General features: G+C 40.9%; 2 protein-coding genes across 3 annotated transcripts in view; both read right to left on the reverse strand.

Annotated features, from left to right (window-relative positions):
- LOC118578704 (signal-regulatory protein beta-2-like) overlaps positions 1–9,307 on the reverse strand; it is a 39,134-nt gene extending 29,827 nt beyond the window's left edge. The window contains exon 1 of the mRNA XM_036179871.1: positions 9,235–9,307. Within this exon, the coding sequence (XP_036035764.1) occupies positions 9,235–9,307 (73 nt within the window). The remainder of the gene's footprint in view (positions 1–9,234) is intronic.
- A 52,132-nt stretch (positions 9,308–61,439) lies between these two features.
- LOC118578702 (signal-regulatory protein beta-1-like) lies at positions 61,440–113,475 on the reverse strand. 2 transcript variants are annotated; one of them, XM_036179868.1, is made up of 6 exons: positions 113,449–113,475; positions 91,631–91,764; positions 77,142–77,486; positions 68,189–68,506; positions 67,446–67,760; positions 61,440–61,766 (listed from the first exon to the last, which is right to left on the reverse strand). In XM_036179868.1, the coding sequence occupies exons 2-6, from the start codon at positions 91,701–91,703 to the stop codon at positions 61,654–61,656; spliced, it is 1,164 nt and encodes a 387-aa protein (XP_036035761.1). In that variant the 5' UTR covers positions 91,704–91,764; positions 113,449–113,475; the 3' UTR covers positions 61,440–61,653. The 2 variants fall into 2 exon arrangements, with proteins under 2 accessions (XP_036035761.1, XP_036035760.1); XM_036179867.1 differs by having other exon boundaries at positions 67,428–67,760.
- Positions 113,476–128,715: the final 15,240 nt, after the last annotated feature.

The raw sequence follows: 128,715 nt of genomic DNA on the forward strand, positions 1-128,715 counted from the left end.
AGTTTTTAAAATATATTATAATGATTACATTAATTAACTAATTAATTATATGTATGTGGGTATTTTGCTTCTGTGCATTCCTGGTGCCCAAGGAACCTAGAACAGAGTGTCAAATCCTCTGATACTAAAGTTACTAAAGATGGTTGTGAGTCACCATGTGGTTAGTGGAATTGAACCTGTGTCCTATTGGAAGCGTAGGAAGTACTCTTAATCCCTGAACCGTCTAAATTGGTGTGACAAGGCAGTTAGCATGGTGTCACGGCACCCCCTCTCCAGGAGGACTGGCTTTGTTTGTTGTGTATGGTGTGGTCACCCGAGGGTACTGTCCCTTGTCACCTGTCTTCCCATCACAGCGCCCTATTTGCTCAGTAACTCTGAGTCCCACAACCCTGACACTTCTGACCCATTTTTGCCTGGACTTTGGTAATAGGAGGACTGTACTGTACTGCACCATACTACACTACTGGACAAAGACTGCACAACATTCATTTGAGATTGCAATAAACAAATGGAAAATCACTAAAGAAATTCAAGGTCTGAATAGCAAAATATGAAGATAAATGGGGAGAGACTGTAAGAAGGAATCTAATGGAATTGGGGAGTAGAGAAATATATAACTTAGTAGTTCATTGGACAGGGTCCACAGGGGATTTAAGAAGTGACAAATAAAAATCTAAGTAGTGGAAATGGATAGAGTATCATTACTCGGCAATGCAGGGGCAAGGAGAGAATAAAGAGAAGAAATTGAAGAATTTGGAGTATAGAGACAAGATTATTTGAAAAAAAGTCTCACATTTTCTTGTTTTGATAAAATATAACAACTATAATCCCAACACACTGAGCTAATTCAATGTGAGAACAGCTCAGAGAGGCCCACACCAGCACACACTAGAATCCAACAGACAAAAGAGGAGTAACAGAATGCTGAGAGCAGCCTAGAGCATGACTCATCTCATTCAACATCAAAGTGATATGAATAGAGTTCCTATCAGAAATGGAAGCTTCCAGGGGACAATGAGATAGTGTGTGTGTTCACAGTTCACAGTTCTTAAAGAAAAAAAACACACCCAGAATTTAAATAAAACCAAGAATTCCTGACATGACAACACTTTGGGAACACTATAGGAGATAAGACATGCTATTCTTTTTTTTTGTTTAAAATTTTTATTTTTTAATTAAATTAATTTCACATATCAGCCATGGATTCCCCCGTCCCCCCTCCTCTCAACCCCCAGCCCTCCTCCCTCAACACCCCCATTCCCACCTCCTCCAAGGCAAAGGTCTCCCTCCCCTGGGGAGTCAGCCCAGCCTGGTAGACTCATCTGATGCAGGTCCAGTCCCCTCCTCCCTGCACCAAGGCTGAGCAAAATGTCCCAGCATAGGCCCCAGGCTCCAAAAAAGCCAGCCCAGGCACCAAGGACAGGTCCTGGCTCCACTACCTGAGGGCCTCCCAAACAGTTCAAGCTCATCAACTGTCTCACTTATCCAGAGGGCCTGGTCCAATTCCGTGGGGGCTCCTCAGCCATCGGTTCACAGTTCATGTGTTTCCACTAGTTTGTCTATTTGTCCCTGTGCTTTTTCCAATCATGGTCTCAATATCTCTTGCTCATACAATCTCTCTCTCCCCGACTGGACTCCTGGGGTTCCACCTGGGGCTCAGCTGTGGATTTCTGCACCTGCTTCCAACAGACACTGGATGAGAGTTCTATCATGACAGCCAGGGTGTTTGGGCATCCAATCACCAGTGCAGGTGAGCTCAGGCACTCTCTTGACCATTGCCAGTAGTCTACAGTGGAGGTATCTTTGTGAATTTCTGGGGACCTCTTTAGCACTCTGCTTCTTCCTATTCCCCTGGAGTCTTCATTCATCATGGTATCTCCATCCCCGTTCTCCCACTCTGCTCCTGATCCAGCTGGGACCTCCCGTTCCCCCAAGCTCTCTTTCCCCTGAACCTTGCCCTCCATTACCCAACAAACACATCCCCAGTTTGCTCATGTAGATCTCATCCATTTCTCTGTCATTGGTTTAACCCTGTGTCTTTCTTAGGGTCCTCTTCACTAGGTAGCCTCCCTGGAGTTGTGAGTTGCAGTCTGGTTATTGTTTGCTTTACATCTAGTATCCATTTATGAGTGAGTACATACCATGTTTGTCTTTCTGAGTCTGGGTTACCTCACTTAGGATGATTTTTTTTTCTAGTTCCATCCATTTGCTTGCAAACCTCATGATGTCATTGTTTTTCTCTGCTGAGTAGTATTCCATTGAAGACATGCTATTCCTAATCAAAAGCTTGAGTTCATTATAATGATACCTACCATGCAGGAAATGCTAATGGTTTCCCTTGGGTTGAAATAAAGGATGCTAGAGAATAAGGCTCAGGTGTAAAAGACAATACAACGTTGGGCAGTATAGTGAATTTTGAAATTTCATAAAGCATCCTGAGCTCCCAGCTTCCACTTAGCTGTTGGAAATGGTGGCTCTAATTTCCACTTCAGTGGTTCTCATTAATAGACTTAGGGAAGGGCACACATCATGAGCTGCTGGGAAGGACAGCTTCCCTTGATATCTTAATCCAAAAGCAAAAAGGAACCTTGGAAAAGTTAAAACCCCACATAATGAGCTAATATCTTATCTAGAAAACATGTGGATAGTCTTAGAATACTTCCTGATTAAAAAATGAAAAGGGAAATAAAGGGAATGTGTTAGTTTATATAAGCTTACATAATAATTTATATTTGGCATTGGTGTGTACAGAAACTATGTAACTTATTTACTCAAAGTTATATAATTTATCTCAACTGGAAAGTCTAAATATACATATCAAATTTATAGACTAAAATTCTTGTAACAAAAAAATTTAAAAGACCTAATTAGCTTTTGTACTAAGATGATAAATGTACAGAAGTTGAATAAATGAAGCAACTCTCAAAAATTTGTGAACTGGTTTAGTTCAGTTTTTAAAATGCAGAATGTTAATTTCTAATTTTATTAAGTACTAGATCCTATAATATTGAGACAAGAACAAAACTCAAAGAATAGAAACAGTATGTATGGCTTGCTTTTCCAGTAGGCTTGCCTAAACATGACATATATGTGGCATCGGCATCCATTCCTCTGCAAAATTTCGTATTAGTATAGTTGTTCTAGCATAATGACTAATACACTCAATTGAAATAATATTTTAACATTTATAAAATAGTTTTGATAAATTTAATAATATAAAGACAAAATGGTAAATGTGGAGATATTTGAAGGTAAATGGTGCATGCCCAAGACCCACTTCATCGCTCAGAAAAAACTAAAGCAGTAGCCAGCTAGACTCTGAGGCAAAGTACTATGAGCAAATGAAGGATGTCATCAAGGGACAGGGTGGTGGCTAGAACCTTGTGTTTCTGGGAAGAGACCACAGAAAACTTAACTAAGTATCCTGACCACTATGGAATCTGCTTTACAGAGTGGACTTGAAAATCTCAGCTAACTGTGTGCATGGATGTGTGTGATCATAGACAGAAGAAGCACCCAATCCCTACAGGCTTTAGCTATTTAGAGAGACCAGCTGGAATCTGCACAGTAGCTTTGCTTGGAAGAAACTTTGACCATTGTCTCTGTTCTATCCCCCAGAAAGAGGGCAACAGTAGCTATGTACTATCTAAGCAATGTAAGTGTTTCTGGCTTTATACTGGTTGGGTTATGGAAGGTCAGACAGTCCATCAAATCCTCATCTGTAAGTCCCACAGAAATCCCAGCACACTAGCACAGGGGATGCAACCTCAATATTCAACTTACCCAGCAGAACAATAATTATAGTAACCCATAAGCCTGTCAAGTGCCCCAATGGTACAAGAAAAACATGTTTCCACAAAGAGGAGAATAGAGCATGTTACACTAGAATAAAAGTGAAGGATGTTGGATCTCTTTTGTCAAAGGTTATGTGACCTTCAATCTGAGTTTTATGTTAATGGGAAGACTGGGAATTGGTGGACATGCAGTACCTGCCACCACTCTGCCCCGGGCCCTATCTTAGTATGTTGCACTGCTAAAGCTCTGATCAAACAATATAGCAGGCTCACTGTGGTTCTTCTTTTGCTTCTGTCTCTACTGAGTATTGGCTCATGGCTTTGGTTGTGCCATGGGCAGGTGGTCCAGGCACCCAATTCTCCCAGGGCTAGCAAAGACGAAGACACTTAGGAAAGGGTAGGACATCTGTTATTAACTCTGTAGCTACTGTACCATCCCTCCCACTGTTGGAATTCCTGCATACTGGACTTCCCACCCTCTCTGCTGTGTTGTCAGGGTTGTTCTCACCTATGAGAATTATTTGTGGGCTACGGTTTTCTTTGACTTAATTCTGTAACAAGTTGTGGAGAATGTTGTTACACAAAGACAGTAGACACTTCAAAGCCTGCCTTGTTTCTTTAGCTCAGACTAACATCAGAAAATAACAATTTCTCCCCAGTCCAAGACAAGCTATACACATTTTGCTGATTTGAAACTTCAGATCAGTTTTAAACTAGACTGAACGTTTCTGTAAATGGGTCATAAGTTAAAAACTTTACAGAGATGTACAAGTTCAGAGTCACAGGTGTCTAACCAAGGTTAGACATCCTAAGCAGCCTAAAACACTATGCCAATTCTAACCAAGGTTATTAACACAAAGTAACCTAAGATACGATACCAATTCTTCACTTACCAAGTCTGCTGATAAAGAGTTATGTCTCAGAGTTTGTCATACTGGGCACTGCACCCCCCTCTGGTCCTGAAACCTTGAAACCTTGTGTTGCCATGGTAAATGGCTCAGCTCTTTATCGCTTACCCTAGGAATGTGCTTTTGACCAATGAGAGGTAATTCTTGTAATTTTTATTATTGCTTCAAGCCTCCTGTAATGGAAGAATTTTGAGGCTAGATGAGGAGAAGCAGGAAAATAAGAACAGAGAATTAGGGCTAAGAAACTAGAGACAATTAAGAGAGGAGAATTAGCATTAAATGAGAATAAAAGAAAATGACCCACAGATGGTGTGTGAAATTAGTATAGAAACTTTTCTTTCCTCCTGAGAAGCATTTCTCTTCTGGGACCCTGGGTAGGGAGTGGGAGCAGGTCTCTTACTCACTACAGGCAGTTATTAATTGCAGGTGCAAAGTCCAAGTGTACTACACTGCAGTGCCAGATTCGACACAAAGCTGGTGTTACACAACATACAATCCAGGACACAACTTCAGAAGGAAGAGTCCTTACTGTAAGGCCCTTTTCATTGGTGTAGCAGGAAAAATGATCACCAGGTGCATGTATCTCAATGGAGAACACAGGAAACGTGCAGAAGTCAAAGCTGCATGATGCCTTCTAAAGAACAATGCAATTCTAGCAACAGATCCAGAAGGGCATTATGTTGATTAAATTCCTGGCAAAGAATTCTAAGCAAAGATTATAAGGTGTCAATAATTCAAGAACATACAATGGATGTGTACAAATCATATTTCAAATTGCCCTTCCTCAAGGGACCACATATCACTACAGGGCAGGGGCTGTTATGCCATGATACTTAGCTGGTTTGACTTTTGAAGTCTTTGAAAGATGGGAGAAGAGAAGCTGACTTGTTAATAAAGTAACACAAATAATCTTAGAAGGAAGAACCAGAGCACATGCCCACACTCTGTGACTCTGAAGTTGTTTGTTCAATGATGCACTTGAGAGGCTTCCTGAGTGAAGTAAACATCTCAGGGTGAACATGTTCAACTCCTGACATGACCTGTAGATTTCACATGAAGCTCATTTCCTCTTGCAGATGCTGATGCCCCAAGCCTAGAAGGATGTGCACTCCCACATCAAGTCTGATCCTTCAGGAAATTATAAAGGCTCCAGTTCAGCCTGTATCCAAATATGACCTTTCTCCATGTTCTCTCCTGTCACTGTCCTGTGCAAGCCACCCTCTCTCATTTGCTGACATGCAATAACCTTCTTCTATCTCTCCTGGGAGAGTTGGTGTTCAACCATTAGATGGAAACTCAGTTTAAAACAATTGCCAGGCCATGGTGCTTCTCTGGTTCAAGCTTGTACTGCCTTCCATTCACCTGGAGTGAAAGCTTGGTCCATGAACACAGTAGGCTCTACTTAGGGTCTTTGCCCTGCTGCCGCTTTGGGCAAAGTCCATCTTCTAGAATATTGGGCCATGTGCCACACACTCAAATTTTCTTTTTATCTTTACTCAAATTTCCTCTTTTCAGTGATGTCCAACCACACCCCTGCTTTCAATCTCTAACTCCCCAAATAGCCTTCTTATTTCTTTGGATAATTGGACTTATTTTCATATATCACTTTTTAAAATATCAGTTTCATGTTTTTTATTAATTGTTGTCATTTTCCCAGTAGAGTCTAAGCTCCACATGGGTGACCATCTGCCACTTGTATTCCCCAGTACAGCACTTTTTCCTACAATAGCACGTAGCTCATAGTCAGTATCCTACAAACTCTTCCCTGCTTATGATTCGCCCAGTGTGACATCTTCCCATGTCACTGACACCCATTTTAAACTGGTAATTTATTAGAAATAGAATCCCGTGACTTCAGTCAGACAGCATCCAAGCACAGCTCCAGACATGGCCACTAGGGCTGTTTTAGCTTCTGTCTCTTTTTCTGTGTCTGTGGCAGTGTGACAAGAGCAGATCATTTACATGAAGCAAAACTGTGGAGTGCTTTACACAGTATCTGGGACATGGTGAGTGTTCCTGACTTAAAAGTGTAATTTTTCAGTTGATTTGCTGAGCCATGGAGCCTTCCCTGACACTGGATGATATGCATGGAGCTGGCTCAGGATATGTATGGGCATCTGAATATAATGATAGCTTGCTAAATTATCTTCCTATTGATTTGAAAAATACCTGAGATCAGCCATTCATAAGAACAAATGTTTCTAATGTGTAATGGGTTAGTGTTGCTCATCTCTACCTTACCGTCATCTCTCACAGTAGTGCCTTTATCTGGGGCTGACAGCCTTAACACCTGAATTTGTGCTAGACATCTTCCAAACAGTGAAGTAAATTCCTGAGATAAATCAACCAATAAAAACAGAAGTTGCACTAAACACTACAGTTTAGAAATGTCAATCTTATGGCTGCTCTGTGGCATTGGAGGTGTAGGAGGACAGCAGTATAGCAAAGCAGGGATCCAGTTCCAAGAAAAAGACAAAGCAAAGACACACAAATCTCTGACAGTGATATATTGCCCTTTAATATTACCATGTTTACTGATGTTTATCATGTTTATTGATGTTGTCCTTGTTTGGATAACATTATATGGACTTATCAGTTTGTTATTTATATATTTAGGTTTTTGTGTGTGTGTATGTGTGTGTGTGTGTGTGTGTGTGTGTGAGAGAGAGAGAGAGAGAGAGAGAGAGAGAGAGAGAGAGAGAGAGAGGACATTTAAAGAAACAAAGTCCATGAATTAAGAGAAAGAGAGCAGAGAAAAGAGATGCAATTGATTTAATTATGTATTAATAAGAAAATAAAAAACAAACAGTTTCAGAAAGTGGTAAAATCATCAGAACTTACTTATTACTAGTATCAGGTGTAATAAGAGTATAGTGAGGACATTTTAAAACTTCAACTTCTATGACTTTAGATGACATAATACCTAATTAAACTGTGGAGCCTGAGGGCTGAGAAACCCTGACCTGAGGCCATCAATGTTCCTCATGGTAAAGAAGGAACTGGGGATAAACAGCCTTTGGGGAACCTTAAGAATGGACCACACAGAGTGTCAATATTCTTGCTTTCCAAGAGAATAATGAAAACAAAGCTCCCTAGAGAAGATCAAGAAGACCAGGAATGTGTGGCTACATGTAATTGAAAGACCAAGCAGACTCCATAACAAGCTGCTCAGTCTTTTCTCAGAGATCAGGGCTCCATTTCAGTTTCCTGAGACTTGAGCAAGCAGTTTCTGGGAGGGCCATGAACAAATGACATAGTCCTTGCAGTAGCTCCCTTTCTGCACGTACTCTGATTGCTCAAAGTTCAGCCAGTTGTTTCTTGTCTGGGAACCCTCACCAACTTAGAGCTATGTGCATGGGTTAATGTGAATGTGCAAGGCCAGCCAGCCTCCATGGCAGCTCAAGGACAGAGCCTGGGACTTGTCCAGGACTGCCCCAAAATGATAATTGTAACCCCCAACCAGTAAATTCAAAGGTTACATACCCTCACCCAATCAAATGACTCCAAGTCTTGTACCTCCCTGCTTGTGATTTTTACCTTTAAAATCCTCTCACCCAGGGAGTTCAGGGCTGTCCTCCTCCACCTGCTGTGTCAGAGGTTGGATGTAGACAAAGGCCAGGTTTGCTTGTTATCAATAAATCCCTTTGTGTTTTGCATCAGATATTGGCTATGTGGTAGTCTTGCTCTGGGGTCTCATGATGTGGCTACAACATTGTAGATGAATTATTTATACTTTAAAGATCTTTAAAGAACCTGTTCCACATTATGAGGTAAAGGTCAATTAAGATCATTCAGATGGATCTTAATCCAGTGTGACTGAGTTCATTTAAAGAAAATGAGAAGATCCACACAGACAGGATGAGGTAAGATCATGTATGAAGATGGATCAAGAAGGTCCAATTTACAAAAGGAGAGGAATCACAGAAGAATGTAGCTCAGTAAACATCTTGACCACTTGATTCCAGCTTCCAGAACTGTGAGGAAATGAATGTCTATGGTTTTGGCCTCCAGCCTGGGGTACATAGCCTTGTCAACCTTAGCAACAGAACACAGCCACAGGTAAGACAAAATAATAGTACAGCCTCTCAAAGAAGTAGCACTCAATGAGAAGACTGAGGTCAGATGAAGAAGGAGCTGGAGGACAGAGCGAGGAAACTAAGTGAGAAGGAATGGTGGCTGAGCCTCACCAGAGACACTTCCCTCATAGCCCTGTCACTGGCCTGCATGTCAGCCTCTGTCTCAGGTAGTGAGCAGAGAGTGCTGAGCTTAGAGCTGGGCCATCAGCTGCTCTGGAACTGACTCCTTGGCTCCGATGTGCCTCAGAGTTACAGTGACTTAAGTGTGATTCTACTGAAAGGAATTTTGTCAATGTCTGGACTCACAGAGCAGTACTTATGACTCTGCCTATAGAAAACAAACAATATTGTGAACTTCTCTCCTGTGGCAGATTGGTGTTTACCTGAAGCCCTTGAATTTCATTAGCAGCTGTAACCAGTGGCGGGGAGATGATCCTACTCCTAGGACATACTCACCTGTGAGTCCCAGCAGTAGGGTCAGCAGTAGGATACTCTGAGGAATGTGGGGCCAAGCATCCAGGTCGAGCATGGTGAGAGAGAAGGAGCTTGCTCAGTGCCCTGTCAGTGCTGGTGAGAACCCCAGATCTGATCTGCAGAGAAAATGAGTGCTGTGGCTTATTGTGCCTAAAGAACATGTCAGTGATGTGACGAAACAGGAAACACACTGATTATTTTGAAATAGAGACACAGTGTTGCAGGCAGCTGCAAGGGAGAGGTAATTTATCATGCATTTTAGAGGGACTCAGATATGCACAGGAAAAAATTATCCATTCTCCTTCTCTGGAACCTATATTAGATCGACTTGGTCTCACGACATCTGGTCTTAGTAACTCACCAATTGCAATCCAGGACAAAATCATGTTTTCTAACTCACCTAAGTTTAAGACCCCAGAGATTGTTGCTTTGCAGCCTATCCTTTCGTAGCCTCATCCAAGATTTCTCAGTTAAGTCCATACGATGTTAATAAAAACAGCTCAGTGCTGGAGTGAATCAGCTGTCCTCTTGGAATGACCCCTTGGGAGTCCAGGGCTAGCCTGGTAGATGTAGTCCAAATGAGCTAAAGAGTCTGTTCACCTCCACAAACAAGTAGAATCTGTTAATGGTTAGTAGTAATTGTCCACTTGACACAGATGAAGCAGGCCTCCAGAGACATCTGTGAGAGAGTGTTTAGATTAGAATTCCTCTTAGACTGTCAGTGAGAGCTTGTCTTTAGTTAAATAAGTTGGCAAAATATGTCTTAATTTTGGGCAAAATAATTTCTTGAGCAGGGTATCTTCGACTGCAAAATGAGAGGGCAAGCTAAATAGTAACATGCACACACTGATTCATTACAACCCACACTTGTCTTGGGCTGTAATGTCACTCTCTGCTTCAAATTCTTACGACCTTGAATTCACTGCAATGATGAACAGTAAGTCGGAGATGGGAGCCAAATAAATCCTTGCTCTCTGAAGTTGCCTTTTCTAAAGCATTGCATCCTAGCACCCTAATGTCTTCCAGAGAGCAAGTGGGAACACTTCAATAAATATATACTTTGTGGAGGATGAACGAGTATATCACACTGAGAAGGGAACAGTGTGGACTGTTGTTTTAGTCAGGGACAACAGATAGACACAATGATGTCCAGAGTTGGTTCTGGATAAAAAGAAGATAATTCAATTTCCACTGTGTTCAGTTAGGAAACAGGGAGGGAGAAAGGATAAGCGCCCTCACTGACCACAGGTAGATGACCAGGAATAGAGCAAGAGAGGCAAACCTTCAAGACCCGATCTTCTCCTCTCTAATCCAGGTGTAAGAAGGGTTTGCTGTGGTTTTCAGTGAGTGTGATGGTTAATCCAGGTATAAGAAAGGTTTGCTGTGGTTTTCAGTGAGTGTGATGGTTAATATTGGCTGTGAAATTGTCACCTGAGAAGAGAAATGTCAATTAAGCAATTTCCTGCTTCATGTTGGACCCTGGGCACATCTTTGCAGCATTTTCTTCATTGCTAATTGTGGAGAGTGTGACCTGCTGTGGGCAATGCTACTCTAGGCAGGTGGGCCAGGACTGAATTAAAAAAAAAAAAAAAAGAAACTCAAACCGAGTATGGTTTTATATGTCTTTAACCCCAGCACTCAGAGACAGGCAAGTGGGTCTCTCTGAGTTCCAGGCCATCCAGGAGTACATATGGAGAACCTGTCAATGAATAATAAATTTTTCTACTTACTTTCAGTTTAGTTAACGATTCTTACTTTTACCCTCACCTGAGCCTGTTGATGTTTGCTTTTCAACAGCAATCACTAAGTACTGTCAACAGAGTGTCAACAGAAGTAGGAAAGCAGTGAGGACTTTTCAGGAATCATTTTACTCTTGTTGGGTGGAAGGCTAAACAGATCAATAAGGCTGCTCAGATAGATGCCTTAGGAAGACTGGAATGGCTACTGTGAGATACCTTTTTCTTGAATATGATGGTGTTATGTTAGAGGTATGTGAAAGTCAACAGACTTGCAGAAGTGCCCAAACTTTGAAAACCTTTCTGAGTCACATTAGGACTAGAGCATGAGTCTAGTTAAGTGTCAGATATGTCAGACATGAGTCTAGTCACAGTGTCAGATATGAAACAAGCGGGGAGGTGAAATGTATTTACATGGTGACTTCTGGCCTTTGTGCTCTTCGTATCTATCCTGGGAGGAATATATATTTATATGGCTAGACAGTTACATGGTTGTTAATGAGGAACATGCCACTCTGACTTTCATATCTCAGCCTAGTCAACCAACCACTAAGCAACTTACCTGTACATGAGAGAGAAGTCATTGCATATTTTCGTGCATTGTTATAGTATTGACAACTATTTGTTTGGCAGCAAAGATTACTAATCAAATAATTGGTGTAATCTATTGGGCTACTGTAAAATGAAAACTTAAATAGTAGTTACTGTGGGATGAGATTCTAGCCAGCACATGAACTATTATAGGAAGTTGGAATGTCATCAAGTTATGAATTAAGTTGCAAAGATGTCCCCTGGGATCCTCTGAAGAGGAGAAATTTTCCCAGTGAAAATTTCAATATAAATATCTGTATTCCATAAAACAATACAGAATTACCTTCATTAAAAAAAAAGATGCGTAGTATAGTAACCTATCTTACCTTTTGGCAAGTACTCATTATTTTTTGTTAACATTGTACAAAAGTGCTGTTGCCTGCCAAATACTTATGGGCTCATCCATGTGACATGCTTTGAAAATAATTATCAGTAGATGTTGTATAAGTGGAAAGCAGTAAATATAACATGACCAAATGGGAAAAAAGACTAGGAAGCCATGTTACACCATAAATTTCTAGTCATTCTGAAGCATTCTTACTTTGGAATGTTGAATTCTTATTATTGCAAACGCTGAATGTTAGCCAGCTTTATAAATTGATAACCAAGAAACACTCTGAAGGATTTTTACTGAGACATGCCAGACACAGACTTCTGCCTCTGTCTTAAGTCATCATCACCATTACTCCTAGTCACTCTAGGCCAATCCCTCCCGATTTCTACTTATCCCTAGCCCAGCTCTCACGTCTACCGATTCACACAGAGCCTGATGCTTAATATCTTCACTAATGTTTTGAAAAGTTAGTTAGAATGTAATATTTTCAAAAGAAACCTCTATGACCCCATTCAAAGTTGTCCATATGGAACATTTTTACTCACTTGACAATTAATCACCCCAACCAGCGAGGCTGAAATTCTTCAAGACTTTCATGAGTTTTCCCTCTGTCACTCTTCATATTCTTTCTCACAAACACAAGTGGGTACTTGGAAAGCAGAAAAGAAGGGTTTTAGATGATTTCAGCTACAAGGGAACATTGCTCAGGGCTAGGCTTAGCTTATGAGAACAGTTCCCAGGGGCATTTCTGCTTTTATAGCCCTGAGGTTTATTGCTTCTAGAATAAAGTGCTGGACAAATGCACTGTGGTCTGTCTCTGCTGTAATCTAATTTCCTTTAGCATTATTTCCTCATCCAATGTTTCAGCTGTTTCACAACGTGTCCAGCTATTGGCATATTTCAGAGTCAACACAGTGACAAAAATAATAATATTTTGAATAAAGCAAATGGTAGCTCTATTTTACCCTGACACAGTCAGATCACATCTATAAAGCTTCATGATTTAAAATGTATTGTATGACAGAAGAATAAAAAGAAAAATACCAAATGACAACAAAAAATATAGGTTTTTATTAGAAGCAACTCCTGAAAACTTGAGGGTATTACACTAGAGAAGATGAACATGAGACCAAGAGCCATAGGATGCCTAAAATCATCTGAAGGAATAACCTGAAAAGTATTAATGTTATGTACATTGCAGCTTTGTGATAGAGTTTTTTAATGAGGAAACAAATAAATCCCTTAAGGAAATTTATGAAAAAACAAACAGTAGTGGTATATGAATAAAGCCATTCAAGACCTGAAAGTAGAAACAGAATCAGCAAAGAATATCCAAACTGAAAGAAATATGGAAATGAAAATTTAGAAACTAGAACAGAAACCAAGTGTCAAGCTTCACCAAGATAGTACAAGAGATGGAAGAGAGAATCTCACTCATTGAAGACATAATGAAAGGAATGGGTGTAGCTGTGAAAAAAGATTAAATCTAAAATGCTCCTCAACAAAATGTTTGGGAATTCTGTGACACCATGAAAAGACAAAATCTGAGAATAATAAAAATAGAGGAAGGAGAAGAAACCCAGATTAAAGGCATAGAAAATATTACATACAAAATCATAGACAACCTAAAGAAGATGATGCCAATCAAGGCACAGGAAACATACAGAACACCAGCTAGACAGGACCAAAATATAAAGTCTCCTTGGTATAGAATAATGAAAGCACTAAATGTACAGAAGTGAGATAGAGTGTTAAAAAGCAACAAGGGAAAATGATCAAGTAACAGATAGAGGCAGACATATTAGAAATACACCAAATTTCTGACTGTAGACTCTAAATGTCAGGAGGGTCTAGACAGATATGCTATAGTCTGCAAAGTCACCCTATATTACTATATCCAGCAACTTTCAATCACTATCTTAGAGATAATAAGACAGTCTGTGATAAAAACAAGTTTAAGCAATACTGAGCTACAAATTGAGCCCTACAGAAGACTCTAGAAGAAAAACTCAAACCTAAAGTGGTTAGCTATAATCAATAAAACACAAGGAATAAAAATCACAGAGTATAAAAGACAAAAGAAAGGAAACTCACATATACATAGACACAGACACTGACACACAGGCACACAGACACAGACACACACACACACACACACACACACACAGACAGATAGACAGAGAAAGAGACACAAATAGAGATAGAGATAGATGATAGATAGATAGATAAATAGATAGATAGATAGATAGATAGATAGATAGATAGATAGATAGACAGACAGACAGGTGGATAGCTAGCTAGCTGGATAGACAGGGAGAAACAACAGCGACATAATAATAGGAATCAATAACCAATGGTCATTGATAACTCTCAACATCAATAGTCTCTATTTCCCAATGAAAAGACACAGATTAACAAAATAGATGCAAAAATAGAAATTATCCTTCTATTTCATCTAAGAAACAAACTTTACCACCAATGATAAACATTTATTAAGGGAAAAAGAATTGGAAAACATATCCCAAGTAAATGGATCTAAGAAGGAACTTGGTGTAAGCATTTTAAAAGCTGAAAAAAAAAGCTGAAAACTAATCAGAAGACATAGGGAAGAATATTACATACTCATCAAAGGAAAAATCCATGGATAGGGAGTTGCAGTTCTTACAATCTGTGCCCCAAACACAAGGGGACCCAAGTTTATTACATGTTGACGCTAACACATTGATAGTGGGAGACTTCAGTATCCAACTCTTGCTAACAGACAGATCATCCAAACAAACACTAAACAGATAAATGCTGTAGCTAATTGACATTATCAACCAATGATCCTAACAGATATTTACAGAAACAATTACCCAAACACAAAAGAGTATACCTAATTCTCAAAACTGAATGGAACTTTCTCCAAAACTGACCACATACTCAGGCACAAAACAAGTTTCAACAGATACAAGGAAACTGAAACAAAATGCTGCATCTTATAAGACCCCTATGGGCTAATGCTGGGTATCCACAACAACAGAAGCTACAGAAAGCTTACAAACTCATGGAAACTGAAATAACTGACTACTGATTGAAAATGATTTAGTAGCTGAAGGAACAAGAAGACCAATTTTGGCCCAGTCACTTAACTGCAGGTGTATAATGTCCCAGATTATGTCACTATCTAATAGTCTACTAGCTTTCTGGTAATGTGGAAAAATGTGTAAACATGACCTCATATATAATGAGTCCTTAAAAACAGGCATGGATTCCAGTAGCAAGAATAAAAGTCTAAAAAAATGATCATATCTCAAATCAGGTTCTCAGGTCTCCATGGCTAAGTTGTGCATTATTTCAAATGCTCAGCTACTCCTCAAGAAAAAAAAAAATGTTATCCTTCACAATATGTGAGCATTTCAGATGCAAACATTTCATTATGTCTATGAACAAATGCACCTCCTGAGGAAGGCACATGCCATTATAGGTAGGAGTTGCCATATCCTGATCATCAATTAGATGGTTTGTGTTTTAAAATCAGGAAATGTTTGATATTCATCAAATGAAAAATCCATGAATAGGAAATTTCGGTTCTTATCATCTATAACCCAAACACAAGGACATGAAAGATCGTAAAAAAAACGCTTTTATGTATGACCAGAGGTGGGTAGCTGAATTACTAAAATGGGAATTTGGAAAGATTTTGGAAGGCAAACAGAGCCTGGTCTTTTGCCCTGGCTGTGAATTTGTCCAGTTGTGTGCTCTAGAGGCTCCTTGAAGGAAGACAACCTTCACAGTGAACAGGTCCGGAAGTGAACTCCAGACTCAACACTTATTCCTGCAGGTTCCGGGTCAAGTATATTTCTGCTTCCAGATGTTAGAGTCCCAAATCTTGAAGTCTTTACTCTCTCCCCAAATCCCTGACTCTACTTTAGCTTGTGTTTAATATCTGACCTCTGTTTTGTTTTGTTTGTTTGTTTGGTTTTTTTTTTTTTTTGTTTGTTTGTTTGTTTTTGAGACAGGGTTTCTCTGTAGCTTTGGAGCCTGTCCTGGACTAGCTCTGTAGACCCGGCAGGCCTCAAACTCACAGAGATCCACCTGCCTCTGCCTCTGCCTCTGCCTCTGCCTCCCGAGTGCTGGGATTACAGGCGTGGGCCACCACCGCCCGGCCATTTCTGACATCTTTTATTTGTTCCTCTCATGTTTGTCTTGTGCAAGCTTCTTTGTCTTGTCTGGACATATGTGAGAATCTTCTATCTTTTCTGAGTAGCTTATGTTCATTTGGTTACCAGAAAAATGAATTTAAAACTCACATCAGGTCATGACATTTTTTGTTACTCAGAGTGTCTCTTATTCACTCAGTGAAAGTTCAGGTCCTTGAATGTCACAGTGAGCTCTGATCTCATGTCTTTGCCCATGCCTCTTCTGTCCTTCAACAAATTCATCTCTTGTGTGGCCACCTTAGTTTTGGCTCAAATTTCCTCTTCTCAGGTGCTTACCTACACTACCCTATTTTCAATCTCTTGTCCCACAGATTCTTCTTTTATCAACCAATTAGCTGTTTTTCTGTAATGTTCATTATCTTTTAGATTATATTTTGTTTACCTATTCATAGACTACTGTTGTTTCCTCTAGTAAAAGCAAAGTCCCACCTAGGCAATGACTCTACCTCTTTTTTTATTTGTTTGTTTCTTTTTTGTTTTTGTCTTTTTTTCAAGTCCAAGCTTCTTTGTGTAGCTTTGGAGCTTGTCCTGGAACTCACTCTATAGACCAGGCTGGCCTCAAACTCATAGCGATCTGCCTGCCTCTGCCTTCCAAGTGCGGGGATTAAAGACATGTGCCACCACCGCCCAGCAGACTCTTCCTCTTTTATTCACCAATATAACAGGTTTCAATTCAGCTCCAATATTATCTGTATCATGCTCTGTGTGCCACTCTCCTGCATCACCAATGTCTATATTAAAATGTTGATTTATGTACTATTCTATAGAAACTGAGTTTCCCAAGTAAATGGCATTCTGAGAGGGAAGCTATTTGCATATAAAGAGGAAGTGGAACAGCCAGGAGAGGAAAGTCAAAAGCCCTTGTTCCTGTCCTACCCTTTCCCACAAACATTGGCTGTCACTGCAGAAAGCTCATGGGAGAGGTCCAGCTTTCTGAGTGATGGCTAACCCCTTGCACAACTATCAATTCCCATTGAGGGACCTTGGAGTTCTTTGTACTTCTTCTGGTTTTTTTTTCTCTCTTTTTTTGTCATCTTTTTTAAATTGTTTTTCTTTTTGTTTTACTTACCAACCACAGTTTACCCCTCCCTCCCCTCTTTATGCTCACCCCGCCCCCCACTACCACCTTCCTTATTTGTGACAGGCTGTGACAGGAGTAATTGGGATATATGCTGACATGAGGTAGAGCCAAGAGTATTTCCAACACTCTTTGACATGCAGAGAGTTTACGAAATTGAAAAATTGTTGCTCAACAGATTTCCTGAAACACAGCAGCTTCTATGAACATTGGATAATCTATAGAAACAAAAAGCTGAGTGTGGAACCTAATTTACATGTAGGTGTGAAGCCTTAGATAGACAAGGATAGGATACAGATGTTAGTATAATGATCGGTTATTGTGTAGAATTTCTGTTGCTGCTGCAAATACTTGGGAGAAATCATTTGAAAATGAACTGACTCTTTAGGCTCCTGGTTTCAGAGGGTTCTTTCTACAGTCACTTGGCTCCTCTGCTGTGGACTCATGCCAAAGCAGAGCCTCTTGCAGTAAGAATATGTGTTGGATCGATGCTGTTCTTTCTATAATGGCAGAAAAATGAAGGTATGAATGAGAAACATGCAGAACCTTCATAGGCACATCCAAAGGGGCAGGCATACCCTTTTTCTACTAAGACCTTATCCCCTAAACTTTGGATCACTTCCTAAATTATTGCCACTATCTCAGGGCCAAATCTTAACACATAAGTTTTGGGGTACACCAGACTTGAATTATAATCTTTGTGTTGAGCAACTCCCCAGCACAGAAGCAAATCCTCAAGATGAATCAACTAACAAAGAGGGAAGTTTTATTACAGTTCCCTTACTTTAGAGGCTTCAATCCCTCGGTGGTCTTGCAGCTTTGGGTTCTCTGAGAAGTTGATCATCAGATAGAAACAGTGGTAAAGCAAAGCATGGCTGGGTCATAAGCAAGGGAAAAGGAGAGAGCAGGGACTCACAGTCTCCCTTGAGAGTGTGAGTGCCTCCAGGCAACTGAGACCAGTGCTTCCCCCTTTGAGACCTGACAGTGTTCCTCTCTGAGGACCAAGCTACCAGCACATGGCCGTTGAGGAACTCTACAGATAGCAACTACAGCACTGCTGTTTTAGTCCTTATTTCCTTCTTTCTTCCCCTGGACACAGGGGGAATCCAAGGCACAAGTGGACAGAAAGGATTTGAGGCAAACTTTATTTTCGCAAAAGAGAAGTTTGCTTCCTGTATAGTTTGCAAGTAATGAAGCAGGGAGACAACACTGGGTTATAAGGAAAATGAAGCTGCTGTCCTCTAAGAATGCTATGTAGTTTAAAGGATTATTTTATGTAACAATAGAGAAAGATATTCAAAAACGTATCTGTGTGTATGCATCAGTATTCATACATAAACATACACAGACATGTGTTTGTACAATTAAGTTATGTATAAGTAGGCTCTGTCTTGGTAACAGAGAATGTGATTTGAAGGATTTATTGCCATTTTCAGATTAAAAATAAATCTCAGAAAAATATTTGGCAGAATGAGAGTGTCAGATTCATCATGGACAAGAATTGTGAATTTTATCTGTGGATATGTGACATTGATCTTGGTTGTCCTCTTATTGGGGCTGAAAATCCACCTTGGAGATTAGTGAAGCCAGTTCTCTGAGGCCTGTTCCAGGGATCCTTGACCTGGTGGGTAGCAAATGTTGGGCAGCATTTGGCTTTCATCCTTGAAGAAGATTTTTGGTTGTTGCTCATAGACTGAGAAGCCTGAGTGGTCTGCCCTCCCTACATTTCCTGCATCTTTCTGAGATTAATTGATACATAGAAGCCAGGTGGCCAAATGTGGTTAAAAAGAAAAATATGGCAGGCAGTGTTGGCGCACGCCTTTAATCCCAGCACTCAGGAGGCAGAGGCAGGAGGATCTCTGTGAGTTCAAGGCCAGCCTGGTCTACAGAGTGAGTTCCAGGAAAGGCGCAAAGTTACACAGAGAAACCCTGCCTCGAAAAACCAAAACAAGAAAAAAGAGAAATAAAAAAGAAGAAGAAATTGGGTCTTGTAGTTGCACTGGTAGTATAACTCAATGGTGAGTATATATTTAGTACCTATGATGCAGTGAGTTCAATCCCCAGGTGCATTAAGGAGGTAAGATATGAAGGAAGGAAGGAAGGAAGGAAGGAAGGAAGGAAGGAAGGAAGGAAGGAAGGAAGGAGGGAGGGAGGGAAGGAAGGAGGGAAAAATAGGAAAGAAAGCACAAATTTCAAAGTGGCTGGCTTAGATTTAAATGTTACCTTTTGTACTAAGGTGAGTGTTGAAAAGAAATTCTTATCTCTGCCTCAGTTTTTCCTTGTGGATCAGGTCAGTAAGAGCATCTATCACACAACCGTGGAGAAAATTCACCAAGTTAAAAGCAGGAAGTGCTAAAGAGCCTTGTGTGTGGGGGTGGGGAGGTCACCTTGTGCTGATGGAATTGGGTACTATGTAAGAGTGTAATTGGAAAAATGTTAAAAGTGAAATCCTTGCCCTCTAGGTGATATAACAGGCCTCATTGTTTCAGAAATTTAAATATGATTCTCTGAAGATATTTTTTAAAACATCAGATGGTATACAAACATAAAGAAAGTATTGGTTGAAGCATTTGGCAGCTGCTCCCAGTGCCTTCTTGAAGGTGAAGGACCCACCGAGAACTCTGTCTCTAGGCTCTCAGACAAAATACTAATCCTCCTTCCTGTCTAAGCTCCTATGTTTACTTGAAGCCCATGAATTCCATGAGCAAGGCTGGCTGGAAACAGGGAGAGAACACTCTACTCCCTGGACATGCACACCTTTGTGGCCCAGGAGAAGGGTCAGCAACAGGATACTGTGAGGAGTCTGGGTCCAGGAGGCAGGGTCTGGCATCCTGGAGATTTAGGGGTGTCGACTCTGTCCAGTGTCTATACTGATGAGTGTTGCAGAATATTTGTATACTGTGAAGGTATGTCTTTGCCAGGGTACCTTCTGATTGATTTAATAAAGAGCTGAATGGTCAGTAGCAAGGCAGGAAGAGGTTGGGAGGGATTTCTAGAGGGAGAGAAAGGAGGAGGAGAAATGTAGGTGTGAAGATTTCAAAAGCAGACTCAGAGCAATTTGGATGTGCCACAGTGAGAAAAGGAAAAAACCACATGGCAGAATGCAGATTAATAGAAACAGGTTAATTTAACATACAAGAGCTAGTTAGTTTCAGGATTTAAGTTATGAGTAATTTGGGCCTAAGCTAAGACAAAGCCTTCATAATTAGTAATAAACCTCCATGTCAATATCTGCAGAATGGTGGTCCCAATGAAAAAATACTACTCCAGGTTAGATTCCATAATCTGCTCTGTGGAGAGAAAAGATGACTTGGCTCTCTCTGCATGGAGTGGCTGTGTTAGAGGAAAACAACCCAGGACACATGGTCATGAAACAGAAACTAGGAAGGGAAGGCAGCTGTACGGGAGGGGTTCCTCATGGTGGATTTTCAGAGGGACTCAGATGAATGGGGCAAGAGTCCTTCCTCTCTGGAGCCTACCTTCGTCCTATGTGGTTCCTCATTAAAGCTTGAGGTTTTGGTGACTCACCAACTGGATCTAATTTTAGTAAGATGTGCTTCAAACGCTCAACTCTGAAATCCAAGATGTATCAGATTTCTGCCTTCTTCTATCTCTGTCTTAAGTAGATATACTCAACTGATTCCAGAGTAGTGCTCCCGAGGTCAACCTAACACTGGGATGGAATACTCTCTGATCTTGAAATGATTCCTATTGAAATCTACTCATATAATAGTAAACAAAAGAGTAGGTATGCTGTTTGATGAAACATTTATTAGTAAATTTGTGTGTACCTAACAAAACATAATTTCTGGATTTCTCTAGGAGAGCAGTTCAGTGAACTTTAATAAACATCTACTTAACTGTGGCGGCAGTACTTCATTGGTTACACTGAAAGGAGGACTAAGATAGACACCATCATACTGGTACCCACCTCTGTGCATCACTGAAAGCAACTATTCATCTCCCTTGTTTACAAAAAGAACTGGAGAGAGAGAGAGAGAGAGAGAGAGAGAGAGAGGGCAAATGAATGTTCTGACAACCAAGAGTGTGAGCCAAGGCTTAGCACAAGGTCAGCCACCCACTTAGACTGTAAATCTTATTTTTCAGTCCTGCAGGGCTGCTTCTCTGAACCAGGTCTTTTGGTGGCTTCAGTTTGAGGTTGAAAACAGGATGGTCCTATGCTGCCGAAGCCAGAGATAACTAGTTTCCCAATTGTTAGCAAATCATAAGAGATGCAGACATAGGCAGCCTGAGTAGGTAGAAGTACTTATTGGTCCTGAAAGTATGCATATTGATGGATTAGAGAATGGAGGGCAGGTGTCTGTTGTGTAGAGTCCACCATTTGTCCTGTGTGGTTGCTAAGTATTAGTGAGTCGCTGAGTGACAGACTCTGGGCAGCATGGGTCACCCATTCTATAGTTGTAAATATGTAACTTCTTTTCAAACATTCATCAAAGTTTTCAGCGTAGATTAAAGAAGTGTCATTGTAGCCATTTCCTGCTCCTATAAGGACTGGTGATTATCCTCATTTCATAGATAAGGAATCTGAGGCTGAATGCAACATGATTCCCTTCCCCCCACCATTGTTTCCTAGAGTGTAGCTGGAGAATTTCTCTCTGGGTCCTGCCAAGCCCCCACAGTCCCGCAGCCCACTTATAGAATAATCACTCAGACGCTTATATTACTTATAAACTGTATGGCAGTGGCAGTCTTATTGCTATCTAGTTCTTATAGCTTAAATTAACCCATTTCTATAAATCTATACCTTGCCATATGGCTCGTGGCTTACCAGTATCTTACATGTTGGTACTCATCAAGGTGGCTGGCAGCATCTCCTGCCTCAGCCTTCCACTTCCCAGAATTTTCTTCCTTCTTTGTCCTGCCTATACTTCCTGCCTGGCTACTGGCCAATCAGTGTTTTATTTATCAATCAATCATACATACAGTATACAGGACATCCCACAGCACTAGAGCTTATTTTCTAGGCCCTTGAGCTTTCTTTCCTCTCAACATAGAGAGTCTCCCCATTTCTGAAGCACCAACTCTTACCACTTCCATATATCCAGTGAACCTGACTTCAAGAATTTTAGGGGAATAAAAACTCTTTGGAGCCCAGAAGACAGAGAAAGGCTGCTATTTTTAGGGGTCTCAGTTTCCCTTCAGGAAATGCCAACCTCCTCCTGCATGGATATTTGAGCAGCTGGAAGCATGCTCTGTGGTTGATACTCAGAGAAGACTCACCAAAGCAGCCTATAGACCACTGAGTGTTATGACCAGTCACATGGGAGCTGCAGAGAGATATTCTGGGACAGTCACAGGAACCTCTTGATTTGGGGACAGCCCCACAAAACTTGACCAGTCTATTGTGTTCTTAATGCTAATTGCTGGAGTAGACACAGCACTAAGTGTCAGGAGAGGGTTGAGCATGTCTATATTTTGATAAGAATGGTGTGAGAGACAGAGAGTAGAACTGTGAGTTCCACACTTGTCATTTAACTGTGTTTCCTTCCTGCTCAATGAAAGACCCCCAGAGAGGTCTCCCTTCAGGAGAGACCCCCGGCTCAATGAGCACGCAGCGACCACTGATCAGATGCAACAGCACGAGGTTTATTCAAACACAGGTACCTGGGGCAACTAAGCCTCTCGGAAGACCAGCGCGCCTCTGGGTTGGTGGGATGGGTTTTTATAGCAAGAAGCGCGGGAAAGCATTAGTCAAAGGGCTCTGATTGGATAGTTTAAACAAGGCTCGAATGGTTACAAAGCTCTGATTGGACAATTCAAGTGAGGCGCGAATAGTCAAAGGGTTCTGATTGGATAGTTTAAACAAGGCGCGAATGGTTCTGATTGGACAATTCAAGTGAGGCGCGAATATATAAGCATAAATCAAATGGGGCGTGGATTCAGGCTCAGGGCGGTTTGTGGGTTTCCTTGGTAACCAGATATGTGTGTCGACTCAACCCCTATCTAGAATTCCAGCTGCTCTGGTTGCCTTCTAGCTGAATTCCTTTGTTCCCCTATGTGCCTCACAAGCTAGGGGGTTTGGACAACAGGGCAATGCTTATCGGCTATCTGGGCTGCGGTGGGGCCATTCTATTTCCTGGAACTGTCTTTTGTTCCCTTATAAGCCTTTGCAAACATAGCATTCCTATAGGGGTGCCAGGGGGTCTTTCATTCCCCCATTTTCTTTTTAACTAAATGGAATCTTTCATTTACTGAGGTGCATAAAGGTGAGGGGCCAGGGGTGGTGGCTCAGTCTCTGACTGATGGAGTCGTTGATATTGTTGAGTTAGTACCAGAGTCTGAATCATCGAAATTCTCTCCTTAATAAATTGAATGAGCCTGTTTAAAATGCAAGGGCCAAACATCAAAATAAGCACAAGGATCAGTAGGGGGCCCATGATGGTCGATATGAGGGTGGTGAGCCATGGGGACCTGCGGAACCATCCCTCAAACCATCCTTGTTGTTCCTCAAAATATCTCTGTCTCTGCTTCAACCGCTCTCTGAGTTTCGCCATGCTATCTCTGACCAAACCTGTATGATCAGCATAGAAACAGCATTCTTCCTTTAGAGCAGCACATAGTCCCCCCTCCTGCAGAAACAGGATGTCCAGTCCCCTACGATTCTGGAGTACTACCTCAGAGAGAGAGGTTAGGGACTTTTCTAAGGCACTTATAGATTCCTCCAGAGCCTGTATATCCTGGTTCATGGCGGCTTGGAGCTGTAGGACGTGTTGAGTTTCAACTAGGGCAGTTGTTCCTGTTCCTATCCCAGCCGCAACTCCCCCCATAGTGAGACCTCCTAACATAAGGGCTAAGGTCAGGGACACAGGTTCCCTCTTGGTTCGGGCGGGTCCCATCTCAAATTGAGCATAAATATCTTCAGGCTCATGATAGGTTATCCTGGGAAACAGTTCTATTAATACACAAAAGCTGGATTCATTGCCTTGTAGTATTGACCAGGATGCACAGTGGGTGAGTCCTGTGTCGCATGCCCAGTAACTTCCATTAGGACCAATGGAATATCCGGTTCCCAAGGTCACAGTGGTATTACAGAGGCCACGATGGGATGGGGGAGGATTCCCCAGGCATAATCCCTGTCCAGATACTTCTGACAGAGTCAGCTTATGTTGGGTCTCTCCCAGGCATCGAGCGGGGGGGGGGGTGTCCAGCTGGGAGTGTGGGCCCTGTACTGCTACCCCTTCATAATAGGGAGGGAGAGAGAGTAAACATAGCCAACATTCCTGAGTTCGGTTAGGCTGGGTGGCATTTAGGGTGGAATAGGCTCCTTGCAGTAGACCAAGGAGTCAATCCCCTGTTCCTAGGCGGGTCCTGGCGGGGGCCGCAGTTGTTGGGGCTGCAGTTATGTTGGGAACATTCATATTGGGTGACATAGTGGGAGTGGGGAGTTGCTTACCCTGTCCCGTCTGGGACAGGGGTTTCTGATCTGAGAGGACCGAGTTGGGGCCAACTGACAGGGGGGTGGTTTCTGCCTTGAGCTGAATTTTGAAGGTCAGGCCTTTGTTAAACCCTGTCATATAAAACCTGAGTCCCCAAGTATGCCCGGACTGCCATCCTCTATCCTCCTTGCCCTTTTCAGTGAAAGAGATAACAATGGGTAAGGGGACAGTTCCCTCAGTGCTGACTGTACATTTGTCGGGGCTGGAATAATTTTTGGACACCGTTATCAAGTCCCAACTAGAGCTGGGCTTCCAATAGGCCCCGCCGGTGGTCTCACATCCCCATTGTTTGCAGAAGAATTCCTCATATCCCCCACATCTACGGGCCTCATTCCGGTTGCGGCCATCACGGGGACAGACATAAAAGTCATAAGTGGACAAGGACCAACGGGTGTCTGCATTGATACATCCAGGTCCCCTCTGTGGGAGATGGCCTCGTCCTCCCCCAGGTCTGATTGACCGGGCCGTGCGAACCGGGAAGTCAGAGTGACTCAAATGAGCAATGTCCCAAGCGTCTAGGCCTGCTACCAGCTGACAAATATCGGGAGTTAGGGGTGGCCACCAGGTGTGGGGGGCATGGTTAGCTGTGGTTGACCATATGGTCTCCCCGGTTTGGGATATAACTTGCCAAATGAGCTTTTTAACCTGGTGAGGGGGCCCTGACCCCAGGGTTGGGAGAGGGGTAAGAGTAAGGAGGAGAATCAGGTACGAGAGAGTCTTATCTTCAGTGGATTTTGAGTGCGCTGTACCTTCCATGTGGACTCCTTGGCGCTGGTCGGGTCAATCTCCTTAGCAGCCTTCACGTGGGAGGCGTGGACCCAGGCAGCAATCCCGTCGACCTTGAGAGTGGTTGGTGTGGTCAGCAGGACGGTGTATGGTCCCTTCCACCGTGGTTCCAAATTCTTGGTCTGGTGTCGCCGAACCCAGACGGAGTCCCCGATCTGGAAGGGATGAGGGACTATTGGGTGGTCCAGTTGCTCTCGGTAGGCTGCTGCCAGAGGTTTCCAAACTTCCTTCTGTACCAGCTGGAGGGCCTGGAGGTGTGTCTCTAAGGTAGGGCTGGTAGCGAAGGACGAAATGTCAGGATGAAGGAAATTCACAATAGGTGGGGGGGCCCCATATATAATGTCAAAGGGAGTCAAACCAAGGGGCCCGGGGGTATTCCGGGCCCGGTAAAGGGCAAAGGGGAGTAGGAGCACCCAGTCTCTAGAGCCAGTTGCAAGCGTTAATTTGGTTAAAGTCTCCTTAATGGTTCTATTAGCTCGTTCTACCTGTCCTGAGCTCTGGGGCCGGTATGCACAATGAAGCTTCCAATCAATCCCCAGCAATCTGGCCACCCTCTGACTTACCTGGGAGACGAAGGCAGGCCCATTATCGGACCCCATTACCTGGGGCATCCCATATCTGGGAAAAATGTCCTCCAACAGCTTTTTGGCCACGACGTTGGCTGTTTCCTTCTTGGTGGGGAATGCTTCCATCCATCCAGAAAAGGTGTCCACAAAAACCAGGAGGTAACGGTAGCCATAGAGTCCGGGCTTTACCTCTGTGAAATCTATTTCCCAATGGGTCCCAGGGCGATGGCCCCTTAGGCGGGTTCCCTTGCCTAAGTGGGCCTTTCCGGGGTTCACTTGGGTGCATGCTGGACAGCTAGAGGTCACTTGCTGGAGTATTTGGTCCTGGTTCAGTAGTATAGCCCCAGAAGTCTCGTCGGCCAGTAGGGCCTTCATTTTGCCCTTGCTTAGATGGGTCAGTGCATGAAGGAACTTGAGCATGTATTGGGTATGGGAAGTAGGCATGACTAGTTTGTCTTCTTTTGTATAAGCCTGCTTCTCAGAGTCCCATTCCGCCCCCATTTTCTTTGCTAGCTCATGGTCCTCAGGGCTGTAGGGCATAGGGCCTCTGCTAGGCGGCGGGTGACCCTGCAGGAGCATCAGCTGCCCTTCCTTGGGTGGTTGGGAGGCTGCGGCTCGGGCGGTTAGGTCAGCCAACCTGTTTCCCCGAGCCATTGCTGTGTTCCCCTTTTGATGCCCTGGACAGTGCATTATACTGAGCTGCCGTGGGAGGAATAGTGCTTGTAGGAGATCCAGAATCTCCTTTTTATTTTTGATTTCTTTACCTTCTGAAGTCAGGAGGCCCCTCTGTCTGTAGATTTCTCCATGCACATGAGCAGTGGTGAAGGCATATCTGCTGTCAGTATAGACTGTGAGTCTCTTACCTTCTGCCATCCGGAGGGCCTGGGTGAGTGCGATCAGCTCCGCTCTCTGGGCCGATGTTCCAGCCGGCAACGGCGAGGCCCAGACCACCTCTGACTCAGTGGTGACAGCTGCTCCTGCTCTTCTCGTCCCTTCCTCGAGGAAGCTGCTCCCGTCCGTGAACCAGACATAGTCTGAGTCCTTTAATGGTTGATCGGTCAGGTCTGGACGGGTGCCGTGCGCTTCCGCCAGGATTTGGAGGCAATCATGCTCCCCCGAGGAGGCAGGCAGGGGTAGTAGGGTGGCCGGGTTGAGGGAGACTGTGGGGCCGAAGGTCACTCGGTCGGTATCTAGCAGCAAGGTCTGATAATGAGTCATTCTGGAGTTGGAGAGCCATCTGTCTGGGGGCTGCCGGACTAAGGCTTCCACTGCATGGGAGGATAGCACAGTCATTGGCTGGCCCAGAGTCAGTTTACCCGCATCCTTGAGCAGGACTGCAATAGCGGCCACCATGCGTAAGCAAGGGGGCCATCCAGTGGCTACCGGGTCCAATTTCTTGGATAGATAGGCCACCGGCCTCCTCCAGGGCCCCAGTTTTTGCACTAATACCCCTTTAGCAAAACCTGAGTTCTCATCCACGAATAGTTCGAAGGGCTTAGTTAGATCTGGTAGGCCCAGGGCTGGTGACTCGAGCAATGCTCTCTTAATTTGTTGGAAGGCCTGTTGATGTTTTTCCTCCCATCGGAACATAATTCCCGGCTTAGTGAGAGGATACAGGGGGGCAGCCAGTTCAGCAAACCCAGGAATCCAGAGGTGGCAGTAGCCGGCCGTGCCCAAAAATTCTCAGACTTGCCGAGGGCCCTTGGGAGGGGGGATTGAGACAATTGCCTCTTTTCTGGCCTCGGTCAGCCATCTTCACCCTCCCTCCAGGGTGTAGCCCAAATAGATAACTTTGTTTTGGCATATCTGGGCCTTTTTGGCCGAGGCCCTGTAGCCCTTCTCCCCAAGCCTGGTCAGCAGAGCCTGAGTTCCTTCCAAGCATTCGGTCCGGCTCCTGGCGGCCAAGAGGAGGTCATCTACGTACTGAAGCAGAGTCAAGGTTGGGTGCTCTACCCGGAATCCAGCTAGATCTGCATGGAGGGCCTCATCAAAGAGTGTTGGGCTATTCTTGAACCCTTGAGGGAGCCGGGTCCAGGTCAGCTGTCCTGAAAGCCCAATTTCTGGGTCCCTCCATTCAAAAGCAAACAGTAGCTGGCTCTGAGGATGCAGTCTCAAGCAAAAGAAAGCATCTTTTAGATCCAGCACCGTATACCACGTATGGGTCGGTGGGAGGGTGCTGAGGAGGTTGTAAGGGTTAGGTACTGTGGGGTGTATGTCTTCTACCCGCTTATTGACCTCCCTTAAGTCCTGGACCGGTCTGAATTCCCCCGTGCCTGGTTTCTTGACGGGTAAGAGGGGAGTATTCCAGGGAGATCGGCAGGGTTTGAGCACTCCCTGGTCTATTAGCCACCAGATGTGGGGTTTAATCCCCTCCTGCGCTTCCCGAGACATGGGGTACTGTCTGATTAAGATTGGGGCTGCGGAGGCCTTCAATGAAATGACGAGGGGCGGCTGGTCGTGCACGAGCCCCAAGCCTCCTGTTTCTGCCCATGCCTGTGGAAACCTGTCTAGCCAGTCCTGCATCTCACCCGGTGGTTCTTTCGGGGGCTCAGGCTCGAAAAGGCGGTATTCTTCTTCCAGATTTAGGGTGAGGACTTGTAAAGGGGTTCCCCCAGGCCCCGTGACCGTGGGTCCTTTTTCATCAAAGTAAATCTGTGCTTTTAATTTGGTCAGTAGGTCCCGGCCCAGCAACGGGTGAGGGCAGTCGGGTATATGTAGGAAGGAATGGGTTACTTGCCCTGACGCCAACTGGACTTTTCTTTCAGTCGTCCACCGGTATCTCCTACTACCGGTGGCCCCCTGGACCAAAGCGGAACGGTCACTGAGGGGGCCTCCAGTATCGGTCAGGACCGAATGTTGGGCCCCCGTATCAACTAGGAAGGTTATGGGTTGCCCCCCGATCTTGAGGGTTATCCTAGTCTTCCAGATTAAGGAGGTCCACAGCCTTGGGTCTGGGTCGTCGGGGTCCCTGTGGTCTCTGTGGGCATTCCCGAGCCCAATGTCCTTTTCCCTTGCAGTATGCACACTGGTCCTTCTCCAAGGGGGGTCGCCTTCGTTCTCCCATCCTAACTCCCTCTCTGTCCTGGCCCTGCAACACTACGGCGGCCAGTGTCTTGATCTCCTTGTGTCGTCTCTTGTCCCTCTCATCCTGCTTCTGCCACATCCTCTCCTCCCTTTCCTCTGGGGTTTCCCTCTTGTTAAATACTTTCTCTGCCTCCTTCAGCAGATCCGAAAGATTCAGTGTCGACAGTCCTTCTAACCTCTGTAACTTAGTCCTGATATCTGGGCTCGACTGGTAGATAAATGACAGGATAACTCCTGGCGCCTGCCCTGGGTCCTCTGGATCATAGGGGGTGTACATTCTATAAGCCTCTTTTAGCCTTTCTAAAAATGCGGCCGGCGTCTCCTCCTTTCCCTGGATGTTGCTTCTTACCTGGGCCAAATTAGTAGGCCGCCTAGCAGCGGCACGGAGACCCGCTAAGAGCAACTGGCGATAGAGATGTAGGTGTCCCCTACCTTCATCGGTGGTATAATCCCAATTCGGGCGCGCGAGGGGGAAGGCTATGTCAATGAGATTGGGGAGCTGGGTAGGTCTCCCATCTTCGCCGGGGACCTGCTTCCGTGCTTCCAGGAACACCCGCTGCTTCTCCTCCACAGTCAGGAGGGTCTGCAAAAGCTGTTGGCAGTCATCCCAGGTTGGCCGATGGGTCACTAGAATAGACTCAATCAAGTTGGTTAACGCCATGGGATCTTTGGAAAATGGGGGGTTAAATTGTTTCCAGTTATAGAGATCAGAGGCCGAGAATGGCCAGTACTGGAGATGGCGGCCGGGCCCTTCTCTGAGGGGAAAGGCCTTGGATCCCAGGGGGGTGTCATCCCGGCGGGCCCGAAGGCTACTGGCGATGGGTGAGGGAACCGGGGTCCCCCCTGTGTCCCCGCCAGTTGCCATCCTCTCAGGGGCTGCTGTCCCTCCAATGGCCGGCGCCCCTGTTTCCGGTCCCGCGGCTGGCGCGGCCGGTGCCGCGCGATAAGGTGGTGGCTCAGCTGTTAGGAGGTCAATGAGGGGAGAGTCTAGGTCGTGGGGGAGAACGGAAGGCTTGAGAGCCTCTTTGCGGGGAAGTATAGGCTATAAAGAGGAGGAAGAAATCGCAGGAGGTGCGGAGGGCGGGGGAGAAGCCAAAGGGGTTGTAGAGGGACCTAGGAGGAAGGGCTTGACCCATGGAAATGGGTTTTCTACCAGGGATCTCCAGATGGCTATGTAGGGGACCTGGTCCGGATGCCCGTGGGGTTTGGGGGCAAAAATCTTCCCTTCAACCTGTGAAATCAAAGAGAGGTTAAAGGAGCCCTCTCGGGGCCAGCCGACATCCATCATAACCCATTCGGCCTCGCAGAGAGTGGTCCATTTATTCTTTTTGATGATGACTCCTTCATTGTTGCCACGGCCTTTTACATCCGACCAGCGGTCGAGAGTGAGGCTCAGGGGCGTAGTGACGGTTTGTCCCATTCTGGTGTCTAGATAAAGAAGAATTAGGCAGCAAACAAGAAACAGACAAACAACAGACGTTACAACAAATCGCGCTGCACGGCTTCGGCGCAAAACCGAAAGCAAGAACTCGGTCGGGGATTGGGAGGGTTTGCGCCCTCCGTCCCCTGCCAACACCACGTATCCCTCAGATACCTGGGAGGCCCCGAAAAACCGTGCCCCAAAGGGGACTTCAGACTCCCGTGGAACGTCTTCCAGGGTTGGTGAGCGAAGTCCGGGCTCGTCAGCCCCTTCAGCCTCACCCCGATACAGAACACTAGGGGAGATACCCTAGTGCGGGACTCAGGCGGCCCGGCCTCACGACAAGTCTGCCTGCCTCCTCTCCCGGCACTACAATCAGGCGGCCCGGCCTCACGGCAGACCTTGCCTGCCTCCTTTCCTGGTCCCTCTGGACGCTGCGCAGGAACAGAGCTCAAACATAGAAACAGGCAGCACAGAGACAAAACGGACACAGGACGGCTCGAGCTTAAACATAAATACCGAGGCCGGCCGGCTTACCTCCTGATAGTGGGTTGGTGGTCCGTGAGTAGAGGGTCTCTGCCTCCTGGCTGGCTCGCCAAATGAAAGACCCCCGGAGAGGTCTCCCTTCAGGAGAGACCCCCGGCTCAATGAGCACGCAGCGACCACCGATCAGATGCAACAGCACAAGGTTTATTCAAACACAGGTACCTGGGGCAACAAAGCCTCTCGGAAGACCAGCGCGCCTCTGGGTTGGTGGGATGGGTTTTTATAGCAAGAAGCGCGGGAAAGCATTAGTCAAAGGGCTCTGATTGGATAGTTTAAACAAGGCTCGAATGGTTACAAAGCTCTGATTGGACAATTCAAGTGAGGCGCGAATAGTCAAAGGGTTCTGATTGGATAGTTTAAACAAGGCGCGAATGGTTCTGATTGGACAATTCAAGTGAGGCGCGAATATATAAGCATAAATCAAATGGGGCGTGGATTCAGGCTCAGGGCGGTTTGTGGGTTTCCTTGGTAACCAGATATGTGTGTCGACTCAACCCCTATCTAGAATTCCAGCTGCTCTGGTTGCCTTCTAGCTGAATTCCTTTGTTCCCCTATGTGCCTCACAAGCTAGGGGGTTTGCACAACAGGGCAATGCTTATCGGCTATCTGGGCTGTGGTGGGGCCATTCTATTTCCTGGAACTGTCTTTTGTTCCCTTATAAGCCTTTGCAAACATAGCATTCCTATAGGGGTGCCGGGGGGTCTTTCATCACAAGTTAGCATCTCTTTGTGAATCAGTTCCATTCACTGTGCAGAAGGCCACCATGTAGTAGGTATTGATGGTCCTGTGCTGGTTACTTTGATGCTGTGCTTACTGCCACTCATCTTTGGAACAACCTCAAACTCTTAGTAGTTAAACACTATTTTTCTCTCTGTGTACCTCAAATTTAACTTCAGGTATTGGAGATAGTCTGGACATAACTAAGATTGGAAAAAAACTAAGATTTTTTTAGAATATTAACAGAATAGACCCTCTCATACATTCCAAATATTAGTGTTATTATCCTGCATTTAATTTTTGGCATTCTAATTGACAGATCCATATACTCATTTTAAAAAACATTTTCACTGTTATTATTTTCTCTTTAACCCTAAATTTTTTTTAGATTTTTGCATAAATGTATTAGAATGAGTATGATTTTCATAAGCATTTCTAGCATTAATTCTTAACCTTCTAGGTTTAAAGTCTATTAAATCATAAAACCTTTTTAGTCATCCAAAACAACTTTGAAACTACCTTTTAAAATAAACTTTGGGGTTATCACTCTAGCTTTCTTGAAAAAAAATCCTTAGTACTCACAAAGATTGGTTAGAACACAGAATAAACTTTTTTTCAAATCACAGATTGAATGGTTCTGTGTTACACTGTTCTAGGGAAGATATAGCATTCAAAATCTTGCTCCTGGAATTTAAAATTACTATTGTTTGCTTTTACTGAATAATTGCATAATTTGTATATTGTAAGAATTGATCTAAATTTATTTCCTACCTTATAACTATTAGATGATATCAAGAAATACATTTTAAAATGTTCAAATGTGCTGGGTGGACAGGATCATTCATCTTAGTCGTGTATTTAAAACATAACTAGAACTTGAAGCATGCCTTTAGAACAATACTTACTCATAGTTATCTGGAAACATTTACATACATATCTTTTTAAGATGATTGAATAATCAGGTAGTATTGTTTCATGTCATTTTACTTTTATGTTTAATATCACTCAAAATCTGACTCACAAGTACTCATATTATTTTCTGTATAGTAACAGAAAAAGAATGGGCACCAGGGGACCCTTTTCCCACAGACAAAAGTTAATGCATGAAATATCCTTCTCTGCATCCCCACTTTCTCATCTGGGTCATTGCTTGGCAGGCAGCATGGCAGAGTGTAACAAGCATATAATGAAAATTACTCAATTGCTTCTGTCCTAATTGGGGTTGCTGAGGATGTACTGGTAACCTGGGAACTTTAGTGTGTATAGAGTTTATACTTCAAAGTTAGAATGAAACCACTTTTCCTGCCTCAATTAAAAGCAAGGGAGGACTCTTGAGTCTTCTACAACCAGGATAGAAAACTGTGTAGATATCTCTAAACTGAAATATATCCATCCTCTGACCTAGCTGTTCTCCAGAGTGCTTGTGACTCCTGGAAAAGGTGATGGTCGTACAAGGTCACCCACTCTATCACTGTTTCAGTAGCTAAAATGGAAACAAATGATGCATTCACTACCAAAGACCTTATTGTGATATATCTTTGTACTGAAGTATGGTTCTGTGTTTACTCAGGGGTAAGGGGAGAAACTCTGTTCTTATATGGACTGAAGATGTGAATGATATTGGTGAGAGGTTTGCCAATCACAACTGGGCCTCCATGTTTTAATGTGGGGAGCATCTGATCTCCTGAGAAATTGATAAATGGAAATGTTCTTTCACTGGGTAGTGGCTGAGTTTAAGAAGCTTTGATTCAAAGCCAGAGACAAGGCTCAGTGGATCAAGGTTCTGGCGGCTAAACTTGATCACCTGAATTAGATACCCAGAAATCACACAGTGTAAGGAGAGAACTGACTCCCAAAAGTTGTCCTCTGACCTCTAGATAAGCACTTTAATATGAGTACAAATGCACACTCACTAAATACATACACAAATGTATGTAAAACAATAATAGGCTTAGATATATCACTCCCTGCGAAATTGTCTCCTTAGTGGAGACTGTCTTCATCTGGTGCCTCAAAAGGCTGTCTTGGAGTCATATCTAGCCTCTGGGCTAGATTCTTATATTAACTAGACATGGGATTGTGGACAAGGACATGGCCATACAGACAGATCTCACATCATTAAAAGGGTTGGTTGGATTATCTTAATGTCATTCCTGTGTGTAAAATCTGAGAATTAATATATAGAAAGAGGACTATGTGCATCTTTCAGAAATCCAAATAAGCATCTCCCTGCCTAACCTGAGAACCCTACATCACCCACACAGTATCCAGCTCTGGGCCATGGCTCAGCGCCTTTCAGTCTTAATGTCTCTGAGAGTAGGTCCTCTTTGGTTCAAAGGATTTCCAGACAGGTCCACAGAAAATGTAGAACCTCTTTTCAGTCCCTCTACCAGGACTGAGGGAGCTCACAGAAAACCTGAGTGTTCCAGGATATTTCTGTGTGCTGTGTAGATGAAGAGGAAGTGAGAAAAACATCCTGCCCGCTATGTACTGACATAGGCCCTCACAGAAGGGAAATACAGAGCTTTCATGGAGATGAGATCCTGACTTATATACTCCCTGACATTTCCATGTCATCCAAAGTTGAGACTGTCACAGCAGGCCCTCAGGGCTTAGAGCATTAAATAAAAAGACTTCTTATGGAGGAAAGGTACTCTGCAAGGAAGCAGGTCATATCTGATCCTGTCACTACATAAGTCACTCAACTGACTGAGATCTTGTCTGTATACACAGAGGTCTGGATCAGACAAGGAAAGACTAGGACTATGGGGCAGGCAGACAAAGCAGACCAGATATTCCTCCATTAACCAGAACTGGAATCTCATTATTTGGCAAGTCCTCTGCACCGCTTAGCTTCCCTGACCTATTGCACTGAAATCAGTTCATGAACATTAGCACCCACCCCTCACTCCTGCTTCTTAGTTGTTATTCACAGAAGGATGGACAACATGACTGCTGCCATTTATTGGAGATAAAGGAAACAACAGTGTACTCACCCACAGTCAGTTTTCTGTCTGGCTCAGACTGCAGCTTCTTGTTATAAGTACCCCTTCTGGAACTTCACACAGTAGATACTACTGATTGCATGGGTGATGTTACTGATTCAGATGGAAAAGTCCAGGTTGTTTCCCTTTGTGATGTCTAAAGCATTTGTAACTCTGTAAAATGCTCTGCTGTGAACCTGTATGTTATCTCCCAGCTGTGTACACACCCCTGAACTATGTGCCTCCAGGATTCAAGGGAGTCACAGTGCATTCAGAGTGACTGTCTCTCCAGCAGCAACTGAAACTGATTTCCCAGACGGAATAACCTGCAGGTCACCCTGTGCAGTAGTCTGTTCAGGAAAACACCAGCTAGTGCTCATAAGTTTCTGACAGGAACCTGCATAATCAACAGACTAAGGCTATGCACTCTACACAGGTCATCATGTACACCCTCACAGGGATCACTTACTGAGTCTAGCACAAATGAGGATATGGAAATACAAAGTAGCACCACCCAGACTTAATTCACTGTGAGTATGTCTGCTTCAACTTCAAGTATATACAAACTAGTAAAATAAAACATGCACGGGTTCTGTGCCAATCTAATTGAAATAAGTCTCCATTGTCCCACAAAGATTTGTAGCTTCTTAACCAACACTATAGGACAAAAACGCAAGTGCTGGTGTGTTTAGGAAGATAGCATTAAGTAAGCAACGTAGGCATTTATTCAATCAATCAACAGGGAAATAACAACAGTAAGTGTAAGAGGCCATGGCACCAGTACTCCAAGCTTCTATAACAAATGATCTCAAATATATGATTCTATGTTTTACAAGATTTGCTGGATAACATTTAATCAACTTCCCAGATAGTGTTATCTGGGAAGAAGGAATCTCACCTGAAAAAGTCTCTATAATATTTGCTTGTAGGCAAGACTGTATTGCATTTTTGATTGATAATTGATGTGATAGGGCCCATCTCCCTGTTGGCAGTGCCATTCCTGGCCAGTGGTCCTATATGGTGTAAGAAAGTGGGGTGAGCAAATGATGGGTAGTGAGCCAGTAAGCAGCATTTCTCCTTAGCTTCTGCTTCAGTTCCTGCAGTTCTGGGATTTTGTCCTGAATATTTGCCATGGCTTCCTTTGATGATGAACTGTAATACAGTAGTATAAGTCAAATAAACTATTTCCTCCATAAGTTGCTTTTGCTCATTATGTTCAAGTAATGACAATTCATTTACATCTCCACTTCAAACTGATAAAAGTCACTTGTCAATTCTAGTGTACCTGAGTTAATAAAATCACCTGCTTTGCCTATTGTCCTAGTTTATCTCTGCTGCTGTGATAAAATACCTTGAGGAAAACAGCTTAGCAGAGAAAGGGTTCATTTTGTTTCTCTATTTGAAATTACAATCTGTCACTTTAGGAAAGTAAAAATGGCAGGCATTTGAAACAGCTTGTCAATAGCATCACAGTCAAGTGCAGAGAGAATGAATGCACGTCTTTGACTCTCAGGCTACTTTCTATATTCTTCTTATATATTCCAGGACCCAAGCATGGGATGGTGAGCACCACAGTGGGATGCGTCTTCCCACATCAACTAATGTTATCAAGACAGTCTCCCACAGACATGACCACAGAAAAATCTGATCTAGAAAAATCTCTCCATGTGACTCTTTCATGTGATTCAATATACTGTCACATTTACAATGTTAACTATCTCATCTCACTTACATACCCACAAAGCATTTAGAGATCTTCATAAACTAGTTTCTTTTTGTCTACATTCAAAGGTAAAGTAGAAAACCAACAAAACTTTTCAAAGGCTTGACAACACATATCTCTTTTAAAATGGAGATCTACCTTTTATGAAAACTATAGCTCATAGAGGAAATCTATGTCTACAGATTCCTCCCAATTTCTCATTAGAAGTAGCAACATTTATCCAACTTTCATGCTGAGATACATCAGCAGACCTGATCATCACTTGGTCATCACTGGGAGATCTCATGTGCTCATCCCTTCAGTATGGTGTATATTCCCTATTTCAATAAATTAAAATGTGAATAATGTCTGTGAGTTTCAACTATTTATTATTTCCCTATCATAATAATCTCATTGCATGTATACTACTCATAGTATTCAATGCATTCAATAAATACTTAACAAGGTTGAGGGCTTTCCAGTCCCTGCATTGATTTGACAAGGCAGCACTGACAAGTATCAGGGCACATATAGAAAAGACTCACAAATAGAGAAGCATTTTAGTTCATCTTCAGGATCAGAGGAGAGTGAGCTGAATATATTACTGACTCACAAATGGACACTGACAAAAAGCAATGCCTTTCCTCATCTGTGCTGCCATTTCTGTTTTGTCTGTCATGGTGGTTCATGATGTGTCCTGTTTTGTCTGTGGTAAGCTGCTACAAGAATGTTCGGGAATGCATTGTGGAAGAATCCATTTTAGGGTTTCATATTTCATCATGACAATCCTGTAATGCAGCTTATTTAGTATTGTTGCTACAATATTCTAATCTTTTTATTGTAGTATTAGAAACCTAAGCATTTGTTCTCAGGACACATTTATTGTAAAATCTAAAGAAATCTGACATGTTTTTAGGGATGTGCCCAATTTTCTGTCTTCTTCATACAAATCTTTAATGTTTAGCTTTCTTTCTTTAAAAAAATATGTATTTATTTATTGTCTGAATGTGTGTGTGCATGTGTGTGTGTGTGTGTGTGTGTGTGTGTGTGTGTGTGTGTGTACACATGCCAAAATTCTCATGTGGAGATCAGAAGATAACTTTCATGGGCCAGTTTTCTCCTCCATCGTATGGGCTCCATGGATCAAACTCAGGTTATCATCCTTGGTTACTGTGCATTTAACTGGTGAGCCATCTTACCAGCCATCATCAGAGTTCTTGTTTATGGCCATGGCTTTTGTGGATCACTCTCAATGTCTTAGACTGACTTAAATCCCTGAATATGTATTACTTCAATACTTTAAATACCTTAATACTTCATTACTTTTATTCACTGGATCAAAGTGTCTTTGTATATTCTTTTTTGTTTGTTTGTTTTTACATCTATATACATATTCTGGTATAGTATTTTGTCAGGATATTATTATAATTGTTATATTTACTATTTGATTTTAGTAGGTGTTTGTTTGTTTGTTTAGAAGAGGCTTTCATCATAAATGCCTTTTACAAATATTTTCACTTTTGGTATAAGAATTGATTGTTTTTCCTCCATATCTAAGATATTGTTCATGCTATAAATATTTAGTATGCTGGACATAATTAAAATTCAAACTTTTAGGTTGGAGAGAAGGCTTAACAATTAAGAGCACTTGCTGTAGAAAAAAAAAAAAAGAGGACAATAGTTTCAATCTGATACCCATGTAATAAAACATACATGCCAGTAAGCTTAGGACTTAGGGATCAGACACAGAGGATCTGTGAGGTTTGCTGTCTGCCAGGCTGGATGAAAAGAATCATCCTCAGTTTCAGTGAGAGACTCTACTTCAAAGGAATAAGACAGAGAGTTATAGAAGAGGACTCTGAGATGCCATGCTGGCCTGAACATGTACACACATGTGATAACATGATACTCACACACACACATACATATACTACTGACTCACACACATTTTCCAAAATAAAAATTAAATAAAATTTTTATTTTTTGATGGGAGAAGTCATGGAAATAAAAATATAAGCAACACATAGGGAGTGTATCAGGAGTATCTGTGATTTTTTTTGTGAACATAGAACTGATCTCAAAATACAGCTTTGAAAGAAAAGTCTGTAAGCTTTTTATAAAGTCATAGCAATAGCCAAGGTTACCTGAGGCTCACTAATGGTATCTTCTAGTAGTTTTATAGTGAAGTCTTGGGTAAACTGAGTCACTTTTTGTGAAAGCAATGACTCTGCTGTAGACATTTGTTGCACATGCCCGTCTAGTTGTTCTGCAGCATTTGCTTGACTACATTGTCTTTCCTATGAGACAGAACAGTTACTCCTTCATGAAGGATCAGCTGTCTGTTTTTCTGAAATCTAGATTCTGTTCTATGGATCCAGTGGTTCTCACCCATCCTAATGCTTTAATAAAGTTCCTCATTGTTGGTGACCCCAAACCATAAAAATCATTTCACTGCTACTTCATAATTGTAGTTTCAGTACTGTTATGAACTTTGATGTAAATATCTGATATGTGGAATGAATTTTCATTGTTACAAATTGACCTAAGGGGGTCAATTTTTATGTGAATTTCAATAATTGATCTGTGGATTCTTTTTTTCCACTACTATGATGTTAACTTTTCAAAAGGAGTCAAAGTCAGATACTGTTAAGTGCCAGACTTTGTTATTTTCAATATTGCTTTGGATATTCAGCGTCTTTGGAATTTCTCTTGTGAATGTTGAAATCAGCTCATTAATTTCTACCCAATAACCTATGTTGATTGGGAAGGCACAAAGTATTGTATCAATTTTTGTGGTTTTCCATGTATTTCAAGTGGCTGATTTCATACACTTATATCTAAATATTTCATTTGGGGCCATCAGTGGTCCCATTATTTTTTACATTAGATACAAATAAAACTGGTTTTTGTAAATTCCTATCCTACCCACCAATTTTTTTTCTTAATCTGTAAGACTTGCTTTCTGATAGACTCTTTCGAATTTCATGGGAGAAAATCAATCATCTTTAAGTGCATAGTTTTATGTATTCCTTTCTAAACCAGAAGCCCTCCCAAGCTTTCCACTTCTCTCCTCGTGTTGTCTAGATACATGTAGAGTGAGACTAATGGACATAGAATTATCAGTACTGCATTAGAGAAAAAGGTTCTTCTTGGAATAGTTAAAACTAAGAGTGAGTCCAGATATCATTTCTCCACTTCTCTTGCCCATGTCCTCTGACGGTCTCTAACAAAGGGCTTGCCTTACATTTATTGAACAGCATAGAAAACATGGTATCAGAAACAAATGAGATTTTTTATTTACCTATTTTACTAGCCTTATAAGGAAAAAATTTACTGAACCCTACTGATTTGGAAAAGAACTAAAAAACATTCAGATGTTATCTACCCATATCCACATGTTGCTTCCAAAATTTATGGTGGGTATTTGTTTTCCTTAGGGTTTCATTCAATCTATTGGTTATTTTCAATAACTGATTCCAACAACAATAACAGCACACACACACACACACACTCTGATCTACACCACACACACACACACACACACACACACACACACACACACACTCTGATCTACACACACACACACACACACACACTCTGATCTACACACACACACACACACACACACACACACACACACACACACACTCTGATCTAGGTCAGATAAATGGAAAAGTATGTTATAAGATTAAAGTTACGTCTTTAGATCAAGCTGTAAAATCTGACTATACAGGAAGTTCAAGGCATAGTAAAGTTCCTTATTGTGTTCCTTTAAAGCAAGTTAAATGGGCTGAATACATAGTTAAATTTTGTGAAATTCCTGGCCGGGCGGTTGTAGCGCATGCCTGTAATCCCAGCACTTGGGAGGCAGCGGCAGGCGGATCTCTGTGAGTTCGAGGCCAGCCTGATCTCCAAAGAGAGTTCCAGGAAAGGCGCAAAGCTACACAGAGAAATCCTGTCTCGAAAAATTTAAAAAAAAAATGTGAAATTCCTTTTCTGTACAAATAGACATGATATATGGTTCTCTTAAGCCTCTTAATATAATGAATCACAAAGGCTGATGGGTCTTGAAATCCTCTTAACTGAAATAAACACAATTGGCTATGGTATATAACTTTATATATTATTAGGTAATATTCATGAATGATGTGTTGGTAGTTTTTAGATTTAAAATAATAAGAAAAGATATTATGGATATTTTCTTATCTTTTGCACTGTCCTGACTTTTCTATCATGGTAATAAAAGCCCCATACTTAAATATTCTCTAAAAAATTCTATGGAACATTGTTGGGAAAGTTTATGAATGGCAGAACCTGCCACAAGCATCCCTGAGGTTTTTATCACTATAATGAAACACTTGAGGTAAGCCATCTTTAAAAAGAGAATTTTGTGTATCTCATATTTTCAGTGGTTGAAAGTCCAGGTACCATGGATTAGGTTTTTAGGAACTCTCTTTCTCTGATATGCCATAACATGAGGTACATGCAGAGGGAAGCAAAGGGATCATTAAACAAGAAGCCAGGCAGAGGAAGTTCAGGGACAGGCTTAGGATTTTCTAATAATATTCTTAAGATCCAATAGGTGTCACACAGGACACATCATGTAATGAATTCCAAGCCAGTGCCCTATAGAATGATGGGCTTCATAGTAGTATTTCTTTTCTTTTCTTTTTTTTGAGCTGAGGATTGAACCCAGGGCTTTGCACTTGCTAGGCAAGCACTCTACCACTGAGCTAAATCCCCAACCCTCATAGTAGTATTTCTAAAGGCTCACACAGCTCACACCCCCCACCACCATATGAATGAAGTTTGTAACACAGGAACCTGAGCATCAAAGCACAGCTTAGGTCTATAGCAAGGACCTACTCACCTATGTGCTAGCGACAGTCTAATCTGAGAAAGGAACACATTCTGTGTCTAGTAGCAGTCCTCCCATTGGAACAGTAAGGACAGAAAGAAACAATCCATAGAACAGACATTTCCACCTTAAGTACATGGAGAGGAGTTCTTTCTTTTCTTTTCTTTTTTCTTTTTTTTTTTTTTTACTTATAAACTGTATGGCTGTGGCAGGATTCTTGTTATCTAGTTCTTATATCTTAAATTAACCCATTTCTATTTATCTATAAGTTGCCACTTGGCTTGTAGCTTACTGGTAATTTTACATCTCAGTTTCTCTGTGTCTCTCTCGTTCTGACTCAGCCTTCCTATTCCCAGAATTCTCTTCTCTCCTTGTCCTGCCTATACTTTATGTCTGGCTACTGGCCAATCAGTGTTTTATTTATTAACCAATCAGGGCAACACATTCAACATACAGAACATCCCACAGCACTTCCTCTTTTCATTTTTTCAAAAAGGAAGATTTTAACTTTCACATAGTAAAATTACAGATAACAAAACAATTATCAAACAAGAATTACAGTTATAATATCTATTCTATTTATAATAACTAGTCTATTTGTATTTGGCAAAGTTAAAGAAGGTATCCTATCTATCTTATATTTGTGAGTCTAAAGTTTCATATCTAACATATCTTTTATCATAACTACAGAAAATTATAACTATCTAGTCTTCAATTACATCAAAGACATCAGAAGGATATAATATTACCTGAGAAATGGGAGAAGGACACAAGCAACTTTTGGGAGTCCGGTGAGAGTAGACAGAGACAGCTGGCAGCCTGGACAGTCATGTAAAGTTCCTTTGTAAAGTTGAGACATCTGTCTTCAGCCCACAGGCCTAGAGTCTCTCAGTCACTTCTCTCTGTGTCCTGTAGAATGTCTGGCAGTTTCTTCTGTGAAGCAGGAATCTGAAGGACCATTTTTTCAAGCAAAGTTCAGTGGTCAACTTCCTATGGGTACTGGCAAGAACAGTTTCCTGCCCAAATGGCTATTTTTGCCAAGAAGAAGATAAACTCCATATAGAGTGTCTTTGATGCCCATCCTCCATTCTGAAGTAAATTGATGCTGCCAGGAGCAGATATGTCTTACTGTCCAGAAAGTCTAAATTTTTTAAAAATATTTTAAATGTCATATTATGTAGGTCTTTGAAGTGTTTGAAGATTACCTACCTAACTGATTATATCTATTTATACCTAGAAAACCTAACTAACATGGCTACAAGTTTGACTATCATAGAAGACTAATTATTAATTTATTTCTTAATTATCCATTGCAATCTAAATGAGTTACATAAACATAATACCTCAAACAAGAGTAAAAAATTTAACTCTAAATTTGTATCAATAAACTAAAATCTATAGCAATGTAAAGCATTTTTAAACAAGTTGTCGCTCTTTAAAAGTAGGTTCAACAATCCACCCTTTTATCCCATCATATCAATATCCTATATATCTATATCATATCCCCCTTTATTTCTTTAGAAAGATATTTTATTTATAATTAACCTGCTTTAAATAAAAATATTGTTTTTTCTCTGTCCCACACCAGAGGGCTCTTCTGATATGGGACACAAGAATCTCTCAACCTTTTATTTTAGAGATATGCTTGGGTTTAGAGAAGGAGTGAGCCAATTCCATCCCTAAAGCCAGCTGGGTATATTTGGGAATTTTTGGTGTAGTTTCTCATACTACTTCCTGCTTGATGGGGGCACTGTGTTCTTACTGGGACATAAAGAAAATTTTAGGATTATGGAGTAGTCTATGAGGGTGTATTGTCTGAGTTGCCTTGAAACCATTCTGGATGTTAGATCATCTGGGCCATGGTGTTATTGGAGACCTTTCAGGGGGTCTTGGCTGGTCAAACCTGATGTTTCTTAATCAGAAACAAACCCATAGCCTCTGGATTTCTGTAGAAACAAAAGCAGAGCCTCCTTTCCAAAGCAATATATCCTTAGATCCAAATTTTGAAGACAAGGTATATACATATTGGCTTAACTCAACAGCTTTTACAATCAAATGTTTTTCTGCAGTTAAAAATCCCAAAGACAGCACAATCCAGACTCACTTTGTAATATCCATCTTTATGTGGCTTACTTTTTATACTACCTTTATTGTCTCTTTAAAGACTTTATTTTTTAAAAGTATTTCTTTATATAACTGTATGTATTTCTTTTTCTCTCTCTTCTAAGCCTATGTACATTTTTACACACATTGTAAACCATTTAAAGTCTTGTTCCATCTGAATCTGTCTTATAGTGAATCTATTGTTTTAAACTGCAGCATTACCAGGGCTAAAATAGCAGCTTTGGCTGGTGGCTCCACCCACCTCAGCTTCCCAACATGGAGATGGTATGGTTACCCCAGCTTCGGAGGAATCAAGGTCACCACCAGAGGCAGTGGGTCTACACCTCTATCAAAGCAGCATGTAGCCCAGAAACCTTTCTTTTTTCTATTTCTTTTTCTTTCTTTTTTTTTTTTTTAAACTAACATAGGCTAAATCCACCACGCAGCATAATGTGCTGCTTGCAGACACCTCATTCTTGCCATATTGCAGGTCAAGCACACATGCCAGGAACCTGCCATAGTAGCTCAAATCCACAGGCTGCCAGTAACTTGAAAGAGACAAGTAGGAAGCTGTTTTTAGCTCCATTTTAGAATCTTCTTTCTCAGGTTTTAGGTGGAAACTCTTGCCAACCTGTTGGGTGCCATTTGTAGTGGAAATTTTCTCCAGTCCTGCCTGGACCATAGTAAGAACAAATCTCTCTCACACACCAATCCTACAGCTGCTCAGACCCAACCAACTAAACACACAGAGACTTATATTACTTATAAACTATATGGTCATGACAGACTTCTTGCTATCTAGTTTTTATATCTTAAATTAACCCATTTCTATTAATCTATTAGTTGCCATGTGGCTTGTGGCTTACCAGTAATTTTATATTTTGCTTCCTCTATGTCTGGCTTGTGACTCCTGACTCAGCTTTCTAGGAGGAGTTATTTCTTAAGATGGGAAAGCTCAGAAGAGAAAGTAGGAAGTAGTCTTGAACACATTGGCATAGGAGATCACTTCCTAAAAAAAAAACACCAGTAGCACAGACACTGAGAGAAACAATCCATCAATGGGACCTTTGAAACTGAGAAGCTTTTGTAGAGAAAAGGACATGGTCAACAAGACAAAGTGACAGCCTACAGAATGGGAAAATGTCTTCACTAACCCCACATCTAACAGAGGGCTGATATACAAAATATATAAGGAACTCAGGAAATTAGACATCAAAATGCCCAACAGTCCAATTAAGAAATGGGCTATAGAACTAAACAGAGAATTCTCCACAGAGGAAGTTCAAATGGCTGAAAGACATTTAAGGAATTGCTCAACATCCCTAATTATCTGGGAAATGCAAATCAAAATGACTTTGAGATACCACCTTACACCTGTCAGAGTGGCTAACATCAAAAACACAGAAGACAGCTTATGCTGGAGAGGATGTGGAGCAAGGGGAACTCTCCTCCATTGTTGGTGGGAATGCAAGCTTGTACAGCCACTTTGGAAATCAATTTGGCGCTTCCTTAGAAAATTGGGAATCCATCTCCCCCAAGACCCAGCTATCCCACTCTTGGGCATATACCCAAGGAATGCTCAATCATACCACAAGGGCATTTGCTCAGCTATGTTCATATCAGCATTGTTTGTAATAGCCAGAACCTGGAAACAACCTAGATGCCCTTCAACTGAAGAATGGATAAAGAAAATATGGTACATATACACAATGGAGTACTACTCAGCAGAGAAAAACAACGACATCATGAGGTTTGCAGGCAAATGGATGGATCTAGAAAAAAATCATCCTGAATGAGGTAACCCAGACTCAGAAGGACAAACATGGTATGTACTCACTCATTGGAGGATACTAGATGTAAAACAAAGATGACTAGAGTGCTACACAACTCCAGGGAGGCTACCTAGAAAACGTGACCCTAGGAAAGACACAGGGATCACCCAATGACAGAGAAATGGATGAGGTCTACATGAACAACCTGGACGACAGTGGGAGTAATGAAGGGCAAGATTTGAGGGAAAGAAAGCATAGGGGAGCAGGAGATCCCAGCTGGATCAAGAACAGAAAGGGAGAACAAGGAATAACAGACCATGAGAAATGAAGACCACATGAGAACAGGAATAGGTAGAGTGCTTGAGAGGTCCCCAGAAATCCACAATGGTATATCCTCTGTAGACTGCTGGCAATGGTGAAATGGAGAAAGCCTGATCTGACCTAGTCTGGTTATCAGATGACTAAACACCCTAACAGTCGTCTTGGAGCTCTCATCCAATAACTGATGGAAGTGGATGCAGAGATCCTCAGCCAGGCCCCAGGTGGAGCTCCAGGTATCCAACTGTCAAGAAAGAGCAGGGTCTGCAAGAGCATGAATTGTTGAATCCAAGATTGCAAAAAGCACAGGGACAAATAGCCAATCGAATGGAAGCACATGAATTATGAACCAAAGGCTGTGGAGCCCCCAGCTGGATCAAGCCCTCTGGATAAGTGAGACAGCTGAGTGGCTTGGACTGTTTGGGAGGCATCCAGGCTGTGGGACTGGGACCTGTCCTTAGTGCATGAGCTGGCTGTTTGGAACCTTGGGCTTACACAGGGACACATGCTCAGCCTGGAAGGAGGGGACAGGATCTGCCTGTACTGAATCCACCAGGTTTAAATGAATCCCCAGGGGTTTCTTTGTCCTGGAGGACATCTGAATGGAGGGGAGGGACTGGGGGAAGGTGGGCGTGGGTGCAGGAGGGGGAGGACAAGGGAACCCATGGCTGATGTATAAAATTAAAAAAAATAATAATAATAATAAATAATAAACAGTGTGGAAAAAAAGATTCTCTGTTTAGATCTGTACACCACTTTTAATTAGGTTGTTTGATATTTTGATGTCTAGTTTCTTGAGTTCTTTATATATTTTGGAGATCAGCCCTCTGTCAGATGTGGGGTTGGTGAAAACTTTTTCCCATTCTGTGAGCTACCATTTTTGTCTTATTTACTTTGTCCTTTGCCTTACAAAAACTTCTTAGTTTCTGGTCCTATTTATTAAGTGTTGCTTTCAGTGTCTATGCTACTGGTGTTTTATTAAGAAGTGATCTCCTGTGCCAATGCATTCAAGGCTACTTTCCACTTTCTCTTCTATCAGGTTCACTGTAGCTGGATTTATGTTGAGGTCTTTGATCCATATGGACTGGAGTTGTGTGCATGGAGATTGATATGGATCTATTTGCATTCTTCTACATGTTGACATCCAGTTATGGCAGCACCATTTGTTGAAGATGCTTATTGAGGTGTTTATAGGTGTGTGGATTAATGTTAGGGTCTTTGATTTGATTCCATTGATCAATGTGTCTGTTGGTCTGCCAATACCAAACTGTTTTCATTACTATAGCTCTATAGAAGAACTTGAGGTCAGGAATGGTGATGCCTCCAGAAACTCTTGATTTGTACAGGATTGTTTTTGCTATCCTGGACTTTTTGTTTTTTCATATGAAGTCTGTATTTTTTTTAGGTCTATGAATAATTGTGTTGGGATTTTGATGGCAATTGTATTGAATCTGTAGATTGATTTTTATAAGATTGACATTTTTACTATGTTTGATCCTATGTATCCAAGAGCATGGGAGATTTTTACATTTTCTAATATCTTCTTTAATTTCTTTCTTCAAAGAGTTAAAGTTCATGTTATATAGGTCTTTCACATATTTGGTTAGTATTACCCCAAGATATTTTATGTTGTTTATATTATGTTGTTTATATTTATTATATTATATTATTTACATTATATTATTTACATTATATTATTTATATTATGTTGTTTATATATATTGTAAAGGTGATGTTTTCTGATTTCTTTCTCAGCCCATTTATCATTTGCATATAGGAGGCCTACTGATGATTTTGAGTTAATCTTCTATCCTGCTACCTTCCTGAAGGTGTTTATCAGCTGTAGGAGTTCCCTGGTAGAATTTTGAAGATCACTTATGTATATTATCATATTATCTGCAAATAGTGAAAGTTTGACTTCTTCCTTTCTAATTTTTATTTCCTTGATCTCCTTTTTTTGTCTTCCTGCTCTAGCTAGAACTTCCAGTACTATATTGAATAGATATGGGGAGAGTAGACAGCTTTGTCTTGTTCTTGATTTTAGTGGAATCACTTTGTGTTTCTCTCCATTTAGTCTCATATTGGCTGTCATCTTGCTATATAGTGTCTTTTTTATGTGTAGGTATGTCCCTTGTGTCTCCTATCTTTATCATGAAGGGGTGTTGGATTTTTCTCAAAGGTGTTTTCAACATCTAATGAGATGATCATGTGGTTTTTCCTTCCAGTTTTTTTTTTTTTTTATATGATGGATTAAGTTGACAGATTTTCATATGTTGAACTATCCTTGCATCTCTGGGATAAAGTCTACTTGATCATGTTGGAAGATTTTTCCAATGTGTTCTTGGATTCAGTTTGCCAGTATTTTATTGAGTATTTTTGCATCAATGTTCATTAGGGATATTGGTCTGTAATTCTTTGTTGCATCTTTCTGTGGTTTGGGTATCTGGGGGACTCGTAGCCTCATAAAAAGAGTTTGGCAATGTTCCTTCTGTTTGTATTGTGGAAAATTTGAGGAGTATTTGTATTAGCTCTTCTTTGAAATTCTGGTAGACTTCTTCACTGAAACTATCTGACCCTAGGCTTTTTTTTGTTTGGGAGACTTTTTATGACTGTTTCTATTTCCTTAAGGGTTCTAGGTGTATTTAAATTGTTTATCTGGCCTAGATTTAATTTTGGTATGTGGTATGTAAAAGAAAATTGTCAATTTCTTTTAGATTTTTGAATTTTGTGGAGTACAGGTTTTCAAAGTATGACCTGATGATTCTCTGGATTTCCTCATTGTTTGTTGTTTTGTCTCCCTTCTCATTTCTGCTTTTGTTAATTTGGATGTTCTCTCTCTGTCTTTTGGACAGTTTCCATAAGTGTTTATCTATCTTGTTGATTTTCTCAAAGAACCATCTCTTTGTTTCATTGATTCTTTGCATTGTTCTCTTTGTTTCTATTTTGTTCATTTCTGCCTGCAGTTTGGCTATGTATTGCCCTTTCCTCCTTCTGAGTGAGTTTGCTTCTTTTTGTTTTAGAGCTTTCATGTGTGTTGTTAAGGTGCTAGTGTGAGATTTCTACAATTTCTTTATGTAGGCATTTAGTGCTATGAACTTTCCTCTTAGTACTTCTTTCATAGTGTCCCATAAGTTTGAGTATATTGAGCATTCATTTTCATTGAATTCTAGGAAGTCTTTCTTTCTTTCTTTTTTCTTTGACTCAGTGGTGATTCAGTTTGACATTCTTTAATTTCAATGAGTTTGTAAGCTTTCTGCCATTTGTATTGTTGTTGAATTCTGACTTTAAGCCATGATGATAAAATAAAATACAGGGGGTTATTCCTTTTTTTTTTTTATTTGTTCAGGTTTGCTTTGTCATGGAGTATGTGATCAGTTTCAGAGAAGGTTCCATGAGGTGCTGAGAAGAAGATATATGCTTTTGTGTTTCAGTGAAATGTCCTGTAGATGTCTTTTAAGTCCATTTGAGTCATAACATCTGCTAGTCCCCTTGTTTCTCTGTTTAGTTTCTGTCTAGCAGACCTATACTGTGGCAAGAGTGGGGCATTGAAGTCCCCCACTATTAGTGTGTGGGTTTTATTTGTGATTTAAGCTTTAGTAATGTTTCTCTTACAAAGGTGGGAGCTCTTGTATTTGGGGCATAAATGTTCAGAATTGAAACTTCATCTTCAGGGATATTTCTATGATGAATATGAAATGTCCTCTTCCAACTCTTTTGATTTACTTTCAATTTATTTTGTTTGATATTAGGATAGCTGCACCAGCCTGTTTCTTAGGACCATTTGATTAAAAAATATTTTCCCAAGCCTTTACTCTGATGTAATGTCTGTTTTTGAGGTTGAGGTGTGTTTCATATAAGCAACAGAAGGATGGGTCCTGTTTTTGTACCCATTCTGTTTGTACTCATTAGCCTCTGTCTTTTGGAGGCAAATTAAGTCCATTGATATTAACAGATATTAATGACCAGTGTTTATTAATTCCTTTTATTTTTGGTTTTGGTGGTGGTGGTGGTGGTGGTAATGTTTTTGTGTTTCCCTTCTTTAGGATTTGCTGATGTGTGGTTTTCTATTCACTGTGATTTTGTAGGTGCAGCTAACTTCTTTGGGCTGGAGTTTTCCTTCTAGTACTTTCTGTAGGGCTGGATTTGTGGATTGGTATTGTTTAAATCTGGTTTTGTCACAGAATATCTTGTTTTCTCCATCTATGGTGATTGAAAGCTTTTCTGGGTATAGTAGCAGGCTGGCATCCATGGTATCTTAGTGTCTGCATTGTGGCTGTCCAAGTCCTTCTGGCTTTCAGAGTTTCCATTGAGAAGTTGAGTGTAATTCTGATAGGACTGCCTTTATATGTTACTTGACCTTTTTCCTTTGCTGCTCTTAATATTATTCCTTTATTCTGTATGTTTAGTGTTTTGACTAATATATTGCAAGGGGACTCATTTTGGTCTGCTTGATGTATTGTAAGCTTCTTGTGCTTTCATAGGCATGTCCTTCTTTAGTTTGGGAAATTTTTCTTCCATGATTTTGTTCAATATATTTTTTGTTCCTTTGAGCTGAAATTCTCTTACTTCTATTGCTACTATTCTTAGGTTTGGTCTATTCATGGTTTTCCAGATTATCTGGATGTCTTATATTACAAATTTGTTGGATTTAACATCTTCTTTGACTAATAGATATATTTCCTCTATTATATCTTCAACACCTGAGATTCTTTTTTTTAATTAGAAATTTTTCTATTCATTTTACACATCAAGGACAAATTTCCCTGTCCTCACTCCTCCCATCCCCCAGCCTTGCCCCCCAACCCACTCCCCATTCCCACCTTCTCTAAGGCAAGGTCTCCCCTGGGGAGTCAGCAGAGCCTGGTACATTCAGTAGAGGCAGGTCCAAGCCCCTCCTTCCTGCACCAAGGCTAAGCAAAGTATCTCAGCATAGGCACTAGATTCCAAAATGCCGACTCATACACTAAGGACAGGTCCCAGTCCCACTGCCTGGGGGCCCCCTAAACAGTTCAAGCTAAACAACTGTCTCATTTATCCAGAGGGCCTAGTCCAGTACCATGAGTCTCCTCAGCTATTCGTCCACAGTTCATGTGTTTCCTAGTTTGGCTAATTGTCTCTGTATTTTTTTCAATCATGGTCTCAATATCTCTTGCTCATAGAATACTTCCTCTTTCTTGTCGATTGGACTCCTGGAGCTCTGCCTAGGGCCTGGCTGTGGATCTCTTCATTGGCTTCCATCAGTCACTGGATGAGGGTTCCATCATGGCAGTTAGGGTGTTCGGCCATCTGATCACCAGACTAGGTCAGCTCAGGCGCCCTCTTGACCATTGCCAGTAGTCTATAGTGGAGTCATCTTTGTGGATTCCTAGATAACTCTCTAGCACTCTGCTTCTTCCTATTCCCATGGTGTCTTCATTTATCATGGTATCTCTTTCTTTGTTCTCCCACTCTGTTCCTGAGCCAGCTAGAACCCCCTGCTCCCCTAAGCTCTCTTTCCCTGGCCCTTGCCCTCTATTACCCCTCTCCCCTCAAGTCCAGTTTGCTCATGTAGATCTCATCCATTTCTCTGTCATTGGGCGATACCTGTGTCTTTTTTAGGGTCCTGCTTTTTAGGTAGCCTCCCTGGAGTTGTGTAGCAGTCTAGTCATCTTTGTTTTATATTGGTGAAATTATTAAGGCCACTCCTTGTAGTTAAAAGGGAGGTTTATTTTGTGGGGTAACTTACAAATGAAGGGATAGGTTGTAGGGTCTAGCAAAGGTATGGCACAGTCTGGCAGTGTTCTCTGGAGAACTCTGCTCAGTCTACCTCCTGTGTCCAGCGACCCTGAACCAAGCGAGCGCACTCCTCCTATCTTGGGTCTTCCGCTTCCTCCTCCGCCCTGCTTTGTGGGCGTGACCATTACCAAAGCCTCAATGGGGGTTGGAACTTCCAGGCCAATGCTGGGATGGCTATCCACTACAGTTTTACATCTAGTATCCTCTTATGAGTGAGTACATACCATGTTTGTCTTTCTGAGTCTGGGTTACCTCACTCAGGATGATTTTTTCTAGATTCATCCATTTGCCTGCAAACCTCATGATGTCATTGTTTTTCTCTGCTGAGTAGTACTCCATTGTGTATATGTACTATATTTTCTTTATCCATTCTTCAGTTGAAGGGCATCTAGGTTGTTTCCAGGTTCTGGCTATTACAAACAATGCTGATATGAACATAGCTGAGCAAATGTTCTTGTGGTATGATTGAGCATTCCTTGGGTATATGCCCAAGAGTGGGATAGCTGGGTCTTGGGGGAGATGGATTCCCAATTTTCTAAGGAAGCGCCATATTGATTTCCAAAGTGACTGTACAAGCTTGCATTCCCACCAGCAGTGGAAGAGTGTTCCCCTTGCTCTACATCCTCTCCAACATAAGTTGTCTTCTGTGTTTTTTATTTTAGCCATTCTGACAACACCTGAGATTCTTTCTTCCATCTCTTGTATTCTGTTGGTTATAGTTGCATCTGCAGTTCCTGATTGTTTATCTAGATTTTCCATTTCCAGAGTTCCCTCAGCTTACATTTTATTTATTGCCTCTATTTCAGTTTTCAAGTCTTGAAGTATTTTCTTCACTGTCTGATTGTTTTTTTCTTAGATTTCTTTAAGATATTTATTGATTTCTTCCTTTTTTTTTTGTCTTTTCCTCCTCTTCTATAAGGGAATTTTTCATTTCCTCTTTAAGGGCCTCTATCAGCTTCATAAAGTTATTTTTAAGGTTGTTTTCTTCTACTTCCTCATTTGCATGTACAGGTTTTGCTGTTGTAGAACCACTAGTTTCTGGTGGCCATATTGCCCTTATGTTGTTGAATGTAGTCTTACACTGTCATCTACCCATCTCTTCCTCCAAAAGGTGCAGGTGGGGCTTGTATCTCAGTGGATCCTCATCCTCTAATTGGTACAGGTAGTGCCTGTGGATCAGGTGGTCTCTCTTCCTCCAAGTGCAGGTGGGCCTTGTGTTTCCAGTGATCAATGATACAGCAGAGGATTTTTAGGTGTATGGGGAGACTGCTGCTGGGTCTCTGGGGCTTTGGTGGTGGGGAGAGGTATGAGATGCGGCCCTAGGGGCTAGCCTAGTAAGCAGGGATGTCTAGCCAGGAGCCAAGACATTCACCTCTTTCTATAGGTACAGAGGGTTTCTGTGGTAGCTGATGTGGCATGAGATGGTTGGGGGACAGGGAAGGCTGCTGCTGGGTCTCTCTGGCTTTGGTGGGTGTGGTAGAGGCACATGATGTACTCCTGGGGGCTAGGGCCTACTGAGCAGGGCTGTCCAGCTAGGAGTCCAGACACTTACTTACCTCCTTCTCCAGGTGCAGGTGGTGCCCTGGTGGTCACTGATATGGGATATTGCTGGGGGTGTGGGGAGGCTGCTGCTGGGTCTCTGGACTTTGGTGGATGGGGATGAGGCATGGAATGTGTCCCTGGAGGTTAGGACCTAGAGAGTAGGGTTGTCCAGCCAGGAGCCCACATACTCAGTAGCTCCTCCTCCAGGTGCAGTAGCTCCTCCCCAGTGGTCACTGATGCAGCAGGGTATGAGTGGGGCATGTGAAGAGGCTGCTGTCAGGTATCTGGGGCTTTTGATGAGCACAGACACTCATCCCCCTTGTCAGTTTTCACTATGATAGAGTGATATAACACCTAAACAGTCATCTTGTTCTTCCTTCCATGCTGCATTCTCACATCACAGTGAGATGCCAGCACTTAAGAGTAGGGAGTTGGGATCCTCCTACATAAGGAAGGAGTGTGCGCATGGATTTTCTGGTATGCTTATGTGTAGTTGGACATTTTTTACTAGATAATTACAATTATGATTTTCCTTGGTTATGATCAAAGATAAATTAGATAAGAAACCTTAGACTCACAAATACAGGATAGATAAAATATTTTCTTTAATTTTACAAAATACAAATAGACTAAATACTGTAACTGTAATTCTTGCTTGATTACTGTTTTTTATATGTAATTTTACTATGTTAAAGTTATAACCTTCCTTTTTAATTAAACAGAAAAGGGGAAATGCTGTGGGATAATGCTTTTGTACACTGGTTTAATAAAACTCTGATTGGCCAGTAGCCAGACAGGAAGCATAGGCAGGATAAGCAGATAAGAAGAATTCTGTTAAGAGGAAGTCTGAGTCAGGAGATGCCAGCCTGCCATCCAGGGAGCAGCATGTAACAGCATACAGGTAAAGCCACAGAACATGTATTGACATATAGATTAACAGAAATTGGCTGAGTTTAAATGTAAGAGATAGTCAGTAGTAAGCCTGAGCTAATGGCTGAGCAGTTTTAATTAATATTAGCCTCTGTATGTTTACTTGGGGACCGGGATTGGCAGAGATTTGTCCCAACCTACTGGCAGGCTAGGACACAGAAAAACTTCTGACTACACTTCTGCAATAAATATTTGTTTCCCCTTGTTTACTAACTTACTTAATGACTCATGTGTATCAGTATGGACTCCAAGACATTGACTTTTACATAGTTTTGATATTTTATCTTGTTGATTTATTTATTTTGTTGCTGAGCTAGTTTCATTGGGTGCTAAGAATTCCTACTGTTGCTTCTTTTGCCTCCTTTGATTGACTGAAATCAGTAAGTGTCTTCTTTTTAAAACCACTTCCTTAGTGCTGCAGTTTGCATCTTATCGTGCTCTTAGAACTCACCTTCATGGACTGGCATGGATCTCTTTGACACAATCAGGAGGTCATGAGAGCTTTAAGAGATAAGGTCAAGTATATGGTAATAAGTTATTCCCAGCATGCCTGAAAGAGACTGTAGACCTTCTTTCTTACTTTCTATTTGTTCACTGGTATCATGGGCTGAGTAGCTGCCTCTGCTCCATTACCTTCCTGTTAAATGCTGCTTTACCATGGGACCATGGGTTCAAAAGTAGGAAGGCCCATTTGACCATGAACAGAACTATCCAAAGCCTGAGGCCAAAATTTAACCTTTCTTCATTTTATGTTCATTATCCGAAGTATTTTATTATAGTGACTGAAACTCTTAATTGCTGGGAAATGTAGACATTTTACAAGATAGAAGACCATCTATTGCACTGGCTGGAGATTACAAAAGATGTGAAGAAATGTTTTATATTGAAGTGTAGAATTTAAGACAACCCAATATAATCAATGATTACTTATTCACTTATTTACAGAATCACTTAATGTTTATTGTATGAGTTCCTGTGTTCTGGCCACTGTAGCACAGTAGCTCTATCTTGAGGAATAACATAAAGCACATAGTCCACAGAGCAACGTGTCACTTGAAAATGTTCAATACTAATAGTGACCAATCACATCCCTTTTTTCAGAATTTGTTGGCGCTAAGTTTGTTAATGACTAATACTGATTATCAACTTGGCTTGATCTAGAATCACTTAGGAGATAATCCTTTGGGTATACCTGTGAGAAATTCTTCAGATTAGGTTAGTGTTTGGGCATGCCCATGATGGATCATTTGATTAGGTTAATTGAGGTAGAAAGACCCAACCTAAAATTAATTGGTTGCATTCCCTTGGATTCTAGACTGATAAAAGCAGGAAGATGAACAGGAACATTTAGCACTTTTTCTTTTCTGACTGTAGAAGTGATGTGATCAAATTCTTCAAGCTACTAAACCTTGACATCCCCAACAGAATGTGCAGAAGTTTAGCCACAGTAAACCCTTTCATCCTTAAAATTGATTCCTCAGGTTATTGTATCACAGCAACAGTGAAGGAACTATAATATTCTTTATTTCCAGAAACATTTCCATTAATTCACATAACACTCATTTCCTTTCCAGAATTCTCCATACCTAGTACAGTTCCTACATGTTACGTTGACATTCAATTGGTTCAACCTACCTCACTATGACTAGATCAGACAGGAACAACTTTTCCTTTTTTTTCTGTTGTATTCTTTTGAATTTGGATGCTGGGTGAATATAAGTATACCTTTGCTGATACTTTGGGCTTCCTTACTTTTTTTCTAAATGCCCCCTTTTCATCATGTGGCAGTTTTCCCAGCATATGTCTGACCTCCATTCCTTCTTGAACAGCATGAGTATGCTTTTCCTTTTAATCTTGGATTCTCCTGCTCTGCCAGGTTGCTGAGTTGTATATGTGCCTGAACTTGGAATTTTCCCTCATAACTTTAATAGATTATCTTTGAACTTTCACTTGAGTCCATTTTTAAATTATTTTATTAATGAGATTAAGAACTCCAATAATAGAACTGAATAGCCACAGCATCACAGCTATGAGCTATTGATGTATATGCAGAGGAACAACTGGGAATTCTGAGTTGGAGTTGTCCTTGTAAGGGAGGCATTCAGAATAGCATTCTAAAAACTTCTCACCATCTTTTGGTAGGTTGACCCCTCTGAGAGGGTAAAGTCAGATATTCAAGTTCCTCTATTGCAGAAGATGAAGAGAAGAGATGTAGAAATTACCTCTCATTCAACTCTTTTCATCACTTACAGATTGTATCTTAGTGCCACAGGTATGGCTCTCCTCCTATAATAAGTGAACGAGATGACAATGCCATGAAAGTGTCATCTAAGCCAGGTCCCTGAGTCATGCAGTCTTTCTGAGTCCATTCTTCAGTATCACAGGGAGGCCAAAGAAGAAACAGCCTTATTACAGATTGTCTGAAACTTCTAAAAATTAGTCCATAAAGTAGATAGCTCTTTCCCATGGAACCCTTGCCTTCCACTTACAAGAGGAGCAGTGAGTTCAATACTTCACATCCTACCATGAGGACCGTGTTCTTCACATTCTTTAGGCCCCTTAGGGCACCTTAGTTGATTCTTGACTGAAAGCTTCCTCCAGGACACATACACTTTTCTGAAAGGTTGGGATGTTTCAAAGGGTTCTAAGGGATTTCTGAGGATCCTCAGCACCATGTCATCACCACTGATCTAAATATGTTTGACAAATGCTTTGGCCCACCTACTGATCCTGCCCCTTCAATGCTAGTCCATAGACTGATATCCCCCTGGTGCTTGGAATAAGAAATTATCTCTTATGTGGAAATATTTGAGGAGTATTAGTATTAATTCTTCTTTGAAATTCTAGTAGAATTCTGTGCTGGAACCATTTGTCCCTGGGAGAGTTCAACACCCTAACTGTACCATACAGAAAATTAAGAGAGAAATACAGGAACTAATAGATGATATGACTCAAAAGGACTTAAAGGATACCTACAAAATATTTCACCCAAACACAAAAGAATATACCTTCTCATGTCCTCATGGAATCTTCTCTAAAACTGACCACATACTCAGTCACAAAGCAAACCTCAACAGACACAAAGTAAACTGGAGTAATCCCCTGTATCTTATCAGACTACCATGGGTTAAAGTTAGAATTCAATAACAATATAAACTACAGAAAGCCTACAAATTCATGGAAATCAAACAACTCTCTACTGAATTACCACTGAGTCAAGGAAGAAATAAAGAAAGAAATTGAAGACTTCCTAGAATTCAATAAAAATGAATATACAACATAGCCAAACTTAAGGGACATTATGAAAGCAGTGTTAAGAGGGAAGTTCATAGCACTAAATGCCCATATAAAGAAATTATAGAAATCTCACACTAACACCTTAACAGCACACATAAAAGCTCTAAAACAAAAAGAAGCAAACTCACCCAAGAGGAGGACAGGGCAGTACATAATCAAACTCCAGGTTGAAATGAACAAAATAGAAACAAAGAGAACAATGCAAAGAATCAATGAAATGAAGAGTTGATTCTTTGAGAAAATCAACAAGATAGACAAACACTTATGGAAACTGTCCAAAAGACAGAGAGAGAACATCCAAATTAACAAAATCAAAAATGAGAAGGGAGACAGAACAACAAACAATGAGAAAATCCAGAGAATCATCAGGTCATACTTTGAAAACTATACTTCACAAAATTCAAAAATCTAAAAGAAATTGACAATTTTCTTTTACATACCACATACCAAAATTAAATCTAGACTAGATAAACAATTTAAATAGATCTATAACCGCTAAAGAAATAGAAGCAACCATAAAAAGTCTCCCAACTAAAAAAACCTCCAGGGCCAGATAGTTTCAATGAAGAAGTCTACTAGAATTTCAAAGAAGAGCTAATTCCAATACTCTTAAATTGTCCACAGAATAGAATCAGAAGGAACATTGCAAAACTCTTTTTATGAGGCTATAAGTCACCCAGATTCTCAAACCACACAAAGATAGAACAAAGAGAATTACAGAATGTTCACCCTAATGAACATTGATACAAAAATACTCAATAAAATACTGGCAAACTGAATTCAAGAACACATTGGAAAAATCTTCCAACATGATCAAATAGGCTTCATCCCAGAGATGCAGTAATGGTTCAACATTTGAAAATCTGTCAATATAATCCATCATATAAAAAACACTGAAAGAAAAAGAAAACACATGATCATTTCTTTAGATTCTGAAAAAGCCTTTGAGAAAAATCCAACACCCCTTCATGATAAATGTTAAGGAAAGATCAGGGATACAAAGAACATACCTAAATATAATAAAGGCAATATACAACAAGCTGACAGCTGACATCAAATTAAATGGAGAGAAACTCAAAGTAATTCCACTAAAATCAGGGACAAGACAATGATGTCCACTCTCCCCATACCTATTCAATATAGTACTTGAAGTTCTAACTAGAGTTATAAGACAAGAAAAGGAGATGAAGGGGATAGGAATTGGAAAGGAAAAAGTCAAACATTTGGTCTGGAGAAATGGCTCAGAGGTTAAGAGCACTGACTGCTCTCCCAGAGGTCCTGAGTTCAAGTCCCAGCAACCACTTGGTGGCTCACAACCACCTGTAATGAGACCGGTGCCCTCTTCTAGCCTGCAGACAGAACACTGCATACATAATAAATAAATAAAATTTAAAAATACACACATATAATAGAAAAACCAAAAAAAGTAATTTTAAAAAGTTAAACATTCACTATTTGCAGATGATATGATAATATACATAAATGAACCAAAAAAAAAAAAAATCTACCAGGGAACTCCTATAGCTGATAAACACCTTTAGCAATGTGGCAGGATGAAAGATTAACTTAAAAAAATCAATAGTATTCCTATATACAAATGATAAAAGGGCTGAAAAATTATTTTTTTCAGGGAATCATCACCCTCTACAATACCCACAAATAACATAAAATACCTTGGAGATAACTCTAACTAAGCAAGTGAAAGACCTGTATGACAAGAACTTTAAGTCTCTGAAGAAAGAAATTAAAGAAGATATCAGAAAATGGAAAGATCTCCCATGCTCACAGACAGGTAGGATCAACAAAGTAAAAAATGGCAATCTTACCATAAGCAATCTACAGATTCAATGCAATTCCTTATCAAAATCCTCACACAATTCTTCACAGACATGGAAAGAATAATACTCAACTTCATATGGAAAAAAGGCCAGGATAGCAAAAACAATCCTGTACAATAAAGGAACCTCTAGAGGCATCACCATTCTTGACCTCAAGCTCTGCTATAGAGCTATAGTAATAAAAACAGCTTGGTATTGGCAGAACAACTGACACATTTATCAATAGAATCAAATAGAAGACCCTGACATTAACCCATACACCTATGGGCACTTGATTCTTGACAAAACAAAACAAAACAAAACAAAAAAAAAAAACCAAAAAAACTCTGCAACGGAAAAAAAGAAAGCAACTTCAACAAATGGTGCTGGCATAAGTGGATATCAACATATAGAAGACTACAAACAGATCCATATCTATTACCATGCACAAAATTAAAGTTCAAGTGGATCAAAGACATTAACATAAATCCAGTGACAGTGAACCTGATAGAAGAAAAAGTGGAAAGTAGCCTCAAATGTATTGGCACAGGAGATCACTTCCTAAATATAACACCAGTAGCACAGACACTGAGAGCAACACTTAATAAATCAAACCTGAATCTGAGAAGCTTTTGTAAGGCAAAGGACAAAGTAAATAAGACAAAAATGGTAGCTCACAGAATGGGGAAAGATCTTCGCCAACCCTACATGTGACAGAGGGCCAATCTCCAAAATATATAAAGAATTCAAGAAACTAGACATCAAAATATCAAAAAAAAAAAAAACCATTAAAAAATGGTGAACAGATCTAAACAGAGAGTTCTAAACAGAAGAATCTAAAATGGCTGAAAGGCACTTAAAGAATCACTCAGTATCCTTAGCCATCAGGGAAATGCAAATCAAAACAACTCTGAGACACTGTCTTACACCTGTTAGACTAAGATCAAAAACATTGATGACAGCCTATGCTGCAAAGTATGTGTAGTAAGGGGAACACTCCTTCATTGCTGGTGAGAGTGCAAACTTGTACAGCCACTCTGGAAATCAGTTATAGTAGTTTTTCAGAAAATTTGGGGGGCGCAATCTACCTCATGATCCAACACTACCACTCTTGGGCATATACCTAAAGAATGTACATTCATACCACAAGGACATTTGTCAACTATGTTCATAGGAACATTATTCATAATAGCCAGAACCTGGAAGCAACCTAGATGATCCTCACCTGAAGAATGGATAAGGAAAATGTGGTACATATACACAATGGAGAACTACTCAGCAGTAAAAAACAAAACAAAACAAAAAAAAAAAAACAATGACATCATAAAATTTGCAGGCAAATGGATAGAACTAAAAAAGAAAAAAAAAAAACCAACCTGAGTGAGGTAACCCAGACCCAGAAAGACAATCATGGTATGTACTCACTCATAAGTGGATATTAGGCATGAAGGAAATGATAACCAGGCTATAATTCATGACTTTAGATAAGCTAGGAAAGAAGAAGGACCCTAAGAGAGACATGCATGTATCCCTAGTAACAAAGGGAATTAGATAAGAGCTCGTGTGTAAATTGGGAGCATATGGGAGGGAGGTAAGGGGAGGTGGGAGGAGAACATGTGGGAACAGGATAGGGTGGGGGACAGATAAGAAGATCAAGGAAAGAGATATCTTGTTAGAGGGAGCCATGATGGTGTTAGGTAGAAACCTGGTGCTAGGGAAATTCTCAGGAATCCACAAGGAAGACCAAAGCCAAGACTCCAAGCAATAGTGTGGAGAGTGCCTGAACTGGCGTTCCCCTCTAATCAGATTTATGACTACCCTAATTGTCATCATAGAACCTTCATCTAGTAACTGATGTAAACAGACACAGAGATCCACAGCTAAGCCCTGGGCAGAGCTCCCAGAGTCCAGTCAAAGAGAGGAAGGAGGGATTAGATGAGCAAAAGGGGTCAAGATCATGTTGGGGAAACAGACAGAGACAGCTGACCTGAGTTAGTTGGAGTTCACTAACTCTGAACAGGCAGCTGAGAAACCTGCATGGGACCTAATTAGGCCCTCTGAATGTGAGTGACAGTTGTGTGGCTTTGGCAATTTGTGAGGCCACTGGCAATGGGACCAGGATCAATCCCTAGTGCATGAACTGGCTTTTTGGAGACCATTCCCTATGGAGGGATACATTGCTTAGTCTGGATACAGGGGAGAAGGGTTTGGTCTTGTGTCACTTTGATATGTAATACTTCATTGACTCTCATTACGCTCTCTGAGAAGTAGATGGGGAGCAAGGTTGGGGGAAGGTGAGGTTAGTAGGAGGAGGGGAGGAAGGGGGAACTTGGTATGTAAAACTTGGTTGGTATGTAAAATGAAAGAGAAAAAAGTGCTAGCCAAAAGGTAAAAATATAAAATAAAAATAAGATAATAAAATTTTAAAAAAGAAATTATCTCTATATTGTAGGATATTTGAATACTTGTTTCACAGTTGGTGGTACTGTTCGGGGAGGTGTACATGGTACACCTAGAGAAAGTATGAGACACCTAGAGAAAGGAAGTCATCTTTGAGATTAAAGAGTCTTGTTTCACCTTCCGTTTATTCTCTGTTTCATTCTTTCCACTGAGGATGGGGGTACTCAGCTCATCTGGCTTCCACATCTCTCAGGTTTGATGGACTTATATGCCTCTGGAACAGTATGGACAAATAAACCCTTCCTTTTAAAAGTTTTTTAGTCACAGTATTTCACCACATCAACAGAAAAGTAATTAATACACCCTCCATCCTTCCTAACTTAGAGTCAGGCCTTCTGCTTCTTGTGCATGTAGATGGCAAAGGCACCAATTACCAGTAGCAGTTTGGGTCCAAGGAGCAGAGCTACAAGGATTTCAGCAGTATCTGATGTCTTCAGTTCTGAAAATCAAGTGATAACAGGAACCATTAGAGAGCATACAAGGAGTTTATCATCAGGGATCTTTGCCTGTCCCATTTGTGGATTCCCAAGCCCATCAAAGCTCTGAGGAGTTTATATCTGTGCCCTATTCCAGCTTCAATACTGAAACATATGGTATATATAATACAGAAGATAAGGTAAAGAGATTTCAAGTTCCCCATTGGCCCTGCCACAGGTCACCAAGTTGCCCTTCTAGAGAGACTGGGTAAGACTTTGTACTCAATGCCACATAGCACATTTTTTTTAAATTTATTTCAGTAACTTTTTTCATTTATTTTACATACTAACTGTAGTTTCCTTTCTCTCCTCTCCTCCAGGTTACATCCCCTCCCATCTTCCCCCTCCCCTTCCACACCTCCTCTGTCTCCATTCAGAAAGGGGCAGTCCTCCCATGGACTTCAACAAAGCATGGCACTTAATATTGAGTCAGGATCATGCTCCCCTCTTGTTGTCAAGGCTGGGCAAGGTAATCCAGCATGAGGAACAGGTTCCCCAAAGCCAGCTAAGCACCAGGGACAGGTCCTGATCTCTCTGTTAGGAGCCTTACAACGAGACCAAGCTACACAACTGTCACACACATACAGAGGGCCTAAGTCAGTCCCATGGAGGCTCCCTAACTGTTGGTCCAGAGTCCATGAGCTCCCAGGAGTTCAGGTCAGCTATCTCTACAGTTTCCTTCATCATGACCCCCTGGCTTATACAATCCCTTCTCCCTTTCTTCGGCAAGATTTCTAGGGCTTGCTGGGCTGTGGAACTCTGCATCTGCTTCCATCAGTTACAGGATAGAGTCTCTCTGATGATAATTAGGTTTGATGAACAAAAGTTCCTACAAAGAAGCTGAACTTTCAAACTGAACCTTTTGTAATGATTATTCACTTTTGGAAGTTAAGTGAATTGGAGAGTTTGGAATGTTGTTGGCCATATTTAGCCCCATTTATAGCCATAACAGTGCCTTTCTCTGTACATGACCTAACAGTGCCATGGCCATTAGGTGAATCACAAAGAATGTACAAGTAGAATAGTAATTTTCCTTTGAAGAGTATTAACATAGAAGATCTCTCGTTTCAACCTATCCAGATGCTAAGCATGTAATCAGACAGCATCTGAAGCCTCTAACAGGTTTCTGAACTGTGTTGTAAACCACTTCATCCATGTTTCTACCAATGCATTGCAAACATGTCTTGATTTATGACTTTATTTGTTCTCTTAGCATAAAAATCTAATAAATTGATTGATTACACAGTGGTTTTGGGTGGCCCAAATATGTGTTCCTGGGTTATGGTCACTAATATTTGGTTCCAGAGTGAATTATTTCTTTTTCTGTGGGGACCCATTTTCAGGTTCCTAGTGGCTTTACCCAGAAGGTCTGCATATAGAGGATGATTAGACCACAGGCCTAAATGCAGGTGTCTGAGATGGTCTGCATTTGGTGGTGCTAGGGGAAATTTTTTTGCTCCACCCCTTGGCATTTCTGTAAATACTCTGGGGCAGAGACAGTCAGGGCCTGTTGGAATGGGTTCCAGGCCCACTCTAGGCTATCCTATATTTTCTATCTGTTTTTCTCCACAATCTAAATCCTTCTATCTAATATTTCCTGCTCCTCCCACTCAAGAAAACTCTGGGGAACTGTGGGGTTGGTGATAAGTCACCCACATTCTCTTTGAGGAGAATGTTGTAGTTTTCTGTCAATAGTTAAATGCATAATTTCCCAAATCCTTTCCATCTGGGAATATTATTCCTTCTCTGATGGGGGAAACTGAGCCCTAGCAAGGGTCACAAGATTGGAAGATCCTCCTTGGTAGAGTTTAGGAAGATCCATGGGACAGTGTACTTTGACAATGACAGATCAGTCTCTCTAAGGTGTAGGAATAGCTGTGAACAGGGCATGCACATGAATTGACATGCTGCCTTGTTTAGGTAAAGACATTCTGGAAAACTCCACAGTTTGGGGGGATGAAGGGATCCCAGTGAAGTGGTAGAGAGCCTGATGAAACCACATGCTAGAAAACATGCAGGTTAAAGATAGAAATTTTATAGATGGTCCAGGAGAATAGGTGTTGTTCTTTGTAGCATCCATCGTGATATAGCCTATGTCCACCCCAGTGCAGATGCCACCTGAAATATTTCAGCTCTTCAGGAAGAGTTAGTCTCAATGTTGAAATGAGTCAATGATTAAAATTTCTTTTCAAGAATAGAAACAGGTGGGTTGTTCTTTGAGTATAGTGTTCACCTAACAGGTAATGATAGGTTAGTTTCCTAGGTTCAATACCTAGCACACCATGACCACCACCAAAAAACAGTTTGGTAGTGCATGCCTATAATCCTATCACTCACTTGGAAGGTGGAAACAAGAGGGTCAAAAGTGTGAGTTTTTTGTATGCCAGGTTTCCTGAGACACTGTCTATTGTGGTTTTAAATGTCCAAGTCTACAACCTAGAATGATAGGAAGAACATTTCAGCAAAGGAATTGTATAGATATGGTTGACCTTCTGATGTGTTTGTGGAGCATTGCCTTGATTGTTAATTGAGATGGTAAGTACTACCATGAATGTCAGTGATACTGTTTTATTAGATACAGGATCCCACACAGTGTAAGAAAAATAAAGAGATCTAGGTGGTCATTACACAGCAAATGGGTAGTAGGGGTATATTTGGTTCTCTCTGCTCTTGCCTGTGGGTGTGATGTTTGAGTTCCTGCTTTTAGTTTCCTTGTGTATCCTGGAGTTGCAAGCTAAACCAAACCTTTGCTTTCCTGAGTCTGAAATGAAACTATAACATGTCCTGAAAACACAAACAAACAGACAGACATAAACACACTGACAGACAGAAAGACAAATATGAACAAACAAAAATCCCAAGAGCAGAGATGGTCTTCATGGGGCTTTAGGAAGAAGGAGAACCCCAAATGTATGTTGCAGAGTTGAGAATACAAATGCTATTACCTCCTCTCTCCTTTTCAGTCAAAAAAATTCTCGATGGCCAATCTGTGCTCCAGCTTTCTGAGGAGGTGCTGTGTCTTTTCTTGTCACTGAACTGTGATCACATGCCTTGCTCAGTTAAACAGGCTGTTTATACCTGTGCTTATATTCACAGTGTTCTAGAAAGGCCAACCTTCCTACATCCACCATAGAATGCTTCCTGTGATTCTGACCTGGAAGAATTGACTGGAAACTTGACTCAAATAGGAGAATTTTGACGTGATTACTGAACTGGCTGGCATTGAAGATCCCAACCATAATAGTAATTGGCCCCAGGGCTTGTAGTAGAGGTGTGATTGTTTGTATTAAACTTGCAGACAATAGTTATTCATAGAAAGGTAATTCTTTTCCATCAAGCATTGAAGTGAATTGGCTCCCACCTCAAGAAACCAACAAGACCAAAGTAAACCAGGAACAAACATAATGAAAGAAATAATATCCTTATAGTGGCAAAAAAGTCTAAGTAGACTTCACATCAAGAGAATAGGATCTTTACTTGGACTCTAGGAAGGCAAGTTAAACATAAGTCATGCTAAATAAAGAGGCAGAATAATTGTTCCTTTAATGAGATATTTTTTTGTTTCAGAATTCTACCCCCAGAACAGTTCTTGCTAGCTGAGCCACCATGAAGTACAGAAAGATCTCATCACCTTTCTGAGGCCTGGCTAGGATGGAACAACTTTTTCTTTTACTTTTTTTCCTATCTTTCTTTCAGAGGTTGGCCAGTACGAAAGCTTGATTTCTCTTGTACTATGGGCTGCACTAACGTCTCTCAAAAGGCCCATACTCATCACTTGTTCACCATGTATCTGAACTTTTTGTTGGCTTGAACAGCATGTTTCTTAAACTCATTTGTTTCTATTTTTGTTTTTCCCTTCTCTCCTACATTATCAACCTCTGGGAATCTGATGAGATTCAGAGCTAGGTAGCCAGAGGTACTTTTTACTTTCAAACACTAATAAAATTCTCATTGAGCTTCCTTCCATTTGAATCCACTTAAAAGTCTTTTTATGAATAGCACTAAGAATCCCAAGAGGAGAACCAATTTCCACTGTATCCTCTGGTAACCCAAAAGGAATTTTCCCAAATTCTTATAACAATATTGAAGAGAGAACAGTAGAAATCTAATGAAATAGAAAATGAAAAAATAGATAAGATCCCTGACCAAGTTTGTTTTGGAAAAGAAAAATATTAGAAATTCATTGTTTTCTACATCAATACTGAGGGGAACATCAGTATGTAATTACATATGCACATACATTTATACTTAAAACAGACAATACTATCATCAAAGAAATTCTACAGCAGAAGTTAAAAAACCCAGATTAAATGGACAAAAAGTTCTAAACTTATTTGTTTGGGGGAAAACTGGAAGATGATACTTTTTGAAGAACCTAATTTTGTGGCACACAAAAATTTATAAAGCAATTTTGAAAAATCTGAAAATACATTCCCCTTTAGAGTATTGTGAAAAAATTAGTTTACTTCATTGAATATGAAAATGTTATTGATTTTGAATGAAAATATCCTTATATACCTGAGCATCTACTGTGGACTGCATTTGTTCTGTGTGAACACACATGATATATCCATCAGAGAATATAATTATGCAGCATCTACATAATTCATACTCTAAGGGAGCTGGTGTTTTCTAAACTTTACTGTTTTAATAGTGATGTAATGGATAATTGGGTGACCAATTATTTATCTAATAGATGAAGCTCACAACAAAAGATGTATGACAAGGAACCTGAGTTTTTTTAATGTCATGGAAGTTGATGGCCACTCCTGGTATTTCATGAGAAGGCAATAAGAAATATTCATATAAATGGGTCTCTACTTAACTCTATCTAAGTACTCATATAGTAACAAGTCAAAGGGAAATACTTAACTCTAGTAGCTAAATTTCATATACACTGTCATAAACAACATATACACTGTTGATGACCTTGCTCCTAGGGGCCTTAGATTTCCCTTCAATACATTAGACCAGATCACATGGTCTCAGGGCAAGAAGTCATCATCTCCATGGCTTCACCACCCCTAGATACTTTGTATGTAAAACTGATAACTCATTAGGTGATTGATGAAAGGCCAAGATCACAGCCAAACTGAAATTTGCATGCAATCATGATCAGTTGGTGTCTGAATACATGGATATTGGTTCATTATAATAAAGATGGAGGAAATGAGACCCCTGTTATGACCACTCAGTCAGTTGGTTCCTGATCCACAGTAAAACTGCAGGTCCTCAGGAGGTCTGTCAGAATTACACTCAGGAGGTAACATAGAACACTGAGTGAGGACCCAAATGTCCATGGAAAAGTGTAAAATGGAATGGAGACAGGGAAGATACTGAAAAGGAAGAAGATTAACATGAGGATATAATAAATGTTAGGTAAAAAGAGTGTGGTAGGATAGGATGCTGTCTTTCTGTCTCCTCTATTTAATATTTGTCAGTGTCAACACATCAATGGAGCAATATATGAGACCTGTTAGAAGTTGGCAAAGAAAGCCAACTTTTAACATTCTACTTAGTTTGTAGATAATAGGATTATAATATAATAAACATAAATGCTACCTCTGACATTCAAAAACGACACAAAATTTACGAACAGCCAAGAAGTCGGGGTGGGAACTCACCAGACATGGCACTAATACCTTGCTCTCTCGGCTGTGCACTGGCCACCACAGTGTGGGTTTTTAGGACTGGTGGCCATCCATCATGCTCCACTTTGCAGGTGAATAGTATGTCCTCCTCATGGGCAGATACATTCAGCAAGAGCCAGCTGGTCCAGCTGTAGGTTCCATCCTTGTTGACTGTGAGTGTAGAAGGCTTTTCTATTCGGGATACTTTTCCATTCTCAAACCACATCAGCTGAAGTCTCGAAGGGTAGAACTTATTCACTTGGCAGGTGACATTTATCTGATTCCATACAACTGCTGGCTGCTGGCTGATCTCCAGGGTGGGTGGAACTGAAAAAGACAAGCAGAAGCTGAAACAGATTCCAGATGAAGGGCTGAAGTGAGGAGGACCAACTGTGTTGCAAGTGCCTTTGAGGGACAGGAAAAGTTTTTGTGACAGAGTATAGCTACTAAACACATCTCCTAACACACAGGAGCACAGGCAGTGAGTGTCATAAGTGAAATTAATAATCACAACTCCCCTGTGCACTGGGATATCAACAACAGCAGTAAAACACATGAAAATGCCAGGACTGATGGGTGGCTCATAATCAGTATAGCTGTGATTTCTTCTGTTACAATAAATACAATTTCTCTTATGTGCTGATCATAGTCTCTGATTCCCATCTCCAAATGGTATGCATGAATGCTTGCTGGAAACTATGGACCAAACCATTCTGAGCAGAAATGAACTTGAGCTTGGATTTCAAGACATTTACCTCTGATGATGTCAGACAAGTTGGCAGTCCCACGGAGAGGGCCTCCTTGCAAGGTGACATGGGCCATCTCACAGATGATCTGAGACCAGATATCCTTAGCAACTACTACCACCCGGGTTGTGCTGAAGACACTGTAGGTGTTGCTTTCTTCTTCAGGGTTCACAGTAGTTTGGACATGAGAGAGCTCATTTCTATTTTTGAACCACTTCACTGTGATGTTCTGAGGGGAGAAGCCATGAGACCTGCATGTGTAGTTCACTGTCTGCTCACCTACAGTTCTGGATGCAGGGCCCAAAACCACAGGAGGAGATGGTTTAGCTAAAAAGAAGAATGTAGACAAGGTTTTGATTGTGATGGTTACCAATGATGACATAACATTGTGAAGAACCTTCCTAGATACTATCACCATCATCATTGTTTATTGTGGTGCTAGGTAACAATACCAGAGCTTCATATACACTAAGGACATGTTCTACTGCAAGGTCATAGCTATAGTCTTTAACTGTTAATTCTCATCAAGGCTTTTTGTTTTATTTTTGTTTTTCCAGAGTTTTGATCTGGTCTTTCTGTGGTATCCCTTGTTCTTTTGTCTCCACAGTTTAGCACAGATGCCCAGGAGAAAATGAGGAAGGACAAAGCTAGGTGGAATTCTCAGCCTTGGCAAAGGAAGACAATTACTAGTACATTTTACATTTTCTATCATCTGCTCCTGCTGGCTTCCTCTGGAAACCTGGCATATCTAGGGAAAATATTTGTAGATTCACATCTATAGTAACCCAGGAAATAAATGATGTCCCAGAGGTACCACAAAGCTGAAGCCCTTCCTGCTTCACCCAGTTTTTTGTTTTCTTTCCTGAATTACATGCTAGCAGGTTTCATCTGTGCCTGAATTTAACATTGAGAGCTCACTAGCTGCATCTCTAAACGAGCTTCAGTTGGACTTAATTTGAGGTTTAAAACACTGCTTACCCTCTGCAGAAGAAGCTCAAGGTGGTTCATTTCCTGACTGTTACTCATAAGAGACACAGGTGTGAGCCTGTTGAGCAGACAGTGACCCTCTGGTTGAAAGCACATGTATGGTTGGATGAGTGTTAGGAAGGCAGTGTGACCAGTAGATGTCTTGGCTGACATTATTATGTGTATCAGGCTGCATTTGGCAACATCATACACATTTATATTTCTACATATATGACTCCTCATATGTGCATCACACCAGGAATGAAAACAAGTTTTTATTTGAATTTAAACTATCTAAACACTGGCAGACCTGATGTCCTTGCAAGTTTGAGAGATGTGGTAGTTTGAAAGTATTTCACCCCCATAAGCTCATAGATTAGCAATATTATGAGGTATGGCTTTGTTGGGGGAAGTGTGTCACTATAGAGTGGGCTTTGAGGTCTCATTTGCATTAGTTATGCTTAGTGTGAGACAAATTTCACTTCCTGTTGCTTTGGGATAAATATATAGGACTCGCAGCTCCTTCCTCAGCAACATGTCTGCCTGTATGCTGCCATATCGTGCCATGGTGACACTGTTCTTAATCTCTGAAACTGCAAGCTACCCCAATTAAATAATTTCCTTTATTAGAGTATCTATGGTCATGGTGTCTTTTCACAACAAGAGCAACCCTAACTAAGACAGAATTTGGTACAAGGGACTGGGGTATTGCTATAATAGGCCTGACCAGATATTTCTGGAGGTATTTGGACTTTGTTACTTTGGTATAGGAAAGTAGCAGAATGCTTTAAGTACTGCTTAACAGGCTATGCTAGCAGGAGTATGGATAATCTGAACTTTAGGGGCCTGGCTCAAGAAGTTTCAGAGGAGAAGAATTTTAGTATGTTACCTAGGATGGTTCTTTTGATATTTTGCTGAAGAATGTGGCTGCTGTTTGTCCTTGTCTGAAAAGTCTGCCTGCAGCTAACTTAAAGAGTGTTGGATTAATTGCATTGGCAGAGGAAATCTCAAACAGCCTAGTATAGACTCTATCATTTGCTTATTAGTGTTAACTTTAATGAAGATTTAAAATGAAAAAGAGCAAGCTGAGCAAGGAAAAATACAAAATTCACAATTTGAGGAGAAAAGGAACATAAGGAAGTAGAATGGAGCTAAGTCCTGTGTTCAAAGAGATAAACAAATTAAGAAATGGAATAAAAGGAGTGGTGACCTCAGGGCAAGATCCCACCCAACCATGCTTCCAAAATGTGAAAAGGAATTAAAGAAAATCTTAGATTCAAGTGTGGTGGTATGCACCATTATTGCAATGGTCCAAAGGCAGGCTGGTGCATCTCTGAGTTTCAGGCCAGCCTGGTCCACAAAGCAAGTTTCAGGACATCCAAGGTTAGGCAGTGAAGGAAAACAGAAAACTGGTGAAGATGTAATTGAACAGTGGGCTCCATCCCCAGCAAGCCGTAGAACTTGGCAGGTTTGGCTGCATAGTTATGGCTTTACAATCAAGAAGTGACTAAGGAAAGCTATTGAGGCTATGCATGTGTCATGGGTGTCCCTGAATACAGGCCTAGAGAGGCCATTTCATGAAGCTGTGAAGGTGAAAATTGAATTGCCTTGGAAACCTCAAGATATTGGAAATATCAGAGTCATGGGATACCTGCTGAGGAAAGCTGCTAACAGAAAGTAGAACCAGCCCAAGAGATAGAAGTATGTTGCAGTCAACCAAGCTGAAAGGAGTTGGAGATCTGAAGAACATTTTGACATCAGACATGGAGATGCAGAATTTGGAATTTGCCCAGAAGTTTTTCAGTCTTGCTTTGGTCCAGTATTTCCTCACTAAACCCCCTTCCCTACATTTTGAAATAGTAATATATATCCTGTGCCATTATATATTGGAAGTATATAATATTTTAATTTTCAATACATGAGGGATTGCAGTTAAGAGATTGCATGAGTTTCAGAAGAGACTTTGAACTTTGAAATTTAAAACATGTTGATACTCTGATAGACTATGGGGATTTTTGGAGTTGGACTAAATGAATTTTTCATTATGATATTATTACAAGCTTATGGGGGCCAGAGAGTGGAATGTGTTATTTTGGATGTAACTGGACCCCATAATCTCATAGGGAGTGGCATGATTAAGAGGTTTAGCTTTGTTGGATAGGTATGTCCTTGTTGGAGGAAATGTGTCACTTTGGGGTTGGGCTTTGGGGACTCCTATGTTCAAACTGCTCAGTGTGACACACATTTCACTTCCTGTTGCCTTTGGATCAAGATATAGGAATCTTGGCTTGCTCTTCAACACCATCTCTGGCTGCATTTAAATCTTGGTCTTTGTCTAATGAACATCGGTGTCCCCTTCCATAAAAACTATGAAACATCACCATAGAAATTTTAATATGAAGGTAGAATTCCATGCTTAAACATGTGCTTACAAATTCTACTTATTACTGCAGTTATTACTAGATGTGAGATCATATATTTATTCTTTGCCATTGTTGGCTGCAGCAAAATCCACAAAGGCACAAGATGGCATGACTCTAGATTGTTCTTGCCCCTCCCATGAAATATCTACTTAAGGAGCAGAAGGCTTTATACTAGTGGTTCTCAACCTTTTCAATGCTATAACCCTTTAATACAGTTCCCCATGTCATGGTGACCCCCCCCAACCATAAAATTATTTTTGTTGCTACTTCATAACTGTAATTTTTCTACTGTTAGGAACAGTAATATAAATATCTGATATGTACAATATCTAGTATGTGGACCCATGTTGTTCGACCATCAGAGGGATCTTGACCCACAGATTGAGAACTACTGCTCTATACCCTGAAATCCTTCTCTTTCTTAATGATCCTCTCATTAAGTTGGCCAGTGGCTTTTACAGTACAATCAGGACTGTAAGGACTTCTTCCACAGGGGCTAATTGCAGAGAGCTGATGACCATGATAAAGAAGAGTGCCAGAGCTCAGTGAAGCACTGTGTCATTAGATAGACTTCTGAGGGAAAAAGAAATGCCTGTCCCCTGAAACTGTTATAATGCAGACCTGTGCAATCTAGGAAGGTTATGTCCCGAGAGTGAAGTTGAACATGGTTCTGCTTTGGCTGGATTTTAAGGACCCTGGGGTCTCCTCCTGGAGAAATGTCCCTGGCACATTAGTTGGTCTTCAAGTTGTTTTCATCAAGCTGTGCCCTGCTGTTCTGAAATATACATTGTTGTCATTCCTCAGCTTGGTGGCCAAACAGTTCTATCAAGGGAATAATATCAAATATTTCCTGTTGCTTCACAAAATGTATCAAAATAGATTTTCAATCCAGGTTGTTTATTAGAACCTTCTGGAGTCATTAGATACGTCTGATACCAAAATTCATATCAGACCAACAAAAGGAAACTGGATCTGGGATTTCTCTCAGTTTCCCAGGTTATTTCAAAGAGCAGCCTGGTGAAGAACCTCCAATCCCAACCTAAGTTCATTAAGGCCTGGAAAGGGAGAGTAAAGAGTCCAAGTTCACATGGCCTATTAGTAACACAGCTCACATTTAAAATATGTCCTACAAGTCAGCAGTCTCTCTAAATATGTTATATGACTTTACTCCTTCAGTATAGCCAGTCTATATACTGTGCTGGCAGAAAGTGGGTACCATGTGAGGGAGGCCCCTATGGGGAGGGTTGTCCAAGGCACACATCAAAAAGTAGCAGTGCTGGGATGCATATGTGGACAGTCTCTGTCTTCTGTTCTGGAGAGCACTGCACTACCAATGCCATGTAATAATCCCTGATATCCACATCTAGGATGTGTCCACAACATTGACCAGGTACCATAACTATCATTATCACATAAAAGGAAACTGAGGACTCCACAATGCATAAAGTTTCTCACATGGCTTTCTGATTTAAGTCTCCTAGCAATTCTCTGGATTGTCATAGCACCCTGGAAATTGGGTGCAGTTGTATATGCCTGTGTCCATGTCAGAGGAGCCACAGGTGACAAATGACTTTAGGGGATCAGTCAACCACCATGCAAGGCACTGATGGGTGATTCTCAGATAGGCAAGTCCCCAAGGACTTCAGCCCCAGAATATCTATAGTTATTGCTGTGACTTTACATGTTTGCTGCTGCTGTTTTTCTCTGGTAAATGGCATGGCGTGAATGAGTATGGGAATCCCTACTGCCTTTAATTTAGTCTTATTATCTTATGGAAATATTCTGTTCTACTGGGCATTTTTACATGAGAATTATAAAGATGATTTCCTCCCAATCTGTACTGTTGAACTGAAGCAATGATTTTAAACAATTATAGTGTTAGTTTGGAGAGGATTTTGATGATTGAGGGTCTTTAATAAATATAGCAAGGGATTATGTGGCTATCTTAGTGAGAAAACTAATATAGGTAAAAGCAAAATATGTTGTCACCCCACCCCTAATAAAGCAGGGACTGAAGAGGATAGAAAATAAGAAAAAGGAAATATCACACAGCTATTTTCTTGAGGAGCTGTATAGACTGTGCCTTAGGTTAATGATTAAGAAAGAAAATTGTGTACCATTATCTAAATTAGTTCAAGTTCTTTTAATCTTAATGTTGAGAGCTGTGTTCATGGGTTTCAGTGTGCATCATAGATGAAACAAAGTTTTAGCTATGACTTAAGGTTAAGTTAAGGTGTTTTTGTTACTAGCTTTGAGAGAAAAAACCTGGGGAAAAATTTAAAATTCAGAATGGCACATAGTTGAATGAGTGACTCGAGGTCAAGGAACAAGATCAAAGCAGCCCAGTTATTACTAGCTAGCATGCCTTTCTTGTAAGGATGGATTGACAATCAAAGATGATGATTAATTCCTTGTGCCTATTTCAGACTTCAAATTCCTGATATTAAAAAAAAATTGATGGATAAGTATGCACCCTGGGGATTTAAAATAGAGATGACTGATTCTTTTTCATATATAATCAAAGTTTAGATTTGTGATTCTTCTAAGATTTCTTATAAGATTACCTTTTGAGATAAGTAATGAAATGACTGTCTCTTTCTCTGTAACCATAAAATGCAGCCTGTCAGCAAAAGAACTGGTTTAGAAATATACTTTGCTTGCTTACATACTGTTAATCTATAACAAGTTGCCTGGGTATGAATGTATGTGGACTTTGGGGACTTGTTTTTCATCTGTAGTACATAAAATGTTTCATCATGTAAGGGATATGGAAAACATGTTGGATTTTATTTGTATTCGTTGTAATCATTCCCTTAAAAATAGAATGTAACCACATTATAATTTTTATACTGCTTAAAAGATTTTCCTGGGAGAAATAAGCTTTAAGAGAAAAATTAGTTAGAAGGAAGACATTAAGAGAGACAGAAAGGATACGTCTGGATAGAGGCAAGAAAAGAAATAAAGAACAGAAGGAAAAGATGATAGAGAGACCTTAAAAGTGTGTGTGTGTGTGTGTGTGTGTGTGTGTGTGTGTGTGTAATTTCCCTTTTTTGCTGGCCCCAGAGTTAAGTTTCTTGCCCCTTGCTGGCCCCAGAGAATAAAGTTTTACTCCCTCAGATAGAAAATTCAAATTGAGTGATTAGTCCACTGACTCCATGACTCTTCTTCAAACCGTGAGTTGCGAGAGGCTGGTCCTCATGGCAGCAATATGTATACATTATACAGAAGGAGAAACTGAGGTTCAAGTTAAGTAAGCTATCCAAGGTTTTAAAACCATGATGCCACCTGGATCTGTGCCAGGTGGTACATAGAGGGCCTAGCCTTTACCTCCAAAGGGTCAGTGGTCATCACCAGGCTACAGTTGAGGATACTGAGGCTGAAACAGAGACTCTGTCTCCACTTCCCTCTGTGTCTCAGAGGCCATTTCCTGTGCCCTCACTTTCATTTACCACAACAAAGCAACTGTCCCCACTTCTGCAACCCTGCCACTGACTCTGCCTCTTCTCTAAGAATCTAACTAGAGGAATTCTAAGCCAAATCTCTGTTCTAGGGGGCTCCAGACAGGAGGTTCTCATTCCAGGGGCCTCAGGCTCTGGGAGACCAGCCTTTTTCCTTCTTCCATGGACAGATGACATTTTTAAGACTAGACACAGGAGGCAGCTCCATTCTCTGACTTCTGCTTGGAGAATAAACTATATAGGATGTATACCCTGTATTCTGTGTTAGTCTATGATGCAGGGCACTTTGTTAAAATCTTGATTATTCTTCACCTGCTCACAAGTCAGGTATTCTCTACGAACCTCAGCATCTTATCTAAAGGGAAGAAGTGACCTCTCCCCTACAGCTCACACTTAGGGAGAAAATGACATAACAGAGATGTGGCATATAGCACATTGTTATGTTCCCCTCCTTCCATACACTCTGTCATCAAGGGCATCCTTAGAGCAAATGACATGTCAGAATAAGTATGACTGGGAGCTTGTGGATTGCATCTTAAATGAGCCACTTGCTGGTTGGGATTGCCTAAGAAATCCATGACCTAGATAGAACTTCATTGTCCTTATTTGTGACATCTACCAAGTTAGGATGAAGCCAGTCTCCCTGTCACTCTCCATTGGGTGGTGTGAGACTTGCTACAGCTGCACACGGGTAGGTAACAGGTAATATGCTGATAAACCAGTTCACCCTGAAACCCAGCAGGCCTTGACCACAGGGTTTGTGCCTTATTGTCAGGACTGTGGTTTAATGGGGTCATCACTGTAGCACTGCTTCTGTAGAGACAAATTGAAACAAATGAAACATTCTTGAGCTGGGATCTGAATTAGTGTGTCTCTAATCACTGGACTAGGATGCTTTGTTTACAGAGGGCAATCGTTTATCAGTTCTAATATGGAATGAGGGTATGGCTAGCATTAGGGTAACTTTTCAGTCACTACCATTAGTATCTGAGTGTAAGTAACATCTTGGAACCTTGGGTAATTGATGATGAATGGAAATGCTGGCTGAGAGAAATTCTGACTCAGCATCTCTTATGCTTCAGGCTCCTAAGTTGAGATGGAGTCTCATGCTTGGACAGCAAGAAGCTGGTCTGGAGTCAGATGTAGGTTCAAGACCAGATCTCAGCAACAATGATCACAATGGCTATGTGATCATGGACAGGGCACTGGAACACAGGGCTCACATCTCAAACAAGACTGGGCTGGATAGACTTACTGTCCTTCATTCTGTAAAATTCCCAGAATAAAGACTTAGAAAGAAAACCTCAGGCCTCTGTCAGGAGTGTCTTGTTGTTGTTCAGCTGATGTCTGGAGGTCTTCCACATGGAGACACTCTCCAGGATATAAGCTTATGTTGCCCAGAACCCTCAGTTCCTGTGAGAGTTGATCCTTGCAATAAAATGTTTTCAGACAGATCCAAGTCATAGGCTTAGCTTGGTGCCAGCATCTAAACCAGGGCTGAGACATTCCACAGAGAATGTGCACATGTATGGAATGTTCTCAGTGTGTTGTGGATGAAGAGGAAATGGGAAAAGGACACTGTGCCTTGACCCTGTCACTTTCTGCTTTCATGTACTTTACCTCTTGGGAAGGAGGAGACACATGTCTTGGGGGTAAAGAGCTCCTGCTTGCCTGCTACCTGCCATCTCTGTGGTCATATACATGGAACCTGTCGTAACTAGGTTCTGGGTCATTGGGGCAGAAAGGAAAGACTTACTCAGGTGGTGAAATACACTCTGGAGGCGGTAGGCCAGGTCTGACCCTGTCACTGGACAGGGCAGTCAGCTCTCAGGGTTTTAATGTGGCCAGTCGGCTGGGCTATGCTGGGACAGACAGAAAACTAAGCACTGCCAGGCATTCAGACAAGGGTATTAATTTACCCCCATTTACCAGAAGGGGACTTCTAGCCAATAGGATGTCTAGGCCTCAGCTCCCTTGGTCCACAGTTGGTCTAAAATCCCCTTATGAACACAAGGGTCACTTCCACACTAGCTTGTTCCTTGCTGTTCACAGAATCTTGGGCACATTTTGACCTGTTGGAGAAATCAGGGATGAGGAGGACAACGCAGTACTTACCAAGCACATACAGCACTGTGCCTCCCCCAGACTGAAGCTCCCTGTCAGCGTCTGCTCTGTTGATCTTCACGCAGTAGTATGTACCAGAGTCAGCAGGTGTGACATTACTGATACGGATGGAAAAGTCCAGGTTGTTTCTCTTTGAAGTATCTGTAACATTTGTGACTCTGGGGAACTTCTCTCCTGTGAAACTATATATTAGGTGCCGACTCTGCCCTGCACCCCTGAACCACTGCTTGGGCCCCACAGGGAGCAGGGAGGTCACAGTGCAGTTCAGAATGGCTGAGTCTCCAGCAGCAACAGAAACTGATTTCTCAGGCTGAATCACCTTCATCTCCCATGCATCTGCTCTTGCAGGAAATATCAATTAGTTGCTCATCCTGATGGGAACACACAGGCTCCTCTAGTTCGTAATCATATACTGCTACTTCCTAGAGCTAAGAATGATGTGATCACAGTTCTCCTCACATGGGCCTCTGAACACAAGGATTAACACACACAAGGAAACTGAATCCCTGACACTGAGAACTTGGCAGGATTCTGACTGAAGCACCAATTCTGTTTGCAATTCTCGTGCTTCATCTAATATCTGCTTGATTTTCATCTTCTGTATACATGGAATGAGCACTTCTTATACAATAGTATTGTATTGATTTACAGGACTATTTAAAGCTAGTTATATATGAATATAAGAGCTAGATATAATTAATGAGATGTACATTTGACTATAAGATTCTCTAGTTCAGGTCCCCAGCTCACCACAAAGTTTGCTTAATCAGATGGAGTGAATATTAATTCCATAGATAGCTCCCAATATGTAATAACATGCACCTTAATTAGAGAAATAAAACCTCTGTTTAAGTTACCAATTCTTAAAAATATCTCTTATAATCACAGTAGTTAGCTAATTAATTTTACATTTATGTGTATTTTGCTTCCATGCATGTCTATTCACCAAATGCATGCTTCGTGGTCAAGGAAGCTAGAAGAGGGTGTCACAACCCTTGCAACTAAAGTTATATATAGTTATAAGTCATTGTGTGGGTGCTCAGAATTTTACCTGGGTCCCATGGAAGAGTAGCAAGTGGTCTTACTCCCTGAACCATCTTTCCAACCCCAGCATTATAGTAACTTTAAGGATGATGTAACAGATTCCTATAAAGTTAATGGTCTGACACAACAGAAATGTTTTATTTCATGCTTTGGAGGTCAGAAGTTCTAATTTGGTGTCACAAGGCAACTATCATGGGCTCACAGCACCTCACCCTCCAGGAGGCCCTGTTGTTTCCTTGCACATGGTGTGGTCACCTGGCTGTGCTCTCCCTTGTCATCTGTCTTCCCATCACAGCATCCTATTTGCTCAGTAACTCTGAGTCCCACAACCCTGACACTTCCGACCCCTTCTTGATCTGGGAGGACTGTACTGTACTGCACTGTACTACACTACTGGACCAAGACTGTACAACATTCATTTGAGATATAAAAAGAGAAAATGAAAGTATGGAAAAGCATTAAAGAAAGTGAAGAGTCCGAATAGCAAAATGTAACACCAAATGGAGAGAAACTATGGGGAGGAACCAAATGGCATTGAGGAGTTGAGATGTATATAATTTATTATTCCAATGGACAGGGTCCACAGAGGATTTAGCGGGTTACAAACGAAATCTCTAAAGTCATGGAAATGGATACAATAACATTACTCAGTCAGCACTGCAGGGGTAGGGGTGCAATAAAGAGAAGAAATTGAAGAATTTGGAGTGTAGTGGCAAGACAATTGGGGGAAAAAACGGTTGTTCAAAACATTCCAGGTTTGTGAAAAATAAGAACTATAATTCCAACACACTGAGCTAATTCAATGTGAGATCAGCTCAGAGAGGCCCACACCAGCACACACTAGAATCCAACAGACAAAAGAGGAGTAACAGAATGCTGAGAGCAGCCTAGAGCATGACTCATCTCATTCTGCTAATGATGTGAACACAGCTCTTATCAGAAATGTCAACATCCAGGAGGCAATGAGATAGTGTGTGTATTCACAGTCCTAAAAGAAAAAAGTATATCCAGAATTTTAGTAAAACCAAGAATTCCACACATGACAACACTATGGGTCCAACACTACGGAGTAAACATGCTCTTCCCAGTTAAAAATCTGAGTTCATTACAGTGATACCTGTCCTGCAGGAGATGTTAATGGGCTTCCCTTGGGCTGAAATAAGGGATCCCAGACAATAAGGCTCTGTTTAAAAGACATTATAACCTCTGTCTGGATGGTAAATTTTAAAATTTCATAAATCATCCTGAGCTCCCAGTTTCCACTTAGCTGTCTGGTAATGGTGACTCTAATATTTTACCTTGTAGTTCTCCTTAATAGCCTTAGTGAGGCCATGTACCTGGAGCTGTTAGGAAGGATGGGGGATGGGCTCAGGCCTTACTGTCACTCTTAGGTCTCAAACAAGACTATCTGTTGTGAAAAATCTGCCTCCGAGATAACTTAAGCCAAAAGCCAAAAGCATCTTTGAGAAATTAAAACTTTGTGTATTGAGATAATGCCAGATCTAGCAAACATGTGTATAGTCTTAGAATACTTACTAACTGAAAAGTGAAATATGGGAATGGGTTGGATTATATGAGCCTATAAGTAATTTATATTTTTGGCATAGCTATGTACACAAATTATATAAAGAATTTTGTCAAAGTTCTATAATTTGTTCCAACTGGAAATCCTACATTTATGTAATAAATTTATAGACTAAAACTTTTGTTAGAATAATTTGTTCCAACTGGAAATCCTACATTTATGTAATAAATTTATAGACTAAAACTTTTGTTAGAAAACAAAATAAAGGTTAAAAAGATGTAATTAGCTTTTGTACTAAGATAACATAAGTCCAGAATTCAAAAAAATGTAGCAACTCTCATAATTTCATGGACTGATTTAATATAGTATTTAAAAACCTAATCATAACTTCAAATTTTATTGAGCAACAGGACCTATAATGTTGATACAGGAATAAACTAGAGAGTAAAAAACAGTATGGATGGCTTGCTCCTTCAGTAGGCTTGCTTAAACAGGACACGACTGTAGTAGCCATTTCTCTGCAACATTCATTAGCATAGATGCTCTAACATAATGAATAGAAACTAAAATGAAATAATGCTTTTGATACTTACAAAATAATTTGATAAATTTATTCTATAAATGTAAAATGGTAAATTTGAGGAGATTTGACAGTCAATGTCATGTGCCCAGGACTCACCTCATCTCTCAAAAAGAACTAAAGCAGTGGTCAGGTGCACGTTAAGGCAACCAAATATGGGAAAATGAAGGAACTCAACAAGGGAGGGACTAGAACCTTCCTTTCTGGGATGAGAGCACAGAAAAGTAAACCTTGTATCCTGACAACTGTGGAATCTGCTTTGCAGAGTGGACATGAGAATCTCAGCTAATTCTGTATGCATGGATGTGGGTGATCATAGATAATGGAAGCATCCAGTCATTACAGGCTTTAGCTGATTTAGGGAGGTCAGCTGGAGTCTGCACAGCAGCTTTGCTTGAGAGATTCTCCATCCTTCTTTTCTGTCTATCCCCAGAGCCCAGGCAACAATAGCTATGTACTATCTAAATAGGGAAAGTGTTTCTGATTTCACACAGGTAGGGGTGTGGAATTAGACAGTCCATCTTATCCTTATCTATATGAGTCCACAGAAATCCCAGCATACTAGCACAGGGGTTCCATCCTTACCATTCAACTTATCCCAGCAGAACCATAATGACAGCAACACACCACCCTGTAAAGTGTCACAATGATGCAAGAGAAAAGTGTTTTAGCATAGAGGAGAATAGAGCATGGTACATAAGAATAAAAGCCAAGGATGTTGGATCTCTTGAGACAATTGAATAGCTTGAACTGTTTGGGAGGCACCCAGGCAGTGGGACCGGGACCTGTCCTTAGTGCATGAGCTGGCTGTTTGGAACCTTGGGCTTACACAGGGACACTTTGCTCAGCCTGGAAGGAGGGGACTGGACCTGCCTGCACTGGATCCACCAGGTTTAAATGAATCCCCAGGGGAGTCTTGGCCCTGGAGGAGATGGGAATGGAGGGGAGGGACTGGGGGAGGGAAGGTGGGGGCGGAAGGGGGGAGGAGAGGGGAACCCATGGCTGATGTGTAAAATTAAACACAAATATAATAAATAAAAAAAGGAGAAGAAAAAAAGAGAAAAGAAACCTGGTTTCCCATGTGAACGACCTTTCCAAAGAAAAGCCGTTTGCATGTAAGGAGGAAGCTGAGGATCCCAGGAGCAGAGAACCATAGACCCTGTCCTCGCTTCATCAGGCTGCAGTTCAAGGGGTCGATCAAATACCATGGCATCGATCAGACAACTGAGTTCGAGCCACAGCTCTAGAAATTGCCCTTAGAGTTTTTGGTTCTTCTGCTTCTTTTTCTCTGTCTGTGGCAATGTGATATGAACATTAACCTGACATGTAGACCCTTATGAGCCAGAACAGTGGAGTACTTTCTATAGTATCTGGGACATGGTGAGTGTTCAGGACATTGAAAAGTCATTTCTCAGTTGATTTGCTGAGTCATGGATCATTCACTGACATTGAATGATCTACATAGTGTCATGGAGCTGGGCACAGATTATAGAGCTGCTTCTAGCTCTAGGTACAGATGTGAATCTAGAGATAAGTATAGCTTGCTATATTAGCGTCCTATAGATTTGAAAAATACCTGGGATAAACACTTCAAAGGTATAAATATGTCCTTGGTGTCATTGATTGAGAGAGTTCAGGGATCCTAGGTAGGCTGGCTCCATTGCTGTGGTCTCAGGGGAGGCAGAACCTTCTCATGAAGAAAGTGTGTAATGGAACAATGTTGCTCATGTCCACCTTACCTTCTAAACACACCATGATTTCTCACAGTAGTGCTATCATCTGGGAACAAAGGGTTTAATACATGAATTCTTCAGTATATTTCAGACTCAAAGGATAGCATTTGTGCTAGACAACTTCCCAATACTGAAGTAAATCTCTAAGATAAATCAGCCAGTAAAGCAGATGTTGTACTAAATATCACAGTTTAGAAATTTCAATCTGTTGGCCATCCTGTTGCACTGGAGCCTGTAGGGAGACAGGTGATTGTAGTAAAGAGACAGTAGTAGAGCAAAGCAGGGCTGGAACATGAGTGCAAGGGCAGAGCAAAGACACCCAATGTCTGTCAGTGACATACACCCCTTTCATAGTGTCTATCATGTGTATTGGGTTACCCTTGTTCAGGTAACAGTGTATGGACTGAGTGTGTGTGTGTGTGTGTGTGTGTGTGTGTGTGTGTGTGTGTGTATGGAGGGAGAGGGGGGAGGGAGAGAACAGTTAAATAAACAGAGCTCATGGACTTGAGAAAGGAAGCTGGGAAAAGATGTAACTATATATTAACTTGATAAAATTAAAAATAAAAAAGCTTCAAGCAAGATGGTGGTGATGCATGCCTTTAATCCCAGCACTCAGGAGGCAGAGCCAGGTAGATCTCTATGAGTTTGAGGCCAGCCTGGTCTACAGAGCAAGATACAGGACAGGCACCAAAACTACCCGAAGAAACCCTGTCTCAAAAATCCAAAAAAATAAAATAAAAGCTTCAGGGAGTTCTAAAATCATCAGAAGGACTCATCAATTATTGCAAGTATCAGTTGCAATGAGAGTGTAGTGAGGACATTTTCAAGTTCGACTTCTATTATTAGATGACACAATAGAGCCCCTAACCACAGTGGGGAGCCAGAGGGCCGCTAAGTCCTGACCTGACTTTACCTAGTTTTTCTCACAGACAAAGAAGGTACTGAAGACAAACAGCCTTTGGGCATCATCAGCAGGGACCACTCAGTGTCAATAATCCTTACCATGAGAAGAAGGAAACAAAGCTCCCTGGAGAAAAGCAAGGAGACCAGTGATGTGTGAGGACTTGTTATATATGAGTTGCTTATGCTCTACATAGGAGAGCTATAACCCCAGTACCTCATAATGTGACTGTATTTGGAACAAGGTCTTTAAAGGTCAATTGAGGTCATTTGTGTGGCCCTTAACCCACTGTGACTGGTTAAATTTCAATACATGGGGAAGTTCCACAGAGACAGGTTGAAGTAAGATCCTGTGTGGAGAGAAGGTATAATTTACAACAGGAGAGGCATCATGGAAGAAAAGTATCTCAGTGGACTTCTTGACCCTGGGTTACCAGCCTCCAGAACTATGAGGAAATGAATGTCTACTGTATGGGCCTCCAGCCTGGGGTACATTGCCATGGCAACCCTAGAAACAGAACACAGGCACTGGTAAGACAAAATAATACAGCCTCTCAAAGCAGCGGGACTTGTTGAGAAGTCTGTGGTCAGATGAGAAAAGAACTGGAGGAGAGAGTACAGAATGAGGAACCTAAGTGAGAATGGTGGCTGAGCATTGCAGAGACACTTCCCTCTGTCCATGTCCCTGGCCTGCATGTCAGCCTCAATGTGCCAGGAAGTGAGCAGAGCGTGCTGAGCATGGAGCCAGGCCATCAGCAGCTTTGGAACTGACTTTCATTCTCTGATAGTACTCAGATTTATATCGATTTAAGTGGGATTCTGCTGAAAGTAACTTTGTCAGCTTTAATGTTGGAAAAATATAATTAGTGTGTTCTAATAATTTTCTGATAGGCTATTTTGGTCACCTGTTGCAACTAATGGACTCACAGAGCAGTGCTCAGGACATTGCCTCTAGAAAATGAACAATGTTCTGAACTTCTCTCCTTTGTCAGTTCTGGTGTTTACCTGAAGTCCTTTAGTTCTATTCACAGTGAAGGGACACTAGCCCACTGGACACAGGACTCTAGCAGACCTTGACCTTCTCCCCGGTTCCCTCTGCCTTGAGAAAAACCACCAGATTACATTCCTGGAGCTAGCTCCCAAGGTCTAGTCACTTGTTTGGACAATCCCTCCTCCTAAGGCTGACTTCCAAGGTCCAGCTATCAAAGTCTTGATAAACAGCAATCAAAAGCCCTCTTTGACTCACCTAATTAACATGCTCAATTAAAATTAAGCACCTCATCCTAACAGGGGGTTTCCCATTTTACCTTTATAAATTGTCATTTTCCTATGTCCCACATCTGTCTCCCTTCTGTTTGTCTCTCTGGGACAAATATCCCTGCCCCCTTTCCCTGATTCCCTTCCCCTTCTCCGTCTTCCTCTGTCTCCTGTCCTTTCCCCCTTATCCTTGCCCTCTATTCCTCTGGGGCAAATAAATTTCCCCTGTCATCTTGGCAAATAAAGTGCTGAGAACGTGGTCTTGAGGGTCCTAAGCCGATACTTTTCCTTTCCTTGGCAGAAATGCATGATTCTGCTGACAGGATCCCTTAGCACCTCCAGCACAGTTCTTGTACATTCAGACCTCCTGATGCCCAGTCTCATCCAACAGCAGCAGACTGGCAAATTCCTCCTCCCTTGCTGTCCTAAATATATCCCATGTTATCAGGTAAGCCATGGAGTATCCAGTGTCCCTGCTCTGTCTTCTGGGATTCAGGGGACTGCACCCCACCACAGCCTTCATTGGTTATGGTGGACTCCTTGGAGAGCCAATAGACACATTCTATTTAGCTTGGCTTGGTTGGAAGTTGTCCTTTCTCTTTTGAGGGTCACACTGCCAGAATCCAGTGCCCTTTCTTAAACCTCTGAAAATGCTGTCTGAGAGTTCCTGGATGGTCTTGCTCTTTGTGAAAGAGCTTGAGTGACAGGCCTCTCTCCTAGAGGTCTCTGTAGGGCTGTTCCAGACCAGAGAAAGCCCTAGGCTCTCAACCCTTGCCCAAGGACCCCAATAGCACAGAGAATCCATCTTCTCCATCCAGAGAGAAAAGTCCAACATGAACTCAAAATTACCAATACATCCTAACACTCAAAAATAGTCCTCATGCTCTCTGAAGAGCAAACCAACTGAAACCTTTATAATTCAAGGGGCATAGGGATCAAAAAAGGAAAATATAAACCCCCTTTTCTCTCTTGGAGACCTCTCAAGTCTCCATCTGTCCCTGGCTTCTGCCTCCTCTCTCTGAGAACTCCTATGTTTCTTCCTGTCTCCAACTGCACCTCTGCCTAAGTCTAATCGTAGTTCCAAACTTTCCCCTTCCACTCTCTGGTCATCCAAACTTCTGCAGCAGCTCTGCAGTAACACTGTGACTGGTAAACTGCCCTGCACTCTACCCAACCCCAACCCCAAAGCTTTCTGGCAGTCACAACAGCAGAATCCCGCCAGTCAGCTCATGACATGCTGCAACCAAGGGAAAGTCAGGCCCTCAAACTGGTTTAGTGCAATCTCAGCAGACCAAGCCTGCCACTTCTGCCATAGGTGTGCAGCCACTCTTACTCTCCCCCAGGTACCAGAGCCACAGGTCACACCCCTCAGGCCTCAGCTGTCCAACAGCTACAACTACAGGCCACACCACAGACCACAGCCCTCTCCCTTCCACACCACGGCCGTTGCTCTGATCTTTGTTGACAAAAACATTGCTGCCACTTAAAACTGCTAACAAACTGTTTTTCCTTCTGCCCTGAAACAGATTGCTATACTTTTCAGATTCCCTCTGCGAACCTCTATTTTTCTCTGAGTTTCACAGTGTCTTTTGCTGCGCTGCCCACTCCACTCTGCTGGGCCCAGCAGCTGGTCAGTCTCTCCAACTCTCCTTAACAACCAGTAACCCGAACAAACCCACCAGCCTCCCCCATGGCTGCTGCAGCCGCCGATGCCATCCCTGCCCATCCCCAGCTCCAGGTCACTGGCTCTCATGCCAGCCATCCTCCTCTGTCAGGGCCAGCCATCCTTCCCTCCTGCCACTTTCTCAGTTTAACCCTTTTCTGTCCTGAAACTCCTCCTGCAGCTTACACTAATACAGAGTCCCAAAAATCTCTTATATATTAACTCTGTTCTACACTCCCAAAACTTCTCTTCTACAAAATGTTATTTTTCTACCCTCTATTCTCCTCAAAATATCACCCACAGTGCAGCCCCCATCACTGCCATAGCTCCAGAACCATCTCAGCCCCATGATGCCCTACTCTGTCCTGAAACCAAATTCCCTGTATCAGCCACTGGCTCCTGCCACACTTGCTCTCCTGTGTCCCCTGTCAGCTCAGCCTCTGCAGTTAAACCTCTACAGCCACTGCCTCCTCTCTCCTCTCTTCCTGAAGCCAAATTCTCCATTTTTAATTACTTTATGATCCTTCTTATCTTACACCTCCCTCAGACAAGGCCCTGGCTACTTTCCCAACTTAATAACCCTTCCTGTCCTGATACTGCCTGTAGCTTAAATTCAGTCATACAAAACAAACTTGATACAGATTAAACTGCCTACAGCTTAAACTCAGACATATAAAACAAGCATGATAGAGAGACATGCCAGTTCCTGGCAGCACCCCTAATCTCCTCCAAAAAAGATGACGAGTCACTAAAGAACCCTCACATAGAGCTTGCTTTAAAGGTAACAAAGCTGGCTACTGGGTGAAAAAGTGCCCTTTACCTTGATTGCTGCCTTGACTCTGTCCAAACTGTCTACAAGCAGGACTGTAGACAAATTTCTAAATGGTCTTATTAAATAAAATACACAGAGCCAAACAGAGGGGTGAAAGCCTTAGAGATGAGGGAAATAGTGATAGCCACCAACCTTACCTCTCCTGCTCTGCAGCTACCAAAAGTGAGTTACTTCCTGTCTTAACCACACCTTTATTACCTTGCTGTTCTGCCCTCTCATTGGCTCTCACTTCTTCATCACTGCCTGTCTGTACTGACCTCCATGTCTCTATGGTTGGTACTGGGATATTTCATCAAAAATCCTCAAACCTCTCTTGCCTTCTGCCTCCTTGTCTAGTACATCCCTCTGTATGGGGTACTACCTCTCGTTCTCTATCTGCACATCATAAATCCCTCTCTATTAAACTAAAATACCCTTCTGCACACATCTTAAAATACCAATAGTCCCTTCCTTTAATCAGCCTTTGTTTCGACCTCAAATCCATCATTTCTATTCCTCACCCTACAATACTCCTATATTAACAGTCAAAAAACTTAAGAGAACTTTTCACCTCGTGCAGGACCTGTGCTCCAATAATGCTACTGTTGTCCCTGTACACCCTTTAGTCTCTAACCCTTAGGCTATCCTCTCCATTATTCCTGAGAAAACTGCTCACTTTTCAGTCCTAAATCTTTTTTTAAAAGATTTATTTATTTACTATGTATACAGCATGTTTGACTGCAGGCCAGAAGGGGGCATCAGATCTCATTACAGATGGTTGTGAGCCACCACGTGGTTGCTGGGAACTGAACTCTGGAAGAACACTTGCTCTTAACCTCTGAGCCATCTCTCCAGCCCCTCAGTCCTAAATCTTAAAGATGCTTTCTTCTCAATACTCTAGGGTGTCCACTCCCGTGTTTTTTGTTTTTTGTTTTTTTAAAGAAAATGGCCCCTAAGGGGAGGGGCACTGTTAGGAGGTGTGGCTTTTTGGAGGAAGTGTGTCACTGTGGACTTGAGCTTAGAGCACTCTTTTGCTCATGCTTCCCTCAGTGTGACTGTCAATCTGATTCCTGTTGCCTGCAAGATGTGGGACTCTCAGCTGTTCCTCCAGCACCACATCTTCCTGCATGGTACCATGTTCCCTACCATGATGATAATAGACTGAACCTCTGAGACTGTAAGCAAGATATCCCAATTAAATTTTTTTTTAATGGGAAATGCTATGGTCATGGTGTCTTTTCACAGCAATAGAACCCTAAGACAACTCTCAAGACTATTTTGCCTTCACTTGGACAGATCCTGATACTCAACAATCCTGACAACTGACCTGCACTGTCCTTCCCCAAGGATTCAGAGATAGTCCCCACTTTTTGGTCAGACATGTACTATAGACGTGGTCTGCCTTCCCCCATTTCCCTCAAGCCTGCTTCAGAATATAGATAACCTCCTTGTTTACAGTACTGACCTCTCTGCTAGCTAATCTGATACCACTTCACTTCAATTTCCTCAGCTCCAAGAGGTCTTACCTTCCAAAGCTCAACTCCCCTCTCCCAGGGCACCTATTTTAAGTTCTTTTTAAAGCCAACCCATAGATACCTCATTTTATATTTTTGGTTGTGAGCCTAGCCTTTAACAGCTGAGCCATCTCTCCAGCCCGACCTCATTTTAAACCTTCTTGCCCATCTCCATTCCTTATCTCTGCCCTCATGGCCAATTTCCTCTGCAGATGGGCCCCTGGATACCCAATCCTAGTAAACCCTTGATAACAAGCCACTACTGGACCTTTTCCTTCCTCCCATCCACAAATAATTCCTTAAGTTCAAAACATTCTCCTTTCTATTCTACATCTCTACCTCCCAGATCTATGCAAACATTTCCATCCTTACATTTCCAAAACACCTAAACACTTCTTAAAACTGTCCTTGGCCCTTTTTCACTTACCTCTCCAAAACTCTAGGTAACACCATCCATGACGGACCTTGTCTATGAGCTCTTGCCATAGGAAAACATAGAGCAGTTTCTCTGCTCATCTCTAAGCCTAACAAATCCTGGGATCCCCTCTCACAATCTATTGATCCCCTCACAATCTAATGATCCCCTCTCACAATCTATTGATCCCCTCTCACAATCTATTGATCCCCTCACAATCTAATGATCCCCTCTCACAATCTATTGATCCCCTCTCACAGTCTGTTCCTACCAAATCTCTCTCAACTACTAAATCTCTTCCACCCTCTCAGATTCCATCCCTCCAAAACTTCTCTTACCAAATTCATTACTCACTTTCTTACCTGTATCATGGTTCTTAAATGGTCTTATTAATTAAAAAAAATTCAGAGCCACACATTGGGGTGAATGCTGAAAGATCAGAGAAGCAGAACAAGCCATACTTCACCTCACCTCACCAACTTCTCAGCCGATCCTATTTCCTCAAACTGGAAGCCTCTGAGTCCTCATCCAAATGGATCTCAGATGAACTTCTCCTAAAAGCCTATAAGCTTAAAAAGCATCTAGTTCCTGGTCCTCATGCCTTATATACATTTCTGCTCCCTGCCATCACTTACTGGGATTAAAGGCATGTGTCTTTCCCAAACAAGACATGAGACCTCAAGTGCTGGAGATTAAAGGTGTGTGTCACCATGCCTGGCTCTATTTCCAAATGGATCTCTGCTTCCAGAATGCTAGGATTAAAGACATGTGCTACCACTGCCTAACCTCTATGTTTAATAGAGTGGCTGTTCTGTTCTCTGATCCCCAGATAAGTTTATTGGGATACACAATATAACAACCACACTTTTTCCTCCCCTCAATTCTTCCACACTTATCCTTTTGTCTCTATGTTGTGCCAACCCTCCACACTCCTGTCTCAAACTCTCAACAATCTCTTCCAACCTTTCCTCTCATACACTTGTCCCCTTGACCATTCAAGTCCCCTTTTGGGAACGAAAACCAAGTTCTCTCAACCTTTCCACACCAATCCTGTTACATACTATCCCTTCCACCATTTGACGAAAGCCTCCTAAACTATATTCTCCTTAACACAATCAGACCCTGCTTTGTTTGTTTGTTTGTTTTTTTGAGACAGGGTTTCTCTGTAGCTTTTTGGAGCCTGTCCTGGACTAGCTCTGTAGACCAGGCTGACCTCAAACTCATAGAGATCCACCTGCTGAGTGCTGGGATTACAGAAGTGCACCACCACCACCTGGCTCAGACCCTGCTTTTGAAAGGACCAAGCAGATGCCATAGCAGGCTGCTCAGTCTTCTCTCAGAGATCAGGCCTCAATTTCAGTTTCCTGAGACTTGAGCAAGCAGTTTCTAGGAGGGCTATGACATAGTTCTTGCAGTAGCTCCCTTTCTGCATGGACTCTGACTGTTCAAGGTTCAGCCAGTTGTTTACTGTCTGAGACCACTCACCAACTTAGAGCTATGTGCATGGGTCAATGTGAATATGTGAGGCCAGCCAGCCCCCATGGCAGCTCAAGGACAAAGCCTGGGACTTGTTCAGGCCTGCCCCCAAGATGATAACTATAACTCCAACCAGTAAATTCAAAGGTTACACACCCTCACCCAATTATATGATGCCAATACTTGTACCACTGTGCTTGCAGTTTTTCCCTTTAAAAACCCTTCACCCTGAGTCAGAGCTGTCCTCCTTCACCTGGCTAGCCAGTGAGTTAGATGTGGACCAAGCCCAGGCTTGTAATAAACCCCTGTATGTTTTGCATCCGATTTCAGCTCTGTGGTGGTGTTGCTTGGGGGTCTTGTAACATGGTCACAACACTTTTAGATAACAGTTCTTCCCTAATTTACCTTATACAGCCAATCTAAATTTTCCTGGCTCCTCTCAAGAACTTTCAAACAGACTCCAAACAAATACTCCTGTCAACAAACAGCCTAAGTTTTCCTACCTATTGCCTATTCCTAAGTGTGGGATCTTTCCCCCTTTCCCTGGGATCTCCACACTTTCCCTGGTCTTGGACTCCTCTTCCCAACTACCAGAACCATGGTTCTAACAGTTAAACATAACAGTTTCAAATGTACATCCAAGATAAAAACATTTTCTACATTCCTTAACTTTACCTTTTTCCCTAGTCTATCTGTCCCAACAGATTTCAAATCAACTATAGACTGCTCCAACAACTCCAGAGCCATCCCCAACTGTCTCCTAGGAATCTATATCCTGTCCAGCCTCACAAACTGCACTTGCCTAGCCTCAGCATCTGGTCCTGAAAAATCTGGACATAGACTGATACAGCCTGTTCTTCCCAGCCTAGACCAACAACCCAGCTTCCTTGGGTCCCCTAAAACAATGCCCCAGTGTTAGCAGGAATCAGCCAGAGAGAATGACACACACTTACCCAACATCCAGCCACCCAATAACAAAACAGAATAGTGGGGATAAAGGGACACTATCCCACTTGAGCATGTGTACTCGCTTGCCTTGGCCTTCTCCTCAATTCCCTCTACCTTACTGAAAACTATCAGATTACATTCCTAAAGCTATTCCCTCAGAGTCAATTCCTTTATTTAACAACTTCTTCCTCCTGAGGGTAACTATCATTGTCCAGCTATCAAAGTATTGAAATCCAGCAATCAGAAGCCCCATTTGACTCATCTAATTAACATTCTCAATTAAAATTAAGCATCTCATACTAACATGGGGTTTCCTATTTTACCTTTATAAAATGCCATTTTTCTATGTACCACATCTGTCTCTCCTCTATCCAGAGGTAGTTGTTTGACCCTCTATAACAAGTATCTCTGCCTCATATCCCTGGTTCCTTTCTCCTTCTCCCTCTTCTTCTGTCTCCTGTCTTTGCCCCTTATCCCTGATGCCTGTCCTTCTGGGGTAAATAAATCTCCTTTGTGCTGAGGACTTTGTCTGAGATCTTGATCTTGGGGGTCCTGAGCCCATACTTTTTTTTCACACAAGAGTGGCCCAAAGGCAAGCCCAGAGGCAAGCTTACCTGTGAGTTCCAACAGCAGGGTCAACACCAGGACACTCTGAGGAGTGTGAAGCCAGAAGCCAAGGTCAACCATGTTGAGAACTAAGGAGCTTGCTCAGCCCAGTGTCTGTGCTTGTTAGATCCCAGGTTATGATCTGCAAATAAAAGAGGAGCTGCGTCTTATTCTGTATAAAGGATGGTACTGTGTTATGAAACAGGAACCATGCTGGTTATTTTGAAATAGATACACAACATTGCAGGCAGCTTTAAAGGAGCAGTTATTTATCATGCATTTTTAGAGGAACTCGGATATGCTTAGGAAAAATATTCCTTTCGCTTTTTCTGTTACCTATTCTAGATCCACTTGGTCTCAGATATCTTGTCTTAGTAACTCGTCAATTAGAATCTAGGACAAATGGTTATTTTCTTTCCATTTCGGTTTTTCAAGCAAGGTTTTTCTGTGTAGCCCTGGATGTCCTGGGACTCACTCTGTAAATAAGTCTGGCCTCAAACTCAGAGATCACTAGCCTTTGCGTCCTGAATGCTGGGATTAAAGGTATGCACTACCACTATCCTACCAAAAAGATGCTAAACACCTAAATTTATAATCCTAGATGCTGTTGATTTGCAACCTATAACTTCTTCATTCCATGTTTCAGCTCTTACAAAACAATCAAGTATTGGCCTATAGTAATGTCAACATGTTGACCAAAATGATATTTTGAAGAAGAAAAATGGTAGTCTATTGTACCTTGACATAGAGATGTAGGTTTATTTTTTTCAAGAAGCAACTCCTGAAGACTGGGAGGGTATTGATGTGCAGGAGATGCACATGAGATCCAGAGACATGAAATTTCAGGAAAGATCTGAAGGGATAACTGGTGAAGAAATATTAGATGATATTTCACTGCAGCTTCATGTTAAGCAGATCTAGAATAATGGCAGAACTGCCCAAAGACAGGACCAGCATCTTAAGCAAGAAATTATTCCCTCATTTCAGGAAGTGTACAGGCAAATGTAGGTGGGTTATTCTGTCACTGTGCTTTAGATATATAAGCTTTCTTTTTATTCTGATATCAACCACATCTGTGTTTTTTTTTTTTTCATTTGTATTTTAAACATATTTAGTGCAGGTATTTATAGTCTGGAGCTATGATCTTGATGTACAAAAATTATCTGCTATTAACTCCAACTGCCACTCCTCTCTTCATCCCACACCTTTGGTAGACTTTCACCCCATCAGAGGCCAGGTCAGCTTCCTGCAAACCAGGTAATCCACTCCTCCATTCCTGCCCATGCCCTGCATATATATGTACACTCAAAATAACCCCAAGTTCTCCTCCTGTCCTTGTCACCTTATCCTGACCCAAACCCCTGTTGGGAGCCTCATACTCCACTAGACACCAGGCCAGCATTCTGAGGCCCCTACTTCACCTATGCTCCTCCAACACAACTCCAAATGCCCTTCCTCTCCTTACCACCAGATGCTAGCACACACCTCTGGCAGAAGCCTTCTACCCCAACAGAGACCAGGCTAATGTCCTGAACCCCAGAGGTCCACTGACCATATCAGAGGCCATGAACATAGCCAGAACACTTGCCCCAAATTTGGGCAGCAATCCCCTAGTGGACCAGGGGCTATCCAGGACATCAGAAGTCCAGCTCCTGAAATGGGTAGAGAACTTCTACTCAACCACAGGCCATGGCAGCAAGAAGAACAAACAGAAAACAATCTTAAATAATGTCAAGAGAACCAAGAAAAGCAAACAAAGAGTTGATAGAAACAAAACTATTCAAGACAGGAAAATGGAAATAGAAGCAATAAAGAAAACACAAACTGAGGGAATTCTGGAAGTGGAAAAATCTAGGAAAGTGAATATGAACTGTAGATGCAAACATCACCAACAGAATACACGGGATGGAAGAGATAATCTTGGTGTTGAGGACATGATAGAAGAAATAGATACATCAAAGAAAACATTAAATCTTAGCCAGGCGGCAGTGGCACACGCCTGTAATCCCAGCACTCGGGAGGCAGAGGCAGGTGGATGTCTGCGAGTTCAAGGCCAGCCTGGTCTACAAAGCAAGTTCCAGGACAGCCTCCAAAGCTACAGAGAAACCCTGTCTCAAAAAACCACATACACACACACACACACACACACACACACACACACACACACACACAAAAAAAAAAAAATCTAAAAATTTCCTGACACAAAACATCCAGGAAATCTCAGACACCATGAAAAGGTGAAATTTAAGAAAAATAGGAATAAAAGAAGATTCCCAGTTAAAAAACCCAGAAAAAAAAATTTTTGAGCTGAGGATCAAACCCAGAAAATATTTTTTGAGCAAAAATCATAGAAGAAAATATTCTGACATAAAGAATGGCATATTTTTAAAGGTACAAGAAGCTTACAGAACACAAGATAGATTGGCCCAGAAAAGAAAGATCCCTCATGTAATAATCAAAACACCAAACACACAGAACAAAGAGAGAATTTTAAAAGCTGCAAAGGAAAAAGGACAAATAACATATACATACCTATTAGACATATGTGCTGTAAACTCTAAGAGACTACAGATGTCAGCAAAACTTTTAATCTTTTAATCACCATAGATGAAGAAAAGTTATTCATGATAAAGTCAAATTTAAAAAATGTCTATCCATAAATCCAGCCATATAGAAGGCAGTAGAAGGAAAATTCAAACTCCAGGAAGTTAACTACACACACAAAAACACAGACAATAAATAATCTCACACCTGAATAACCCAAAGAAGGAATACATACATACACACACACACCCCCACCCCCACCCACCCACACACACACACCACAGCCATCATAAACTACTACAAAAATTGACAATTATTAATCATTGATATCTCTCAATATCAATGGACACAATTCCCCAATAAAAAGACACAGACTAACAGAATGGATGGGAAAACAAGGTTTTCCATTAAAAAAATAATAAAAATAAAAGCTTCAACATCAAAGATAGACAATACTTCAGAGTAAATGGTTGGACAATGATTTTCCATGCAAATGGTTCCTAGAATCAAGCTGATATAGCTATTCTAATATCTAACAAAATAGATTGCAAACCAAAATTAATCAAAAGAGATGGGAAAAGACACCTCATACTTATCAAAGGCAAAATCCAAAAAGATGACATCTCAATTCTTAACATTTATGCCTAACAAAAGAGCATAAATTTCTTTTGTAAAGGAAAAACTGCTAAAAGTTAAATCACACATTGAACCTCAAAAATTAATAGTGGGAGACTTAAATACCCAACTCTCACCAATTAACAGATCACCTAAACAAAAATTAAAGGGAAAAATACTGGAGCTAACAGACATTATGAGTTGAATGGACACGACAGATATCTACAGAACATTTCACCCAAACACGGAACCTCAAGGAACATTTTCCAAAATTGGCCAAATACACAGTCACAAAGAAAGCCTCAGTAAATACAAGAAAATTGAAATAACTCCTGCATCCTATCAGATCACCATGGATTAAAGAGGTATTTTAACAAGAACAGAAACAAAAGAAAGCCTAGAAAATCATGGAAAGTGAACAATTCTCTTCTGAATTACCACTGAGTAAAAGGAGAAATAAAGAGATTAAACACTTCCAGAATTCAAGAAAAATGAATGCATAAGGTCCCCAAACTTGTGGAACACAATGAAAATAATGCTAAGAGAAATGTTCATAGCACTTAGTGTACAGCACACATGAAAGCTCTAGAACAAACAGAAACAAACACACATGAGGAGTTGAAGGCAAGAAATAAACTCAGGGCAGAAATCAATAAAATAGAAACAAAGAATACCATACAAAGAATGAATGAAAGAAAGAGTTGGTTCTTTGAGAAAATCAACAAGATAGACAAATCCTTATCCAAACTAAGGTGGAGAGTGAATATACAAATGAACAAAATCAAAAACAAAAAGGGGAACACAATGAAAAACAAAACAAGAGACATTGGGGAAATCCAAAGAATCATTAGATTTCACCTTCCTACACTTCACAAAATTGGAAAATCTAAAAGAACTGGACAGATTTCGTGATAGACAATACTTACCAAATTTAAATCAAGATGAGAAAAACAATTTAAGTAGACCTACCCTAAGAAAATAGAAGTGGTCTTTAAAAGTCTCCCAACAGGGAAAAGAAAAAGCCCAGGGCCAGGCTGTTTTAGCACAGAATTATATCAGACTTTCAAAGAAAACCTAATACCAATACTCCTCAAATAATTCCACAAAATAGAACCGGAAGGAACATTGTTGATTTAATCTTATGTGGCCACAGTCACCATGGTACCCAAACCATATCAAGATGTAATAAAGAAAATTACAGCCAATTTCCCTCATGAACATAGATGCAGAAATGCTCAATAAAATTGTATCCAAGAATAGATTTAAAGAAAGCTTAGGGGAGCAGGAGATCCCAGCTGGATCAAGAACAGAAAGGGAGAACGAGGAATAACAGACCATGATAAATGAAGACCACATGAGAACAGGAATAGGCAGAGTGCTGGAGAGGTCCCCAGAAATCCACAATGATATATCCTCTGTAGACTGCTGGCAGTGGTCAAGGGAGGGCCTGATCTGACCTAGTCTGGTGATCAGATGACTAAACACCCTAGCAGTCATCTTGGAACTCTCATCCAATAACTGATGGAAGTGGATGCATAGATCCTCAGCCAAGCCCCAGATGGAGCTCCAGGTGTCCAACTGTCAAGAAGGAGAAGTGACTGCCAGAGCCTGAATTGTTGAATCCAAGACTGCAAAAAGCACAGGGACAAATAGCCAATCGAATGGAAGCACATGAATTATGAACCAAAGGCTGTGGAGCCCCCAGCTAGATCAGGCCCTCTGGACAAGTGAGACAATTGAATAGCTTGATCTGTTTGGGAGGCATGCAGGCTGTGGGACCTGGAACTGTCCTTGGTTCATGAGCTGGCTGTTTGGAACCTTGGGTTTACACAGGGACATATGCTCAGCCTGGAAGGAGGGGGCTATGTAGTGGATAGCCATCCCAGCATTGGAAGTTCCAACCCCCATTGAGGCTTCGGTAATGGTCATGCCCACAAGGCAGGGCGGAGGAGGAAGAGGAAGACCAAGGATCCAGAGGAGGTCTCTCTCTTGGTTCCGGGACCCAGAAAACACCGCCGGACTGCGCTATACCTTTGCCAGACCCTGCAACCTACCACTTCATTTGTAAGTTACCCCACAAAATAAACCTCCCTTTTAACTATGTGGAGTGGCCTTAATAATTTCACCAATATCTGGCGCTCACGTGGGGCAAATTCCAAAGGCCTAGGTGGCTCCCTCTCTCAGCCTCCTCCCCGGCTGGCCGGTACCTAAACCCGCCTGCAAAGTTCCATTTAACCAGGGGACGCCTACAGGGTTCCATTACCAAAAAAGGGAGCAGCCAGTCCGGTCTCAGTTCCCTAGATTATCCCCCAGACCAGTGAAAACCCGCTGTGAGTGAGGCGTTCCCACTCCTCCCTGAGTGCCGGCTCCCCGCCATGTTGGCTCCTCCCTTCAGCTGCTGCCAGCCATTGTCGCCAGCAGGCCTTGCTTTGGGGCTATACCAACGCCTCCTGCTGGCTGAAAAGTGCTACTGCACCCCCAAAACCTCAGAAAGGTAAGCTTCTTTCAAGTAAAAGTACTTGATAATTTTACACCTTAAAACTGACTAACAAATTTTGAGTAATTCTTGTAATATGGCTGACAACATTACCTCACAAGAATTTAAAAACCTTTTTGCCTGTATGATGAATGACATTTTCCTGGAAATATACGACCTCCCTAAGACATATCTGGCCTGTACCATGTTGACATTCATTGTAATAATTCACACAGTGCTCAAACGCTGGTTTAATAATAAGAACAAAGATGAGTCATTATTGGGACTGATACAGGTTTTAAAAGATAGCAATGAAGGCTTACAGAAAAAAAAAAAATCTCTTTCTGGAATCTGCTAACCAGAATTTACAGGCTTTAAAAGTTAGCAATGAAGGCTTACAGAAAAAGATTCTGTCTGTGGAATCTGCTGACCAGAACTTACATAAAAAGATTCTCTTTCTGGAATCTGCTAACCAGAATTTACAGGCTTTAAAAGTTAGCAATGAAGGCTTACAGAAAAAGATTCTGTCTGTGGAATCTGCTGACCAGAACTTACATAAAAAGATTCTCTTTCTGGAATCTGCTAATCAGGAATTACAGGTTTTAAAAGATAGCAATGAAGGCTTACATAAAAAGATTCTCTCTCTGGAATCTGCTAACCAGAATTTACAAAACAAGCTTGTACCCAAAATTGCTTTTATTGATAATAAATATGAGTGTTTAATGGATAGTACACTAACTCTCCAGAGTGAAGTTGTAGCTACTCAGACAATATATAAGGAAGAAAAATTATCATTATTGATAAGATAAGGTCCGTAGAATCATGTGTTTCAGAAGAACATAAAAACTTCCATGATTCCATGAAAAATCTGGAATCCCTTACAAGAGAGGAGGTTTACTCCCTGGAACAGACCCTAGGTACTTGTTTACAAGCCCTGGAGGAAACTCTCAATAAACATGACAAGGGACCTAATAAGCAGAAGGGCAAGACCATACAGGTTGTAACATCTCCACATGGCTCTCATACAATGGCTTATCCTGTTATCATCCATGAGAAGCCAGCAGTTGACTCACACCCGAGCCATATACGACATATACATTATAACCAATTTCAACAAGGGACTTTAAAAATATAAAGGAAGCAGTAGTTACATATGGGATACACACCACATATGTAAAACAGATGTTAAATTCGTGGTCTACCTCACATAGAATCAGTCTAGATGACTGGCATCAGTTAATTTCAGCTGTTCTAGAATATAGCCAACAGTTACAGTGGAAAAGCTGGTTCAGAGAAGAGGCAAGAAATTTAGAACAACAAGGTAAACTCAGAGGTTTTGAGATCTCCCAAGATCAAATACTTGGTGAGGGATGTTTCACTGACAGGAATGTACAAGCCATTTATGATGAGCATACAATATCCCTATGCCGTACAGCAGCTCTAAATGCTTGGGAAAAAATTCCAGAAACTGGAAAAGCAACTGAGGTATACACAAAGATATTTCAGGGACCACATGAACCCTTCACTGATTTTTTACAAAGGCTGAACACAGCTATAACAAAAGCTGTGTCAGATAAAGAATTAAAAAAAGTATTAACTGAGTCCTTGCCATTCAACAATGCTAATGCAGAATGCAAAAGAATACTTACATCATAAAAGGTCAGATCAGCTCCTTTGGAAGAATGGATTCAGTATACTAATGGTGTTGAGTCTCTTAACTACAGTAATGAGGCTTGGATAGGAGAGACAAATCCCAGAGGTAAAAGAAGGCCCTGTGGTACCAAAGTTTGAAATGCGGTACACCAGGACATATAAGAAAAACTGTACATGGGGTAATCCTAGAAGTAATACTCCTTCTAGGAATAGCCTAAACAGAAGACCCCAACCACCGCCTGGATTATGTAGAGGATGTGGCAAAGGCCGACATTGGATCAGTGAGTGCAGATCAAAAATAGATATACGAGGCAACCCTTTACTGGCGGGAAATGCCTCAGGGGGCCTCTTGCAGGCCCCCAAATCAAATGTGGTAAGAACATTCCCAGCCACTGTGGAAGACATTCCTCTCCAGGACAACTGAATGAACCAATGCCTAATGTAAAAATCGATACTGCAATGGATTATAAAACAGCTCTGATAGATGAATCACAGTTTACAAGGAACACAATAAAACAAATATTTTGGCAGACTTCCATAAATGAACAAAGACCAAAGCTTAGAATTCGAATTAATGGCTAGGTTCTGGAGGGCCTGGTAGACAAAAGTGTGGATGTGACTATAATTACACGAAAATCATGGTATCCAAATTGGCATCTTCAAGAGATAGATGTCCAACTTTTAGGAATTGGCACCCTATCTCAGATAAAACAGATTTCGAGATGGGTTGAATGCATAGGGCCAGAAGGACAGAGAGGAAGTCTGAAGCCATATGTAGCAAATGTAGCAGTAAATCTATGGGGCCGAGATCTGTTACAACAGTGGAATACCCAGATTAAAATTCCTACACTCTCAGAAAAGGAATACAGGCCAATGCATGTTTCTAGGAATAATATCGTAACATGCTATAAAAAACAGTCACCAACCATTCAGGCTGTACACAAACAGAGCACAACTGCTGTTAAACTCTCAGAAGTCCCAACTGCCTTACCTTTAAAATGGCTAACTAATAAACCTGTCTGGGTTGGACAGTGGCCTTTGACAAAAGAGAAGCTACAAGCTTTAGAACAGCTGGTTCAAGAGCAGTTAAATGCTCAACACATTGAAGAATCTACCAGCCCTTGGAATTCTCCTATATTTGTTATTTAAAAAAAGTCTGGTAATTGGAGAATGCTGACAGATCTGAGAGCTATTAATAAAGTAATTCAGCCAATGGGCTCCCTACAGACTGGGATGCCCTTGCCCTCTCTGCTACCCAAAGAATGGCCTATAATAGTTATTGACTTAAAAGACTGTTTCTTTACCATACCATTACAAGAAAATGATAGAGAAAAATTTGCCTTCACAGTTCCTAATTATAGCAATTCTCAGCCAGTCAAGAGAAATCAATGGAAGGTCCTCCCTCAGGGAATGTTAAACAGCCCTATCTTGTGCCAATACTTTGTGCAAACACCATTGGAGATAATTCATGTAAAGTTTCCATGATCCATAATTTATCACTATATGGATGATATCCTATTAGCTGATCCAAAGTTAGACACATTAGAAAGCATGTTTGAAGAAGTAAAAAAAAGTTTTGCCTCGCTGGGGACTGCAAATTGCTCCTGAAAAAATACAAAGAGGAGAGTCTATTAATTACTTAGGATATAAGATAGAGTTACAAAACATTAGACCCCAAAAGGTACAACTGAGGAGAGATCGATTGAAGACTCTTAATGATTTTCAAAAGTTGTTAGGAAGCATTTCCAACTTATTGGGTATCATGGGAATACCCAAAGATGGACTACAAAATTTGGCTAATACTCTAGAAGGGGACAAAAAATTAAATAGTCCAAGAGAATTATCAGCCGAAGCTGACAAGGAATTGGCTCTAGTAGAAGAGACAATTCGAGAAGCACATGTGGATCATGTGGATCCAGAACTTAAATGCATTCTTGTCAAATTCCCCTCCAGACATTCCCCCACAGGTATTTTGATGCAGAGGGAAGATATTATATTGGAATGGGTATTCCTACCATGTAAACCAAATAAGAACTTAAAGACTTATATACAAAAGATCTCTGATTTGATTCAAAAGGTAAATTAAGACTTCGTCAGTTGACAGGAATGGACCCAGCAGAAATTTTAGTACCTTTAACTAATGAGGAAATTTCATCACTATGGAAAAATAATGAATACTGGCAGAGAGCCTGCAGTAACTTTTCGGAGAGATTAACAACCATTATCCCAAAAGCAAGAGATAGAATTCATAAAGAAGACTGAATGGGTCCTTCCTCACATTGTACAACACAAGCCAATTTCTGGAGTCCTCACATTCTATACTGATGCAAATAAATCAGGGAAAGCAGGATACAAATCAGGAGACTTAAGTAAAGTGGTACAAAGTCCATAAAGCTCTGTACAAAAGGCAGAACTGTATGCCATTCTTATGGTACTGATGGACTTCACAGAACCCCTCAATATAGTCACTGACTCTCAATATGCAGAGAGAGTTGTTTTACACGTTGAAACTGTGGAATTTATTCCTGATAATACAGAATTAACTTCATCATCCATACAATTGTGGGAAATCATCAGAAAAAGGGAACATCCTATATATGTAACACATATCAGATCCCATACAGGTCTGCCAGAACCTCTAGCACAAGGTAATGATGAGATTGATCAGTTACTAATAGGTAATGTGCTAGAAGCCTCAGAATTTCATAAAAAACACCATGTAAATAGCAAAGGTTTGAAGAAGGATTTCTCCATTACTTGGCAACAAGCTAAGGATATTGTGAAAAAATGTCCTACTTGTTCCTTCTATAACCAAACTCCATTACCTGAAGGAAGCAATCCAAAAGGTATACAAAGAAATGAAATTTGGCAGATGGATGTGTTTCATTTTGCAGAATTTGGACGATTAAAGTATGTACACCATACCATTGACACCTATTCAGGATTTCAGTGGGCAACTCCTATGAGTTCTGAAAAGGCTGATTCTATGATTACACACCTATTAGAAGTTATAGCCATCATGGGAATTCATGTACAAATTAAGACAGACAATGCCCCAGCATATGTCTCCAATAAAATGAGACAGTTCTTTGCTTATTACAATATAAAGCATGTTACAGGTATACCACACAATCCCACAGGCCAAGCATTCATAGGAAGATCCAATAGAACTTTAAAGGATATGCTAAATAAACAGCAACAGGTAACAATGACTCCTAGAAATAGATTGCATAGTGCTTTATTAACCTTGAATTTTCTCAATGCTGATGAGAAAGGAACAACAGCTGCGGAGAGACATTGAATGGCAGACAAAACTCCTGAGCAAAACCAACCAGTTTATTTCAAAGATGTGTTGACCTCAGAATGGAAACCTGGATATGTCCTACGTTGGGGAAGGGGTTTTGCTTTTGTTTCCACAGGAGAAGAAAAGCTATGGATACCAACAAAATTAATAAAAATTCGATTTGAACAGGAGAAACCCCTTGATGAGGAGAAGTAAAAGATCATCCACCAATGTGACATCTCTTCAGGTTGTAAGGAAAATTTAACAATCAAAGGTTGGGGTAGGGTTCTGTTTTTGTCTTTCCAGGATAATGGAAATACCCATCTTCCAGATATTTTGGATATCTGGATGTTTACAGCAGTAAGAAAGAATCTATTGGTGCCAATCTACACAGGGTAAGATATCACTGTCTAACATCTATATCTCTATCAATCTAGAATAGTTGTGGTTCCAATTTAATTATAAACCAAGCTGGCTTTTGAGATGGAATTGGCTCACTCCTTCTCTAAACCCAAGCATATTGATAAAAGAAAGGGTTGAGAGATTCTTCAGTCCCATAACAGAAGAGCCCTCTGGTGTGAGACAAAAGGAAACCAATTATAAGGGACCATTATCTTCAAGCTTCTAATTCTGTCCATGCTTACTCTTGATTTCTTGGAATCCTTTCTTACATGTCAAGACATCTTTAAATCCAAACCTTCCATTCTGATAAAAAATAAGTTTTTTCCAATAGCTATTTCTGAAGTCTCCAGAAGGAAGATGCGGCCCCAACAACAACAATTCTACCAAATCCAGAATGATGCAATGTTAATCATCATAATACTACACTTCTTGCCAGAATTTCAGATAATCTTACCCATTACTCTGAGAGTTGCTGCAGAATCTACAGTTAGTCTAACTGAGATTTAACTATCTGATCACAATACCCAACAGAGATACCATTGCCCCCTAAACAGCAGGAAGCAATTCTAAGAAAACGACACCCCTTATCCCTAAGGTTTCATATTTCTCAGGTTTATGGATAATAGTTCTAGGGTTAGGGGTGGAAGAAACTGTTAAACTCAGTACTCTCCTTAAGGAAAGAAAATATGTCTCAAAAAAAAAGGGAAAAGAAAAAATGGAATGGATAGGTATAAGATATTATGGTATGCTATCATATACATTAGTAAACAAATTTAGTAATATAGCAGCCTTTGCACTGTTATGAATTCTTATATGTTGATACAAATATAAACTTTTTACATTCCTATTTAAGATAATTTGTATATTGATACAAATACAGAACTATGTTATATTGTACACATATTTTTATTATTTGAAATATTTGTATATTGATACAAATGTGAATTTATATCTGTCATACTGTATGTATGTTCTACTTCTGTTTAAGATATTCTGTATACTGATATATATTTAGGATTATTATCATATTGCATATTGCACTATACATTCCTACCTCTGTTAAAGATATTTTGTGTATTGTCACAATTTAAAGTCATTGTCCTTTTACTGTACATTGGCTTACAGACTGTTTGCCTTATTTATAGGAAGCTTAGTCCTTAGGTTGTTTAGGTAGATAAGACTTACAGAGTTATTGTCACCTATGCTTGTCATCTCTATTATTATGTTAGTTAGGTTATCCAGATTTATAAATACATAGGTCAGATGGACAGGTAATCTTCAAACACTTCATGGGCCTAGAGAATATGGCATTTAAATAACTTAGAATTCTGTTGACATGAGACACAATTGCTCCTGGCAGCACCAATTTGATCCCAAGAGAATGTTGGGCTTGTAAGACATTTCCAATTGAAAGTTTGTCTTCTTGGCACAAAATGGCCTACTGGGCAAAGAACTGCCCTTGCCTCAACTGCTGACAGTACAAATGCTGTCCTTTCTGGACAAGCGGGACACAAGGAAAGCGACCACTATACTTTGCCAAGACAGGGTAAGATGGTCTTTCAGAATTCCTGCTTCTGAAAATGGTCTGTCAGATACTCTAGGCCTGTAGCCAATTTGAATGCACCAATGATGCTGAGAGACATTAGGTGACTGTCCAGGCTGCTAGCTGTCTCTGTCTACTCTTGCAAGACTCCCGAAAGTTGCTTGCATCCTTCTACCATTTTTCAGGTATTATTATATTCCTTCTCAGGTCTTTGATGAGGTTGGAGATTAGCAGTTATAGTTACAACTTAGTATATATACATATATAATATCTTAGATAGAATATATTAAGTATTAGACTCATGTTTTTTAGGTTAGGACACCTTTTGGAATGATCTTTGCAACATGCCACCTACCCATGCCCTAGACTTCCCTGGATTTCACTATGTGTTTTTTGCTTGACATTGTTTGCACTTATTGTAATTCCAACTTATCTAGGTCATTATCCCTCATTACTCCTGGACAATATTTGATAACCATCTCTTTGTATATAGTCTTGTATTAGGTTAGAACTTTCTTATTTAGACAAAAGGGGGAGATGTAGTGGATAGCCATCCCAGCATTGGCCTGGAAGTTCCAACCCCCATTGAGGCTTCGGTAATGGTCATGCCCACAAGGCAGGGTGGAGGAGGAAGCTGAATACGAAGGATCGAGAGGAGGTCTCTCTCTTGGTTCCGGGACCCTGGATGCTGGAGGTAGACTGAGCAGAGTTCTCCAGAGAACACCACTGGACTGTGCTATACCTTTGCCAGACCTTGCAACCTACCCCTTCATTTGTAAGTTACCCCACAAAATAAACCTCCCTTTTAACTACATGGAGTGGCCTTAATAATTTCACCAATAGGACTGGACCTGCCTGTACTGAATCCACCAGGTTTAAATGAGTCCCCAGGGGTGTCTTGGTCCTGGAGGACATGGGAATGGAGAGGAGGGGTTAGGGGGAAGGTGGGAGTGGGTTCGGGAGGGGGAGGACAGGGGAACCCATGGCTGATGTATAAAATTAAAACATAATAATAAAAAAGTAAATAAATAAAAATTAAAAAAAAAGATCATCCACCATGATCAAGTAAGCTTCATCTGAGAGATGCAGGAATGGGTCAACATATAAAAATCTGTCAATGTAATCCATCATATAAATAGACTGAAATTAAAAAAAAAATACATGGTCATCTCATTAGATGTTGACAAAGCATCTGACAAAATCTAACACCCCTTCATGATAAAAGTCTTTGCATGATTAGGGATACAAGGAACACACATAAACATAATAAAAGCAATATACAGCAAGCCCATTGTCAGACTCAAATTAAATGTAGAGGAACTCAAAGTAATACCACTATAATTAGGAGCAATACATGGCTGTTCATTCTCTTTGTATCTATTCTATTCAATATTGTACGTGGATTCTAGTTAGAGCAGTAAGACAACTAAAGAAGATCAAGGGGGTACAAATTGGATGGAAGAAATCAGTATAGTATTATTTTCAGATGATCTGATAGTATGCATAAGTAACCCCAAGAACTTTAGTGAAGTGGCTGGATACAAGATTAACTAAAAAAAATCAGTAGCTCTCCTATATACAAATAATAAATGGGTTGAGAAAGAAATCAGAAAAACAATACCCTTCACAATAGCAACAAATAATATGAAATGTCTTGATGCAAATGAATGAACTGTATGTGAATAACTTCAAGTCTTTGAAGAAAGAAATTGAAGAAGATATCCAAAGATTGAATGATTTCCCATGCTCCTGGATCTCTAGGATTAACATATTAAAAATAGACATCCTGCCGGGCGGTGGTGGCGCATGCCTTTAATCCCAGCACTTGGGAGGCAGAGCCAGGTGGGTCTCTGTGAGTTGGAAGCCAGCCTCATTTACCAATGAGTTCCAGGAAAGGTGCAAAGCTACACAGAGAAACCCTGTCTCAAAAAAACAAAAAATAAATAAATAAATAAAAATAAAAATAAAAAATAAAAATAGATATCCTACCAAAACCAATCTACAGATTCACGGCAATACCCATCAAAATACCAACAACATTCTTTGCAGATCTTGAAAGAACAATGCTCAGTTTCATATGGAAAAACAAAAAATCCTGGATAATTGTGATGGCTGTACTAGGTTGTCAATTTTACTATATCTGTAATGAACTACAATTCAGAAATGGAAGGCACACTTGTGATCTAGATCTGGAAGCAGAAAGACAACACACTTTTGATCCAGATATTTGAGTGGGAAGGCACACCTTTAATTTTGGTCCTACCTACTGCTGGAAGCTTCTATAAGGACAATGGAAGAAGGAAGCTGCCGTTCATTCTTTGCCTGCTTGCTCTTGCCTTGATAGCATGCCCATTCCTTCACAGGCCTTGGGACGTACTTCTTAAGGATTCCAACACGTACAGAAGACCAACTGAAACACCCAGCTCATGGGACTGAGAAACGATTGGATGACTGGACTTTCTATGCACAGCTATCCATTGTTTGACTGCAGCCTGTAAGTATTTCCAACAAGTTCATATATATATTCATTATATAAGTTCTGTGACTCTAGATTTTTCTGACTAATACAGACTTTGGTACCAGAGTGGTTCTAGAGAAGCAGAAGTTTAAGGATGAATCTATTAAGTATCTGGAAATGGATTTTTAATTTGCGACCACCTTCAAATTCACTAGCACCTCCAGTTACTGGGGCCTTTTAAATAATTCTATTGCCTGGGAGCTTAGAAACTACTGAAGGCCCATGGTGTAAACTATATTTCCAATTTAAAGAAATAAATGCATTTGACTATCTTGATTCATCCATCAATAGTAGTGGCAATGGATTCAGTGACATTATATGTGAAACGTTTGACAGTTTGGGGAAAATAAGGAAAGTAATGTTGCTGGTTAGTTGCTCTTAATATCTCTGGATAAATTGGTAAAGGATAGGAATGAGCTTCATGATAAAGTTAACCAACTTCACAGTATAGTAAAGGATAACAGTAAAGTTACTGATAAGGTTGACTGGCTCCAGATGGGCATAAACAGTATAAAGTTTTCTAAGTGTGCCCCAGAAGAATATCTTCTCTCCAGCAGCCATAGAGCTTGAGTTGCAGAAAATCAAACCAAAGCCCTTATGATAGGTTTGGCCGAATTACAGCAAAAATTCACGTCTCAGCCTCAGACAGTGTCAGCTTAAAGTAATTATTGGTACAGAATGTGATTCTATAACTTGAGATAGGGATGTGTGGGGAGACCCCGTTGAAGCTAAGAACTTTGAATCCTCAATTTTCAAGGGTTTATCTCACAATATGGCTATGGTGGTAGAGACGGGGACCACATGGACTTCCACTCATCAATGTTAACTTGGCTACAGTTGCTGCTCAGTGCCAGATCTGCCAATAGCAGAGACCAACACTAAGCCCCAGATATGGCACCATTTCCTGGAGAGATCAGCCAGAAACCTAGTGGCAATTTGACTACATAGGGCCACTTCCTCCATGGTAAGGACAATGCTTTGTCCTTACTAGAGTATTTTTCCGGTTATGGATTTGCCTTTCCTGCATGTAATGCTTCCATGGACTTACAGAATGCCTTATCCACTGGCACAATATTCCACACAATATTGCTTATGACCAGGGATCACACTTCATAGCCAGAGAAGTATGACAGTGGGCCCATGATCATGGAATCCACTGGTCTTACCATGTTCCCTACCATCCTGAAGCAGCAGGCCTGATAAATGTAATGGACTTTTGAAGACACCATTGCAGTGCCAATTAGGTGACAGTAGCATGGAAGGCTGGGGCAAGGTTATCCAGAAGGCAGTATGTACTTTGAGTTAGCATGGTATGGTTTCTCCCATAGCCAGGATTCACAGGTCCAGATATCAAGGGGTGGAAAGGAGAATAGTTTCCCTTACTACCACTTGTAAGAAAGATTTTGCTTCCTGTTCCTGCAACCTTAATTTCTGTTCACCTAGAAGTTCAGGTTCCAGAGGGTTGTGTGCTCCTGCCAGGAGCCACAACAAACATTTCATGGAAATAGAAACTCAGACTTCACCCTGGTCACTTCTAATGGTGAAGAAGTCCCCTTGGATTTCTAATACCCAACAGGCTAAGAAAAAAAATAATAACAGTGTCTGGAGTGGCAATAGATCCAGATTATCATGGGAATGTTGGATTGCCACTCTACAAAGGAGGTAAGAAGGATTATTCCTGGAGTACAGGAGATTCTTTAGGGTGTCTCTTGATGCTACCATGCCCTGTGATTAAAGTTAATGGGAAGCTACAAAAGCCCAATCCATGCTGGTTGACAAAGGGCACAGACCCATCAGGAATGAAGGTATTGGTCAGTACTCCAGGAAAAGAGCAAAGACCTACTGAAATACTTGCAGGGAGTGGAGGAAATACAGAATGGGTAGGAGAGGATAGTAGTTCTAAATGTCGTCTAAGCCCATGTGACCAGTTGCGTAAATGAGGATTATAACTGATATGAGTGCCTTTATTATATTTTCTTAAGAATGTGTTTGTACAGATATGTGTTTTCTTTGAATTTCCTTATCATATGTTGTAGCGCCAATTAAAAAATATCAATGGTTATCATATGTAAGTTTGAGATACTAGAAAGATGTCCTCAAGGGACATTGCCACCTATTTTAAATTTATAATGCATTTGTGGTTGTATGAAGTATAGTTATATCACATTAAGTGTAATTGTGGCATGGTTAAATATATAATGCATTTGCAATTGTACATGGGATAGTTACGTTTAGGAATTATTAATACCTGTTTATTGTTTTTCATTTGGAAATTGTAGTAGTTTGAATGTAATTGGCTCCCATAGTCTCATAGGGATTATTAGGAGGTGTGGGTTGTTGGAGTGGGTGTAGCCTTGTTGAAGGAAGTGTGTCACTGTGGAAGTGGGCTTTGAGATCTTTTGCTTAAGCTTCATTCAATGTCACAGTTAGTCAACTTTCTGTTGCCTGAAAGATGTAGGACTCCCCAGCACCATATCTGATTGCATGCCATGTTTACCATTGTAATGATAATGGAGACACCTCAATTAAATGTTTTCTTTATAAGAGCTGCTGTGGTCATAGTGTCTCTTCATAGCAATAAAAACTCAAACTATGACAGAAATTAATCATGAAATAAGAGATATGATTGTGTGAAAAGCTGACAAGGGATGGATTGTGATGGCTATTTTTCATTGTCAACTTGACTGTATATGGAATAAACTACAATCCAGAAATGGAAGGCACATTTGTGAACCAGATCTTAAGGAACAAAGACAACATGCCTATAATCCAGACTTTTTTTTTTTTTTTTTTTGAGACAGGGTTTCTCTGTAGCTTTGGAGGCTGTCCTGGAACTTGCTTTGTAGACCAGGCTGGCCTCGAACTCACAGAGATCCAACTGCTTTTGCCTCCTGAGTGCTGGGATTACAGGCGTGCGCCACCACCACCCGGTTTATAATCCAGATCTTGAGGTGGGAAGGCATACCATTAATCTGGTCCAAACCTTCTGCTGGAAGCCAATAGAAGGACAATGGATGAAGAAAGCATTTATTCATTCTTCACTGGCTTGCCCTTGCCTTGCTAGCATGTCTATTCTTTTACTGGTCTTGGAGCTTACTTCTTCAGAATTCCAACATATACAGAAGACCAGCTGAGATGTCCAGCCACATGGGACTGAGCAACTACTGAACTATTGGGCTTTCTATTGACAGCTAGCCATTGTTTGACTGGGACCTGTAATAAATTTATATGTGTGTGTGTGTGTGTGTGTGTGTGTGTGTGTGTGTGTGACAGAGAGAGAGAGAGAGAGAGAGAGAGAGAGAGAGAGAGAGAGAGAGAGATTCATTCTATATAGACTGCACCAACCAATATCTGGTTTCTGGTTTGAAAGAAGGCCCACTTCACAAGAAGGAACCCATACCCAACAATGTTTAAGTGCCCAAAAACTAGAGACTAGATAGCTCAGGGACCTAGGGTAAAACCAAATACTACTGTTCTGTAAACCTAGGCAAGTACCTATGGCTAGTGAGACTGTCAAAATGCAGACAATTAATTGACTTTGGATGTCCAATGACAACTGATGCATCTGCAGTGCAACCCTTGCACCTAAGGCTCATGATTTATCATGGAAGAGGGGTGGGGAGATTATAAGATCATAAGAGCCAGAGGTTGAGTGGTGTCAGATAGTATCCTCAAGTCAAACGAGGAAATAGCATCATGGTTGTGTTAACAGACAAGGATAATGATAACACCACTTGAAATATCTACTCAGATAGGGGAAATTCTTTAATGAAGGGTTGCAGGAAGAGTGGCTGCTGAGAGAAAAATGGCAAGTTTTCTTCATGGAAGAGCTTTCACATGGGCTCCCCAATCCAAAATAGTGAGCCCTGGCATATGGACATATAAGCAAAGTCAAATGGATATGGTAGGTTATATGTAAATGTGTATATATATGTATGTATATGTATATATATATATCCACACACATATACATATATATGTGTGTGTATTCATGTAACAATAACTATTAAAGAAGAAACTGTGAATGTACATGCACCATAAGCAAACATATCCAAAGTATTGCATTTGTATTCTCTGTCTATAAATTCCTCCTCTCCTCCCACGAATGCAAAAGGAAGACAAAGGCAGTAATCTACCCAAGTTCAGCCTTGAGAAAAAGTTATTTACAGAGAGGAAAGTTTTGTTATTGTAAGCATTTAGGGAAATTTAAAGAGTTGGAAGAGAAGGAGAAGTGGGTGGGGAACAATATTGGGAGAAACAGAACTGAAACTGCTATACTGTGCAAATATTTTGCAAATTGAAAAACTAAAGTAACAGTAAAGAAAGATATTTTTAAAATTCCTGTCTGTTTTTATGTACGCTAAAGCACAAACACACACATACACGATGTGTGCACACAAAATATGTAAAAATGTGCCTTCCCATTATATTATATAAGGTCATTTTAAGGACATTAAATTTTAACACTATGGAAATCTCAGTAAAGTATATGCAGAGAAAGACAACACGTATTTTAAAGAATGTGGGTATACCCACTCTGTTTCCACTGAAGTCATTTAATGCTTAGTCACAATTTTAACCCTGATTGTAATGAAAATCTCCTTGAAAATTAGTAAGTCATTGTTCCATGTCTTGTGAAATCAGAAGTCATGCTGGACAGCTACCAGGAACCAAGACAAGTGTTTTGTTTGTTTTTTTTTTTGTTGTTGTTGTTGTTGTTTTTTGTATTCTTTTTTCTTTAAATCAGGTAATCTCAATTATTCCTAACCCACAAAGTCTGTGTGGGTAAAGGCTGGATATTTCTCTCTGATTCAATGCATTTTTTTTTTTTATTCTTTCTGCAATTAACATGCAAAAAAGCCCAATAGCATACTGTAGCTAAAATGAAGAAACCATGGTAGTGTTGGAGCTGGTTTTGTAACTTAATAGTGAGCATGAATTAGCAAGTGTGAGGCATGATTTCAATCCCCAGCCCCAAAACAAAAGGGAGGAAAGAACAAAAGAAGGGAGGAGCAAGAGGAGGCATCTCAACGTGTCTGGCCTAGATTTAAGTCTGAGCTTCTTTGGTGACCAAGCCAGGTAATAGTAGGCAATTCCTCTGTCTCACACATCACTCCTCCCCAAATGAACAGTATAAGGGGAAAAGCTGCTGCAGGGAGAGTGGACAAGTAAGGAGCACAAGATGCTAAATTCTTCTGAACTCATTCTTTAGGGCTGGCCTTGTATGTTGTGAAAATATAATGATCATGCTTTTAAAAGGAACATGCTGGCCCTCTACAATTGAACTGAGAGTTTGAGTGGTGCTGGGTCCAGATCTGAGGACATAGATTGTATTCACGACAGGACTGTGGGCAGAGCAGTGTATTAGGGAAACATGAGTAGGCCTGCAGTGTGCCTCTTCCTCCATGTCATAAAAGCAGGAAAATAAATGATCCTGGGGAAAGTCAATAGGACCAGGGATGTGTGTGGACATGTAGGTGAACAGCATCCTGGTCATATGTCAAAGCCACAAACCTTGATACTTACAATATGACTGTATCAGTTATAGCATTTTTAAAGAGGAGGTTAAGGTCAATTGGGATCATAAGGTGGGTCTCAATTCAACTTGACTGGTTATGTTGTAGGAAGAGGAGAGTATATACACTGAGGAAGATCATATATGATGACAGAGGGGAAGTTACAATCAACAATGAAAGAAGAGAGGCCACAGAAGAGAGTATTTCTGTGGACACCTAACTCTGAACTTCTATGGTTCCAGAATTATTAGAAAATGAATAAGTGCTGCTTTATGGAAATACTAGCAACAGAATACAAGCATCCACAAGACAGAAATGTACCAATTCTCAAAAAAAAAAAAAAAATTGTTAAGATTCAGATCATGAAGGAGGCAAGCAGGACAGAGGGAAATCTGAGTAACTCATCAGATGAGGAATGGTAACTGTGTACTGTAAGGGACATTCTACCTATACCAGCTTCACAGGGGCTTTAAGTGAGACTTAACATCCTGAAGCAGTGAGCAAAAGGTGCTGAGCTTGTAGCCAGGCAACCTCATCCGCTGCTAAGGGATTGTTCAATGGCTCTGAAGCCCTCAGAGTTAGAGAACTTACACATTATTCTTTTGGAAAAAATTTTTTCACAGCCAAAATGTAAAGATATGTACTTATGATTATTTGAAGCATCATCTAATTGAATCCTCTGATCCCTGCTGTAGCTGATTGATGCACAAAGCCAATGCTCAGGATTCTGACTGTAGTCTCTCAGATAATGCCCTGATCACCCCTTCAGAGATTGTCCCTGAATTCCATGGACAGGACTGGAGAAGGAGAAAGAAGATTCTACTCCTGAAAATGCTCATCTGTGAGTTCCAGTATGATGGTCTGGAAATAGGACAGTATGAGGAGAAAGTGGCCGAGAATCAGGGCCCAACTTTATGGAGCTCTTAGGAGCTTTTCTCTCCAGAGTCAGTGCTGCTAAGATCCCAGATTCAGCTTTTGTGAGAGAAGGGATGCTTAGGCTCCTTCTGAATAAAAGGAGTGAGTTTCTTGTAAGTAAACAACACTTGGATACATGGTTGTGAAATAGAAACAAGGCAATAGAGGAAACTGTGAGGGAGAGGTTGCTTATGGTGAATTTCAAAGCGTCTTAGATGAGCCTAGCAGAGATTATTTTCCTTCTTTCTACAGCCTCCATTGGATCCACTTTTGTAGATGTAACTAGCTTGTTAAATAAGAAACACAGAACCGATTGCAGAGTTAAAAAACACGAGGTCAGAGCAAAAGCGGAAAACCTTACCCTTCACTGCTTCTGCTGTTCTTCCTCTCCGCAAGAGACCTACTTCTGTGTATCCTGTCTATTTAAAGACTTTCTGTTCTGTTTTCTCATTGGTTGTAAACCCAGCCACATGACCTCGTCACTGCCTGTTTGTACAGACCTCCAGATCTTCTATGGTTGGTATTGAGATTAAAGGCGTGTGTCTGCCATGCTGGCTGAGTCCTTGAACACACAGAGATCCGCCTAGCTCTGCCTCCCAAGTGCTGGGATTAAAGGCGTGCCCCACTACTGATCAGCTTTTGATCTGGCTTGCTCTGACCTCAAGGCAACTTTATTGACATGCAAATAAAACCACATTTCAATACAAATAAAATATCACTATACACTTTGGCCTCTTAAGTCATCTTCAGGTCTTGGTGACTCACCCATTAGAGACAGATTGAAATGGAATTTTTTTTTGTAATTCCCAAGCATCACAGCTTAGATATACCTGATTTGTGGCCTAGTCTTCCCACATCTCTCTTGGAGATAACCAGTTCAGTCAGGAAGGAAGAAATTCCTGATAGATGCTCAGAGCTTCTAGCCAGTTCTTCTCTTGAAATAACTATATTTGGCTATATGTTGATATTCTGATAAATTTATCTGACATGTAGTCAAATGAGAAGTTTAAGACTCCATAATCCTGGATGTGGCAAATGCAATGTCTTCTTGATATCTTCCATAGATGCACCTTGTGAAGCATTTAGATATGGGGAGGTAGTATTGCTGGGCATGGGAAGTTATAGCGTTATACTGGTATGTTGGTTATTTTTCTATTGCTGTTATAAGCTGGGTGGTGGTGGTGCATGCCTTTAATCCCAACACTCAGGAGGCAGAGCCAGGTGGATCTCTGTGAGTTCGAGGCCAGCCTGGGCTACCAAGTGAGTTCCAGGAAAAAGACGCAAAGCTACACACAGAAACCCTGTCTCGAAAAACCAAAAAAAAAAAAAAAAAAAAGACCATGACCAAGGCAACTTAAATGACTTTATTATTCCATATGGTGGAACAAAGGCATAGCAACAGAACATCTGTGTGCTCACGTGTCAGAACTTCAAGCAGGAGGCAGAGACTATGCTGGGAATGATGTGAGTCTTTTGAATCCTCAAGCCCACCTCCAGTGACACACCTTCTAATTCTTCCCAAACAGTTCCACCAATGATTTGCTAATGGGACAATTCTCATTCAGACCACCACAACTGGGATGGAAATGAGGTTGACAGCTTCCTGTGGAAAGTTCTAGGTTATTGTTTTCATTTCTAAACTCTGCATCAAGAGCCTCTATTCTGTCTCCCACTGCAGAGACTGGATCTGGAAGAGGATGGATAGAAGCCCTGACCTCAATGAAGCCCCCTAGACTCAAATTCCCCCCTCTATGCAAGGGATTAAGAAGTGTTTGCTGCATTATTTCCGTGGGAATTAGAAACATATTGTAGCTGACCTGAAAAACCAATAGGTATTCCTATTACCAGCTGAAGACAAGGAAAACGAGTTTTACTGTTGAATGTACCCTACCTCCCTGAAGTAGCTCCTCACCAGTGGCCCTCTTCTGCTCCCCAGACACCAGATGTGTGCCTCTCTGGATTGCTCCTGACTTTTGAGATCTTTTGTTCTCTCTAGGATTCTGTGTCCTTAGTCTTCACTGATCCATAGAGTTGGCTTCCACTTCACATGGGGCCTTTGTTTTTCTGATGATTTATACTTAGTAGCCTCACTTCAATAAGACACATCTAGGTTAATGGTACAAATGCCAGTGTTGTGACTGGTTTTCTAAGTACCTCATCTGTGAGTGACTAGGTTTGTACAGGGCAATGTGAAGTGAGAAGAGACATGAATATTAATCCTGTGAATTTGACAGAATATACAGTCACCTACAGATAGGGTTCCAGGCACACAGGTGAGGATTATCTTTACTTTGGCCATGACTAAGCCCCACCCCCCAGCCAAAGTCAGACCACAGACACTGGCCAGGCCCTTAGAGGCATCCCGAATCATGGATATCCATGTGGCTTCAGATGGCAGTGCAGGCCACTCACATCAGTATGTTCCCTGGTAGCAGCAAGGCCAGTGGACATCAACATGGATTCAGGCTGCAGCACAGGTTAGCTTTTGTTGGGAACACAGAACACAGATATTAACAGTCCCCTGCTACAGTAGGATTATGGACACTGATATGGCCCATCGCTGTCAGCAAGGTCCTAGATATCACCCTGGTCTCATGTGTCAAATCAGACCATTCATATAAATATGGCTCCCAGAAGAATATATTATACTATATCTCTCAACTAAATTACACTTAGGTCTACCAGTGTTTGAAAATGAGGCAGAGCCAAATAGGATACTTTCATATGTCATAAATATTTTAAAGTATTGGATCATGGGAAATTGTTACATTTAGTTACAACAAATTAGAAGTATATTCATGGCATTTTTCTTCACCAGAAGAGACACCTAGATGGTATACAAATGAGAAAACAAATCACTGCACTAGGATTCCACATTGCCCTATAACTGTCCCCCCATTCCAGTCATATCTCACTGTATTCTTTTCTTCCAGGCCTCTCTCCTTCACCTAATCCCTGCTGTTCCCATCCTCACCTGCCCCCCCAGTACACCTGCAAAATCTATTGTATTTCCCCTTCCCAGAGAGATCTATGCTTCTCCCTAGAGCTCTCCTTGGCCTCTCTGTTTCAGCGGATTGTAGTGTGATTATCCTTTACTTAACAGCTGATATCCACTTCTACGTGAATACATATCATGTTTGTCTTTCTGGGTGTGAGATGGCTTGCTCGGGAAGTTTTTTCCCTAGTTCCAACCATTTTCCTGAAAATTTTATGATGTCATTTTTTCTAAGAGCAGTATATTTATACATTTCTTTATCTACTCTTCTGTTAAGGGACATCTAGGTTGTTCATAATTTCTGACGTTTATGAATAAAGCTGTTATGAACATAGTTGAGGAAGTGTCCTAGTGGTAGGATGGAAAGTCTTTTGGGAATATGGTCAAGGATGGTATAGCTTGGTCTTGAGGTAGATCAATTCCCGATTTTCAGAGGCACTGCCATATTGATTTCCATGGTGGCTATCCAAGTTTGCATTCCACCAGCAGTGTAGGAATGTTCCCTTTGCTCCATGTTTTTGCCAGCATGACTGTCACTTGTGTTATTGATCTTAGCCATTCTGACAGGTGGTGGAATCTCAAAGAAGTTTTGATTTTCATTTCCCTGATGGCTCAGGTTGTTGAACATTTCTTCAATGTGTTCCACAGGCATTTGAGATTCTTCTGTTGAGAATTCTCTGTTTAGATTTGTACCTCATTTTTAAATTGGATTGTTTGATTTGTTGCTATCTAGTTTCTTGAGTTCTTTATATATTTTGGATATTAGTTTCCTCTTGGATGTGAAGCTAGTGAAAATCTTTTCCCATTCTTTAGGCTCCTATTTTGTCTTATTGACAGTATCCTTTGCCTTAAAGAAAAAAGCTTTTTGCCAGGCGGTGGTGCCACACGCCTTTACTCCCCGCACTCGGGAGTCAGAGCCAGGCGGATCTCTGTGAGTTCGAGGCCAGCAGCCTGGTCTCCAAAGTGAGTTCCAGGAAAGGTGCAAAGCCACACAGAGAAACCCTGACTCGAAAAACCAAAAAAAAAACAAAAAAAAAAAAAAAAGAAAGAAAGAAAGAAAAGAAAAAGAAAAAAGAAAGAAAGAAGCTTTTCAGTTTTATGAATTCTGATTTATTAATTCTCTATCTTAGTGTCTGTGCTATCTCTGTTCGGTTTATGAAGTTGTCTCCTGTGCCAATGTGTTCAAAGTTATTATGCTACTTTCTCTTCTATCAGGTTCAATGTATCTGGTTTTCTGTGGAAGTCTTAGATCCACTTGGACTTGAGTTTTGTGCAGGGTGATAAATATGCATTGATTTGCATTCTTTTACATGCAGACATCCAGTTAGACCAAGACCAATTATTGAAGATCCTTTCTTTTGTCAGTTGTATATTTCTGGCCTCTTTCTTAAAAAAAAAAATCAGGTGTCAAATGGTATATGGATTTAAGTCTGCACCTTTAATTAAATTCCACTGAGCAATGGTTTGATTATATGTCAATATCATATGGTTTTTATTAGTGCATCTCTGTATTATAGCTTGAAATAAGGGATGGTGATACATCTGGAAATTGTTTTATTGATCATGATTGTTTTAGTTATACTGGATTTTTCTTTTTTCATATAAAATTAACTATTATTCTTTCAAGATCTGTGAAGAATTGTGTTGGACTTTTGATGGGGATTGCACTGAATCTGTAGATTGCTTTTAATAAGAAAGGCTTTGTTTTACTATGTTAATTCTATGGATTCATGATCATGGGAGATCTATCCATCATCTGATATCTTCTTCAATTTCTTTTCTCAAAGATTTGAAGTTGTTGTCATGCAGGTCTTTCACATGCTTGGTTAGAGTTATACCAAGTTATTGTATATTTTTTTGTGGGTATTATGAAGAGTATTGATACCTTGATTTACTTCTTAGCCCATTTATCATTTGAATATAAGAGGGTTACTGATTTTTTTTTTTAAGTTAACCTTATATTCAGCCACTTCACTAAAGGTGTTTATCAGCTGTAGGATGTAGATGTAATTCTAAACAGTCCTATTAAATAAGAAACACAGACACAAATAAAGAGTTAAAAGCCCAAGAGGTCAGAGCACTAGCAAATAACCTTTAGCTTACCAGTCACTGCCTTCCCCTAAGAGAGAGACCTTCTCCTGTGTGTCTGTATTTTTTATTGACTTTCTATTTTGCCTTCTCATTGGTTCTAAACCCAACCACATGACTTCTTTGTCACTGCCTGTCTATACAGACCTCCAGGTCCCTATGGTTGGTACTGGAATTAAAGGCATGTGTCACCACGCTGGCTATGTCCTTGAACACACAGACTCTGCCTGCCATGTGATTGGATTAAGGGTGTGTGCTACCTCTGCCAGACTTCTGCTAAATGGCTTGCTACTAGCTCTGACCTCCAGGCAAATTTATTTATTAACATACAAATAAAATCACATTTCAGCACAAATTATCACCATAGTAGGAGTTTCCTGATAGAGTTTTTATTGGTGAAATTATTAAGGCCAGTCCACGTAGTTAAAAGGGAGGTTTATTTTGTGGGATAACTTACAAATGAAGGGATAGGTTGTAGGGTCTGGCAAAGGTATGGCGCAGTCTGGCGGTGTTCTCTGGAGAACTCTGCTCGGTCTACCTCCTGTGTCCAGCATCCCAGAACCAAGAGAGCGACCTCCTCTCGATCCTGGGTCTTCCGTTTCTTCCTCCGCCCCGCCTTGTGGGCATGACCATTAGCAAAGCCTCAATGGGGGTTGGAACTTCCAGGCCCATGCTGGGATGGCTACCCACTACATCTCCCCCTTTTGTCTAAATAAGAAAGTTCTAACCTAATACAAGACTATATACAAAGAGATGGTTATCAAATATTGTCCAGGAGTAATAAGGGATAATGACCTAGATAAGTTGGAATTACAATAAGTGCAAACAATATCAAGCAAAAAACACATAGTAAAATCCAGGGAAGTCTAGTGCATGGGTAGGTGGCATGTTACAAAGATCATTCCAAAAGGTGTCCTATCCTAAAGAACCTGAGTTTAATACTTAATATATTTTATCTAAGATATTATATATGTATATATACTAAGTTGTAACTATAGCTGCTAATCTCCAACCTCATCAAAGACCTGAGAAGGCATATAATAATACCTGAGAAATGGGAGAAGGATGCAAGCAACTTTCAGGAGTCTTACAAGAGTAGACAGAGACAGCTGGCAGCCTGGACAGTCACCTAATGTTTTTCAGCATCGTTGGTACATTCAAATTGGCTACAGGCCTAGAGTATCTGACAGACCATTTTTAGAAGCAGGAATTCTGAAAGACCATCTTACCCTGTCTTGGCAAAGTATAGTGGTCACTTTCCTTGTTTCCCGCTTGTCCAGAAAGGACAGCATTTGTACTGTCAGCAGTTGAGGCAAGGGCAGTTCTTTGCCCAGTAGGCCATTTTGTGCCAAGAAGACAAACTTTCAAATGGAAATGTCTTAGAAGCCCAACATTCTCTCGGGATCAAATTGGTGCTGCCAGGAGCAATTGTGTCTCATGTCAACTGAATTCTAAGTTATTTAAATGCCATATTCTCTAGGCCCATGAAGTGTTTAAAGATTACCTGTCCATCTGACTTATGTATTTATAAATCTGGATAACCTAACTAACATAATTATAGAGATGACAAGCATAGGTGACAATAACTATATAAGTCTTATCTACCTAAACAACCTAAGGACTAAGGCTTCTTATAAATAAGGCAAACAGTCTGTAAGCCAATGTACAGTAAAAGGACAATGACTTTAAATTGTGACAATACACAAAATATCTTTAACAGAGGTAAGAATGTATAGTGCAATATGCAATATGATAATAATCCTAAATATGTATCAGTATACAGAATATCTTAAACAGAAGTAGAACATACATACAGTATGACAGATATAAATTCACATGTGTATCCATATTCAAATATTTCAAATAATAGTAAAAATATGTGTACAATATAACAAACTTAGTTCTGTAATTGTATCAATATATGATAATAATCCTAAATATATATCAGTATACAGAATATCTTAAACAGAAGTAGAACATACATACAGTATGACAGATATAAATTCACATGTGTATCCATATACAAATATTTCAAATAATAGTAAAAATATGTGTACAATATAACAAATATAGTTCTGTATTTGTATCAATATATAAATTATCTTAAGTAGGAATATAAAAAGTTTATATTTGTATCAACATATAAGAATTCATAACAATGCAAAGGATGCTATATTACTAAATTTGTTTACTAATGTATATGGTATTCTACCATAATATCTTATACCTATCCATTCCATTTCTTCTTTTTCCTTTTTTTAAGACATATTTTCTTTCCTTAAGGAGAGTACTGAGTTTAACAGTTTCTTCCACCCCCAACCCTAGAACCATTATCCATAACCCTGAGAAATATGAAACCTTAGGGAGAAGAGATGTTGTTTTCTTAGAATTGCTTCCTGCAGTTTAGGGGGCCATGGTATCTCTATTGGGTATTGTGAGAAAGCTCAGATAGTTAAAACTCAGTTAGACTAACTGTAGATTCTGCAGCAACTCTCAGAGTAATGGGTAAGATTGTCTGAAATTCTGGTAAGAAGTATAGTATGATGATGATTACCATGGCATCATTCTGGATTGGGTAGAGTTGTGGTTGTTGTTGGGGCTCCATCTTCCTTTTGGAGACTTTAGAGACTGCTATTGGAAAAATCCTGTGTAGATTGGTACCAATAGATTCTTTTTGCTGTAAACATCTGGATATACAAAGCCTTATGATTTTTGGAAGATGGGTATTTCCATTATCCTGGAAAGACAAAAACAGAACCCTACCCCAACCTTTGATTGTTAAATTTTTCTTACAACCTGAAGAGATGTCATATTGGTGGATGATCTTTTACTTCTCCTTCTCAAGGGGTTTCTCCTGTTCAAATCAAATTTTTATTAATTTTGTTGGTATCCATAGCTTTTCTTCTCCTGTGGAAACAAAAGCAAAACCTCTTCCCCAATGTAGGACATATCCAGTTTTCCATTCTGAGGTCAACACATCTTTGAAATAAACTGGTTGGTTTAGCTCAGGAGTTTTCTCTGTCGTCCAATGTCTCTCTGCAGCTGTTGTTCCTTTCTCATCAGCATTGAGAAAATTCAAGGTTAATAAAGCACTATGTAATCTATTTCTAGGAGCCATTGTTACCTGTTGCTGTTTATATAGCATATCCTTTAACGTTCTATTGGATCTTCCTATGACTGCTTGGCCTGTGGGATTGTGTGGTATACCTGTAACATGCTTTATATTATAATAAGCAAAGAACTGTCTCATTTTATTGGAGACATATGCTGGAGCATTATCTGTCTTAATTTGTACAGGTATTCCCATGATGGCCATAACTTCTAATAGGTGTGTAATCACAGAATCAGCCTTTTCAGAACTCATAGGAGTTGCCCACTGAAATCCTGAATAGGTGTCAATGGTATGGTGTACATACTTTAATCGTCCAAATTCTGCAAAATGAAACACATCCATCTGCCAAATTTCATTTCTTTGTATACCTTTTGGATTGCTTCCTTCAGGTAATGGAGTTTGGTTATAGAAGGAACAAGTAGGACATTTTCTCACAATATCCTTACCTTGTTGCCAAGTAATGGAGAAATCCTTCTTCAAACCCTTGCTATTTACATGGTGTTTTTTATGAAATTCTGAGGCTTCTAGCACATTACCTATTAGTAACTGATCAATCTCATCATTACCTTGTGCTAGAGGTCCTGGCAGACCTGTATGGGATCTGATATGTGTTATATATATAGGATGTTCCCTTTTTCTGATGATTTCCTGCAATTGCATGAATAATGAAGTTATTTCTGTATTATCAGGAATAAATTCCACAGTTTTAATATGTAAAACAACTCTCTCTGCATATTGAGAGTCAGTGACTATATTGAGGGGTTCTGTGAAGTCCATCAGTACCATAAGAACAGCATACAGTTCTGCCTTTTGTACAGAGCTTTATGGACTTTGTACCACTTTACTTAAGTCTCCTGATTTGTATCCTGCTTTCCCTGATTTATTTGTATCAGTATAGAATGTGAGGACTCCAGAAATTGGCTTGTGTTGTACAATGTGAGGAAGGACCCATTCAGTCTTCTTTATGAATTCTATCCTCTTGCTTTTGGGATAATGGTTGTTAATCTCTCCCAAAAAGTTACTGCAGGCTCTCTGCCAGTATTCATTATCTTTCCATAGTGATGAAATTTCCTCATTAGTTAAAGGTACTACAATTTCTGCTGGGTCCATTCCTGTCAACTGACGAAGTCTTAATTTACCTTTTGAATCAAAATAGAGATCCTTTTTATATAAATCTTTAAATTTTTATTTGGTTTACGTGGTAGGAATATCCATTCCAATATAATATCTTCCCTCTGCATCAAAATACCTGTGGGGGAATGTCTGGAGGGGAATTTGACAAGAATGCATTTAAGTTCTGGATCCACATGGATCCACATGTGCTTCTCGAATTGTCTTTTCTACTAGAGCCAATTCTTTCTCAGCTTCAGCTGTTAATTCTCTTGGACTATTTAATTCTTTGTCCCCTTCTAGAGTAGTAGCCAAATTTTGTAGTCCATCTTTGGGTATTCCCATGATACCCAATAAGTTGGAAATGCTTCCTAACAACTTTTGAAAATCATTAAGAGTCTTCAATTGATCTCTCCTCAGTTGTACGTTTTGGCGTCTAATTTTTTGTAACTCTATCTTATATCCTAAGTAATTAGGATCTCCTCTTTGTATTTTTTCAGGAACAATTTGCAGTCCTCAGTGAGGCAAAACTTTTTTTACTTCTTCAAACATGCTTTCTAATGTGTCTAACTTTGGATCAGCTAATAGGATATCATCCATATAGTGATAAATTATGGATTGTGGAAACTTTACACGAATTATCTCCAATGGCTTTTGCACAAAGTATTGGCATAAGGTAGGGCTGTTTAACATTCCTTGTGGGTAGACCTTCCATTGATATCTCTTGACTGGCTGCGAATTGTTATAATTAGGAACTGTGAAGGCAAATTTTTCTCTATCATTTTTCTGTAAGGGTATGGTAAAGAAACAGTCTTTTAAGTCAATAACTATTATAGGCCATTCTTTGGGTAGCAGAGAGGGCAAGGGCATCCCAGTCTGTAGGGAGCCCATTGGCTGAATTACTTTATTAATAGCTCTCAGATCTGTCAGCATTCTCCAATTACCAGACTTTTTTTTTTTTTTTAATAACAAATACAGGAGAATTCCAAGGGCTGGTAGATTCTTCAATGTGTTGAGCATTTAACTGCTCTTGAACCAGCTGTTCTAAAGCTTGTAGCTTCTCTTTTGTCAAAGGCCACTGTCCAACCCAGACAGGTTTATTAGTTAGCCATTTTAAAGGTAAGGCAGTTGGTACTTCAGAGAGTTTAACAGCAGTTGTGCTCTGTTTGTGTACAGCCTGAATGGTTGGTAACTGTTTTTTATAGCATGTTATGATATTATTCCTAGAAACACACATTGGCCTGTATTCCTTTTCTGAGAGTGTAGGAATTTTAATCTGGGTATTCCATTGTTGTAACAGATCTTGGCCCCATAGATTTACTGCTACATTTGCTACATATGGCTTCAGCCTCCCCCTCTGTCCTTCTGGCCCTATGCATTCAACCCATCTTGAATTCTGTTTTATCTGAGTTAGGGTGCCAGTTCCTAAAAGTTGGACATCTATCTCTTGAAGAGGCCAATTCGGATGCCATGATTTTGGTGTAATCATAGTCACATCCACACCTTTGTTACCAGGCCCTCCAGAACCAAGCCATTAATTCGAATTCTAAGCTTTGGTCTTTGTTCATTTATGGAAGTCTGCCAAAATATTTGTTTTATTGTGTTCTTTGTAAACTGTGATTCATCTATCAGAGCTGTTTTATCATCCATTGCAGTATTGGTTTTTACATTATGCATTGGTTTATTCAGTTGTCCTGGAGAGGAATGTCTTCCACAGTGGCTGGGAATGTTCTTACCACATTTGATTTGAGGCCCTGCAAGAGGCCCCCTGAGTTGTTTCCCACCAGCAAAGGGTTGCCTCGTATATCTATTTTTGATCTGCACTCACTGGTCCAATGTCGGCCTTTGCCACATCTTATACATAATCCAGGATGTGGTTGAGGTCTCCTGTTTAGACCATTCCTGGAAGGAGTATTACTTCTAGGATTACCACATGTACAGTTTTTAGTTATATGACCTGGTGTACCACATTTAAAACTTTGGTACCACGGGGCCTTCTTTCACCTCTGGGATTTGTCTCTCCTATCCAAGCCTCATTACTATAGTTAAGAGACTCAACACCATTAGTATACTGAATCAATTCTTCCGAAGGAGCTGATCTGAACTTTAATGATGTAAGTATTCTTTTGTATTCTGCATTAGCATTGTTGAATGGCAAGGACTCAGTTAATACTTTTTTTAATTCTTTATCTGACACAGCCTTTGTTATAGCTGTGTTCAGCCTTTGTAAAAAATCAGTAAAGGGTTCATGCGGTCCCTGAAATATCTTTGTGTATACCTCAGTTGCTTTTCTAGGTTCTGGAATTTTTCCCCAAGCATTTAGAGCTGCTGTACGGCATAGGGATATTGTATGCTCATCATAAATGGCTTGTACATTCCTGTACCCACCAGCCAGAGTAGAGGCTGAGGGAGGGAGCAGCCCAGGCCTTTAGAATTTGCCCCACGTGAGTGCCAGATATTGGTGAAATTATTAAGGCCAGTCCACGTAGTTAAAAGGATGGTTTATTTTGTGGGGCAACTTACAAATGAAGGGATAGGTTGTAGGGTCTGGCAAAGGTATGGTGCAGTCCGGCATGGGCGTGACCATTACCAAAGCCTCAATGGGGGTTGGAACTTCCAGGCCAATGCTGGGATCACTATCCACTACAGCTGACTATTTTCCTTCTCATTCCTGCACTGAAACCTTAGAGGAACTGTTACCTCACCTTTCACACATACAGGAGGGCACATTGCCTCAGGCTACTTATACCTGGTACACAGATGGCAGCTCCTTTTTATATGAAGGGACCCATAATGCAGGTTATGCCATAATGTCAGATACTGAGATAATAGAGGCACAGACATTACCCACACACACCACTAACCAAAAGGCTGAGCTGATAGCTCTCACCTGTACCTTCCAATTGGCACAGGGACAATCTTTAAATGTTTACACAGACTCCAAATATGCTTTTCATATCCTCCTGTATCATGCTGCTATTTGGAGAGAGTGTGGCCTTCTCACAGCAAAAGGGGGATCCATATGTAACTCAGGCCAAATAATGGCCATGCTGGAGGCTTCCCACCTCCCCAAGACTATAGGAATTGTCCACTGCCGGTCTCATCAGGCCGATAGCTCTATCATCTCTAGGGGAAACAACTGGGCTGATCAAGCAGCCATGAAAGCAGCCCTCCAGGGCCAAGTCTCACCTCACCCACCACAGGGAATCCATACAGTACAGCTTACACCCTCACAGGAAACTCGTGACACTGGGCAAATTCTTTCCTATCTACACCAGCTCTTTCATCCTAATAATCTTGCTCTATGTCAATTTGTAAAAGCTTACCTGCAACCCACCTCTGAGGACTTACAGTTCTTAAGAACTATTACTGCCTCTTGTGAGATCTGCCAAAAAAACAGATCCCAATACCAAGTACAGGAGTCAGCCTTTTCCCTCCCACCAGGCTAGAGGTTTCCTTCCAGGGACTGACTGGCAGCTCGATTTTACCCATATGCCCACCGTTAGGAAAGTTAAATATCTCCTTGTGATGGTGGACTCATCTTCAAATTGGGTGGGGGCATATCTGGTTTCTAATAAGCAGGCTCAGACAGTTGCAGACCTCTTTCTCCGAGAAATTATTCCTTGGTTTGGGGTCCCTACTTCTCTTCAGTCTTACAATGGCCCAGAGTTCACCTCTCAGATTTCCCAGACACTATCTAAGGCTCTTAACATTCCTTGGCGTTTTCATATCCCATACCATCCTCAATCCTCAGGAAAGGAGCATACCAACTGGTCTTTAAAAAACATTCTTACTAAGATGTCACAGGAACTTCACCTCAACTGGGTAAGATTATTGCCTCTTGCTCTTCTCAGGCTCAGGGCTCTTCCTAAAAAGCCTCTTTCAATTTCTCCATTTGAACTAATGTGTGGAAGGCCAGTTCTAACACCAGGTCTTTTATGGAACCATCCAACTGTTCCAGATAGCCTGTTAACTCCCCTTTTATGTCACCTAAGGTCTATCCTATGGAGCTACGCAGACTGGTCATTACCTCAGCCGTGTGACAATTATTGTCCACCTCTAATCCACATCAGGGATCAGGTTCTTCTCTCTCCTCCAGACCAGTGCCCTTAACTCCTTTCCCTTAAGTGGCAGGGACCCTTCAAGGTAATTCTTGTGACTCCTACAGCTGCTAAACTCGAGGGCTTTCCTCACTGGGTCTACCTGTCTCATCTAAAACCTTTTATCTTACCTCCATCCCAGAAAAATCTCTCTTCATATACAGTAAAACAAACAGGGCCTTGTACTCTCAAGCTCCAGAGGATATCAGGATCCACTGCCTTGTCACTAATTCCAGACAAATAAGATATCACCCCTTCTTTTCCCAACTAGGGTGAAACAGAGCCAGAGGCAAAAGGACCATCAGAAATATCCAGGTGGTAAGGATATAACAGTCTATCATTGTCCAATACCCAGCAACTGATCACCTGTGTTTCCTAAACACTAAACTAATAAAATAAACAGGTGCCTTAAAGAAACTACCTCTAATAAGGCTTGTCTCAGGTAAAAATTAAGCAGAGTACTAAAACACCATAATGATCATTAATTTTATCACAGCCACCTTTTAACATGTCTCCATCTGGACAGGCCAAAGCTACCTCAGATAAATGTCAACTCCAAAAATAAAATAATAATGATTCTTTTTCTCTAAGCTTTTACTATGTCACCAGTATCTTGTCAGACAAAAGATTCCTAGCCACACCATGAAGGATAGACAGTTGCAGAACAAGGGATGACAGAACTTCATTCCAGGACTCCCATTTTCATGCCAGGACTTCAGGAGCCACCCTCCCCATTTCCCCCAAGAACCAACCAATGCCTGTTAGTTATTTAGGCAGCGCTCTTACCCTGCGAGAAAAGTCCCGAACACGACAAATCCACAGAAGAGCTGTTTATTAATATAGGATAGAAAAGACATGAGTGAGGAGACAAGAGAGAGAGAAGAGAGACCTGTGCAAAATGGCACCAGCTTTTTAAAGAGTGGGCCACGCACGCGTATAGGACCGCATGTGGCTACTCCACACATGCACGTAGATTACATGGCCGCGTGCTTTACTCAAACATGTAAAGCCACGGAGTCCTAGCCACACAAGATGTTTGACCCGGAAATGGCTATTTTGAACCGGAAATAACTAGGCGGTCCACCAGGCAAGCCCAACCATGTGGACATGTTGTGATTTCCTATCAATGCCCACCATTCAGCCTGAAGCAGTCTTTGGGAGAAACAACGCCCCATACCCACCCATCTGCCATTTTTTCTTTTTTTTTTTTTAGAAAAAACAAGTAAGGGATGATATGAATTCACAACATGCTCCCACAGTTGGACATGCCTGGCGGACCTAGACACTTCCACCTAGCCATTTCCGAGTCAAAATAGCCATTTCTGGGTCAAAACGTCTTGTGTGACCAGGACCCTGTGGCTTGGTGTGGTTGTGCAAAGCACACAGCACAACCATGTGATCTACGTGCATGAGTGGAGTAGCCACATGAGCCTGTGTACGCAGGCGCAGCCCAGCCTTTATAAGCCAGCGCCATATTCCCCTGCTCCACTCTCTCTTGATCACGTGTGTTTTCTACAGGCCTGTTCATGTCTGTCTCTCTCTTTCCTATCTTAATAAAACTCTTGTTAGTGGATTCTGTCGGGTGTTGTGACATTTCCTCGCAGGGTAAGAGAGCCAAATAACTAACAATGAGACCATGTTGGTATCTGAGGGGAATGCTGCTGCTGGGCCCATATTGATCTGAGTGGCCTATGCCTAACTAACTTTTGCAGGGATTTCTTTGTGAGGGGGATGCTGCAGGTATGAGGGGCAGATATGGGAAGGCTGGGAGTGAGCAGGATTGGGGCATATGATGTGAAATTCCCATAGAATCAATCAAGAATAACATTAAAAAAAAAGAAGAAGAAGAACAAGAGGTTGAAACTGAACAGGATATTTAGGGCAAAAAGGCCCCAAAGAAACAACTAGTTTCTTCTTTGTCTAGAAGCCCAAAAAGGCCTCAGGCCTTTTGGCAGCCTTGATCTTCCAAAGCCAGAGATAACAAGAGTATTTGGAGACTGATCCTGATCTCACTCCTAAATGGTTTCAGGGTTACCTTTTCAGGAAGATGTTAGAGTAGCTATAGGGTCCCACTAAAGAAAACTCATGGTTAGGAGAACAGATATTGTGGCCTGGGTGGAGACCTAACTACCTGGACAGTGGACCCTCTTAAACCACACTAAAGGGATAGTGGAATAAATTTTCCTAGAGAGGCAGGAGGGTGCAGCACACATTCAATCCCAG

The sequence above is a fragment of the Onychomys torridus genome, chromosome 2, assembly GCF_903995425.1.
Source record: "Onychomys torridus chromosome 2, mOncTor1.1, whole genome shotgun sequence".
Lineage (NCBI taxonomy): Eukaryota > Metazoa > Chordata > Mammalia > Rodentia > Cricetidae > Onychomys > Onychomys torridus.

Excerpts from the sequence above, each read along its gene's own strand:
- LOC118578702 (XM_036179867.1), bottom strand. The coding sequence starts at position 91,703 with ATGGTTGACCTTGGCTTCTGGCTTCACACTCCTCAGAGTGTCCTGGTG. Across the intron at positions 67,761-68,188 it reads CTTGTCTGACATCATCAGAG|TTCCACCCACCCTGGAGATC; the intron begins GTAAATGTCTTG and ends TGTCTTTTTCAG. Across the intron at positions 61,767-67,427 it reads AGGTATTAGTGCCATGTCTG|AACTGAAGACATCAGATACT; the intron begins GTGAGTTCCCAC and ends CTTGATTTTCAG.